Source organism: Ursus arctos, unplaced genomic scaffold (assembly GCF_023065955.2).
Source record: "Ursus arctos isolate Adak ecotype North America unplaced genomic scaffold, UrsArc2.0 scaffold_22, whole genome shotgun sequence".
Classification (NCBI taxonomy): domain Eukaryota; kingdom Metazoa; phylum Chordata; class Mammalia; order Carnivora; family Ursidae; genus Ursus; species Ursus arctos.
In genome coordinates, this window is record NW_026622897.1 from 4,847,610 (window position 1) to 4,991,788 (window position 144,179).

The 144,179-nt window shown below is 41.3% G+C and overlaps 2 protein-coding genes, 1 long non-coding RNA gene and 1 pseudogene across 7 annotated transcripts; 2 read left to right on the forward strand and 2 right to left on the reverse strand.

The window, feature by feature from the left end:
- Positions 1 to 2,912: 2,912 nt before the first annotated feature.
- Positions 2,913 to 65,100, forward strand: ELMOD1 (ELMO domain containing 1). 4 transcript variants are annotated; one of them, XM_057316876.1, is made up of 12 exons: positions 2,913 to 3,059; positions 24,178 to 24,279; positions 31,106 to 31,239; positions 35,735 to 35,918; positions 36,058 to 36,086; positions 36,922 to 37,019; positions 40,708 to 40,837; positions 47,058 to 47,191; positions 50,492 to 50,560; positions 53,973 to 54,023; positions 55,471 to 55,604; positions 63,702 to 65,067. In XM_057316876.1, the coding sequence occupies exons 4-12, from the start codon at positions 35,774 to 35,776 to the stop codon at positions 63,872 to 63,874; spliced, it is 963 nt and encodes a 320-aa protein (XP_057172859.1). In that variant the 5' UTR covers positions 2,913 to 3,059; positions 24,178 to 24,279; positions 31,106 to 31,239; positions 35,735 to 35,773; the 3' UTR covers positions 63,875 to 65,067. The 4 variants fall into 4 exon arrangements, with proteins under 4 accessions (XP_057172859.1, XP_057172860.1, XP_026361624.1 ...); XM_057316877.1 differs by having other exon boundaries at positions 35,773 to 35,918; XM_026505839.4 differs by lacking the exon at positions 31,106 to 31,239 and having other exon boundaries at positions 35,773 to 35,918; positions 63,702 to 65,100.
- On the reverse strand, positions 11,281 to 12,068 carry LOC123001404 (rRNA N6-adenosine-methyltransferase METTL5-like; annotated as a pseudogene).
- Positions 65,101 to 101,296: 36,196 nt separating the features above from the next.
- Positions 101,297 to 105,697, reverse strand: SLN (sarcolipin). 2 transcript variants are annotated; one of them, XM_026505836.4, is made up of 2 exons: positions 105,573 to 105,697; positions 101,297 to 101,510 (listed from the first exon to the last, which is right to left on the reverse strand). In XM_026505836.4, the coding sequence occupies exon 2, from the start codon at positions 101,435 to 101,437 to the stop codon at positions 101,342 to 101,344; it is 96 nt and encodes a 31-aa protein (XP_026361621.1). In that variant the 5' UTR covers positions 101,438 to 101,510; positions 105,573 to 105,697; the 3' UTR covers positions 101,297 to 101,341. The 2 variants fall into 2 exon arrangements, with proteins under 2 accessions (XP_026361621.1, XP_048073227.1); XM_048217270.2 differs by having other exon boundaries at positions 105,551 to 105,669.
- Positions 105,698 to 119,411: 13,714 nt separating this feature from the next.
- Positions 119,412 to 123,879, forward strand: LOC130544557 (uncharacterized). The gene is made up of 3 exons (XR_008960935.1): positions 119,412 to 119,448; positions 119,906 to 119,998; positions 120,325 to 123,879. It is a non-coding gene; the product is annotated as an uncharacterized LOC130544557 (long non-coding RNA).
- The last annotated feature ends 20,300 nt before the right edge of the window (positions 123,880 to 144,179 follow it).

Genomic DNA, 144,179 nt, shown 5'->3' on the forward strand with positions numbered 1-144,179 from the left:
CATATATACACATGTGCTTTGGAACAGTTCGTTCTAAGAGGTGCCAAGTCTGTCTCACACTCAGACAAGAGAATCAGAGAAAAAAGCTGGAGTCATTCTGAGAGCGGATAGATCCAAACAGTCCAATGACGTACAACAGAGATGACTACTGACATAAATAGAGGCCAAAGATCATGAGAGGGGAGGGATTGGAAGTGGTGCGTGATCCTGAAAGGTCTGGGACTCAGGAGAGCTGGGAATCCAGGTTGAATCCAGCCATTGGAAATGCCCTTCCTTGAATTTAGAGAAAGGATATAATTTGGTGTGGGGGCTAAACTCTCTAGCTTTACCCCATCCCCTTCCATTCCTCACATGGGATTGTAGGTACCTACCTAGAATGGTCTGGGATTAGGACTATTTTAGGTGAGGGAGTCAAATAAAAGGAGTAAAAATCATTGCTTCAGCAACAACCAGCCAGGGATCCATGTCCATGTAGTCTGGTCGGCCTAGTGCCAATATTAATATTATACTGATGTTCTTGGAAGGATGAATCTAGACTATGTACACTAATCTGAAGAATAACACAAAGACAAAAATATACATGACCTGTGTCCTTGGCGATTATCATTTAGGTGTTTATTGCCTATCTTCTTCCAACTAGACGATAAGTTACATGAGGGCAGGGACCCTGTCTGTCTTGTGTGTTGCTATCTTTCTGGTGCCTGGGACAGTGCCTGTACATAACAGTTGCTGGGGAGGTTGTTTCAGACGGCTTCGACAATGCCAGTAGATGGTGACACATGAAGACAGCAGAATGGCAGCAGGCATGAACTCTGCTGTGGGGATTGGGTAAGTCTTCAGAAAGAAGGTGGCAGTTGAGCTTGAAGAGTGGGTACGACTTTGTGAAGTGGAATGGAAAGGGAAGACTATTCCAGAAAGGGTGGGATACCATAAATAAAGGCAAAGTATCATAAAGAAAATGACATGTTCGGGAGATAATGAAAAGTTTACTTTTTTTTGAGAGAGAGAGAGAGAATGAGCAGGGGCAGGGGTGCAGAGGGAGAGGGAGAGAGAATCTTAAGCAGACTCCATACCCAGCACAGAGCTGAATGCGGGGCTCGATCCCACCATCCTGAGATCATGACCTGAGCTGAAATCGAGAGTCAGATGCTTTATGAACTCGGTGCTATGTGGAATTTGAGAAACAAGGCAGAGGATCATAGGGGAAGACAGAAAAAAATGAAACAAGATGAAACCAGAAAGTGAGAAAACCGTAAGAGACTCTTAATCTCAGGGTTGCTGGAGTAGAGGGGGTGGGAGGGATGGGGTGGCTGGGTGATGGACACTGGGGGGGGTATATGTTGTGGTGAGCACTGTGTATTGTATAAGACTGATGAATCACAGACCTGTACCCCTGAAACAAATAATACATTATGTGTTAATTAAAAAAAAAAAGTCAGATGCTTAACCAACTGAGCCACCCAGGCGCCTTTGAAAAGTTTTCTTTTTGAACATTGATACTTCTTAAGAGTGGGCAGTATTAGTGCAGAGTAAACTTTCTTCCAGACCTTACTTTGTGCAATAGTTGTGAAACAAGGACCACAGGGAATGCGCATCAATTAAACTACTTGTAGAAGACTATGGAGTGAAATTCTTATGTGGATAATCCTGCCCATAGTGAATGGCTCCTACCTGTGGCCGTGGTCTAGCTTTTCCCCAGAGGTTTATTCAAGGAAGTAGGAAGAAACTGGAGAGGTGAGAGAAAAGGTAACAGTGGCTAATGTTTTTTAACAAAAAGTTAGAAAGATCCAAGTTAAAGGTTATTTAATGTGATGAGGCAACACCACAAATGTTCACCATTTCAAGATTAGCACAAACCCAACCTGTCATGAAAACGGATCAGTGGCCGTGGAACCTTCAGAGACCTACTTAGTGAACATCTGCTATACAGCAAGCACTCTGCCTACTTGCCTCACTTAATCCTCAGAACAATCCAGGGAGTCAGGATCGCCATTCTCCAGGCTACAGAGGCACAGAATGGCTAGGGAACCGGGGTGGTAGATAAGCTGAGATCGAGGCCGACCTGGAGGCTCACCCTCTTTCCCTGACCCCACGCTACCTCTAAGATAAGAGGCGTCATTCCACATGCAGCCCAGCACAGAGAGCGTTCAGTGCGTCACTCTGGGCCACTCCTGTTGCACTGTGAAGCAGTGCTCCCTGAAGAGCCCCAGACCACGGTGTGTATCATCCATCCATTACAATTAACCCCGGGGTGAAGATACTGTTTCCGAAGCCCTGGTTGAAACGCAGATATGTGACCTGGGAGGCCTGACAGCATCTCTCAATTACACCTAATTAAAGGGCTGGCTCTTGGAGAACTTGACCCGGCTGGTCCAGGAGTCGGGAAAGGCGGGCGCTGCCGGCGCACCCGGGAGGCTGGTCCCCAGGCACAGGAAAGCAGGTGGGGCGCGCGTGCCTGGATTTCGGGAATCGCTCGGTGAGGCCGCAAGGGCCGGAGCTGAGCTAAAGCAAACTTTGCCTTCTGGACAATTCTCTGCGGAGCAAGCGAGGCGCACACCTTGCCCCTCATTGCAGGGCTTGCTGCAGGACAGACAGGTGTCCGGGTCCCCGCGCCTCCCGCAAGTCTGCCCGGCGCAACCCAAGCGGGCCACCGCGGCCGCGCCCCCGCTCTGGCCCCCAGCAGCTATCCCTCCCCCGGCCCCGCGCCCGCGCCCCCGACTGGGGACTGGGCATGCTCAGTCGCCGCCCGCATCGCGCTCCCAGGGAAGCCTCCGCACGCCCTCCGCGGGCTGCTCTCGGTCGCCTCCCCGCCGCCAGCCGCCCGGCTGCCTCCCGGCTCGTTCCGCTCCCCGCGACCCAGATTCCTGGCCCGCCCCCGCCCCGCCCGCAGCCAGTGCGGCAGCCGCGGCCACCCAGTGCAGCCGCGGCGCGGGGGACGGACGGACCGCGTCCAGCGCCGCCGGCGAGCGCGCAGCACGAGCGCCTGCGGAGGGCGGGGATGGAGACCCGGCCGCTGCGCGCCGGGACCTGCTGAGCTTCCCGCCGCCGCCGGGGTCCGGGTGAGTCGCCGCGCCTGGGGCCGACCCCGGAGGTGCAGAGGGGCGAGAGGCGAATGCCCTTGGAGAGCTGGGAGGTGGTGATGAGGACGCGGCACCGTGCGAGCTGCGTTGCGTCTGGGGCGCAGCGGAGAGGTCGGGGCTGTGGCCAGAGAGGGGCTGGAATGAGAGTAAGCCCAGCCTCGGTGCAGGGCTTCAGGGGCAACCAGGACCGTCATCCTTTCCCCCTCCGCCCCCCCCAGAACTAACGCCCGCGGGGCTGCGGGGCCGCGCGGGAGGCCGTTTGCGTCTCGGCCGGGACACGGGTCACCTAGCGACCGAACCGGGGCTCTGGAGGAGGCATCCCTGGCAGAGGCCAACATGGGAGGCGGGGACACTAAGGGCGGCCTGGCCCCGGCGAGTGACCGACCCGGGTCCTGCCCTCCACCCCAGCGCCGCGGCCTTGGGCCCCAGGGGCGGTGCGGAGCTGCGGGGCAGGGGGTCTTCCGCGCTGCGGTCCCCGAGGGGCTCCTGCAACTGCTGGGAAACTCCGCACTTGCGAGAGCACCTCTTTCCCGGGCAGGTAGAATCGAACAGGCGTGTGGGGAGCGACGGGCGGCGGAGCTGCTAAATGCGGAACAGTGGAGTGTGGCGGTGGTGGGGGGTGCTGTTGCGAGTGCCTTTTTCCCCAAGTGTGGGTGCGGGCTGCTCGTACTCGGCGTGCTCCTGCTCCACCTCTCAGTGGCGAGTCCGGTAACACGCCTTGTGAATATTTCAGGAACGACCTCGCAGGCTCGCTTGCTTCAGATCAAGTTTAACGAGTGTGTGTTTGTCAGCCCCGCTGCTCTGCACAGCCAGGTAGAAGCCCCTTGCCTTAAGCTTTCCAAATTTCCTTCCTTTCTCGCGCCAACTAGGAAAATGCCGCTACTAACCCCCGGTGAGCTTTGGCATGGTCTCATAAATTGAGTGTGTCATTTGGAGAGGCCGGTTTTGGGCGGGCATCCAGGCATTGTTCTGCATCTCTGCAGTGTGTGCGTGTTGTGCCGGTAGCTTGACAACCGTCCTTAACCGGAGCTGCCAATATGGTGGAAAGCAGGTACTGTGCTTGTGTCGGGATAAACGTCTTAATTCATTATCCTCCTGTGACACCGGCAGTTAGGACGGACCTAGTCCTTCTCTCCCTAGAAGTTGAAGCTGAGATCAGTCCAGTTGAAATTCTGAGGAAGGTACACCCGTATCCCTCTCCTTAGGGAAGTGTTTATCTCTCCCTAATGCTTTCATGGGAATAAGGAATGAGCAATCACTGTCAAGAACGCTGAAAGAACACATTAGTGTGGCAAACTTTCAGGACTGGAACAGGCTGTCCCTTGCACTCCCACTGCACCATCACCATCGGTAGACCCGCGCACACAGCAGTTTCCCTGGTGGTACTCCTTTGCAGAGGAAACCTGCGCTCCTTTCCTTACTGAGACAGGTATGTCTTGTAAAGACCTGTGAGGAATCCTTCGGTTGACCGAGGTTGCAAGCCTCCAAGATTTACAGGAAACTGAAAGAGGGGACTCTTTCCGCTTTCCACCCATTCACACTGAAGCTAACGCGCTTGGGTTTCCAGACGTTTCACATGTAGGGAAGGCTTCTCCCACAAAGACCCTCAGCAGTTACATCACAGGCTCCAGCTCCGCCTGCCACGCTGCTTCTCCTGGCCTGTGAGTGAGGACAGTGTGTCTCCCTGTGCTGGATTAGTGAAGGCAAGAAACCCGCAAATGAAAGACTTACTTATTTTCAATATTGTGTTTTGCGGGTTTAACTGAAAATATGAAAAATTTTAAAATTATTATTAACACATGTAGATAGGACTTGACGCAGGCATAGTAATAACGAATATCAGCTTTGTAAGAGATTTTGAGCAATGCTACAGTGTTCTTTCTGCTAAAATTATTAATAGATATTAGAAAGGAATTCTATAAATTAGTAAAATAAATGGAAATTATATATAGTAAACAACATTTCCTAAAGCATGTTACTGAGATGTTCGGAAAAAACCCAGCTGCATTAAAAGACATAAAATCTGCCCAACTGAGAAATTTGCAGAGCTGGGACACAAACCTCCAAGTGCCCTAAAGAAGCATCTTTAGAATTCTTAAGGAGTCACTGGTAGAATTGTCAGACTTAGCAAGTAAAAATAGAGGCTGCCCAGTTAAATGTGAATTTCAGATAAACAATGAATAATTGTTTTTAGTTTATGCCCCATGCACTACTTGCGACATACTTATTATTCTTAAAAAAAATTGTTTATTTGAAAATCAGTTTTGATGGAGCAGCTTGTATTTCATCTAGCAACTCTAGTCACTGGAAATTTCTCACTCCTCGTTTTTGGGTCACTTATGGGTTGAAAATAAAGTGGAGCAGGAATCATATGCTGTTCTGCAGACAATCTGGGACAAGCTCATTTCTGGTTCAAGCTATTGAAAATAACTCATGCTTAAAAGTTAGTAGTTTCAGTTCAACACATATTTGTTGAGTACCTCTGCTTGCTAGGCTTAGTGAGAGGTGCCAAAGCTGTGAAGATGAGTAGGGACAGTGTGTGTGAGGGGGAATCTACGCCATGAGACATGAAACTTGCTATGCCAAGTGTGTGTAGGAGCCTGGGAGCAACACTGAATTCTGCTGGGCAGCTCCAGTCACAGAGATGACCAGCACTTTTGACGGGTCTGGCCTTGAATAACAGAGTGAGATATTATCCTTATTCTGGGAGGACAACCACCTCTCGATTTATACCTAGTGGAGGGGAGCCAGAAGTTGAAGGGTTTTACTTGATGTCCTCAGTCAGAGGACAGAGTGGCCTGCTGAGGAGGGAAGTGAGAAGGAGATTCAAAAAGAAAGACTTTAAAGAGTTGCTGATGGGAGGGAACTGAGATGGGGCAAGTGCAGGGCCCACTAAATGGTACTTGGGTGAATGCATCTCACTGCATTTAAAAAAGAAGTTGGTCTGCCCTTTGACTAATACCCAATGTCCTGCTTCACTATTCTGCTACCATCCTGGTTTCCTCAGGTAAACAGTCATGAAGTAACACTGGAGTGTAACACTTATATAGTATTTTGTATGAAAGTATTTTGTATTTAAGTGTAATATTGGAGATGTTGATCAATATTCAGTTGCTTCTGGCACAACTTCTGACAGGACTGGCAGATGTTTTAGTTTTAGCAAATCTACTGCCTCAAGTAGGAAAAGATACTAACTTGCAATCATTTTCTGATGTCGTCCAGCTATCTTTAAGGAAGCAGATTCTGATGGTGGAAAGAATGTAGATTTTACAGAAATAGCACTATGTGAAAATGACCATATGCTCGTAGTACCAGAGAGTACCTACTCAGAATATTCCAAATGCAATTAATTCCAAAAAATAGCACACTGCTTACATTCGTGTCTTTGAAAGCCCAGCGGCGTGCCTTCACTATTAATCAGCACAGGAAGTTTGCAGAGAAGTTGAAGATCAAATCATTCCAGGCCATGTAGAGAACTCAAAGATTCCAGTTTGTCAGTCTCCAGCGAAGGACACAGAGTGCCATTCTAGACAGCACTTCTGGCAACAACCGTAGTTATCTGAGGGGCCATCTTCAGAAGAGGATCATATGTTTGAGTATCCAGATGGTTAAATTTCCACTTCATATTTTATAATAAGTCTCAAAAATCATAAAAATTACTCTATGCTAAAATGCATAATGAAGTAGTTAATTAGGGCCTTTCTTATCAAAGGATTATCCTTTAAAATAGGGCAAAAAAAAAAAGTTCTATTTCAGGTGTTTGTACCATTCCTCTTTGTAGTGTCTGCCAAACATGTGTTGCCTTATAATTCTGATAGATGAGAAAAAAAGTGATCTAGGACATACTGAACTTACTAAAATTTCCAGGCAATTAGAGCATAGGTTTTATTTTCAGCCAGATTTCCCATGGAAATGGCTTATTAAAGAAAGGCTTACTGCAGTGGTCTCTAATGACAGCTTCTGTGCACTATCACCCCGAGAGAGCTTTAACTGAAACTGTATGCTCGGTTCACATTCTAAGTCCTCAGTAAATACTCTGACTTTAAAGAACCTGAAGAGAGTGTGTTCTTGCATCCCAGGAGCTTTGAACACTCCAGCGCTCTTATGCTGACCACAAGCAAGTCTTATTTCACATCAGTTTCTGTGCTGTAAATTGAAAGATGGGCGCATTAAAAAAAAAAATTATGCCAACTCCACTCCTCTATGTCTATAAAATAAATGTTAGCTGTTACTACTCTTTTAAGGGATAAATAACTTCATTTTCAGGGTAATTAGACAATTTGTATATTGTCTATATACCCTCTGCTGTTTTAGACACCATTGAAATAATTCACAATTTGCTCTGTTTCATTTTTTGCTTTTTTGATACAAAGAGAGATGATTGTGGTAAATGCTTAAGAAGAGCTCATTAAAACCCTTTAAAAAAATCAGTCTCAAACAAGCTAATAACTGCAGAATTCAAAGGTCTTTACATAGTTTTTAAATGTAGTTTCCATTTTAATTATTGGTATTAGGACTTGGTTAATTAGAATGCTTAGTATAAGAGCTTATTTCAGCTGCTGTAACTCTCCCTCCCATTTCCCTCGTACAAGTAGATGGCAAAAAACTGCCATATGTTTTGAAGGTTTCATTCATGGTGAAACTAATAATTTATTTATCCCACAGTTGCTTTTTGGCTTAGCAAATATCAATGACATCATAAACTCTGTGTCCCCCCCCTTTTTTTTTATATCACGAGTTGGCATTATCAATATAAATCAATCTCTGCAATGAATTTACTCTACAAGTACATTTCTTCCGTTTTCCTTTAGAAGAAGAAGAAGAATGTTCCACCCTTTAGAATTAAGAAGCCAGATTTTCTGAAGATTCTACATTCCAGTAGAACACTTTAATTTTAATTAGATTTTCTTTGGTCTTAGAATCCATTTAAGTTAGCAAAAAACTTAAAACAATTGTTTTTATTCAAGAAGTTAAATCATACATTCTCTTACAATGGTAAGCATTTATCAAAGTTGTTTTAATTAAAAGGTGCGTCATGCACATCATTAATTTTTAAAAACTACATTAAAATGCCTAATGTAGAATTTTAACTTTCATATTGACTCACGTACCATGTGTACGTAGCCCAATAGTAAACCGTTACTGCAGCATATGAAAATCAAGACTTACAAAAGGATTGGGTGAGAGTTTTTGCTTCACTGAAGAGTTCTGTATGTATCAGAAATTTCTCCTACTACTTCTTTAAATTGTAGATAACCTAGAGTATTTAAAATAGAGCCAGACCATCAGATTTTTTTGCCTTGACCCTGACATTTCTACAATTTTATCAATAACTCAGGTATGCTTAGACTATTATATGTATATTAGGTTTGCTGATGATGCCAAGTTCAAAGCACTAGTGAATTTGAATGACAATCACTATTAAACTTGATACCCCTGAGCCCAGAGCAAGGGCTGAAACTAAGACTATGTTTAAAAAGAATAGATGTTGGCTTCATTAAGTTCTAAAATCAGTTGCCCAAGGACATGGAATGGAATTCCTAGTTTAACAACAGTTTGGGTTTTAAGAAAGTTTTAGGTCACTTGAGTTTTAACCAACAAGAAAAAGAAATTAATGCTATCCTTCGTGAGATTCATAGACGAACAGAGTCCGTATCAGAAACAAACAACATAACACACTATACACCAAACAGTGCATTGTGGACCCCTGTTAGGGATGTAATAAGGGGGACTGCCTTTTTGGGTTGGACGCTGGCTCACGTGACCTTAATAGCACCTCCTAAATCTTATTATGCAGTTTAAACTGAGCTCCCAGGCACTTATACATGAGTCTGCCAATGTCTAACTCAGCCTGATCCAGTAATATTTATGTGACATGTAACTATTATATATCCTTTTGTTGATTTATAGTGAATATCTATCCTTATTCTTTTCTACTTAATGATTATTCCCTAGATAATTAATCAATCATCACTTAAAGTAAGTGCATCTATTCTGTGACCACCACCGGGTTAAATTTAAAAGGCTATTTCCAGGTATTCATTCATTATCTAAGATCATAATTGAAATTCTTAGTTCAAAATGGTATGTATTGGGGCGCCTGGGTGGCTCAGTCATTAAGTGTCTGCCTTTGGCTCAGGTCATGATCCCAGCGTTCTGGAATCGAGCCCCACATCAGGCTCCCTGCTTGGCAGGAGGCCTGCTTCTCCCTCTCCCACTCCCCGTGCTTGTGTTCCCTTTCTCGCTGCCTCTCTGTCAAATAAATAAAATCTTTAAAAAAAAATGGTATGTATTTTGAATAGCCATAAAATAGGCATGTGTCCAGTCTTTAATATAAAATTGCACAGTACCCCTCATCAACTTAGACAAAGATGGATGGCAAACGTGTTCCCTCAGTGTACTTGCTGTGTACTCCATTACTCTGCGTTGTATTCTGGCTTTCAAAAGTATTTCTTTATAGAGTCGAGTGGACACTTGTTCTTTTTGAACGCTGCCATCTGAACCCATTTCCCATGTTGGGGGCTGTCCCACATTTTGAGGCAGTGCCCACTCCCCACTACAGGAGCTAAAATGCTAGCTACATCATGCTTCCATCTGGGGCCCATGACCCAGGCTCTGCCCCAGGTCAGACAGGTGTTCCAGACAGCAACAGCCCTTGCCCCCTGCTGGGGGATCAGCGGGGCCTGCTCCCGAGTCTGGACCTGGTGGCAGCAGAAGAGCTGTCTCTACTGGACCGGCTCCATGCCATCATTTTCAGGGTTATTTTTGGCTACATAACCTCTAAACCTAGTTCTCTGGCCCTCCCGGAGAGTCTATGGGTTACCTTCAGAACAAATTCCTTTTCGCTAAAATAGGCAGAGCTAGTTTCTGTTCCTTGTGATAAGAAATCCTGTTAGAGGGTGCAGGTCTGTGCTTATGCTGGCATGTTAGTCACTAGGACCTACTGAACATGATGCACTCTGAAAAGCACAAAAGGGAACGTTTGTTCATTTTCTGAGAATTTCTGGAATAAGGCACCTTGCTTGGCATTGGACAGAAGAGGCACATGAAGCTGGTGTTTTCAAATTAGTGCTATGGGGACAAGTTGGAGGAGGTTGTCCAACTGTCAAACAAGAGGGAGGCAGATATCATTTTGTGGGTTTCCTGATTCTGAAGATTGATTTAGCATGGGGATAAAGGGTTGGGATAAGAAAGGATGCTCTTTAGGAAGATACTGTGTTTCATCAATTCCAAGAGGCCATTTTTTTTCATGTTAACATTTCTGAAATTAGGAAACATTGTTAGAGTATGTCATATTTTAATTGCCACTTCTTTCTCCTAAACCCATCTACCATATTTCACCAAATATGTCATTGATATACACTAGCACATGTTTTAACCACTAAGGAACAAGCTCCATAAATATTTTAATTTTTTTTGAGAGAGAGAGAAAAAATGGAGAGGGAGAGAATCTCAAACAGGCTCCACGCTTAGCACAGAGCCCAACGCAGGGCTCTAATCATGACCCTGAGATCATGATCTGAGCTGAAATCAAGAGAGAGACGCTTAACCAACTGAGCCACCCAGCCCGCCCCTCAGTAAATATTTTAAAATGGTGACACCTAACACCATATGGAGGCTCTAAAGAATTTAAAATTCCTAAGAGAACTAAGTCAGTCATGGAAGTGGTGTGGGTTAGACACCAAACTGCTGTTCATTTTTGTTGCAGTCTCCCAAAGCTGTTAAAGAGTAATAAATTTACCTCTAACTTCTGTTATGAAAAAAGTCAGGTGCTAATCATCATTGCTTGGCTGTAAAAAAATGCCTCTTATGGTTACAGTGATTCTCAATTTTGTTGAAGGCACCTTTTTTTTTTTTGGTAAGTTTTTATTTGGAAAATGTCAAATATATACAAAAGTAGACAGAACAGTATAATGGATCCCAATATTCAAAAATCATCAACTCATGACCAGTATTGTTTAATTTTTAACCTATTGTCTGCCCACCCCATTTTATTTTGAAGCATATCCTAGACACATATCATACTACTTGTAAATATTTGTGTATGTATCTGTAAAATATACTGACTTTTCAGAAACATAATCACAATATCATTACTACATTCCTGAAAAATTTATCTATAATTTGTGGAATCTTTTTTTAATAACAAATTTTGTATTCATTACTTAGGTTTTAAGGTGCTTTTTTTCTTTGGAGGTTTTTAAAAAGAAAACCAAATTAGGTTCATTTCCGTGTCCATTGATTTCTTAAGAGATTAATATGATGCTGGTAGGTTATAGTGCAGCTTTGGAGTAGAACTGACCTTGACTTTCCATTCTGTAGCCTTCTTATGAATGTGTTTTCCAGTTGAGAATTTGTATAAATATACTGCTGTTCTTGCCATTTCCAAAGCAATCTTCAGAAAACTCATATCTATCCCTTTTTATTTTCATTCCTAAAAGGAGGGTTCATAATTACTGTATCAAATGACTTGGACATTCTGTTACATTACTGACCCATATTAGCATGTGTTAACGCAAACTCTGAGACTCTCCTGTTGAAGATTTCCGGTGCGTCTACATCTGTGTCACATCCAGCACTCAACCTGCAGCTGATGGCCTAGTTGGATACTGTTCTAGAAGTAAGGTGGCTTTTTGAATCCATCCACTTGTTGCAGGCAGTACTCTGGTTCCTTAAGCCTTTCTCTTTCTTTCTTTCTCTCCTTTCTGTCTGTCTGTCTGTTCTGTATGGGTTCACCGAGCTTAGGGCACTGGACCTCAGGAGGCTGGAAGCCTCTGTGTGACATCTTCTTTAAATTTAAGTTTTTGTTTCTATCAGAGTAATACCCATCAGTTAAAACATCATATAATTTTCAGTCAAATAATTTGTCAGTTCATTTTTTTCATGAAGACATCCTTTGCTAAGCCCCCACTCACCATCGTCCTGAGAATTCCTTTCACCTTTCTCAAATATGAGATCTTCTGATTCCTGGGTCCAGTGTCTTCTCATTCTCTACCTTCATTTTGATGGAATGCTTCCTTCGGAAACTCCTAAAAAGCCATGCTTGGGAGGTACATGAAAGGCTTGTGTGTCTGAAATTGTCTTCATTCTCACCTCATACTTAATATTTTGGCTGGATATAGAAATCTAAATTGGAGAGAATTTTTTCTCATAATTTTTATTCTTGCTTCCATGTTCCTACTGACAAACTGGATGATCTGATTCTTAGCTCTTTGTATGCGAACTGTCTGTTTTTATTCCCCCACTGGAAACATTTATGTTGTGAAATTTCATCATGATATGCCATGAGGGTCTTTTGTTGCTTAAGGAGCTGGGTATCTCTTGGGCCGTTTTGATCTGGAGGCTAGGGTTCCTCAGTTCTTGGAATTTCTTGTATTATTTCTTCAGTAATTTTTTCACATAGTTTCTCACTTTTATTTCTCTCTGGAATATCTGTTGTTTGAATGTTGAATCTTTTCCTCCCATTTTTCATCTTTTTGTCAATTTCTATTCAGCAGATTTCCTCAAATCTGGGATATTTCTTCAACTTTCATTTCTATCATTTTAAAAAAATTAAGAACATTTTCTTATTCTCTTAATGTGGATTTTTATTATTTCTTATGTCTTTCATGAGTGCAATATTTTTTCTAATATCTACGAAAGTTAATTATGATGTATTGATTGTTTTCTTCTCTTTGCATTGCTTCTGTTTCTTCCAAATTTCCCCTTTTCTCACCTTTCCTTGAGCCTCTATAATTCAGTCAAGTTAGAAACTTTTCTTAATTCTCTGATAATCCCTGGCTGTCTATTCATATTTAAGACTGAGGCACTAAAACACTGATTGGAAGCTTTGTATGCATCAGTGGGGCTCGTTGACCAGTAAGGGGCTGGTGCTTCACTGGGGGAGATCCACATGTGTGTCGGGTAAATTCCTGAGGGATAAATCCCCAGTAACCTGAGGAGTAACGTTATGGCTGCCTCTGTTCCAGAAGCCAAGTGGAAGAAGAAGCCTGAATAAATCTCACATTTACCATGTAGACTTTACTTAAGCTTCTTGTATTCAGTATGAACCAAAAGTTCAGAGCCTCTCTAGTTCAACCTCTTCAAGAGTAAATCTCATGTCTTCTGCTAGAACAGAGTGCTTATACTTGATTTCAAAGAACAGGGAAAGAGATCTAACTATTCCTTATGGAAAATGTCAACCAAGCCTCCCGTGTTGACTTCATTGTACACTACCGCTTTTAGAGGAACTAGGCATCACTAAGTCCTGAATATTAAACCAAGATTCTGTATTCTAAATTATATTGCCTTTGGGTCACCTCCCTCACTGCCGGCTTCATCAATTAGGCTAAGTAAATTACCACTTGTCCATCCTTTTCAAGCTCTAGAAATCTGCTGATATCTCATGTATGCCCCTGTTGCCCTCAGCCTTATGGATTTATGGCTTTTTGATTTCTTTACTCTCATGTCAGTGGGATATCACGCGTTTTATTTGTGATGTTTAAATGGAAGTCCATGATAAAAGTTTTAAGGGCACACTTAAAAGGAATTAAAGAGGTAAAATACTGTTAAATACATCAGCAATAATTACCGTGAGAGAATTACTATGTAGTTAAGGATCTCATGCTGCCTATGTAAACTCACACAATTGCCATACTTGTTTTCCTTACTCCTCTTGTCTCCTAACCCACAGTAAAATTTCATACTCTCTTAACCTGCTCATACCAACTTCTTAGCAAAATATTCCACCTAACACACACTACTGTAAATAATATGTACTCTCCCCTAAAAAGAGAGAATTTCACATTACCACTGATCAGAATCTTATCACACATCCATGAAGAGTTCATAACACTGACAGATTGGTTAGGAAGCCTTGCCTAAGAGGATAGTCTGGTTTAGTCTGACATGGCTTAAATGTATTTTCATTTGAGACGGCTCAGAGCTTCTGTACTGACTTCAGAAAGGCCCCAGACTCCATGTGTGAGACCTACTAGAGTTCCCACTCCCGGAGGGCAAAGTCTGTGTCCTGTTTATTTTGCGTCTCTAGTGCCTAGAAAGAACTGAACATAATAAGTGAACATGTTTATTGACCAGAAATAAGAGCTGAGGTCTTTTCCTACCAATTGGTTGTCTGGCCTTGGACAAGTCATTTGTTGGATCTGATTGAGGCCCCAAAAGAGAGGGTCACTTAGAAGAGGTGAAGGGGAAGAAAAGGGTCAAGGGGAACACTTAGGCTTAAAAGGCAGGCAGAAAAAGAATGTGAAATAGATGGAACCAGGAGAAAAAGGATCACAGAAGCCAAAAAACCGGCCCTTCAAGAAGCAGCATCACATGAAATCATATCAACTAAGATAAGGACAAGAAAATGGAGCTTGGACTAGACGGTGCTTGTCTTCAACCAAGCATTTCCATACTCATTCATTCACTCTTTGTGTAGATAAGGCGTGGTGCTCTCCACTCTTGAGATGTTTATGGTGAGAGATAAGATGGTAGCATAAGGAAGTTGTGTGAGAACATGTATGTGTGTGAATTGTGCATGCTGTGTGTATACTGGAGGGACTATGATAGGGAAGGACACCAGAGCCCAGAGACTATGCAGTAAGGGGTTGGGAGGATCTCCAGTGAGTTAAAAAGGACACAAGTTGCTCATATGTAATCAGCCTGTAACAGATCATGGAATTAGTTAGCCTGGTGTAACCTGAATAGAAATGTTTGAGTTGGGGAATAAGAATCCCCCAGTGTGATTTGCTGCAGGCCATTAGTGCTCTTTGTCATCAACCAATGGATTCTTCTGCAGAAACATCGTAGCTTGGAATTTGGAAATAAGTAGTAGGCTTCAGTCTTACTATATTTCATTGATTCTAAGATTTCTTTTCCCACACCACTGAAATTAGGTTGCATCACAGTTTAATTAGCAGTATTTTATTCTTCCTTAAGGACACATGACATAATGGTGCATTTACCCTTGATGGCCCTGATGAAATACCATTGGAGAGAATAAAAGAATATTCACTCAGCAAACATTAATCAAGTCATGCACATCAAGTCATAGCTCTAAAGTGAGTTTGAAACTGTTGTGTTTTTTTTTACAGTACGAATTGTTGCAGAAGCCTAACGTAAAATATCTACTTGTCATAAGTGAATGCTGTTGTCTCCTCTGTGTGATGAGGGTCAGCAACTGCCTTAGGGGCAGGATATTCTGTTTGCCCCCAGGGCCCTGAAAATGCTCCAATTTGCTTTCCTGTCCAACATTCCTAGCCGATGCCCTCACTGTATTTTCATTATACGAAAATTTTCAAAAAGTATCAGTTTAGATTGGCAAAGTCATATCCACTTAACTTTTATGTAGACATAAATTTACCATTTTTTAATTGGTTTTATTTAGAAATTTAACTTTCAAAACTCAAATATATAATTGAGAATGTATAAAATCTACATTTAGCATTTTTATGTTAAAATGGATTAATACTTAGATTTTGAACTTTACTCTTTTATTTATTTAAAGATTTTATTTATCTATTTATTTGTCAGAGAGAGCACGCACAAGCAGGGGCAGGGCAGAGGGAGAGGGACAAGCAGGCTCCCTGCTGAGCAAGGAGCCCAATACAGGACTCAATCCCAGGTCCCCAGGATCAGACCTGAACGAAGGCAGATGCTTAACAGACTGAGCCACCCAGGTGTTCCATGAAATTTTCTTACTCTTTTAAAAATGAAAGACAAATTTGATCAATTCTGCTTTCCCCATCCTTAGCTCCCTCCATGAAAACAGTACAGACATGTAGGCAACCACAGTGAAAGCCGGAAAATCACTGTACCTTTAAAGCAGATCATAAATATATTTGCAGGCAGCCCTGAATTCTGTGGCTGGCATCGGCCTGCATTGCTATAAATCAAAAAAATAAACCCTGGATGAGTGTTTTATTCCCGAAGGAGAAAAAACCTTCCTAGTTGTCATTTTAGTGAGTGTCAGCAGAGCATCTTTCAAGCTAATTGCCAGAGGAGGAAAGTTCTGGAATGTGGCCTCTGGGAGAATGTTACACATGAACATTATACCTCTAATGTGGCATGCTGGCCAGCATGTGTGAAATGTAAATGCATAATCCGAAAGATTTTTCATTTCTTTAGGGTAGTAAATTTTCATATTGCTTGCGTTCTCCCTCATCTGCATACCTGTAATAAAGTCAAAAATGGCATTGTATACATGTTTCAAATGCTCAAAAGTAGCCTTAGAAAAATATTTCTTTCCCTTCTCTTTTCTCCCCTACCCTTCTCACCCCTCCCTTCTTATTCCACATGGTGAGTGACTGCATTATATCCTTTGAAGACTGAGTCCCTCATCTGTCTAGGGCTCCCTGACAACAGTACTTTTTAGGACTTGACAAAATAGGAAGCATGATGCAAGCTTTGCCATTCCCTAAACTTGCTAATCCGGACCCATTTGCTCACCTAATTTGTATCTGATACTTGGCCCACCAGATTTAAAAGACTGACCTCCCCCTTCTTGTGTTGCTTTGTGGGTCGGCTCAGCTAGAGCCCAGCCCCTCACATGGCAGGTGGCTTACCAGCCCCTCCTCAGCCACAGCCATCTGGACCCCTGCCTGTGTTCCCACAGACATGTGCTCCTTTGGGAGAGATTCTCAAGTAATCACATGCTAAAACAACCTTAGCTTCAAACATCTGTAAGGTTTAGCCTTTATCAGAGCAGCTGCCTCTCCTCCGTTTTACCTACAGACATATAGTTATCACTGATGAATGGGTGGAAGAAGAGGAGCCTGTATCTTTTCCTGCAAGAGTCCCAAATCTCTCCTTGACTGATTGAGGGATGTCATCACTGTGACTTCCCTGGAAGCTAGCAAGGGCACTAGGAACATACTCTGAGACTATTCCAGAGGGAAACTGAAACTGCCCCACAGGTTAAGGTTCACTTGGGTTTATTATTGTCTCAAATACTTTTAGGAAACATTTAAAGTGACATAGTATAATAAAGACAAAGAATAAATGGAATTGAACCGAATTAGCCATAGGCTTTCTTCTGATACCCAAAGCAGCTTTTGATCAAATGTATTTTTAGGGGAGAAAGCTATAAAAGTTATTATTTCTGGACCTTATGGTTCAACGTGTCATTGTTTTCTTCTTTCAAGTGAAATGAGAAGAAAATCTCAAAGTGAAGAAATTAAATCAGTGGCCAATCATTTCGCTACTGCTGACCTTGACTTTATCATCTGCAGAGTGAAGTTGTGGGTGTGCCCCCCTCTCTCAACTGCTAAGCGGACTTTTTTTCACTACCGCTAAAAACTGTTGCCCAAACTTTGTCTTTTGAATCCAGACTCAGGGGAGGTGGGAATGGAATGTGTTTTCATCTCCAGATTATAATTACACATTTTGAGATTGACCTGTTTTTCTCCTTAGTTTTGCTGTAGCATGAAAAGAAAACAACAGAAGCAGTTAGGGAAATCTAAAGGAGAATGGAACTTATTTTGCTTTTCAGTGACTTCAAGAAAACTCACTCAAGTTAATAGATATCTCCTAGGTAGATGTGGAATATTTTACCAGCCATTAGATATGTCTTATGTACAGTAAAAAAAAAAAAAAAAGGTAATAATAATAGGTAAATATTTTCATTTGCACAGGAAAACATGTAATGTATTATGAAAACTGAAACATACAGAGGTGGACTGAAAGCAAGCCCAGAGAAAATGCTGATTTGAAGACGCTGTCACACTGATCAATGACTCAAAGAATAATCTGGGGAGAATGAAATCACCACACAAACAGCACTATGCACCTGGAGCTTGAATTTCACTGGATTTTCCCCAGGGGAGCACTAGATTTACATTGAGGAGAAGGGAACTTTTACTATTAGTTATTTCAGAATTATACTACCAAGGATTCATCTGTCCTTGGAAATGTGGCCTCAAGAGAAGATAAAAAACCCAGCCGTTGGGGCTCTGTTGTGTAACTTCCCATAAAATGTTCTTGTTTGGAAACTTAGAGATCTGCAGTGCATTTGCTTCAGGAAAGGAAAGAAGTTAAATTTTAGTGCCACAGTAACCCTTATTATGCAAGAGTCCCCTGGCTAGCTCCCGGAGGAACACTAAGTTTTCAAGTGCAGATGTACATCCAGGCCTTGATTATCCCCAGCTCTGCAGTTTAGTTTGAATTGAATACACTATTCATTTCTTTCAGTCTTATGTCAGTCCAGAATTTTACTTCAGTGGTTTCCAGAGGCAGCACAGGAGAGTGATTAACAGCAATGCCTCAGGAGCCAGGCTGCAAGGCTTTGAATCCCAGCTCTGCCAGTAGTAGCTGTGTGACCATGCAAGGTTGAGGAGAAGGGAACTTCTCCTCTGTGCCTCAATTTTCCCAGCTGTAAAATGGAGATAGTAATTATTATTCACTTCACAAGATGACTGTTAGGTAAGTTAATAAAAACAAAGCTCATAGAATATTGCCTGGCATATGGTAAGCATTTTACAAATATTAGTTATTATTCACAAAACTTTAGGCTGAGACTAAATATGTAAATTAAATTTTATTTTTTAAATGTGTTCCATATAACTTAAAAAAAAAAAAACTAGGATAATCCCAAATTAGGAAAATTGTGAGAGGAGAACACTGTTTACTTTGTAGACTGTCTTTTATTTACATATAAACATTATGAGTCCACAACCATTTTGGTTGTTATAGGGTAAGATTTAGTCAGTTAGAATTTGAAGGGCTACATACAACATCGATTTTTTAGTCTCACGTAGGGATTATGATTTTATTGAAAGGATTTCTTTTCTCTCTAGTCGAGTGTCTAATTCATTCCTGGGATGCTCAATAGATAGTTTGGTTTCTAAGAGGCAGGGTCACCGGGAGGGACTCTACAAAGAGCTGTACGGGGCTTCTCACTCAAAAGAGGCAGGGGAGATTCCCTGATACCAGGTGAGAAGATGAGTTCTCAAAGGAGCAGACCGCGCCTGCTGCCCCTTTCTTCCCAGCTGGAGAAAAAAAGTACAAAGGGGACATAACCCCACGCGCAGCACTGAAGTGTCAACTGATCTTGGATGTGTTTGATGCATCAAACGCAGTCATTTGGTCCTTCCCTTTGGAACAGGTCCGGTTAGTGGACTCATGCACATGGAGAGGAATCACTGCAGATAAACTGGAAGGATCAGGAAACCCACGATTATGATCATATTCTTTATTTTGGTTTAAAAAAAAAAAACCATCTACAGGGTTTTCTTTTTCTTCCAGTGGGGAGATTTTTCATTTGTTTTATTGATGCTGTTATGGAATAGTGCTGTTAATGAAGTGCATTGCTCTAGAAGGGTGCAGAGTTCATTCCAACAAATCCATACTGAGCCCCTAGTGTGCCTGGCGTTGTATCAGGCCCTGGGGCTTCCCTGGTGGCCTAAAGGAGCATGTTGTCCAAAGGGAAAGAAACAGGAAGCACATCACTTCAGAACAACCAGAGAGATTTAAAACACAGCAGGGAACTCTGATGTCCTGGTTAAAAACCCCCCTAGAGAGGAAGTTACAGGGAAGACACTGAACAAGAGCAGTCCCCACACTGTCCTTGCATGCTGCAAAGCAGGTGGCATTAGAGTTCCTGTCTGACCAAAAAAGGGTGAACTTTATATAAAATAAGACCCGAATAAATCTGAGTTAAACAAAAAGTTAGTATCAGTGTTTTTCAAGTAGTAAGACAGATACAAACAAGGCCAAGTGACTTAATTGAGTTAAGGTCAACAAGCTGGTGTGTAAAATACTTGAGAATCTATCCGGCCTACCATTTTGTTAAAATGCTGCAAAGAACAGAAGCAGCTGCAAATTCTCCCTGAACTCTGGCCCTGCCCAGTACTTGAAAAATGCTATTTTGGCCACAAAGGAAGAGATTAACTCAGCACCACTCAGGCGAAAAGCAACTCAAAATTTTAATTTTTTTAAATCATAGTGGCTCAGAGTATCACACTTTGCACACTATTTGTTGCATGTTCCTATCTTTACACAGATTGTCTAGTTAACAGCAACTAGGACATTGACAAATGTGCCTCCTTTAAAACAAAGCCAGATTTTAAAAACTTAGTAAGCAGTAATTTTTTTAATAGAAAACATTTAAAGAAGCTATTGAATGAATACCCAGTGAGCACTAAGTTAAACAGCATTTACACAGGCTTTCCACCCAAAGCCATTTTTGGTGTCTCCTCTTTGGGGGACAGATAATTAGAACTAATTGCTCTCTTTGTTTCCTGTTTGGGGGACAGATAATTGGAACTAATTGTTATTTTCCATCCCTTCACTTTTCCCATCCAACCAATAAGTCCAGTTGATGCTACCTTCTGAGTATTTTCCACTTCTATTCACTTCTCTCCACTACCACTGTCAGTGTCCCAGTTCAGGTCACAACTTGTCGGAATTTAAACAATCTCCTCAGTGATTCTTCACTTGACAAAATGACCTTTTATTTTAGAAGAGTCTTTAATAAGAATGATAAAATATTGATACTAACGAGTGCCAACCCATTTAGTGCATATTGTACACCTGTCACTATGCTAAGCATCTTACATGATTTGGTTCATCCAATCCTTAGTACAACCCTACAGGGTAGTTATAATTTCTTTCCCCATCTACCAGGGAGAAAACTACACCCTAGAGGGGGTAAACAACTTGTCTAAAGCCACTTGGCAAGTGGTAGATACCAGGTATGAACTCTCTGTCTCTAAAACTTACGCTCTTAACCACCATGCACATAACTGCCATATTTGCTGAATTTTCCCTTAAGTAGTAAAGCTCCCTTGCAGTATTAAGCTATGTTATATTACCCAGCATGATGCTAGCATGTAAGAATTCAAAAAGGTTGTTTTTTTTTTTAATGGATAGATTCAGGAATACTTAAGTAGATGACAAGAAGCTGAAGTATTACAATACTTCACCTACCCCACATCATTATGAAATTTTTTTAGATAAACCAGTTCTAGATAACAAATTAAACCATTTAAGGATAGAATTATTTTTATTTTGATAAAATCTTTCTGAAATGTATTTCATTCTTTATTGCCTTAGTAGTACAATTCTAATTTATTACCCTAATGACAAAGAACTATTGTTATGAGCAACAAATGTGTTGTATACACTATTTATTTTGTATTTCCTTCTGGACTGTGGTTTTAATTACCATCTATATGCTGAGGAAAGCCCAGATCTTTGTCTCCAATGGGATTTCTCTCCTGACTTTCAGATCCATGTACATCTACACTACCACTTGACCCTGCAAGTTCAGAATGCCCCAAAGACCTCCAAATACATGTAGACCCTCAGATCTGCATCTCCAGAATTCCGTATCTTAGTGGAAGATTCTACTGTCTAGCCACGGGGATAGGTATAATGTTTGACTCCTCCTTTTCCTTCGCTAATGTTCCCTAATCAGTAAATTAACAAAAGTCCACTTGATTTTACCTTCTAAATCTCTCTCAAATCCATCGCACTTCTGTCTCTGTCCATTGCCTTCTCTGGCCACTAAGCATCTCTGCGTGGATTGTTTTAACAACCCTTTAAATGGTGCCCCTCCCTACAATTCTAACACAATCTAACTAATTCTCCATACTACAATCAGAGTATATTTTTAAAACTAGAAGTCTGGTCACGTCACATCTCAGTCTGAAAACTTTCAGTAGTTCCCCATTGCTCATGGGATGAGGTTCAGATGGCTTTAATATTGCTTACAAAGCCTTCTGAGACTTTCTTGCCTTTCCATATCTTGCCATCCCTTTTTACCTGTCCCTCTCACCAAGCACAACTAGGTCAAAGAAAACATTTCCCCTCTACACACTGTGTATTCTCTTGCTTCTAGGACTTTGCATGTGCTATCTGTTAAAAAGACAACACAAAGAGTTCCCTTACGCTGGCACCCAGTTTTCCCTATTGTCAACATCTTACATTAATGTGATACGTTAGTCACAACTAATGGACCAATGTTAATACCTAATTATTAACTTAAGCCATGCTATTCAGATTTCCTTAGTTTTTTTTTTTTAAGTTTAGTTATTTTTTAGTAATCTCTACACCCAATGTGGGCCTTGAACTCATTATCCCCAAGATCAAGAGTCACATGCCCCTTTGACTTAGCCAGCCAGATGCCCCCAGATTTCCTTAGTTTTTAACCTAATGTCCTTTTTCTGTTTCAGGATCCCATTCAGGATACCACATTCCATTTAGTATCGTGTCTCCTTAGGCACCTCTTGGCCTTGACAGTTTCTCAGACTTCCCTTCTTTTTGATGATCTTGAGAGTTATAAGGAGTAGTGATTGGGTATTTTATGGAGTATCCCTCAATGAGAATACATCTGATGTTTTTCTCATGATTAGACCAGGTTATGAGTTTGGAGGAGGAAGACCACAGAGGTAAAGTGCCATTTATATCACATCATATCAAGGATACAGAGGGTCAACATGCCTTACCACTGTGACATTAACCTTGATCACCTAGCTGAGGTGGTATCTGCCAGGTTTCTCTAAGTACAGAGTTACTAATTACCCCCCTTTCCATTTTGTACTCAGGAAGTCACTATACTATGTCCAGCCTGCATTTAAGGGGTTAGGAGTTAGGCTCCACCTCCTTGAGGGCAGAGTATCCACATAAATTATTTGGAATTCATTTGTACTAGAGACTTATATATTCCCCTTTGTTTGCTTGTTTGTTTATATCAGTATGCAATCGTGGATATTTATTTTCTACTTTGGGCAATAATCCAATACTACTTTATTTATTTTGTTACTTAAATAGTTCCAGCTTTGTCCATCGGGAACTTTTTTGGTTGGCTCCTGTGTTTATCTGACATATCCTTGACTGTCTGTCTTTCCAAGCACTTCCTTACTTTCTGACACAAGACATTTCAGGCTCACCTTGTATATTCCCTAGAATCAGCCCTTTCTCCAAGGAGCCCTGGTTCCCGTAATGGTAAACTCTATTGAAAACCACCATCTGGGCTCTGGGTAGGTACTAACACTTTTTAATACAAAACCAGATTCATTTTTAAAAACCACAAAAGCACAAAGACTAATGTATCTTCCCACCACCCAAAATGAGCAGATCTTTTTTCCCTTTGTTTTGCTTCAGATATATCTTAAGAAACAACACGCGAAGTCAAAGGCCATTTTCCCCAGTGGCCTTTTCCCCAGTCCTAATCCCTTCCCTCGCCTCCCAGAAGCAACCACAGTCTTAAGTTGAGGGGTAGATACTCTTTTTCAGGCATTCATGGAACAGTTACAGAAACATATGTATTACAGGAAAAACCTGGCTTTTATTGGGACTTAGCTGCCCACCTTCCTGGGCTGTTCTGGTTGGTAGTGGTGTCTGTGCCCCGAGCCACGTGTCTACACACTCAGCTCCCACCTCGCTCTCACCTGCTGGGCCTCCATTCATCTCTTCTCTCAGTCACCTCCAGCCACTCTCTCTTCTCTAGTCTGTACCTTTCCATCTCGTCCCAACTTGCTGCTTTGTAGGCAGCTTCCGGCAACCTCTTTGTCAGGAGGAAGACCAATAGCCAGTAGACTTTGCAAAAACAAACTATAAACTGGAAACTGCTAGGCAAAGAGAAATTTTTACTGTTTTGTTCACAGTGCCGAAAGGGGAGGGTGGTGGGGGCAAAACAGTCGTCCGTTTGGAGTACTTGGCTCTTTAACATCTAATTTTTAGCTTGAAGACATTAGTGGTTGCTTCTAGTTATTTTCGAGTCAGACTTCTGGAAAGTTGAGGCTGCCAGATTTAAGACCACCAGATATCTAGAAATTAGGATTGTTAATTTCATGATTCTTCATTTCTATTTTTCTTACAAATTGCTGTTCTTCAAAATATAGGAATAATACCCAAAACAGAGAAAACCCTTACTACTGAAGAGATTGCTTATGAAACAAATTCTTTCTCCAGCAAGGGATTTACAATGAGAGACTAATTATGTAACTATGAAGTGAAAGCCTTTGGCTTTCCCACCGAACTGCAATGCTATGTGAGCAGTTTAGCTGATCATGTTCTGGGTGCACAGCACATTATCTGCTTACTAAGGTAAGCAGTAATCTTGGGTTTGGGACTTCTAGCGCCATTAATAGTAAATACATGAAATTTCTTCCCACAGCTTATACTTACTCTGACAAAGGCAAATTTGGAAGCAATTACTTGAGGACAGTTTGGATAACACCTAGATAATCAAAACGGGCACAATGAAGCACTTCCTGAGGTAAGTGTTTATGGTCCCCTGGTTGAGCCCTCTAAAAGGGAGAAACTTCCTTTTGAATTAGGAAAATAGTTCTGTTCACCATTTGTAATCCTATAACCAGGTCTCTTAGGATCCATAAAATAGCATTGTATTTTTGCTAAGAATAATTTGGTCACAAGTTTCCTCCGCTGCCCTATCTGAATACTGATGCTAAGAGAGCACTTACCAGTTGGAGATTACAAGAGAGTGTAAGAGAACACAGGCACAAAAGCATGGGGTAGGTGGACTTTGGACAACCTGGATGCCATGTGTCTCTAAAGCCTTAAGGTCAAGGTTTGAGGAATGAGCAAGTAAGTATTCAAGGAATCCGTATAATTTGTGTAGAATCATTTTCCTGAAGAAAGTAATTTTAAATATTCCTTAATTTAGATTTTGGTTGGCTGGTCATTCATACGGCATTTTCAAATGTTCCTTTTTGGTAAAAAAAATATATGTGTGTGTGTGTGTGTGTGTGTGTGTGTGTGTTCTAAGCTTTTGCTCTTCCTGCCTCCTTGATGCCTCTGAACTCTGCATTAATTGTTGGTTCCCTCAAGATTGTGCTGTGTAGAGTAACATATATGCTGGTGTGTTTTGTGGTGATATTGTATTGTTCTGAAAGCCATTTGCTGGACCTATAATTATAATTATTTTTAAGAGAATTTGATGGCCATTCACAATCTATTAATGAAATTTCCAGAGAAATTTTACATCATATTAAATATGACAAAACAGAGTTATTCTGGTTCCAAAAGTTAGAAAATAATACACACTTTCCAGAAGATTGAGTTTCTTTTCCTCAGGATAGCCTACCTCTATTACACATTCTTGCCCCTTGCTCTGGCTGTTTTCTCTAAGCAAGTAATTAGTAGGCTTACTTCTTTTAGGAAATGATTTCATTCTTTTAGTGGCTGCCATTTAAGATTTTCTTTTCCTCACTGATTTTGGTTGTTATCACTGTGTCTGAAACACCTAGATCAGTTTGTGTGGGATTCACTGTGTTTTGGTGAGGATTCTGGTCTTAGAATTATGGAAACCTCTCAGGTCATGTTCAACCGTTTACAGGCATTAGCTTTGGTTTTATTGTACAGAATACTCCTCAGCCTGTTTATCTCAGCTGTGTTAAAGGACAGTATTTGAAAAATCACTAGGACATCTGCCAGCAAAGTACTGACCTGACATGGTTGTGGTTGCCATGGTAATTAACCCATCTATTTACTTACACATTCATGAAAAATTGGTATTTACGAATCCCTCCTAAATGTAAACATGGTGTTTTTTAGTTGCAGAAGGTTTTAGTGTTAGATGAAGCTTAGAGGTCAGAAGTTCCTTTTGAAAAAGGGCTGATGGTAGTGGTGAAGTCCGGGGCAAGATTCGTACTACTGGATTTCCTCTTCAGAGTCTTCATTTAGAAAGACTTGAGTAGCCTCACAACTAACCGTTTAAGGAGAAAAGTAGCATTTGTTTCTGTTAGTCTTCTGTTAAGCTGAACAGCTGCAACACCATATCTAGTAGAGATGAGAACATTTTTGTAATGAACGTGTATTTGGGACTGAGCACTGGTCTGGTAAAAACCTACTGCTGTGACTTCACACAGGCTAGCACCAAGAACAGAACCAGCACATCCCGATCAGTCCCGTGTTCTGATACAAACCCTTCTCTTTCAACTCAAGACACGTATTTTATAAATATTATTTGACATTGATCAGCTATATGAAACGGAAGCTAGGGTAACATTACATATCAAGAAAGAAATGAAGATTTTCTTTTTTTTTTTTTTTTAAAGATTTTATTTATTTATTCGACAGAGATAGAGACAGCCAATGAGAGAGGGAACACAAGCAGGGGGAGTGGGAGAGGAAGAAGCAGGCTCATAGCAGAGGAGCCTGATGTGGGGCTCAATCCCATAACGCTGGGATCACGCCCTGAGCCGAAGGCAGACGCTTAACCGCTGTGCCACCCAGGCACCCCAGAAATGAAGATTTTCATCGACCATTGGTTTTGAAATAAGAAAAGGAAACTCAGTCACTGCCCCAAGTTGATTATTATTTTGGCCTTAGTTTGTGGTTTCAATGCTTTCTTCTTAAGTTATAATGTGTGTATATTCATTATATGTTGGTGTTTTTAATGTTTTTTATTAAGCTATAATGTACATATTCACTATATGTTGGTGTTTATGAAATCGGAAGGATAAGAGGGCAAAGAGAATTACCCTGAATTAAAGCTCTATCAGGTCATTTAGATTGCCTTTCCCTGCACCCCACCCCCCCCCCCTGCAGTCCCTTCCCACAGATGTGGGACAATTTCGGCAATCTTTTCATTTGAGCCAAATAGGAGGTTATGTAAACACAGCTTAAACAAATTAGGTGTTTATTCCTGATCTCTGCAAATACATTATGCAGAATAAGGAGTTGATTCTGAAAAGAATTCAGTATTATTTAAAAGCCCACAGAGTGGTTAATCTGTCAACCTCTGAGTTGCTCTGGAATGAGACGCTTCATGTACAGCTCCAGAACAGATAAGGTTAATCTTAAACCGAGTTGGAGGAAAGAATGCATTTTAATCCATAGTTAAGTAACATGATACCCACACTCCACTCTTTCTAGCTCACTGCTGCCATCAGTGTAACTGCCATCAGTCTATTAATGGTGTAACTGTTCAGAGCATAGCGGAGTGGAGAAAATATTTGATTAAAAAACATTACATGAGATATTAGAAATAAATGCTACAGGATTAGTACACCCAGCTGAAGGGTGTATCTGAAATTGAGAGTAGATATGGGATACTGGATAAGTAGCCTGTAGTCATTCATTTAGCCATGGTCTGCATTAAAGGAATACAAAGATAAAATGCAGAAGAAAGTGTATTTATGTAGATGATCAGAGAAAGAGGGTGCACTTTTTGGGCCTCAAATAGAACTGAGGCTTAGGGTTTAGTTTATATATTCTAATAATTTTAATTAACTTGATATATATAATAGGGATGGCTTAAAACTTGTACTAAAATATTTTCCCTTGCTAAGATTTTTTACTGAAATTGTATTTTTTACAGTTATCAGAACATTATGAAATTTTCTAATAAGGGAATCTTTTAAGTCCCTCCATATAAATAATTGCTTCCAACTATCCCAGCCTCAGGATCTCCCTTTCTTGGCCATGAACTTCACTGCGTACCTTCTTCCTTAGGCAGAAGAGAGGGAAGGAAAGCATCTGTCACACTCACACGTCTGAGGGAGAAATTTTGAGAAAGAGAACAAACTTATACCCAAGTCCTGGCTATAAAGCAATGAAGGGGGAAAAAGTATTTTACTGCTATCATTAGGTAAATAAAGGCTTCCAATTAGCAAAAATATCTGCAAATTGTTTTTTTAAGTCATTCACACTTGATTAATATTTTGGTCCACTGATTCACTTAGTAGGCACTTACTGCTAGTAATTCCAGTAGTATCCCACATTTTTAATTTTTTTTTTCTCTTTATAACAATTGTAACAAAGTAGGGATTACTATCCCTTTGTACAGAGCAGGGCAAGAAAGCTTAGCAAAGTTAAGGAACTCATCCAGGGGCACACAGATATTTGAGTCAAGCCTGTCTGACTTAGAGATGTTTCTCATTATTTCTGCACCACATTACCTCCTCATTCTGTGCCTGTTGTGAGGTGTTCTAGGTGACACAAAAGCGAGTATGAGGGGACCTCTGCTCCAAACCTACCACTTGCTACGGAGTTAAGGCACGCACAAAACTCTGACGTAAGTAGTAATGTGCCTACTGATGTGCCACAGGCATTTTGTGGCAGAAATTTTCAGGGAAGGCTTCACTGAGGTGAGGCTAGGGAAAAGGGAGTGTTTATTCCTGATCTCTGCAAATACATTATGCAGAATAAGGAGTTGATTCTGAAAAGAATTCAGTATTATTTAAAAGCCCACAGAGTGGTTAATCTGTCAACCTCTGAGTTGCTCTGGAATGAAACGCTTCATGTACAGCTCCAGAACAGATAAGGTTAATCTTAAACCGAGTTGGAGGAAAGGATGCATTTTAATCCACAGTTAAGTAACATGATACCCACATGTGTGACCAACTGCCACAAGCAGCAGGTGGTCCAGGTTTATTGGCTATAGACCCTTTTTAGGGTGAGTAGAAGAGAAGTGGCAAAGATAAACTTGGGTCCGTTCTCAGAGACCTTTGCAGGCTGGGCATAACACAACCCAGAAGCATGGTAACATTTTCAGCCACATCTACAGTGGGACTTGAAGAGAAGGAAGTCTGATGAAAACTCTTGTTGCCTTGCAACATGTCTAGCCTTTTCTTAGAGCCAGAAAGCTAGTCCATTCCCTTCACCTGACGAATGAGAGGGCAGAGACCCAGAGAAGCCAAGTCGCTTGTCCAAAGTCACACAGCTCACAGTGGCAAATCGAGGATAGACTTGAAGTCAGGCTTTCAGACACTTCCCTATTTAATCAGGCAGTATTTCCACCAACCAATGTCCAGTATTTTAAAGGGCAGAAGGTATAGAGTCATGCATGTAGTTGTTGCAGAATTCAGTTAACATTGCTTGAGAGACGATGACTGAGCTTAGGAGATTCAGAGGCAGAGTCCGGAAAAGGGGAAGATTTATGGCCTAAGCATCCAAATACCTCTCTCACCGGAGACCAGTACTTTTAGCCATAGTTTTCTCTTTCTTAGGACACAAGCACGTGCACACGTAGATCATATGTATATACATACATGTGCATTTACACACATATATACATGAACACATGTATGTATATCTACACATACATATATTTTAAATTACTTTGTCCCCTGCACTCAAACAAAACAACAAAAAACTGTTTCCGTATGCTTGTTGAAATATGTTAACCTGAAAAATTTTCTAGGCAGTTTGCTGTGGGTGGCCTCACCATCCAGCTGCCATCAGAGGGTGTGTTAGAGCTCCACCGAAGGCAGCCCTGCTCTCCCACCCCTTTGCCTTCCCTCAGATTTTCAAGGCCGACTCTTCGGCCACTTCATTCTCGGGAAGCTCTTCCTCCAGAGCATGAGCAAGATAAATGAAAGCCATGGACACTCAATACGTGTTGGTTTGAATTTCACTCACTGAACTATTGTATGTTTCACTTTTGTTCTGAAGGGAGGAAGGAATGCTGATTTTCCATGTTGTTTCTGCCTCCCTGTTAGGAGAACCAGGTCACCGAGAGCTGGCTTTCCTGTCCAATCTCAGAGGAAGGTACTTTCTCTCCTCTGCCTCTCTAACACTCTGGGCCATTTCTTTTGTAGAATTATCACACTTTCTGTTTTTACTGTCATTTTCTTTACTAGACTATAAGTTCTTTGTGGACAAGGGATGGCATGGGATTTGCAGTGACATTAAGTTCTTGACTCCTATCCACCTCTTCCCCACTCCCTGTTCTTCTGTACTATACAATTTCTCATTTTGTATTTGTTCAGTTCAGTGAAGGAATAAGTAAACTACCTTCCAATGATCATTTTTCATTTTTCTCCCCAATTCATTTCAAATTTCTTTCCGTCAGCTACTCCAGGTCTTTAACTCAACAGAAATTAATATATTCATAATACCGAGAACATCCTCTATGTAGTGAATCTCTAAGAGTAACAGGCCCACTCCTTATCCCCTCTAGAAGATTCTGAGGCCTATTATGGATGATGACTTTACATACAGATTTGTTTAATTTGGGTTCTTTTAAAAATATTTTTGTTTACAATAAAACTTTATATTTGAAATTATGTTTAAATACTTCTTTAGTTTCTTTTTTAAAATACCTTTTAAATGTCAAAGTATAATGTGTTTATTGATTCCCTTATAAATAAGTCAATAAAAGTATTCACCAAATAGCAAAACAAAAAATCTGAATTTTAAAAATAAATCTTGTAAAATATATGTATTTAAGCGTCACGTTTTTGTTTTTCTTTTTAAAGATTTTATTTATTTATTTGACAGAGAGAGACGCAGTGAGAGAGGGAACACAAGCAGGGGGAGTGGGAGAGGGAGAAGCAGGCTTCCTGCCGAGCAGGGAACCCGATGATGCGATGCGGGGCTGACCTGAGCCGAAGGCAGACGCTTAAGGACTGAGCCACCCACGTGCCCCTAAGCATCACGTTTTTAATAGAGGAGTGAGTCATCAATAAATCAAAATAAGCCTGTGCCTCCTTTCCTTTGAAATAAAACAGATAAACCATGAATTTATTGTTTTAGTTATCCCTCTGTCAGCTATTGCTCTCTACACCCTCAGATGAAAGTTCCCTGCAATATAAAAACAGTGCCCTTTGCTCTAGCAGTAAGATCTGGAATGGATCCAACCCATGGTAAATGTATACCACTACTTTTCAAAGGCACTGTGATCCTCATGCCCAGGCCAGTGGGCATGGCCTCACTGAGGCTCGATGGGGGGGGGGGGGGGGGGGGGGGGGGGAATTACTCTTGTTCTTCTAGAGGCCCACAAATGGCTTCTTTGTGATTTCATATTATCCGTTCATGCATCAGGTCCTATCCAGCTTCTCTTAGTAGTAGCAAGCTCATTATAGAGAGGGGCCCATTTACTAAGCCAAACCCCTACTGACAAGTTAATTTCAAATTGATTGCCAGTGCCCCTAATTAGGAACTCCAATAGAACAACTAAAATTTTTTAAATATCATTTCAGAAAATGCATAAAATGCTGGAAACATTGAGAAGTTTATTGTTCTTTATGGCCACTTAGATGGAAAGTGTTTCATTTAGGCAACTGGTTTGAACCAAGAACTGTGATTATTTTGTATGTATCCTTCCTCACCAGTAGTGTACTTCTTATTTATTACAGGATTTCTTCAAGCAAGAATTAACTTTCATTAGCAAACTCATTGAAACTGTTCAAAATAAGCCACTTTTCTCTTATTATTCCAAACGAAGACATCAGTCACAAATTTAAGATGCTGGAGTAGTATTGCACTACAGGTACCTACACCCCCCACCCCGCAGGCAGGGGCCTGCATGGTTCTGGGTGATTCTCCCATTTCAGAGGCCCCGTCCCTGCTGTGGGGACTCCCCTAACAAAGCACCACAAAACAGGAGCTCGCTTTTATTTGGTGTTAGAGATATGATCCACTTTGAATAATTTACATTGGATGGCTATTCTGGTTCAAGCCAGAGAATGAATTAACATAACTGCCTGTGGAAAAACACTGCTGTGAACTCCACCATAAACCTTACTCTGCAGCATATTAATAAACAGTTGTAATAGAAAATGTTGGAAATAAGACACACATAAGTAGTTCTTATTATTAAATCAGTTTCTCCCAGTGCTTGTGCAAGGCATTCATGTTAGGAAGCCACAGTAAGTCCTTCTGGAAGACTATCAAAATACGGTGATTAAAAAAAGAAAGAAACAGAAATAAACATAAAAATTGCTGTCCATGCATGCAATTGTTAAAAACGGCATAGTGATCAGTATTTTCTCCTAGTACTCTTGAGAATGTTATTGTTCCTACAAAATGTAGATCTTTTCAGTAGTGAGTTGAGAATCTTCCATCAGAACTAAGAAAATAAGTCTAGTGTTACAAAGAAAAAAAGCAAAAGATTCCCCTAATTAAAAGTAAGCCTCTTGTTTTGGTGATTTAGGCCAGGAGGAAAGACCAAGCAGAATTATAAAACCCCTGAATATAGAGTTCAGATGGTGGATAGGGTGTGGCTGTAATTCTTATTCAGAGTAGGAACTTCCTTCCTTCCCTTTTCTCCTAAACCAACCACTGCTCAACTTAAGAGCATTTAAAGATCCATTCCTTAATTTCTTCCTTTTCAGGGTGAACATGCCAAACGAATTTAACATTCTCCCAAAATATTTAATCATGTTTATTCTCCTCTGGACCTTCAACAGTTTTTTCATAAACCTTACAATTTAGGGACTTAAATAGGTTCAAAAATTTAAAAAGTAAGCCCCTGGCAACACTTGATGGTGAAGAACAGCCATCCTGAGACGCTCATAGGGAGGCTTTGCCGATCTGGTCCCTTCATGAGGAAGCAAGTTGGATATTGTTCAAGTCATCAAAATAAGCCTTCCAATGTAAAGGGCAGCAATGGTGTTTCCATCTCTGACCATGCCTTCGATTATGATCTGAATGCAAAATAAATTATATCTGTCAAAACACTGTTTGATGATCTGGCTGGAAAAAATACAAAGTACCTAGCAAAGCAAAAAACATAGTGCCCAGCATAGCAAGCTGGCTTTTTAATGTAATATTTGTGGGTGTTTTGACCCATTAGGAAAAATAATTAAAATAATATCCTTAATAATTAATATTATCAGGACAACTGGCCCAGAAATTACAAAAGAGTAAAGAAGCAGTGTATAAATGTCACTCTCCAAGTGAATGGGCATTTCTTGTGCACAGTTTGTGACAGTGCTTCTAGGGCTGTGTGAGAGGGATGCGGTACACCTCAGAGAGGTGAGCCCAGAGGAATGATGCAGCATCTCGAACGCCTCATGTACGTTTCCACTGGGTTTCCCTGTCTTTGACAGTAGGAACATCCTCAGGAGAGTTGAAAAAAAGAAAAGAGAAGAGCAAACAGAACATGATGTCTTTTCTCTCCTTTTATATAAGGCTGTCTTAATGCAAAACAGTTCCCCAGGCATTTTCTTCTTGTGTGCAAGGAGGCCAGTGGGAGAAATTACGGATGGGCTAGAAGCCACTGTACACCTGGACACTCCCTGGCCTTAGGAGGCCCCTCCAAGCCTCAAGCCACATCTTTGTATGGATCTGATGTAGAAGTTGCATGGGGGAAACTTTCTAGTTTAATTTAAAAGATAAAATGGTCTGGTGGCTTGTACCCTAAGTAGAATACATACAAAGATACTCCTTAAACAAGAATCAGAACCCTTTGGTCTAGGAAGATCTGGTACCACAAGAACCTGTCACAGGAGTCCTGACACATGAACCGAAGAGGCTTCGCTTGTGGAGCTGGAACACGTGCTAGGCAAACTACGTGGGCACCATAAGGACAGATCATGGAAAGCTTTTATCCTCCACTGAGTAACAGACATAAAGCCAACCTGTAATATCATTACCACTTGTGGTAACCAGTTAACAAAGATATTGCTCAATCTTTTCTTCTGGCATAGCTACCTACTAGGTGGAAAAACAGAAAATTTTTTCCAAAAGAGAAAGTTGACGTTTCATAAAATTTTTCACTCATCTAATTAAAACATTCCTCTAGGGGCGCCTGGGTGGCTCATTCGGCGAGTGTCTGCCTTCAGCTCAGGTCATGATTCCGGGGTCCTGGGATGGTGCCCCCCATGGAGCTCCCTGCTCAGCGGGGAGCCTGCTTCTCCCCCCACCCCTTGCCCCCACTTGTGCATGTACGGGTGCTCTCAAACAAATAAATCTTAAAAAAAAAAAAAAAAACAGTGTTCCTCTAAATTTATTTCTAGGTTAACTTTTTTGCAGGGAGGGAAGCTAATAACCTCAATCCTAATACATTTTAGGATGTATTTGACTAAAATAGTTGAATTCCAGATTTTATGATATAGTAAATCCATTTTTTATCTTTCAGCAGAATCTGACTTCACATAGATATTTTATATGCACTTTTGTAATGGCTTTTGATGATCATTTTATACATCTTGATTGTTATAACCTTTTTTTTTTTTGAAATAAAATGTACTTATTATACAAAAGGGAAAATATACTTAGCCAAAAGTAAAAATTAAAAGTATTCATAATTCCTTTACCTAGAAATACCACTGTTAACATTTTTGTTGTATATCCTGCATCTTTTTCTCCTTGTTCATACATCACAATGTTTTGAGAGGGAGAGACGGGTGGGGAGAGACGGGGGAGAAGGAGAGAGAATCTCAAGCAGGCTCTATGTCCAGCGCTGAGCCTGGCACAGGATTCATTCTCAAGACCCTGAGATCATGACCAGAGCTGAAATCAAGAGTCGGATACTTAACCGACTGAGCCACCCAGGCACCCTATCACTAAATTTTTTTTTAAAGAAAAAGTAGATCATTTCATGTGTTTCTTTCTAGTTTTTTCTATTTGTTAAGCATACTATGACATCTTCTCATGTTATTAGATCTTCTAGAACATAATTTTATTGCCTACAAAGGATTCCATTGTGTTATCTTAGCGTAGCAGTTTGGTTACTTACTGTTTCCTCTGTTCCCTTTGCGTTTATATGATATAGATCCCATGCCCTTGTACAAATAAGCCTATTAAAATTTTTATTTTTAACACAGGCTGTCCAAGATATTAGGGCCAGAGCAATTAAGCAAAGAAACACAATCAAAGTGTTGGTTCATATTCATAGATGGATCACATCACTAAGGCTATTAACTACTCTCATTAATCTGAGTGACCCTGGATCACCTTATGTTAGAGTTGGAGGGAATTAGTGAACATTTGTGAAAAAGAAACATCTTTTAGAAATGACACCAATAGAAAGTTATATAAATAATTCTGCCTCCTAGGAATGCAAAGTAGGAAGAGAAGATGGGTTGAATATAAGTTCCTGGATGAGAAGTCCTCTTTACTTGTGTAGCCTGAGTCATTTTGAGACTCCAAACAGTACTGTGGAGTGGAAGACACTCACATATTAGAAATAAAAGTCAGCATAAAACACAAATCCCCTTGTGCCAAAGATGTTGTAAGTACATGATTGGTGACTATATACTTCATAGTTTGTTGAGGAATTATTGGAGTGAGATCGAGGGTGCTATAAAGAAAACTTTGTTAACAGGAGCCAAGAACAAACCTGTCAAAAGGTGGAGTTTGGGGAAGGTTTTAAATCAGAGAATGTTGGAGAAATAAAGGTAAACCCACTTGTTCAATGAACTGATGAGGAGCCTTCTAGCAAGTCCAAGAAGTGGTGGGACTGGGCAGCAGGGAAGACAGGTGCTACACAAGCAAGTCCTCTAGGGGAGCAACAGTGCCTAAAGGAAAGCAGAGAGATGGAGGGAAAGAATGAGAGCAAGGGAAGACTCAAAAGAGGGCCCCCTCCCAAAAGGCAGCAAGGAGGGGCTGGTAATGGACCAGAGCTAGCTGAGAGGCTGTCTACAGAGGCAGAAGAAGAGAGCTGCCATAGCACGTTCTTCCTCACGACCAAGGGAAAAACAACTTCCAAAACACAAGGATACTATTTTCAAGGTACTGATTTATTTTCAAAATGTTTTTAGGCAAAGGTAGGAAAAGTAAGGATTCTTGGCTGAGCCTCATCTTCAGTTTTTGGAATATCAAATTTGCTAGAATAGAGCATTCTGGAGTTACTTGCAGTGATAGATAGTGCATCCTCACAGACCTTGGGCTTCCCTCCCAATAATGGGTTTTGTAGATACGTCAAATAAAAATAACATGGGATTAGAAAAACAAAATATGCTTGTAAACCCAGAAGTCTAATGGTTGATTTTCTTCTGGGCTTTTCCTGCTGGTGGTGGCTGCTTTCTGTTCTCTTTCAGAATTCTAGTGGAAGGGTGCTGTCTTTTGTCTTTGACAGAATGTTCTTCCAGGTGTGCCTGTATTTTTACTGTAAATTTTTGTGGCGCTGCCTAAAATTTGTCATGAGGAAGCTGACTGGAAGATGTGAATTGCAACGGATCTGTTACAATACCAAGCCTGGGGCTTCTAGAACCATGAAAATAGGTAAGCATGAAACAAGAAGTAAGCAAAATGTAAGCTTGGTGGGATTGTGGACATACTGTGTTATATTTGTGTATAGTAATTTTAAGCCACTTGTAAAGGAAAATTTTTGAATAGCTTTTTCTAATTGTCACTTTTACAGAAACATCACTGAGGGATTCAAAAAGTAAGGTAAGTAAAATTGTTTCTACATTTTTCAGCAACTTTTCACTTGGAGGCTTACCTCCATCATCAAAAAATAAACACTTTAAGAAACAAAAATATACCAATGGCTGTGCAAACTGAGAAGAGTTGTTTGTCCGTCACAAGCCACTCCCCTTTTGACATGAGAGCAGCTGCAGTATGTGAATTTCTAAGCAGATTTATGATGCATTTATGACTTCATTGTTGAATTAATCCTTTTTTATACTTTCAAAAATCATAGAATAAATATTCCTTGAAAATAAGAGCAATGTTAACTCTCTGGCATTTCTTAATATCCAAATCATTTAATTTTATACTCAAGATTTCCCAAGAAAATCAGAGAAGCCACTATGCTAGCTTTTGTAGCAGTTAAGCATCCACATAAGAGAGAAAATCTGGGTTTTTTTTCCCACAACTCTTGAATATTATTATTTAATTTTGGCATCCTTAAGACTATATCCTCCATGTACTTCACTTAGTCATAGGCAATACTGCCCATTAACAATGGAAACCATGTATATTGGATAAGAAAAATAAAATAGTATTTCAATATAAGTAGCTTTAAAAAGATGAAAATAGTAAAAAAAAATTTATGCATTTATTTTATGTTAATTACCTTAATCAGGAAAACTGCAGTACCCCCCCACTATGAAAATGTCTAATTTACTAGAATTCAAATATGAAACAAATTTTTGCTTTTAGTTTAGTTTTAGTTTAGTCTCATTTAGGAGCTCTAAGCAAATACTTGAAGCCCCATCTAAATAGACCCCGCTCAAGGCACTGATGCTCTTGACAAGGGAACTGACTGAGCCGTGTCTTCCAGCTGCTACAGACTTCAGTGAGTGTTCACCCTGACGCCATTGAGAAAACTATAGAGGACATCATGGAACTGAAAAAAATTAACCCCGACATAAATCCACAGTAAGAATGCATGTATGCTGTTGAAAACACAGAACACGTGGCACGTACTTAGTATTTCTGTAGTGCTGAGCTCGCTAGCATGCTCTCCCTCTCTCCCTGCCACAATCATCTGCAATGTGTCTGATTTTCAGATGAAGGATAAAGAAAAAAAGGTGCCTCTTTCATATTTGTAAATAGCAGCAACTCTCTACTTCTGTTATGATTTATGCTTACGCTTCTGAGTGCAGTAAGAAATCTGATGGATGCCCTGATATCAGAAGATGAAATCAAAGGAGCCCGTTTATCCACAGTCGCTCTGTGCGATGCCTGTTTTACACTAACAGTAAATGTTCACGTTGTAAAGTGCTTAAGCTGATTCTGCTCCATCAAAAATATCCCTTCAGTTTATGACAGGCTGATAATCTTGGAGACGGTTCCTACTTGCTTGTCAAGAAGACTGGCATGTGTGGGAGGGAGAGATGGTTTTTATATGAAGACTTCAGAACTTTGTAATTTAGTCATCTCATCTTGGAAATATTAAAATGCATTTGGCAATGTACATGACGTTTAAAATTAGCTTTATATTTTCCAGGGTACAGGAGTTTTTCAGTAAAATTTTGGGCTAAGGATGTTGGGTAGAATAAATTCCGCAGGCAGATATATTTAGAGACAGTTTAGGTAGGTAACAATCAAACTGTCTTTTAGATGTGCATAGGCGAGAACTTCACGTTATTGCTGAGAAAGGCTTTTAATTTCCAAAGACAGGGAGCTGTAGTTGAAGGGACTTTCAGAGTGCATTTCATATAGGTCTGTCTCTTGGAGGGATTCTGGGTACTAGCTAATTGGGGCTCATCACAAAACTCCATTTCCACGTGGTCTCCACAGCATTCTTCTGTAGACACTTCAGCTAATTAGCTGTCTTTTCCTTATTCAGTCATTAAGGGTGATTTAATTATATGGCAAATGTCTTTTTGAAACCTCTGACATATATTTTATTTCTTTGGGAAGATGATAAGAAGGCAATTCATTTTAAATTAACTTGAACCAAAAATTTAAGACTGCAGTTGGGCATGAGGGATATATTAGACCCACAATCGTATTTGGAGATTGGATTCAATTTAATAGTAAATCTTTTTTGTCTCTTCTTTGAAAGTTATATGTTTCATTCAGAAGCATTTCCTTGCCATCTGTTCTTTTGCTTTCCTTTAGGGTGGAAAAAACCCTTACAGGCAGTAGATGGTGGTTTTACATCTCAATGTGGATTTCAGTGCTTTTTTTCTAGAGTGACATGACAAAATATAATTTTTAAAAATTAAATAATTTTCTGGAAAAAATCAGGAAATAGAGAAGGCTAGGGGAAATATTTTATAATTTATCAAGCCATTACTACTGTTGACCACACTGTTTTTTTTTTAATTCCAGTGTAGTTAACATACAATGTTACATTAGTTTCAGATGCACAATAGTGATTCAACAATTCCATACATCACCCAGTGCTCATCATAACAAGGGCACTTCTTATTCCCCATCACCTGTTCCCCTATCCCCCACCCACCTCCCCTCTGGAGACGAGCAGTGTGTTCTCTGTAGTTCAGCGTCTGTTCCTTGATTTGTCTCTTTTTTCCGCTTTGGTTTTGTTTGTTTTGTTTCTTAGATTCCACATATGAGTGCAATCATATGGTATCTGTCTTTGCTGACTGACTTACTTCACTTAGCATAGTACTCTCCAGCTCCATCCATGTTGCTGCAAAAAAACAAGATTTCATTCTTTTTTATGATTAATATTCCATTGTGTGTGTGTGTGTGTGTGTGTGTGTATATATATATATATATATATATATATATATATATATATATATACCACATCTTCTTTATCCATTCACCTATCGATGGACACTTGGGCTGCTTCCATAATTTTAACCACATTTTGTTTATATTTTTTTCAATTGCTGCTTATGCACTTGAAAAATTACTACAGTAAAAATAGGGGGGGAAATGGAATTGGCTCCTCTTGTTCCCTCCTGTTTTATTTCTCTTGCTCTCTTCCTCAAAATCAACTCTCTTCTCAGTCCTACATTGATTCTCTGGGTGATCAGTGCCACTCTGCCCTCTTCCTAAATTTAAGTATCTCATTTGGTTTTTTGGTGCTATGGTAACAGATAACTGTAAGGGCCATTTAATTGAACTTATGGTTTTATTTAAGTTTAGTATTTGGGTTATCTGACCCTGTGCTCGATGTGTGGAATAGGTATACAATCCTAAAACATATAATTCTCTATGGCTCCCAACATTAGACTTAACCTCTAAACATCTCATTTTCTCCTCAAAAAAAAAAAAAAAAAAAAGACGATCATGATTTTAATAACCACCACCACAACAAAATTCTCAAATTCAGTGTGAATTGGGAGTAAGAGCATATTGGACAGTAACTCTGAGTGGAATCATGAAATTGCCAATGTTCAACTATCTTACAAAAGTGAATGGCTATAAAGAAACAACAGGAATACGTAAATGTGAAATACTACCTTTAGATTTAAAAATGCCATCAAACAAGTACAGGAGAATAATCTACATGACAGTAGTTTATAAGAAAAAATGATCTTGGTTATTATTTAGTCACCTGTTTGATAAAGTTGTTATGTGACTACTTGAAAAGACTCTCTTTTATCTGCTACATTGTAGGAGAGAAAAACAACACTGAGGTCACAGAAAGTAGTGATCCTCTGTGTATCACGCTTGCCGCCGGACTGTTTTCTGTTCTGGTGATATGTTTTAAGGGGGCTGTTACTCAAACAGAATACATTCAGAGAAGACTGAGCAAGAGAGTAAAACATGTGAAACCCATGTCCCATAAATGGGAACTGAAGGAATCCGGGATTTTTTTTTTTTAACCCTGGAGATCAGACTAGAAGAAAGAATCACTATCTTAAAATAAGTAGTCACGGCAGGGGAAAGTTGGAAATAAATTTGCTGAGAGAACAAAATTTGAACCACTTGGTAATAAGGAAAGCAAATTTTGTTTCACAGTAAGAAAAAGCATTCAGACAAATAGAGCAGTCAGAATAGAATGAGAAATTTTATAAAGTGAGTTCTTTCTCTTGGCATTGCCTCGTCAGGGATGCTCCCGAGCACAGGTGTTTTCGTATTTGTTTTGTTATTGTTGTTTTGAAATCTTCCTTCCACTGTGCCCCTGAGAGCTATCTCTCTCTCTCTCACACACACACACCCCCCTGAGGTACTTCTCATATAGCCGCTTAGCAGGGCTAAGCCATCCCTCTGAACTCATTATCACCTATATTTTCTACATCTTACTTAAGTCACTGGCATAAAGAACTCCCTTGTTTTTTAAGCCATACTGTTCCAACTTGGCTTAAGAAAAGGTCAGAATGAAAGGTAAATTTTAGCCGAGTTCTACAACTGTCCATATGGAGCTTCAGTAAGAAACTGTGCTGCCTCCACTCAAGTAAGAAGTGTCTGTGAGACCAATGCAGGAAATGTTACATTGCTTTATTTTTCTAAGTAAACTAAATATGGTTCTAGGTCCATAAAAAGAAAAACTGAGCTTCGATTAAATACATCCCACATGAGCAATTTCCTCAATATTATATAAATATGGAAAGTTCTATTGTGCACACATCAAGTGAACAAATGCCAAAATATATGTTTTGTTTTTCCTCACATGCATTTCTTCTGTTTTTGAACACCTTAGGTTGGGAATCTCTCTTCAGGCTTGCCTTCTGCAAATTGTTGGCTACAGAAACCTTATCGCAGATGTGGAAAAACTGCGCAGAGAACCCTATGATTCTGATAACCCCCAACATGAAGAAATGCTTTTGAAGGTTAGACCCCGAACACATTTCAGTGCTTTTCTTAGGTCAGCTAAGCTCTGCCAAGTACCTGCTAAGTGCTAGACACTGCTCTGACAGGGAGGATACAAAGATGAATAAGACACGGGCGTATAACTGGTTGGTAAAGCCTACTTTGCTTGCTGGTTCAGATGTAGGAGGTAACTTCTTCATTAGAAAATTCACGTGGGAAGCTAAATGTAAAGCCAATTTTTTTTTTAAATCTGAGAGATCATCAGAGGTGATTTCCATGAGTGCTCATATTCTGGCTCAGGTTTAGGCTGTTTAACTGTATTGAAAGCCAGTAGGAGAAAGAGCATTTGTCAAAGAGTGACCTGGGATTTCCATTTATGACTTTTAATAGACATCAAAGAAGATTAAGTTGGTTTCTGCTTCAGCAATAGCCCTCTTGGGAAATTACTTAAGATCTTATTGCTGATTATTTATTCATGTAACTTGGAGAGTATCAGAAGAGGAGGTTAAGGTTTATATCTGGTTTATTAAAACTCTTGGAAGAACAATATGCACTTGTAAATACTTCTTCTGGCTGTTAAAGCAAAGCCTTAAAGATCTTATATGATCCGATGTACATTAAACACCAATAAAACTTGACCTCAAAACACTGAATTTGGAACTTAAGAAATTAAGACCCAACCTTTAGAACTATTCGTCTGAAATATTTTCTAAATTCACTTCTGAAAATAGATGCTTTTTAGGATGGAGTGCTTCCTTGTCCTTTGCTAGAATACAAAAGACACTAACAGAATCGGAAGGAAACATTCGTTTAACTGCCGTAAGTTTATCTTATTGAAAAATGTCAATAGGAGCTGTAATTTTGTGTGAAGGAGTGCGTGCTTTTGTGTATGTAAATACTTACGCAGATGACTTGTCTCTGCTAATTAGTGCTACATCTGATGTGAATCCCTGAAAATGAAAGAAGGCTCAATCTTAGCAGTTTTTCTTCTTCCCTTTCTGCTCTGCTTAAATTTAGCTAATCTACTGGCTGAGCTTCATTTCCTGCTATTGCCTTTTTTATCTTATTTTCTGATAGAAGTAGTCGAGTTCAATTAAAATGACCTTAAGGTGAGAAATAAGAGGTGAACGAAAGAGAAAAGAAGTGGAAAAAATAGCAGAGTGGCCACAGGCAGCTGAAGAATTCATTAGAATGGCCGTGATGCCTTCAGAATGAGTGACATGCGGGTGCGAGCTGCACACCATCTTAGCTGACCTGTTGTATGGTTGCTGTACATAGTGGGTTTTCAACAAATACGGGTGAATGAATGAATTACTGTGGTTCATTAGATACTAAAAGTCAGGAACTTTTTTTTTTTTTAAGATTTTATTTGACAGAGAGACAGTCGGTGAGAGAGGGAACACAAGCAGGGGGAGTGGGAGAGAAAGAAGCAGGCTCCCAACCGAGGAGCCTGATGTGGGGCTCGATCCCAGAACGCCAGGATCATGCCCTGAGCCAAAGGCAGACGCTCAACGACTGCGCTACCCAGGCGCCCCAGAAAGTCAGGAACTTTTATAATATACCTTTTATCTGTGGTCATGATTTGAGTTTGTTATGTATTATTTTTTACTGGCACAGCTGTAGGAGGTAAGCAGGGTGATGGCTGGTAGCTACAGTAAGCAAACTACAAGCATTTCAGTTCAGATTCTGATCCATATGGCTAGTAAGTTATAAAGCCACAACTGTCCACTGCTGCCTTAAGCACTGTGAGGAAAGGCATCTTTTCTGCAATCTAACTGGGGAGATACTATGCATCTACAAAAATCACTAATCCTTATCCATAGAACTCCCTCAAAATAGCTCTTGAATCTTTCCCAAGCCCACCACCTTATTCTAGCATTATCTCCAGCTTGGGCCATTATAATAGCCTTTTTTTTTTTTTTTAAGATTTTATTTATTTATTTGACAGATATAGAGACAGCCAGCGAGAGAGGGAACACAGGCAGGGGGAGTGGGAGAGGAAGAAGCAAGCTCCCAGTGGAGGAGCCTGATGTGGGGCTCAATCCCAGGACTCTGGGATCACGCCCTGAGCCGAAGGCAGACGCTTAACGACTGAGCCACCCAGGCGCCCCTATAATAGCCTTTTAATTCTGCCACTAAGTATTAGCTTCCTCCCTTCCACCTACTAAAATACTGTGGAGGAATTAGTCATGTTATTGCCTAGGTTAAAAACTTCAGGTTCCCTGTATCTGACAGAAGAAATCCCATGCATCTTCACATGGCATTTTGGACCCTTTCCAATCTATTTCTCCAAGGTGTATCTCCTGTATCCTCCATGCTCCGTCACTCACCTTGACCCAGAACAGGCCGTGCCATCCCATATGCCCAGGTTCCCTCTATTACCTATTATTCTCACAGCAAAAGCCAGCTCTTTTTAAAATCCTTACTCATTCGATTTTGAAATCTTTTCTAGTTTCCCCAAGAACACTTAGGAGTGGGATCTTTATTCTCTTCTTTAGTTTATTCAAATTCCAAGTATGATAATGAAATCAGTAATAATAAAGCATTAAGTGAATATTTAGCACACGTTAATCATTACAGTAAATGTTTTACAGCATTATTTCATTTAACGGTCACAATAACCTTGTGGTAAGATATTGGTATTATCCCCATTTTCAGGGAGGAGGATGAGACCAGGCAGTTAAGTGCTGCCCAAGCTCACACAGTTAGAAAGGGCTCCATACTACTGCACTACACTACCTCCCAAGGGAGAAGCCATGTCTGTTCCCATTTGTATTTTGAGAGGCTGGCCCGTGGTTTGTGTTTAACTGCCTGATCTTAGGCTGCTTCATCTTTAAAATGGGTAGTAATAGCCTTGTTACCTACTTCATAAATTGTTTAGATCAAGCGTCAGCAAACTAAAGCCTGTGAGCCAAATCTGGCCTGCCATCCATTTTTGTAAGTAAAGTTTTATTGGAATATGTCCATTCATTGATGTATGTACTATCTGTGGCTGCTTTTGTATTACAGTGGCAAAATTAAGTAATTGCAGCAGCGACCGTTTGGCCACCAAAGCCTAAAATATTTACTCTCTGGCCCTTTACAGGCAAAGTTTGCCAACCCTTGATGTAGAGGCTTAGGTAATATATTGTCATATTGATTTAAAAAAACGGGAGACCATTATCAATGCTTATAGTGTTAAAGTATTTAAAAAAACCTGGATTTTATGATCAAATATAGGGTGAGATGAAACTGAATAACATTATGTTCATATAGCACTGTCTATAGGAGTTATTCAAATAGACAAGTCTATTAAACATTTGCTAACCACATTAATAATAAAGTGAAAATTCTAGGTTGGAGTCATGTACTTAACAGGAAAAAAAAAAAAAAAAGGAGTTCCTGGGTGGCTCGGTCACTTGAGCATCCAACTCTTGATGTCAGCTCACGTCCTGATCTCAGGGTTGCGGGATCAAGCCCCACGTTGTGCTCCGCACTGAGTGTGAAGCCTGCTTAAGATTCTCTCTCTCCCTCTGCTCCCCCCCATCTAAAACAAAACAAAACAATACAAAACCCAAAATTAAAAGATCCTCTCCTGAGGGAAGAGATAATCCCAAGGTGGCCTTGGTGGGAGGCTGTTTCTCCTTGAATGAATGGGTAGACAAATGGCCTTGCCCTTGCTCTTCCGCAGCAGACCTGAGACAAGGGGAAATGTTGAAATAAGCTTGTGGTAAAGGCTCAGTGCAAAGAGAACAAACAGAGCGTAGGCCATGATCGATGACGGTCTGACTCAGGGTGCAGCTTCCACACCTGTAGCTTGTCATCTGCCACAGGAATCACCCTTTCTGTCTCTGGTCTCCTGCCTCTAGCAGGTAACTTTGTAATAACTCCACTCCCAACAACATAGTTTAGATGGCTGAACTCCACAGAGCCCCCCATCAGAGGCCCGCCACCTTTGTTCAGATTTCTGGTCAGCTCCATACATGCAAGAAAGGACCTCACCCTTCAGGGCCACCCTGCCTCCTCCCCTTACTTTTTCAGGGAAAAGCCTATCAGAAGAGAATCCAGTAGCTCATTCTTACAGGAAATGTACACGTGGTAGCACTTCAGATAGGCACTTAAGCGTAACTGACTTTCATTTTTTGAGAAAGTAACCCTTATTAAAGCAGAAAGGCTTAAGAATTAAGAATGGGATGGGGCGCCTGGGTGGCGCAGCAGTTAAGCGTCTGCCTTCGGCTCAGGGCGTGATCCCAGCATTATGGGATCGAGCCCCACATCAGGCTCCTCCACTATGAGCCTGCTTCTTCCTCTCCCACTCCCCCTGCTTGTGTTCCCTCTCTCGCTGGCTGTCTCTCTCTCTGTCGAATAAATAAAATCTTCAAAAAAAAAAAAAAGAAGCAAAACTGCTTTTGAAAGAAAAAAAAAAAAAAAGAATGGGGGCGCCTAGGTGGCTCGGTCGTTAAGTGTCTGCCTTCGGCTCAGGGTGTGATCCCGGCGTTCTGGGATCGAGCCCCACCTCAGGCTCCTCCGCTGGAAGGCTGCTTCTTCCTCTCCCGCTCCCCCTGCTTGTGTTCCCTCTCTCGCTGGCTGTCTCTATCTCTGTCAAATAAATAAATAAAATCATAAAAAAAAAAAAAAGAATTAAGAATGGTTTTTAGGCATTGGTCTAGTCTGTCGTGATACATGAAATTAATACAATGGAATCTCTTTTTTAAGCATCATTCAAACTTCTTACCCCCCCAAATTATTCCCCTAATGAATGAGGTTTATAACCTACCTATAGAAATGAAATGTTCGCTGTTGCCATTTCACTCCACTGTGTAGGGCCCTGAGATTACTTTGAATTATTGGCCAAATGAGTGCAATGAGCTTTACCAAGTTTTTCCTTTCGTTCTTTTTTTTTTTTTCATTGTGGCAGTAACCAAATCAGTTCCTAAAGAATTTTTAAAAAGAGGGCCTTTTCTAATTTTTTTTTTAGTGCTCCTCTGTTGAACTCAAACATTTTCTGTCCTGATGAATGCAAAGCACTGGCAAATTTTCATATGCATGATATAAAAAGAGATTTCTTATACTCACCTTTGCTATTTTGCTTTCAAGCAGGATAGATTTACTTTCTTCCCTCTGAATTTTTTCTCTCACCCTTTAGACTGCATTTACCTGTTGTGCCACTAACATATTGTATCCTTTGAATTATACCTTTTTTTTTTTTTTTGGTGTTTCCTGTCACTGAATATTTTCTTCTATACTGTGTCAGATGTGACAATTCACTATAAAGCAAGCTATTTCTGTATTACTATTCTCTGTAAGATTTAAAATCCATACAACACAGAATAAACAATTTAGAAGTTGAATTATGTCTGAAATAGTAACAAGAAAATTTTACATTTGTATTTGTCCCTGTCTATAATAAAGATTTATTATTAATAGTCTAAAAAGTAAATTTGCTTACATGCCCATCTCTATTTGTTAGAAGGAATAATTTGAGCATTATATATTTATGCAGTGGTGGGTCTCACTCTTTCTCAAGTAATAGTATGTGCTGAATCTTTCTCTAGAAAACTCGGGAAAATAGAACCCACATAGTGTTTACACTTTGTATCTGTCAATTAATATATACTGAGTGGAATTAAAATTCTTTTAGGTAACTCTTAAAAATGATCATATATTTTGAGGTTTATTTATTCATGAACACGAGTGATCCTCCTTTATCCAGCTCTATGATGCTTGTTTATTCTCACCTCTGCTACAGGTGAGAAATGAAACTCAAGTCAATCCACTTTTCTTTTTGTTGATAATGCTGTAAAAATAATACATGGCCTCAAATTTTTCCCTGTTCACCCCTTACCTTCTTTTGTGGGTGATTATACAGTTATATGTTTTTATTAGAAATTAAAACAGAAAGATATAAAACACTTAAACATACAAGTACACATTCCATAGCCTCCTGAGTAATGACATCGTCACGTCATGCAGGCTCTGGAAAATTCCACTGTATACTCATGAGAAGATCAGAGGGAAAAGGCAAATAACCTCCTAGTTTTACTATGGAATAGTTTTTACCTCCCAGGCCCTCTGAAAAGGTCTTGGAGTCCCTCCAGGGAGTCTTCAGACCATACTGAGAACTGCTGTCATAGATCACTGAAATATGATCAACTCTATATCCAGCTTTGTAAAGCTCCTCCTAATAATGTAGTTTACAAAATCTGCCATAGGAAAGAGTGTTTGTGTTTACATCAACAGGCTTTCTGTCTTGTCTTCCAGTTATGGAAATTCTTGAAGCCCAATACTCCATTGGAATCTCGGATTTCTAAGCAGTGGTGTGAAATTGGTTTCCAAGGTGATGATCCTAAAACAGATTTTCGAGGAATGGGACTTCTGGGCCTATACAATTTGCAGTAAGTAAAATGGAGAAGGGTCGAACATTAAAAAGTGATGTCCTGGTCATGTGGAAATGACAAAGTTGAGTTACTAGTTCCAAAAGCCACTTCGCAGAAAACTCCAAGAAAACACTGAAGTCCCCTGAGAGATAACTCAGGTTCCTAAAATTTAAAAAGCTCTTCCTTTTCTTTGGCAAACTTCATTGTGTTTTACAAGTGGATCTCAAATGTTTTTATTTTTAATTTTGTATTATGAAAAAATTTAAGTAGATACAAAAACAAATGGAAGACTGTAAGGAACTCCCTTATACTGCCCAGATTTTGAAACACCTGCAATAAAATCCTATATTGTTTGTCATTTTGCCCTCGCATTTCAATATGTAGCTCTAAAAAAAATCAATATTACCTTATATTAACCACAGTGCCATCATCACACCTAACAAAATTAACAGTGATTCCTTGGTGTCATCTGTATCCAGTCCATATTAAAATTTCCCAGCTCTCTCAAAAATGTCTTTTTATGGCTGGTTTCTTCCAATCCAGTTCCATATGAATATCTACACATTGCACTTGGTTATTATGTCTCTCCCCGTCTGCCTTCTCCTTTTGCCCCCTCCCCAATGTCATAAATTGTGCAAGATCCCAAGTCAGTTGTCCTCTAAATATCCCATGGTCTGGATTTTCTGAAAACTGGAGGTATTCAGAAAGGCCTGGGTAGGTTCAGGTTGACATACAAGGGCAGCCCGCAGTGTCCCCTTCTCAGTCCTGTGCTGAGAGGGATGGGAGGCATCACAGCCTGATAGCTCCACTGTAAAGTCCCCCATCAGCCCTTTATCCAACCATTTCATCCTTCATTGATCTTCACTGGACCAGTTAATTAATTGTACAAAAAGTGCTTTTCCAATGCTGTGATTCCTCCCACAAATGTTGGCTGGAATTCTGTAAAGACTTGGTTTCCTTCATCAACTATAGTTATTTACTTTCTTTAACATATAGGCAGAACAGATGCTCGATTTTTCTGTTTAGTTGCCAATTATCAGAGTGAGGAGTTGGTGCCCTAGTTCCCTTGTTAGTGACCAAAAAAAAAAATTTTTTTTTACTTTAACTATTTTTTAAATACCATTTTTAATTCATGGTTCTTATATGTTCATCATGATTCAAATAACTGTGTGCTCATTCTTTTTTTTCATGTTTAAATTAATTCATATGGGGGCGCCTGGGTGGCTCAGTCGTTAAGCATCTGCCTTTGGCTCAGGGCGTGATCCCAGCGTTCTGGGATCGAGCCCCATGTCAGGCTCTTCTGCTGGGAGCCTGCTTCTTCCTCTCCCACTCCCCCTGCTTCTGTTCCCTCTCTCGCTGGCTGGCTCTCTCTCTATCAAATAAATAAATAAAATCTTTAAAAAAAAAAATTAATTCATATGGAGTCACTATTTTTTAGGCCAAAGGGAGTCCTTTTCAGTTGGTTCTTTGCGCTTTGACACCATCCTATTAGTTAGGATAGCTATGTATTTTTAAAAGAAACAAACCCTGGGACACCTGGGTGGCTCAATCGGTTAAGTGTCTGCCTTCGGCTCAGGTCATGATCCCAGGGTCCTGGGATCAAGTCCCACACTGGGCTCCTTGCTCATCGGGGAGCCTGCTTCTCCCTCTGTCTGCCGTTCCTCCTGCTTGTGTGCTCTCTCTCCCTCTCTGATAAATAAATAAAAGCTTTTTTAAAATAATAAAAAATAAAAGAAGCCTTAGTCATTTTTGATGCACCCCATTTTTCTAGATTTTTGCCTTTATTTTAATTTGGGATGTTTAATAATCACCTATTCGTTTATGAAATGTTGTAAATACCACATTATTATACAACATGAATGAATAAAAAATAAATTTTGAGGACAAAGGTATTGTAATAAATAAGTAGATAACGGATGAGCTTTTGAATAAGTAGAGCTGAGGAAAAAAAAATAATAAAATCTCTACCTCTGTCTCAACCTCAGTTTCATAAATTGAAAGTCCAAACAAACTTTACAACTTTACAACTTCTCTGAAAGAGAAAATCTTTCAGATATGTAGGGAGGGATCCCTTAAAGACACACACACACACAAAAGCACAAGCTATAAAACAAAAATCAATACATCTCACACATTAAAAGATAAGCCACCATAAACAACATGAAAAGACAAGCCAAGTCTAACACTCACATAAATGATAAAGGATCCCCATCCAGTATATTATTCTCTGTAGGGTTATTTGTCTTATTTGAAGACATTTTTAGATATGCTGGACCAAAAAATATAAACAGATAAGACACAAAAGACATCCAGGTTTTCTAGATGGTCAATGAAAGTATGAAAAGAGACTCAGTTTCATTAATAATCATGGACATGTGTATTACAACCGCTGACTGTGGTCTGAAATTTTCTGAGAGAAAATTTAAGAGCTTGTTTTATACTTCAGCTTTATGTGGGAAATATATACACTTCAAATTCAATAACACATGCTGATGTTTCATTTTGTTACTGTCTTTATGAAATACTTTTTGTGATATATTTTATAATGTATGTAACTGTATTTTTAAGAAATTTCATTGCCCTTTTTCCCCAGGATAGAATTTTGCTTTTAGCACCATATTTTCCATTCATCCAGAATTCAAATACCCATGAATATTGTCCAAGAAAAATGCACTTGAAGTACATCATCTCTCACCTCCTCTACTCTCTTCCTCTCTGTCCCTTGGCTGTCACAGCCCCTCCACATGTCCTCTCATCCAGGCTGCCTTCTGCCTTCTGACAGGCCTCATCCTCCCCCCTCATCTATAACCCTTCTTACTACAAATATCCTTAGCTCCCCGGGGAATGGCAAAGTTCATAACTAAAATTTCAAACCTGTGGCGCCTGGGTGGCTCAGTCGGTTAAATGTCTGCCTTCAGCTCAGGTCATGATCCCGGGGTCCTGGGATCAAGCCCTGCAACAGGCTCCCAGGGAGCCCGCTTCTCCTTCACTCTCTGCCTGCCACTCCCCCTGCTTGTGCTTTCTCTCTCTTTCTCTGTCAAGTAAATAAATAAAAATCTTTAAAAATAAAAAGCTTCAATAAAATTTCAAACCCACTCGATACATTCCTAGGTCTGTGTAGGTTTTATAACTGCCCTATTATACTGTCATTATATTTGGAAAAGTCTATTATGAAAAGCTGTCTGTTCTCTGGAGAGCTGAAACAAGTGGGAATCTTCTGCTGGTGTCTACCTCTGAATGCAAAATGGCCTGAAACTGGATTAAAATGAATGCATCCGACAGGTATGGAGCTGTTGTTTTCTTTCCTTCCAACTACAGGTATTTTGCAGAAAGGGATGCTGCAGCAGCTCAGCAAGTCCTCTCTGACTCTCTTCATCCAAAATGCAGGTAACTGCTGAAAATAAGGATGGATTAGGGTTTATGGATTAGGTAGGAGGAACTTCTCCTCCAAAGATACGTCAGTGGAATTCTCAGGAGCATCAACCCGCCAGAAGGGAGGCTTAAAGCTCTTTCAAAAGAGCCCTTTGGACAAATACTGAATAGGAGGGTTAAAACTGCAGGTACAGGATTCAGGATGTAAAGTGGCACCGTTCAAGTGAGAGGAGTATTTAAAGGGACTGACAACATCGCTGGAATCCAGAGGACTAAGGAGTTGGGCAGGAGAGGAGAAAGAGTCTCAAAGAAAGATTTCAGAGACAAGGGAGCACAATGGGGTAACAGAGGGGAGACTGGGAGCCACGAAGTCAGGGGCCAACTGAGAAAATCCAGAATGCTGAGGCTTTTTTATCTTCCTTGGTAAAAATCTAGATTCTAAATATTTTTCATTTTCATTTACCTTCCTAAATTTTTCTTTCTTTAACTGATTACATGAAGGGATATCACTAAAGAGGAAATAAGGTATTTTTTGTTTGCTTTTGTGTTTTGTTGCTTTTTTTTCATTTTAGAATAAGTATGGGTAAGAATTTTTACAGAAATATAAATTCATGAAAATTTTTCAAAAAACAAACATTTTCCAACTTTTTATCTAATATACTTCATTATATTTAGGTTGTGTTTTAGTGAAGGAAAACCACATTAGACCAACCTAACAGAAAATATCAAAGAACCTTTGTACAGTCATGGCTGTACCTAATCGGAGAACCATGTTGAGCACTGCACCTAATGGCTGAACACGTCACCACACATGCTGTGACCTCATCTACTCCCCAGAGAGGGACATTTTATTTGGAAGTTTTGTTGCATAGAGCAATTTTGTTCTTCTATGTATTTCTAATTTCATTATTATAAGTAGTAGTTACTGTATATAAGGAGTTCTGCCATTTTGCAGTCATGCTTTTATATCACTTTTTTCTCTTCAGCATGCCAAGTTCCTTGCTAGTGTTCATATTTAATAAATCAACCCAAAATTATATCATACCATTCTCAAAAGTCAGAAACTGGTTAACTTTGTCCCCACCACCTTACTATTATATTTATTCAAGCTTCATTTGGCTTAGGTTCATTAAATTACACTATACTTTCTAAATTTGTATTTATAAGATTTCCATTTTCTTTACCTTTTATTTATTTGAGAAAAACAGTAAAATCACTTAGCTCTTTCTTGATATATATAGTACATGGTTGAAATCAAGCTATTTTAAGTTTTTTAACTCCATTTTCTGAATTGCATATTTCTGTAATGTAGAGACTCTGAACTTACTCTAATTAAAATTGTCTTGGGGAGTCTGTGTCTAAACTCAGGTATGCCTGGAAGAGCATCAGAAAAACACATGAACCCTCCATGGTCGTTGGCAAGTGACAATAAGCTTGAAATATTTTTTTGATTAATCATTATAGGGTGATAAATTTTAGCTGTGAGCCATTCTTAAAGCTAGGCTTTGTAGTTTTATTTCTCATGTCAACCATCAGAGACAACATATTTGAGAGTTTATGTGTGAATACTCTTATTTAAGAAGAGACTACAATGTGTGTGCGTATGTGTGCGTGTGTGTGTGTGTGTGTGTGTGTAGGCATATAGATAAGCCACCACGCTTTGTCCCTCAAGCCACTATAAAATTTAGTAGATGAACTTCAAATATTAATCACTTCATATTGATGGTAAATGTCAGTAAAAACAAATCAGAATGTTTTGAAAATGCTATTCTCCTTCACAACGTCTAAAATAAGTATCTATTGACCACTTGTGATAGCAACGTAGGTTCTGTCAGGCCCTGAATATTTCAGGTGTCGAGCAGCAATGTACACTAAGGAAACTCTCCCCAGTCTACCCAACAACAAGTATTATATACATTGCTGTTATTGCCCTCGTAAACTTCCATCTGTTAAGTCCTAAAGTAGCTTGAGGAACCTAAGTACATTCAAGCTTAAGAGGAGAATTTTGCCTGTTGGATTGTTTGTTGTTGTTGCTATTGTTGTGTGTTTCCTGAAGAAAGGGATTCATTCTATTTGGTACAGGATATCCTGTAAGTGATTAAATGAGTGGGGGTCATTTGGCCTTTTCTTTTATTTCCAATGCAGAAAGAGACTTTATTTAACAGATGCAAAGACACTATGTATTTATAAAGCTTTGTTAAGAGAAAATAGGTGCTTATAAATTTGTCTATTTAAAGTTTCTTAAATTTCACTCCTAACTCAGTTTAGTTCAGATATGAGTCTTTTAAGTAAAAATCTCCTAATGCCTTTTTGGCTGGCTGGTTGGTTAGTTGGCTTGCAGGCAGTTACACTTTAAAAAGAAGTGGCATATTTTAAAATGAATGAAAAGCAGTTACTTTGAATTACAACCAGTCATTTACAGAGTAGAAAGTACATATAGTTAAATATCAATTTTGCATCATGTTTTTGTGGTCTTTTTCTGCGTGTATCACATGTGTGTCTTTTAATGTAGTGTTTGCAAGGTATTATAAAGAACCCTACTTATATGGAAGTTAAATGTTCATAACTCTAGTTTTAAAATGTTATTTAGTTAAATGCTAACTACATTTTTTTTAGTGTAAAATGAGGATTACATTAGCCACAAAGAGGAGTGGAACATGGTTCCTGTTTACAAAACACTGGCAGTATGGAGTGGGGGAGAATGGGAAGGACTTGCAAGTCCACAAAGAAAAAGAATGCAAGGCAATACTTTCAGAATACTTCTATGATAGAGCCCTTTCTACAAAGTCTTATTCAGAAGCTCAAATTATAACATGGATTAAAATGGAACTGCTATGGTTTAGCTGTCTTAGCTTAGACAGAGGAAATGCCATAGCACTTGTCAGAACAGAGTTTTTAAGACCTATATATCCTTCATTCCTCTCTCCCCGCCCTCCTTCCTTTCACTAGTTCACTACTTTATTCATCAATAAACATTTATTTGGCATCTACAGTAAACCAGACATCACAAATAAGACTGAACAGGATAAATGCCATGAAATAAAACCAAAAGAAATGCAGTCAGGAATTATGAGCGAGCAAGGGAGCATCTGGTTAGAAGAGACATACCATGCAAAGGTTCTTGGAGAAAGTATTGTTTGATAATCAATGATCTCATAAAAAAGCACTTTAGCGCTTCACCTTAAGGACTGTCTCCCACTGCTACACTAAAGGGAACAGAGGATAAGTAGCAGGGCTTTAAATAATCCCATTTCTGAACTCCACATAAATTTTACTGTGGATTTTTAACTGATAAAATTTAAATTGATTAGTATTTGAGAACTAAGTTACAGACATCTCTGCATCTAGTCAACAGTTTTAATATAAACATTAAAAGAGAAAAGTACCGATTACAGATTAAATCTTATTTCTTTATTCATTCACTCAGCAAATTCAGCAAAGCAGAATGGGAGAAGAAAAGGATGGATAAAGCAATTGGGTGAGTGTGGGATTTCATATATAAAGGTTGTCAGTCAGAACCAGAACCAGAAAAAAAAATGTCCTAAGAACACTGTAAAAGATGACAAAGATGAAAAATGTCCTGATGGAAATATATAATCCAGCTGAACTTTTAAAAGAACCTGTTTATATGTTTTGGGATTTATTTGTGTGATTCTATGGTACTACTTTGCCTTTGACCAACTGACAATCTTTACAAAGTTATAAATGTATGGAAATGATTTTCAGAAATCATCACTCAGAATTATATTTGGTAGGGTAGGGCGGCTCAGTTGGTTAAGCATCCGACTCTTGATCTCAGCTCTGGTCTTGATCTCAGGGTTATGAGTTCAGGCCCTGAGTTGTGCTCCATGCTGGGTGTGGAGCCTACTTTTAAAAAAAAAGAACTGGGGGCGCCTGGGTGGCTCAGTCGGTTAAACAGCTGCCTTCGGCTTAGGTCATGATCCCAGGTTCCTGGGATGGAGCCCCACATCAGGCACCCTGCTCAGCAGGTAGCCTGCTTCTCCCTCTCCCTCTGCCTGCCACTCCCCCTGCTTCTGCTCCATCTCTCTCTCTGTCAAATAAATAAAATCTTAAAAAAAACCTGTATCTGGTAGTTCTTTTTTTTAAGGATTTTGATCAAGCATCAGGCTATTAGATTATAAATTTACTTTATTAGGTTTTTTTTAATGCCCCATTTCATTCAAAAATATTTCTGAATGGAGAAGTCCTATTTTTTATGTGCTGGATTTATATTACCCAGAGACTTAAGACCTCAATTCCATTTAATTTTTGGTAGCCATGTAGAAAAGGAACTAGGAAATATACCCTGAGTGTCAAGATACTTAAATTTTGCCTCATTTAAAAGTAATATATGACTTATTATGAAAAATAAAGAAAATACAGGAAAGCAAACAAAAAAATCACCCCTGTCTCATTCCTCCAACATAACATAGTAATATTTGGTGGCACTTCATTCTCGCCCTCTTTTTGTGAACACCTGTGAGCATATAATAAAACCTAGATGGTTTCATACATAATGTTTCCAACTTAAACAGTCTATAGGAATACAGTATTTATTGGCTGTAATATATGAGATTACCAAAATTTATTTCACCAGTCATCTTTTTTTAGAATATCTGAATAGTTTCCATGTCTTTGCCATTATAAATAATGCTATAATGAGTATCCTTGAGTATAAAGCTCTTCGTTTCTGATTTTTTTTTCTCTCATATATTTGGAAATGAAATTACCAAATCAAAGAATATGACTCTTAATTCCCTTGGTTACCTTACTGGCATTTTCTAGTAAGTTACAACATTCAGGGTAAAGATTGGGAAGAAAGGGAATGGCAATCTGCCACTGGTAATTTAGCAGTAATTTAAAAATTAGGTTATTTTTAAATGCATACGTGACACACAGTTGGTTTTGTGGTTTGCACTTTGCAGGTACTCATTTGCAATTGTGGGCATCAATATAACTGATCTGGCATATAATCTACTGGTGAGCGGAGCTCTAAAAACTCACTTCTACAACATCGCCCCAGAAGCTCCAACACTGTCTCATTTCCAGCAAACATTCTGTAAGTGTCCTGTTGCTAAATTATCAATATAGTTTCTATGGAACATTCTACGCAAAGAGCAAAGCTGAGAGATCTTAGTGATTTGGCTGCTTTGGGATCTTTGAACTTACCCTTTGGTATTAATTTTGTTGTTGTTTTCTCATTTAAAACCGTAGAGTAATATTTTCAGGCATCGTGGATGTTTCTCTTTCCCAGTTCTTGCATAATATCCACTGTATCAACTTCTGATCTGGGTATCTCTCTCCCTCTGACCCAGCATGGCATAGCACGTAAGAGTGCAGGTTCGGAAGACAGCCTGAGTTGACTCTGAGATCTATGTTTACCAACCATGCCTAGGTTATGTCAGGTATAAAGAGTCCTTTCCTCAAAGAGTTGCTATGAAGATAAAGTGAGATCATGGATGAAAAGTTTTTATTAGCTCACTACATAGTTAGTGCTCAGTGAACATAAGAAAGAGGAGGTGTTGGTTTAGTGGGTGATACTGATGACGGTGGAGCTGTCAACAGCCTTACTTTTCCTACCACCCCTAGTACTGCTACAGAAGGAAGTTATTAACGAGGGGCATCCTTTGGGATTGCAGTTATACTGAGGTTTCAGAAGATAAAAACTGACACTGTATGACAGAGCCCTGGGATGGTATTTTCTATTCTTAGAGACAGAATCCTAAAATCTGAATGTCACTGTGACCCTTGTGGGTCCAGACACAACCTGGTTTGGAGGAACATGGAAAGACGTTCCAAGTCACTAAGCAACCCAGGCAATTTGAAGGAAAAATGTCATTTAAACCATGCTTACTGCTCTAAGGGCCTTATACCCAGGATTTCTTAGAAATTTCCTAAGAAAATTTCAATGTTTTTCTTCTTTAAATTTTTTCAGCTCTTCTCTTCTGTTAATTTGCTGAGCAGGTCTGCCACTCTAAGTATGATTAAGACACAGCTGTTCATCCCAAATCCACTGCAGGGAAACACTTGTCCCCACTTTATTTTTACAATGTGACAGAGTTAACAGCAATTTCTTTTATCTAAACTCCTAAATTAATAGTGATTATGTTATATAGGATTTTGTCTTTTTTAGTGTCTGCTTAATCAGGACTTCTGGTTAGAGATGGCATAATTAATGCATGCATTATGCTCCTTTTGAAACTTCACTAAAGTTAATGTAAAAGGATTTTTCCAAGAAAGCCTAAACCCACAAGAACAGGAAAGATCAGGAACGAGGCAGGAAAAACTTCATTTTGGAAGCTGGAAAACAGATGAAGTGATAACTGATTTAGTAGTCCTGAGAAAGCAAATCCCAAATAGGTAGCATGGAAAAGAAAGAAGCAACCTGATTTATTCCATGGGACCTCCCAAAAGGTTCAAGAATTGGCAGCATTGGGTGTCTCTGGAAATAGGGGTGAAGGCAGGATCAAAAACCACAAGACTGCTTGAAAATATGTTAAGAAACTCTTAGAGGCCCAAATTCCCCTCCCTAGGACACAACTTCTATCCTTACCTGCCCCCCAGGAGAGGCTGGTGGATTATTCTAGAGAGTTAAAAATAAAGGGTCTCTGGTCTGATGAGAATTAGATATAGCTGCTGGCCAACCATATTGAAAGTGATGATGGGGACTGAATCATGCAGGTGCCTTCTCCTTCCCCATTCCTCTAACTTTGGCAGCCAGTCACAAGATTCTCTGGGTTATTGGAGCAGCCCAACATTAAAGAGCTGAAGATGCTGACCTCTGGGGCTCCCCGGTGAAACAACCCAGCCATATCACTCTGTAGTCATGCTCACACTCAAAAAGCCCTACCTACATGCACAAAGCTTCCAATAAGCTTTTAGTCCCTGGCTTTTTATGTAGTAAAAAAATATTCAGACAGCCAAGGATTATCAGATGTCTTAATGTTAAAAACATGTCCTCAAATTCTTCAACACTCCTCCCATTAAGAGGTTGGGTTTATTGGTTCCTCTTACCCCTTGAATCGGGGCTGACCAGTTGGTTGGCCAGTAGAATATAGCAGAGTTAACACTATGTGACTTCCCAAACTATGTTAGAAAAGGTTTTTGCCTGGTTCTCAGGGACTGAGCTATTTTTGAAGGCATGAGCCACCATGAAAGAGAGTCCAAAACAAGCTGAAATAAAGCCACTAGAAGGAAAAGGAAACTATACAGGGAGAGGAAAACTTCAAAACTATGTATCATTAGTATCCCCCAAGGAATTAAGAACAGAAATTGTAATTATGAAACAAGAACAAGGTGCTACAGAAAGAACATTCAGAAGACAAAAGAGCCCTTAGAAATTAAAAATCAGATAGCAAAAATGAAATCACCAAAAAGGATTAGAAGATAAAGCTGAAAACACTCCCAGAAAGTAGAACAAAAAGTATAGATGAAAAATAGAAAATAAAAGTCAAGATATTTAAAGGACCATTTTATAAGTCTTATATATGAATAATGGAATTTCCAGAAAAAGAACAATGACACTAAAGGGAGGGAATCAAAGAAATAAATCAAGAAAAATTTCCAGAACTAAAGGATGAGTTTTCATATTTAAACTAGTAAGCACCAGCACAATAGATTAAAATAGAGTCACACCAAGGTCCATATCACTGTGAAATTTTATGACACCAGAAAGAGATGATTCTAAAAATTTCCAAAGCTGCCACACGAAGAATTGGGAATCAAGATGACACTGGCATTCTCAATAGCAACACTGTATTCTAGAAGACAGTAGAATAATGTCTTCAAAAATTTAAGAGAATGTTTTTTAAAATCTAAGAACATATTATTTCAATTTAGATTTCTATACCCAGGCTAACTTCCAAATTAAGTTTGAGAGAACAATAAAGACATTTTTTTTAAATGCAAAGTCTTAAACATTTTACCTCCTTGTACCTTTATTAAGAAGCTCCTGAAGGATATGTTTTCACAAAGAGAGTAATCCTGAAAGGAATAAATGGGGTCCAGAGAGCAGGAAATCTATCACCAAGTGAAGAGAATCTTCAAGGATGAAGGTGAAGGGAAAGCCCAAGGTGCTATCTGTGCAGCAGGATGAGAATAATAAATCTAGATTTAGCAGGTTGGAAGGCTCTGGCAGAGACTCTTTGAAGAATATGAAATTGATGGAATATCTACATGTTTGAATACACTGCAAAGATGCTGACATAGTTTAGAGTTCATGGGTGAAAACGAAGCAAATAAACAGAGAGGGCAGTTGGCAATACTACACAAAGAAAATTGTTAGAAAATACGTGAGAATGTGGTTGGAATGGGTGAAAGGGAGCTAAATCTTCGTCGTCTTATAAAGGAAGTCCAAAAAATCAAGCAATGGCACTCATGTTATATAAAGCTATGGAGGTCGATAATCGAAAGTATCAGCACAAGAATTGTTATGTTCCTTTAGAGAAGCAATAATTAAGGCAGAAGGTGTTGCTGGTTATGTGTTTGTTTTTTGCAACAAGACTTGTTAAACGACATGACTCTAAACTATGTGCATGTACAACGTAGATAAAAATGAAGAGCAAATTTAAGAATACATATACTTTGTGACCTGTTAAAAATGGAAAATTAAAGTCCCTTACATATGTGATTATAGCTCCTACTTTGACAACTAGATGATTCTATTCACTCTGACCATTTCTGACAGATATTGAAGTTTTACTACAGATCAGGTTCTGTGCATCTAAAAAAATAATTAAAACATAGTGGAAGAATTTTGTGATTGGGAAGTAAAGATACTGTTTTTAAAAACTGAAAAGGCTTGGGGTTTCTGGGTGGCTCAGTCGTTAAGTGTCTGCCTTCGGCTCAGGGCGTGATCCCACCGTTCCAGGATCGAGCCCCACATCAGGCTCCTCCGCTGGGAGCCTGCTTCTTCCTCTCCCACTCCCCCTGCTTGTGTTCCCTCTCTCACTGGCTGTCTCTCTGTCAAATAAATAAAATCTTTAAAAAAAAAATTGAAAAGGCTTATGACTGGCACAGCTCACTTACTCGGGGAGTTGAGGAAAACTTCCCAAAGCAAATGCCACTTCCCATGAGACCTGAGGGATGAGTGGCAGGAAATCAAGAAATGGTGGCTGAGTGGTCCAGCCACAGGGGGCGGCACAGGCAAAGGCCACAAGACAAAGAACATGGTGGACTCAAGGAACAGAGCATAGGGTTTGAGGAGGCAGGTGACAGAGCTGACAATAGTAAGAGCAGGGATGGGTGGTGGGGAGCACATATCTTGAAGAGCTTTGTAAACCATCTGAAAGAACATCAACAGTAGATAAATAAGTCCCCTTGCTTTGCTTCCCTACCCCTTGTACGTACCCTATTCTATATTTACCATGCTTTTTAGGAAAGCAGTTTTGAGGGAAAATAGAATGAGTTTTAGTTTCAGGCATACTGGGGGTGAGTTCCTTTTGGGAAATCCACATGGAGCTGAATAGGGGACATTCCAGTGTAAGGCCCTGGAGCTCTGAGGAATTATAAGGGCAGATTTGAGATTCATGAGCATTAAGGAAAAAAATCAGAGCCACACAGTGGGGGAGCTTTAACAGAGGAAAATCAAAATTAGAACCATAGGAACTGACTTTTAAAGACAGGCATTTTGTTGTTAGTATTCACTACTGTATCCTCAGCATAGAGCCTGGTACAGAATAGGTACTCAGTAAATATTTTTGGATGGATGGATGAGATGGATGGAAGGGAAGCTAAAATACTGGATAATGTCTTTTGTGGAAGAAAGGAATTCTAGTTCCTCGTGGAAAATTTAGCCTTGGCCTGAACTGACAGGCTTTCAAGACAACCCTAGCCTAGGTGAGTAGCATGCAATAGGGTTACTTATTTCCCAAGGCCCTCACCAGGTTTCAGAAAGAATAGCAATCCCCCTATGAATTGGGATGTACACAGAGGAACTCATGCCTCCCCAGAAGAAGCAAACCGTGCCCTGAATTCACTGTTCCTCCATCAGACATGATCAGTTCTGCACGTTTCCTCCATAATATTCTTGCAATTACCTGTGTCCTTGCTTATGTCTCTGCTGTCTACTAACTGAATGCAGTGAAGCAAAACCAAGATACATTCAAGCAACAACAAATACACTGCAGGCTTGGGTTGGAAAGCCAAATTAGTATTCTAAACAGGTATCTCATCTAGGTGGAAAAAATATAAGAAAATAATAGCTCTATCATTCTGACTTTATAGTATTATTCAGTGAATACCGCACTGCCAAGGCAGTATGCTACAAAGATTGCATTCAATCTAAAGCCCCACTGAACATACAGTTCCACTGAAATGAAGTAAGGCTAGGTGTAGTGAGCACAAGGAAAGTGTAATGATCAGAAGAGGAAAAAGAATTATCTTTCCTTTGGCCTTCAGAAGAAGGGACTGTTCAGTAAGAATAAGAACCAGAGGAAGAGAATACACTAGGAAAGACAGCAGGTACACTGGTGGAAAGTCAGCTGATTTCAAGTTCTTGCTTCCTGCCTCCAGCTATATTGTGTAACTGTACACTATTCAAATATCTTTTCTAAGCCCAATGTTCTCATCTGTTAAATGAAGATATATCTGCACTACCCACTCCACAAAGCTGTTGTAAGAATTAAGAGACTGTAAGCAATGACCTGGCCTCTAGTTCCTCCCTCTACTTTCCATGCCATTTTGTTAGCTTCCTTAGCTAATACATCATCAGCTGAAATTGTCTACCTGGGTGTCTCTCCCCAAGAGACAGAGAATTGGGGAGCACAGGAACTCAACCTTTTCCTTGTATCTGCTGCATATTTGTTATAATTGGCAGATGAGCCAACTGATCAATTGACCAAGTAGATAAAGGAACACTCTATAATGTTATAAAAATGAGTGGAGTTAAATTTTAGTGACCTGAGATTCATCTTCCTGCACTGCAGTGAATCTGGGATGGGAGGACTGCACTTTTAAAAAGTACCCCATAGCATTCGTGGGATACTTCTGGAGTTTGCCCAGTCACTGAAATGGACAGATGACTGAATTCTTTTGGTTAAATAAATTACTGAGATTAGAGGAAACCACTCTCTCTGGGTGTGCACTAAACCCAGCATAACAGTAAACAGACCCCCAGTCGCGGCGTGTGAGAAATGGTGAGGAGAAACAGGAATGCTTAACCTGGAAAAGGGAGCAGCTCAGAGCATAAAAGACACTTCAATTACATGAGCTGGAGAAGGACTGAATTTGTTCCAAGAAATACAGAGTAACAGATTTTGGCCCAGTGTGAGGAAAACCCTTTAAGAATCAGGTTCTTCATCCATGCGACAGGCTAATGTCAGTGTTATCACCAGAAGAGCTCAAGGCTAGATGCTGCCTCCGAGACTCCAAGCACCAGACAGAGCAGAGATGGACTGGACAGCCCCTGGAATTGCTGATACCTGTGATCTGGGGCTTCCCTGATGTCATTAGGTGTCCCTAACAGTGGCAGTGGGCCCTGGGGTGTGGCCCAGAGGCATATGAGTGAGGGTTGGTGTGTGTCCCCATCAAGAGATATTAAAAACAGTCACATCAGTTAATACGTGTGGAGGGCCCAAAGATAATCCAATCCTTAAAAAATGCAATGGTCAAACCCCCAAAATAAGTTTTCTCTCTCCTTACTACCTTTCTTCCTGTAGTTGTAGAGAGACCATATACTTAAAGATGTATAAGCATATTTAGCAATGTAATGAATGAGACACCAAGTTTGTTTGTGGAAGTGGACCAGAATCTGGAGTGTGTTCAGGGTGGGAAAGAAGGTCACTTCTAATTTTGTATTACAGTGAGATATGGTAAAGATTTTTAAAAATACGTTTATGGACCTATGTTAAAAGTTTTCTCGTAAGTAGCTAGTTAATAGAAAAACAAATGGTATTAATTTCTTTCTTTTTTTTTTAAGATTTTATTTATTTATTCGACAGAGATAAAGAAAGCCACCGAGAGAGGGAACACAAGCAGGGGGAGTGGGAGAGGAAGAAGCAGGCTCCTAGCGGAGGAGCCTGATGTGGGGCTCGATCCCATAACGCCAGGATCACGCCCTGAGCCAAAGGCAGACGCTTAACCGCTGTGCCATCCAGGCGCCCCTCTTTTTTTTTTTTTTTACTATTAGCATTGAAAATGTTTGTTACCAAATTCTCTCCCCATGCCCCCTGTCATTTCTGCTGTTCACTCCTTCCTGTGGAGGTGGAAGAGCTAGGATTCAAACCAGGTTTCTAGCTTCAGAATCCTTGCTCCTTCCTATATTCTGCAGCTTCTAATGCTAAAACCAAGAAAAGCTTCTGTCATGTTTGGTTTTTTTAACTAGGATTATTTCCTTAAGTGCTTTTTTCTAATACATAATGAGACACTTGATCTTGTAATAGGTTTACTACATACAAATATCTATTATTGTCTTTTTAAAAAGCTATTCATATTTCAATTTTGAATGTGGTGGGGGGAGGGTGCACAGTGGGGAAACAGAACACAGTGAATAGATTCAAATATTTAACATTTATCCAAAAATGTTGAATAGAAAACTCATAGATAACACTATTCAGATCACTCATAGATAACACTTTTGAGACACAGAAGTTTTGGAATATGACATTATGCTTCAGAGCAAGAAGGTCTTATTAACAATTTCATGTAGTTTAATGACCAGTCTGTGTTGTTCAGAGTTGATTTAAATTTTTATTGTCTCATAAAAGACTGTCAGAATGCATTTGTTTGATTTGTCAGAGTAATTTAAAACTTTACTCAAATCAAATAGCAAGAGAAAAAAAGCTGAGTGGAGTAATTTTGAAAAATCAGACCATTATGTTAATTTAATCAGGAGGGGAAGGATGAAGTAGTCATTGTCGGCCTTTCGGATTATGTTCCAGATGTGATTCATATTCAAGAGATGGCGGAACTGATTTGTCTTCCTCCTTGGGAAGAGTGAGAATAATTCCAGGACCAGTTGCAAAAATCTTGCAGATTCCACTGCACTAGTTTTAAAGAATAATCTTTAACAGTAATATCTGCTGCATTTTGATCTCTTCTTTGAGCTCCATGGTTGCTGTCATTTGGTCTGACATCTCTTTCAGCATTCAGTGATTCTGAATGTAATTAAGGACTTTTTTTTTCTCCTGCATTCTTATCACTGTCTTATCTCTAACAGGCTATTTGATGCATGAATTTCATAAGTTTTGGATTGAAGAGGACCCCATGGACATAATGGAATTCAATCGTGTGCGGGAGAAATTCCGCAAGAGGATCATAAGACAGCTGCAGAACCCAGACATGGCGCTGTGCCCACACTTTGCTGCCTCAGAAGGTTTAATCAACATGTAGTCACCCACGCTGGTTTTAACGGATACCCCGGAACACTGCCTCATTGTTATGTTAGATCCCTGCTTAGCTCCCAGCTCACACACTGAATGCACAGTGATTGTATGCATGCCTTTTGGTACAGTATTTTCATCTCTCGGTCATAATTACCAGATCCCCAGATACCACTATTTCTGGAGTATCTGTCATCCAGTGACTGTTCATATTGTGGCATTATGCAGTGTTACATTTGCCTTGACACCCAGGTATGGAGAGAGTTTTCTATTTTTTTAGATTGTTTTCCTCCCCCTCGTAATTCAGCATTGAAGAACTGTATTTCTCTAGCTGTATTTTGTATGTGAGAGATTTAGCTGAATCTAGTTATGTGAAAGCCTTTTAATTTATTGATATGTTTCATGACTACGCTGCTAGATCTTCGGGCCAGGTTCACACTTGGATCTCATTCCACTAAAGTATATGACTTTCAAATAATACAGACAGACACATGATAAGCCAAACCATTCCTGCAAACACAGCCGTGCTTCGTGAAAATGTAACGAGGCTTACAAGAAGCAGATTTAGGTAGGTGCTGTTTTTGTTTGAAGAACCGCAGAATTATATTGTAACTTCCCCCAGCTGCAACTGTGTCATAGTCATATGGATACCAAATTATTTTATTCCCATAATTTTACTGGCTTGGATGCCTAAATATGTTTATGATGCTTGGAGCCTCAGAAAAGAAGTATGCATACTTCAAAAGCTGCAAAAGGTTTTTCACTGCCTGCCTCTTGCTGAACTCAGAGTTATACCCTGGCACTGTTCTGATCCAAGCATCTTTGCTTGGGGAACTGAGTGCTGACTGGTTTGTTTTCAATGTCAAGAGGTTATATCAAAAAACAATTTGCAAGGAAATGTGTTGCAAGAGAGGGACCTACGCTGTGTCCTTCTGTAATATTTCTTGAAAATAATGACCTTGTCTTGTATCAGTGAAAAAAGTAAATTGCTTGGAAGGGGAAAACATCAAATCATTCCAAAACTGCTAAAAATCATTTTAAAAACCATGATTTAGTTTGGAATTATGATTGTAGTCTGTTGAATAGTATTTACCATGGCATTTCATACCCATGGTATTTTATACCTTCTGACGATCAATTTTAGTATTATTAGACATTTGTGTAATCACTTGCTTATTTAAATGAAGTCTGAGTACTGCCTAACTGTCAGTTACATGAATAAATTACATGTCATTCTACTGTAATGTATGGTGGATTTCATTTTAATATTTTTGTGCTTGTACAGCTTCTGAATATGCAAATATTTGAGTGGGCAGAATGTCAAAGACAGACAACCAAGAGCTGAATATAAATCACGCCATCATTCAGAGTAACCAGGTGTAAATTAGAGTGTCATGTCTGAGAGACTTCTTTTATTTAATCTTGAGGCCTGATGGTGCTTTAATGAAAGAATAAGATCCAGCTTCTTCTTTGTAACTTCCTATAAAGCATGGTTTGTCTACTGCTAGACAACTGATAAAGGCAACATTAAGCTGCCTTTTGTTTCCTTGTCCCTTCTAGCTCCTCGGGGACTGTGCTATACTTTCTCTCTCAGCTGCTTACCCGGTGGCAGCATTTTGCATTGCATCTATTACAGCCCTGTGCCCTTCAAAAGAATGGAGAAGGGAAGGAGTTGATGAACACGTGATGTGTATCATGAGGAATGACAAGAATATAGATTCCTCTCCAGGGTGAGAATGTGTGAGCCTGCTAACTGGCCTGTCCTGGGAGCCGTGAGTGTGCATCGCAGCTGCCGCTGCCAAGCGTGCAGACAGCGCTCGGCTCAGTACAGCCTTTGTCAGCCACATGTGTGCCCTGTCTCTTTCTATCCACCACGGCCGCGTGTCACTGACGCGGCTTGATAGTATGTGGCATTTACACCAGCTCACGTCTCTTCTGCTCAGGTAGAGACAGTTGATGGTAACAAAGCTGGGAGTTTTCCCTCCCCGTTCCTTGCGTCTCTCTCTGTTCTATCTTAACATGGCTGCACAATTTGAGGATGAACCAACTGCCAGCTCCTTCTAGTTCTGAGTATTATTAGACTTCTTGTTCACACCTCTTTGTGAAAGATGCGTTCTACCCAGTAACATGAAGTGAGGTGAGAAAAAGAAGAGGAGAAGGTTTCAAAAGCATAAAAAAAAAATGTGTGATGTGTATGTGTTTTCCCCTTGAGCATTCTTAGCTTGCTTATCCTTATTCCAATGAACAAGGGTTGACCACTTAAAATGTAAATTACGTAGCAAGCCTCTTACAAGTTTTCCAAAACACTGCTTGCTATGATAAAAACACATTCCGGTTTGCACTACAGGAAAAAAAACTCTTTGAAGCACCATTTTTTAAAATTATGACTTCCATCTGACTTTCCTTATCACAGTTCTTATTATTGTAACTGAAAAAATAGTTTTTGCTTGATAACCAACCATCTTTTCCACTTGAAACAAAACTTAAATATATACCTATCCCAAAAGGTAGGATGACCTTACAATGTATCTTCCAAAGCTCAAGACACTTTTGAGAGAAAAAGAAGATGCTATTAATAATTTCTCTAGGGCAACAGTGTGAACTGGGACAGTATAAGGAAACTGAGATATTAGGTGCCTGAGAGAGACCAAGAGTCAGACTTAAGTAGGGACTGTCTACCCACAGCTCAGACAAATGCAAACTGATTTCTTCACATTCATGCCTCTGGCAGAAGTACACCATAGGGATACAGACATTTTGATATCTGGGATATTACCCAACAACTTAAAGACCCATCAGATGCACAAGCTTCATCTGAGAAGCTCACATGAATAGGCTAGGCTTATTTATAGAAAGTCAGCAGTAGGGAAACAAAACCCAGCAATCAAACTCCATGGCCCTAAATTATCTTGATCTGTAAACAGATGGGTCCAGAACCAAACCGAAGAAGTATCAGGAGCAGACCAGAGTTGGTGAAGTGTCAGGATCTGGCATGAGAAACAGAAGGAAAAGGGGACAGGGGGAAAAAAAGTGTCAGCTAGGTCCACAGCCATACCTAGGAAACTTCGAGCCACAGTGACATACTCTATCAAAGCAATGCCTCTAACTCCTCAGGAAGCTTGAAGTAACTGCTCCAATCTGGAAACAAAATGGCAGAAAAACAATCAAATATAACATCAAGTCCTAGAATGACAGAGATTCTAGTATGCATTCCATTTCAAGAGCAAACATTTACTGAGTGCTGATGCTCTGTGCCAGGACCATGCCAGCCTCTATTTGCATTAGTTCATCTCCTCAGTAACATACAAAGTGAAATTGCTTCCTTCTTTTTCTAGACAAGCGGCTTAGAGAATCAGATATATTGCCACAGGTCTCAAGAGAGCGAGGTATCACCTCACACAGCAAAATGTTGGTGAGGATGTGAAGAAAAGGGAACCCCGGGTGGACTGTGGGTGGGAATGCAAACTGGTGCAGCCACTCTGGAAAACAGTGTGGAGGATCCTCAAAAAGTTAAAAATAGAACTCTATGATCCAGCAATTCCATTTCTGGGTATTTATTCAAAGGAAATGAAAGCACTAATTCAAAAAGCTATCTGCAACCCCAAGTTCACTAGAGCATTACTTAAAATAGCCAAGACATGAAAACAACTTAAGTATCCAACAAATGATGAAAAATGTATAGATATAAATATATCTATATCTATATGTATGCCATGTTTTCTTTATTCATATATTTTACACACACACACGCACACACACACACACACACACACACACACAATGGAATATTATTCAGCCATAAAAAAGAAGTAAATTCTGATATTTGTGACAACATGGATGGAACTTGAGAGCATTATGCTAAGTGAAATAAGTCAGAGAGAGAAAGGAAAATACCTTATGATCTCATTTATATGTGGAATCTAAAAAACAAATAAAACCTGAACTCACAGACACAGATACATACTGTGGTTGCCGGAGCAGGTGGCAGAGGCTAGGTGAAATGGGTAAAGGTGGTCAAGAGGTACAAAAAAGAAGTAGTAAATGGCACAGCTAGATCTTGAACCAAGGGCCTTAAGCCCTGACTTTTAATCATCATGTTGTCTCCCTAACTGGAATTATTCACTATTGCCCAGAGTAGATTATAAACCTAAGTACACAACCTACCCCCCAAGTGATAATATATTTGTAAATATCAGTTCTTGCTCAGGTCTCTTCAGGATGAATTCATACATTACAGATCACAAATGCTCCATATTGTCCCTCAGGACCTCCCCCATTTTTGGTTAGATTTTTTTCCTTGATACACAAGGAACAATTTTGTCAGGATTGTAAGCTCCCTCTCCTGACCTCTAACCCCCCCCCCCAAGAGTCTGGAAGCCTGCACACCACCTCCAGGTCCCCCTGTGGGAAACTTCAGTGAGGTTCCTCTGTGGGCCTGCAGGGCCGGGGCTGCAATATGCTCACAAAGATGTTTAGGAGAGAGGTTAGGGCAGGGTTACAAAGAATAAAGTGTTGACTCAGTGCCTTCCCATTATTTATCTATTATGTACACTGTGGCCTGCTTTGCAAAGGAGGCTATATAGATGAAAGTTTATGGTGGGGCACCTAGCTGGCTCATTCGGGTAAGCACCCAACTCTTGGTTTCGGCTCAGATCATGATCTCAGGGTCATGAGACTGAGCCCGTGTCAGGCTCTGCGCTCAGCATGGAATCCACTTGAGATTCTCTCTCTCCCTCTGCCACTCCCCCTACTCATGTAAGCGCCCGCACTCTCTCTCTCTTAAATAAATAAATGTTTATGGCAATGAGGTAAGTGTGGCAAAGAGAAGAGAAAGCTGAGATTCAGCTTGTAAAGCAACAGTTGAACCCCCCCCCATCATGCAAGGTGGGTTAAGGAAGGTCCCATCAAGACTGCCACCTACCGTAACAATAGCTCAGATGCATTACACAGCATCACAAGGCATGGGAATCAGAATAGACTTTATTAGGGACATTTCTAAATCAAGGATTAGCAAGAGGAAAGACGATATGAGTGCATCCCATGCTCCAAGGCATACCAGGGTCTGTGTGCTATGCTAGACACACTGTAGGTGAGTTCGGGTGAAGAACCCCCAGCCCCCTGTTGTCCTCCCTTCTTTTAGGGCAAGCCTGAAAGCAACCATGGGGGAGGTGGTGATCTGACAGGATCACTTTGTACCCAGGCAGTCTGGATCTGGCTGCCAGCTGCCCCGTGCCTGCAGACTGTGGTGTGTGCAGGATGTTGCCCTGGGGAAGGAAATCTCTGGTCCTAATGGAAAGTAAGCATAGATGCAACCCCTTCTGAAGGGAGAGAAAAGAGCCTTCAGGCACAGATAGTTTGGTCAAGCAGCCGAAAGACAGCTTGTGAATTTTTTTTTGACAAATCTCATCATATCACTCCCACACACTTATATTTTAGATATAATAGCTCTTCTATGCCAAGTGTGTAGCAATTAACAAGGAATAGGGACATCAGCAGCCTCTAGGTGTATGTAAAAGTTACATAATCTGCTTTTGGTCAAGTTCTTACTATATCTGCAAAGTACAGAAGGAAAAAAACTGGCAGTCAGAAGACCGACCCTGCAGCGTACCTGCTGCTAGCCTTCATGAGGCCAGTGACTTGCCCTCTGTGACTTTGCTTTTATCATCCGTAATAGAAAAATAATGACAGCTCCTCTTCAGAGGATCATTGTTAAGAGTAAAAATCAAATAAGCTCTCATTAATTAAAGTGCTTGGGAAACTCCAAAGTACTGGGTAAACGCATGTTTAATTACGGTTGGTATTTATCCATTTGGTTTTTGGCTATGCGCTTACTCTAACAGAAAATTAAGCTATAAAATTTGTCCTTGTAGACAGTGTCCCCCATTAATTCAACTCAGCAAATATTTATTGAGAACTCACTTTGTGCCAGGCATCATGCCAAGACTGGGGATAAAATGGGAAACAAGACAGTGTCCTTGGTCTCACAGACCTCATTGTCTAAATAACGCCTTGCTTGTCAAATGTGGTCTTCGGCCAGCGGCATGAGCACTGTTAGAAATGAATCACTGCAACCCCTCTCCAGACCTACTGAACAAGAATCATGTAACACTCTCCTGAGCTGGTTCACGTGCACTTTTAAGTTTGACAAGCACTGCTCTAGAGGGTATTGATCCAGTCCCTCTCCACTGAAACCTGACGAAGCCCAAGCCTCAACTGTTAATGGTTTAGAAATAAATCAAACATTCCCTTTGTTTTCCCACAACTTACTCTGGAAAGCAAAGAAGGACTACATGTTCTGTTGTCATCCGCTCACAAGTGCAGACAGGAGTCAACGTGGAAAAGGAGGAGGGCTGTGACGGACTGGATGTCTGTGTCCCCTCAATACACTGTGTCCCCTTCATACTCTGAAATCCTAACCCCCACTGTGATGGTCTTAGGAGGTAGGGCCTTTGGGGGTGATTAGGTCATAAGGCTTCCTGGATAGGAGAGGTCCCTTATAAGGAGAGACGTAAGAATCTCTTTTCTCTTTCTCTCTCTCTCTTCCTCTCTCTCCCTGAATATACAATGACAGGATGGCCATCAACAGACCAAGATGAGTGCCCTCACCAGGCAGTGGATCTGCTGGCACCTCGATCATGGACTTTCCAGCTTCCAGAACTATGAGAAATAAATTGTTGTTTAAGCCACCCAGCCTATGGGTGGGTAGCCCAAACTGACTAAGACATCAACTTGGACACAGGAGGATGGCCTGCCCTTCCACCCCAAATGCTTCTTGAGAAGCCAAAGCTGGTGCTGCCCCAGATGCATACTCTCACTGAAGGCCATTCTCAGAGTTTTGTTCTCAAAGTTATCTATCAGAGTGGCCAGCCTCTTACATGCTGGAGAAAACAAAGAGAGTCTTCACATATTAGCCAAAGTCTTCCCCTTGCCAAACAGAAATCAACCAGTTGCAACTCAGCAACCATCCAGAAAAGCCATTAGAAGTCTGAGGCATGTGCTTCCTAGAGCAAACCCAGAGAAACTTGGAAGCATCAAGAGGGTAAGAAACAGAATAATGCAACTCTGCCACCCAAGTGCTCTGACTCTATTTTGAGAGAAGACCAAGGAGTGCACCTGCTGTGATGAGCACCAGGTATTGTACGGAAGTGGTGAATCACTATATTGTACACCTGAAACTAATATTACCTTGTATGTCAACTGAAATTAAAAAAATTTGTAAGTAAAAATAAAAATAAATTTTAAAAAAATTTTTAAAAAGGGGTGCCTGGGTAGCTCAGTCAGTTAAGTGTCCAACTCTTGATTTCAGCTTAGGTCATGATCTCAGGGTCATGAGACAGAGCCCTGCCTTGGGCTTTGCACTGGGCGTGCAGCCTGCTTAAGGTTCTCTCTCGCTCTCTCCCACTGTCCATTCCCACTCCTCTCTCTCTGTAAACAAACAAAAACTTCAAGAAATTTTTTAAAGAGAGAACCAAACATTTGCAGAACAAGGTAGAGCCAGTATTAAGTAAACCAAAGAATTTCACCTGACTTATAAAAATCTGAATCTTTTTTCATGATCTAGAATAAAAATGGCAAATTTAAACCAATTTAAAATACTAGTCAATTACAAGAAAGCTATTTAAATGTCCTTATGAAACTGTTACTTTTGGGGTCATGCTTATCCTCACAATAAGCCACATAGCTAATTTCCTGGCTTTAGGTCTTTTCCTTGTTTATACTTGTGTTCCTGACTCTATTTAAATATAAAATGAATTAACATGTATGAATGTGCTACACAAATGTGACAGTTTATTTTTTTTTTTAATTATTACTATTTGAAGAAGGATACATGGATCATCTAAACAGGATTCATCTAAAATGCTATTAACTTGCTGTGGGTTTATTTTTTTTTATGGGTTAATATGTTTTAATTACATTAATTTTGTTTACTTTCCCAGCTTCTGAAAGCATTTTTTAATCAAAATTGTTAAGATAACTGTACATCTTACCACATGCGGTTGTGAGGAATGATATGGGAAGATCCCATATACCCGTCATCCATTTCCCCCCAATGGTAGCCTCTTGCATAACTATAGCACAATATCACAACCAGGAAACCGATACTGATACAATCCATCTCAGATTTCATCAGTGTTACATGTACTAATTTGTATGAGCTCTGTTCTGTGCAGTTTTATCCTGTGTGTACACTTGTGTAACTGACACCACAATCAATGTTCAGAACACTGCAATCACCATAAGGATGCCTTAGACAGCCCTTTTATAAGCATGCCCACCTTCCTCTCCCACCCCTGTCCGTAAGCCCTGACAACCACTAATTTGTTTTCCATCTTTATCATCTGGTCATTTCAATAATGTTTTATAAATGGAACCATACAGTATGTAACCTTTTTTGATTAGCTTTTTCACTCAGCGTAATTCTCTTAAGATCCATCCAATTTTTCCATGTAGCAATAGTTTATTCCTTTTTATTGCTGAATAGCATTCCATCGACTAACCATACAGTTTCTTTAACCATTCATTTGTTGAAGCATATTTGAAATGTTTCTAGTTTTTGGCTAAACAAATAAAAGTTGCTCTGAATATTAGTGTGCATATTTTTATGTGAAAATAATCCCCATCACGTATTTCACCCCTCTCCCACCAACCTCCCCTCTGGTAACCATCAGTCAGTTCTCTATAGTTTAAGAGTCTGTTTCTTGGTTTGTGTGTATATGTCTCTCTCTTTTCCTTTGCTCATTTGTTTTGTTTCTCAAATTCCACATGTAAGTGAAATCATATAGTACTTGTCTTTTTCTGACTAACTTATCTCATTTAGCGTTATACTCTCCATCCATGTCGTTGCAAATGATAAGATTTCATTCCTTCTTATGGTTAATATTCCATTACGTATCTATGCACACCATACCTTCCTTATCCATTCATCTATCAACGTACACATGGGCTGCAATGCACATTTAATTTCATAAGAAACAGCCAAATTATTTTCCAGAGGAGTTGAACCACTGTACACAAAAGATGAACAGGAATTTCTAGATACAGCAGAGACTGCCAGGAACTCCCCAGTATCTGACTGACCCATCTCTCATAGTGATTGAAACCCCTAATTTTGGCTACCCCAAAGTAAAGATTTACATTCCCTGTCTTCCCTTGCAGCTAGGTATGATCACTTGACTAATTCTGGCTAATATCTTGTAAGTAGGAGTTTTGTGGGAAGCTTCTAAGAATATTCCATTAAAGAAATGCAGAATATACCCTCTGCCCCTTTATGTATTTCTTGGTTCGTCCTGCTGCTATAAACTAGATGTGATATTTGCCATCTTGGACCATAAATACAAGAGCTGAATCCTCAGGATGTCAGAGTGGTAAGCTGGAAGTAGCCTAAGTCCCTGAGGACCCCGGCAGACCAACTAGCCCTAGACTGTACTGCCCAGACTTTTATGTGAAAGTAAAATAAACTATGTGATTTAGGCTGTTCTTTATTTAATTCCCTGTTATTCATAGCAGGACTGAATCCTGACCAGGTACCAAAGCATAGAGACATAAATAATCCATCCAGGAAACACCATTAGCTCAGAACAGTGTGAGCGCGGAGTTACCTAACTTGTTATCTAACTAGAAATGAAACAGGAGCCAAAGACAAAAGCAAGGTCCAGTCATGAAGGGTATGGTATACCAGGTCTGCTCATTTACAGCAACAAAGAGCTCTCGTTCAAAAGCTTACCTAAAAGGTCTAGGAATACCCACGCATCCAGATGGGTTTTCCCACTAACCACTGAGAGGGAAGCTTGGCCCTGGTAGTAGGCTGGAGCCCTCCTTGAGGCCACTGCCTCCCAAGGATCTGCTGGGCAGCTCAGCCTCCTGGCTTTACTGCTGCTTTGGCAGCTGACACTGCAGCTGTGGTGCAGATATTATGACAAATAATTCAGAGTCTCCTGTCACCAGATCTCTCCACCAGCACTCCTTGTAGTATATATCACCAAAAATGCTTAAGAAGACAATGCCTTTGGGGCGCCTGGGTGGCTCAGTCGTTAAGTGTCTGTCTTCGGCTCAGGGCGTGATCCCAGCAGTCTGGGATCGAGCCCCACATCAGGCTCCTCTGCTGGGAGTCTGCGTCTTCCTCTCCCACTCCCCCTGCTTGTGTTCCCTCTCTCACTGGCTGTCTCTCTCTGTCAAATAAATAAATAAAATCTTTAAAAAAAAAAAAAAAGACAGTGCCTTCAGACTCAGGCCCAAACTCCCCTCCCCCATGGGGGGGGGGTCTCAAGACCAGATGGGATTTCAGACACCTTTCTACTCTCTCCACACTTCTGGAGCTAAAGCACAAAATTCCTTCCCTCACCCTCAGAATACACACACACACACACACACACACACACACACAACATATACACACATTCACACACTTTCTCACTCTCCTGCATGAATCCACACACGAGCATGCATGGAGGTAAACATAGCAACCCCGTGACTATCACAGGGCTGTGATATGGTCAGATTTACACTTAAGAACTTCTCTCTACTTGCTGCATGGAAAATGGTTTCAAAGGCAGCAGGAAAAGAAGCAAATAAAATTGCGATGCCCAAGCAAAAAATTCTGAGGGCGTGAACCAAAGCAGAAACTGGGGGGATGCATTTGAGGATCTCCTCCCTGCAGAGAGGAGGAGACATATTTGAGTAGCACGTAAAAGTAAAATCAACAGCATTTGGTGACTGGTAGATGTAGAGATGAGGATAGGGAGGAGCATGGGGAGACTTCTGGTCTGAGATAACTTAAGTTATTAATACTAAAGCTACCGGAAACAGTCGCCAATCACTGGCCACCAACTCCACACTACTCCCTGAATCTAGTGCTTCATATTTGTCACCTCTTAATTCTCAGACTCACTCCGCGGGATAGTTTTCATCCACACTTTACAAATAAGGAAACTGAGAAAAGGAAAACTTGAGTATCCTACTCAGAACTTCCCAGGTAGAAACCAACAAGGATATGCCTCAAGCCCCATTCTCTGGCTCAGTGCAGGTCTCTATGACACAACCCTCTGCTATGTCCCCCAGTTCAGCACTCAGATTCTATGTTTTTCAGAAAAGGAACTGAAAGAAAATATAACAAAATGGTTACCTTTGGATGGTAGAAGCTGTTTTTATTTTATACACATCTATGTTTTCCCACATTTTCTTCCATGCATTCACATGGTATCTATAATCTAAAGGAAGCAATGTTTCTATTTAAATAATAATATAACACTCTGAGAAAGAATAGCTTTGGAAATCTAAACATATGCACATATTCTTTGGCAGGAAACAGGGGAGGGTCTTAAATCACAGGCCCAGGTTGCAGTAGAAGTGAGAGCCAAGCCTAATAAATACTCCCAGTAAAAGCCTTGTCAGATGGCAGCTCCTGGTGCCGGCCAGGAAGGACCCTCCTTTCACAAAGCCATTACCTTGAGAGATTCTCATTATCTCACTGGCTCTGAGACCACTAGTTCGTTGGTTTTTCCTCTTTAAAAAAAATTTTGTCAGTAATAATTTCAGGCACTGAAGCAAAAATTCCAGACAGCACATCCTCTGCCAACACTTCTTAAGTCTCTGAATAATGGCACCATGAATATTTATGTCTTGTTAGTATCACGGCTACAAGAAATGACAGTTTCAGCACAAGTGACCATATTCGTTTTCATCTCACTGTTTGACCCTGAATATTCTTTATTTCTCCCACTCAGCAGCATCATATACCCCGCTGCGGACTTGCATATGGTCCTGTTACATAGGTGGAATGCTCCTGGAAGAAATGTTCAGTTTTCCTTTCCTGTGCAACCAGAGAGCTAGGGAACCATGCATTCGTCCATCCATCCACCACCAAATAATCACTAAGGGCCCTGTGCTGGGCTCCAGGACACAAAGCTGATATGTTCTTTGCCTGCAAGTTGGGTCAGGAGACAGACACATCAACAGCCTGGTGTTGAGGTGAGGTGAGTGCAATGAGTGGATGGCAGTAGGTCACAGGTGCTGTAGCAGATACCACTAATGGGGACAACATGAACAAAGGCACCAACCTGAAAAGAGCAGTAGGGGCAGAGCATGACAAGTCGTTCAGTGTTGTCAGAGAGCAGGGAGATGGGATAAGAATGGCCTCGAAGACTTCAAGAAAGAGCTGGGACTTAAGGCTGAATTTAAAGGATCAAAAGTAAGGCAGCAAGATTAATGGGAGCTTTGTAGTACAGTCCAGGAAACAAAATTATGGGGGCCCAAACTGAAACTGGGGGTGGGTATATGGAAGAGTAAACAGATTCAGAAACTACTGGAAAGATTAAATCAGAACACATTGGTCCCTGATTAAAGGAATAGGATGGTTTGCATTTGGATGAGTTGGGAGAGGAGTATCAGTGTAGGAGAGGGAGAAGGAAACAATACTTGGAAAATTTGCAGATTATTTTATGGAAATTTCATCTGTTTAAAACATGGTATCTTCCAATCCAGGTTCTTATTGTCTCTTCAAATATTCAAATCTTCTTCTAGTCCCTCAATAACATTTCATCATTTTCTTCACTTTAGGTCACTTCTTTCTTTCTAGAAAATACGTATGGATTTTTTATTTCCCTGTTGCTATTTTAAATGGGCTCTCTTTTTCATCATATTTTCTCATTAGCTGCATCAGTTAAGATTCACTTGGTTACAAATGACAGAAAATCCAACTCAAATTGATATAAACAAATAATAGTAACACATATTGAGTGCTTATTATTGCTGAATATTGATCCAAGCACTTTATATGTATTAATCTTCTAACTCAATTAAATAAAAGGAGAAAATTTAAATGAAAAAAAATGAGTCATGTCTGTCTTCAAATACAGATGGATCCAGAAGCTCAAAAACCCACACCAGGACTGAGTATGTCTCCATCTCTTGGCACCGCAGGGGCAGTGATTGAAGCAGCTTCCACACTGTCTAATTTTAGGTGCAGGCCTGGCAAGGATTTAGGTGGAGGAGCCTGCTCTAGATAAAGACCTCACATTGCGTCTCTCACTAGCCCAACTGCAGACGCGTGCCCATCACTGCTACTAGAGGGAAGTGGGGCTTTGATTGACTAGATGTGGTCATGTGCCACTCTCCCAAAACTGTATACACTGAGAGTAGGTGAGGAGTCACTCAGTCTTAAATCCTTCGCAAGAAGTAGGGACATGGGGGGAGATGGCAAAAAAAGAACCAGTGTCCATTCCATTGGTCACTACTCCATCAATTACTATTATTACTTTGGATTAAAACTACATATACACATATACACATGCCTAAATATTACATGTGTAATATACACATAACAAGCAACCAGCCTGGATAATTTCAAGGTTGCTTTATTTGGGTGTTGTACTAGATCGAATGTACTTGTAGCCCCAGTCTTCACACTTCCCTGAATCTGATCTCTCTGCTCTCCCCACTGACTCTGGACTCAAACTGGTGCCTCTCTTTTACCAATGGGACAATCTCAAACCTGATACAAACAGGCCTGAAAAAAAAACTTTAGGTTTCCTCCTCCTCTCTTTGAACTTGGCCACCACCAGGAAGACAAGCTTGGGCTAGCGTGCTAGAGGATCAAAACCCAAGTAGAGGAAAGTCAAGATATCCTAGGTAAAGCTATCGGAGACCCAACCAGCCCCAGCTGACCTGCCAGCTGACTACAGATGCGTGAGCAAGCCCAGCCAAGACTAGCCAAGTTCAGCCCAGATCAGCAGAACCACCCCACCACAGACTCATGAGAAAAAAAAATGGTCGTTGTTTTAAGCCACTACGTTATATAGTGATTTATAATGCAGCAACAGGCATCTGAAAAACACATTCTCCATTTATGGCTAATAATGTGATTATCAAAATTAACAAAGACAACAAAACCCAATATACTAACGGGCTAGTTCTGGTGCTCGGGAAGATAGCAGGAAAGAGACAGACACATGGCTGCAGCCTGAGCAGGTTGCTACACTAGCAGCCTGAGATCCTGGAGATCAGGGCCAAGAGTACTGAAAGGCAGAAGTAAGTTGTTAACAAAGGTAATTTGCAAAGCGAACCAATCAACATACAAGTTTCAATTCATGCATTTTTTGGTATACTATTAAGTGATGCAGAGGTCTAGGCCTTGAGGCAAAGATAAAGGAGATGGGGAGAGGAGACACCAGCTCATGAAATTAGAGCATAATGATCCTTGTGATATGACCAAGTGCACAAAGGCAAGATGCAGGAGCAGAGTGAAATAGAAACTGGAGAAGGGAGACGGCCAGCCCTGGGGTGCAGGAAACTTGAAGGAAAGAAACCAAGCAGGAAGAATATGGGAAGAATATGATCCCTGGAAATTTGGAAGCTCTAATAGTTTACTAAAGGATCTGAATCATCAAACCACAAAAAAATCTGGAAAATTTTATTTCATTGTTTTTGTGCTAGAATAGAAAAAGCAGAGCTGACATCAGGAGATGCAAGTTTTGTTTCTGCTTTACCTTGGGTAAGCCACAGAATGTCTTTGGGTTTTTTTTGGGTTTTGGTGTTTGTTTGTTTGAAGATTTATTTATTTATTTTTAAGTATCTCTACACCCATCCCAGAGCTCAAGCCCACAACCCCAAGATCAAGAATTGCACCCTCCAACAACTGAGACAGCCAGGCACCCCAGAACATCTTTGGATCTTAGTTTTCTCATCTATAAAATAAAGAAATTCAATAATCTCTAACCTTTCCTCCATGTCTAAAAATTCTCCATTTCTTTCTCTCTCTCCTCCTCCTCCTTCTCTTCCTTCTGTCTCTCCCCTCCCCCTTATATAGCAAAAAATATAATTTCTGGAATGTTTCATCTACCTTACCTGTGGTCCAAGAATCAGCTCTTCTCCAGAGAGCTGGAAGAGGAGCAAAAAACCGAGTCAACTGTCCGGCCAAAGCTGAGGATGAGGGAGATATATATATATTTGTCTCCAAACACATGATGAAAAAGAATAATCTCCTGGCTACTACCATTTTCCAGAAATGTTTCAAATCTTCCAACAGTAATAAGGACTCTTTGTTGACACTGTGAAGATAATCAAATGTCTTTCTCTCCTTGAAACACTGACCTGTTTGATGACATAGGGAGTGGTAGCTCAATATCAACTGTCATTGCTCTTAATACACGTAGTAAACTAGGTCATTCATTATTTAGCTTCCGACATGCACCCCCATTCCAATAGTACCTCAATTTTCTTGTGGGGAAATAGTTCTCCTCCACTGTGTAATCTTAGAAGAAAATTCTTAGAAACCACTTCCCATAATAGAAGATGAAGGGCTCAGATCCTCCCTGGGAATAGGGGCAGGACTGATGCAAGTAACTAAGATTGACCAGTAAGACACATCCTAGGACTCAGAATTTGAGCCAGCTTCAGCTGAGTTAGGGTTGGGCGTTATTCTTTCCAAATGTTGCTCACCACACTGTTCCTTCCTCACAAGGCCTACTGAGATTTCCATGGGTTTTTATGGGTTCTACGTCTCCAGGCCTGGTCCTTCAGCCTCCTATCTCTTGTGTGAGCCCCCTGACATCCTACCAAAAGTTCCCTTTAGCTCAAGCTATACTGAGTCAGTTTCTAGTATAGGAGACTGAAAAGCTTGACTGTTACAATAATATTCCACCAGAACCAGTCTTAGGAATAACTCAATGTTAGGCTATCTCTTACTTCCTGTCCTTTTACACACTGTTTCCTGTGCATCAGGCGCTCGTCCTCCTTTAATAATATTTACCTTCTTTCTTTCTTTCTTTCTTTCTTTCTTTCTTTCTTTCTTTCTTTATTTATTTATTTTACTTTTTATGGAGATGATAGGGTAGCAGTTAAAAGCACAGGTTAAAATTCTAGATTAGGTCCTAAATGTGAGACCTGAAACCATAAAAATCCTAGAAGAGAGCACAGGCAGTAATTTCTCTGACACTGTCCATAGCAATATTTTTTTAGATATATCTCCTAACGCAAGGGAAACAAAAGCAAAAACAAAAACAAAACAAAAAAAACCCCTATTATGACATTAAAATAAAAAGCTTTTGCACAGTGAAGGGACCATCAAGAAAACAAAAAGGCAGCCTACTGAAGGAGAAGATATTCACAAATGATGTATCTAATAAGGTATTAATATCCAAACTATACAAAGAACCTGTATAAATCAACACCAAAAAACAAACAATTTAAAAATGGGCAGAGGACCTAAACAGACATTTTTCCAAAGAGGACATACAGATGGCCAACAGACATATAAAAAGATGTTCAACATCACTCATCATCAGGGAAATGCAAATCAAAACCACAATGACGGATCATCTCACACCTGTCGGAATGGCTAAAATCAAAAAAACAAGAAATAACTAGTGTTGGCAAGGATATGGAGAAAAAGGAACCCTTGTATACTGCTGATGGGAGTATCAGTTGGTACAGCCACCATGGAAAACAGTATGGAGGTTCCTCAAAAATTAAAAATATAAATACCGTTATGATCCAACAATCCCTCTACTGAGTATTTATCCAAAGAAAACAAAAACACTAACTCAAAAAGATATACGCAACTATACCCAAATTAAAAAAAATTTTTTAAGATTGAATAAAAAAAATAAATTTCAGTTTATTCACTTATGTACTACGTAGCAAGCTAGATGTTTAACACCTATGGCTTCAATTTCTTCATATGCAAAATTAGTATAATAGAAACATCCACATCAGAGAATTGTTATGAGGATTCAATGAGTTATATTACCTAAGAAATTAAGCAATAAAGTAAATGAGAATAATGTCTGGCACCTGGCAAATGCTATGTAATTATCTGCTATTGTCATTATATACTGAGTACTGTACAGACAATCTCTATGGCTTTCCCAATGTATTAAGTAGGCACAATCACCTTTTTATATGTAAGGAAACTGAGGCTCAGAGAAGGTTAAAACTTGCCTTGGGTCCCACACTTGGTACCAATGGCAGAGTCAGTTTCGTATCTATATCTAATTTCTACTGTCTGCCTCAACTCAAGTTTATCTCCTCCAGAAAGCCTTGAAAACCCCATGCATTTTCCATGATGACTAGCTATTACTTTCATAAGCCATAAAATTTAATTTTTATAAAATGGTGACTTTGGAGATATAATGGGGATTGAAGACTGACATTAATCAATGAACTTACCTCCATCTCTTCCTCTACCTGGTCGAACCCCTCCAACCAATAAGGCTCCAAGTACCCTCTAGTCTTTTTGTGACTGTATGAAAAATGAATTTAATAATTTTCTAAGCTTAAAGTACAATTGTCTAGCACAAGAGTAACCTCTGTTTGGGCCATTTAGTATTTACTTATTCCATTGTGGAAAAATTTGCCAAAAATTCCAAAACAAGGTGGTGCTTTAGTCATTACGCATGTGGCCTTTGAGATGATTTATACTTTTTTCTAGTATAAGTTTTAATTGAAGTATAATACAATAATGTATAAAACATAGGTTTTCACATATGTATAACCAATGTAATCACTCATATCCAAAAAAGGAAGTAAGTATCACCAGCTCTCCCAGAAGGTTCCTTTATGTTCCCTCCAGTCAATAACCCGCATAAAAGGAACCACTATTCTGCAGACTTCTATCGATACAAATTATTAGTTTGCCTGTTTTTGAACTTAATATAAATGGAATTATAGGAAATGGACTCCATTGTATTTGGCCTCTTTAATTCAAGTTTATGTTTGTGAGATTTATACCTGTTGTTTCATACTCCAATACTTTGTTCTGTTTCAGTGCCCAATAATAATCCATTGTTTGAATTTTATAATTTACCGATGCTATAATTCATGAACATTTTGATTGCTTTCTATTTTGGTCTATTAGGACAAGTACTATAATAAACATTCCTGTGCAAGTCTTTTGTTGTACTTATACATTCACTGAAATAGGGTACATATCTAGGAGTGAAACTACTGGCTCATAAGACTAACATACAGCTTTCTGAATTTTCCAAAGTGATTCTATTAATTTCAAAGTAGTTATATTAATTTTAAATCATAACAGCAGTATATAAGAATTGTTGTTTCTCTATAACCTCACAAACACTTGGTATTATTATATTTGTCTGTTTTATTTTCAACTTTTTGGCAGGTGCACATATTATTTTTGCTTTAATTTAGATTTCCCTGATAACTAATGAAATTAACTATTTTTATATTTGTTTATTGGCCATCTGAATATTTTTTTGTGAAATTCCTGTTTCATACTTCTATTCATTTAAAAAAAAATAGCCTGCCCAATTTCTCCTATTGATGGACATAATATCTTTAGATATTCTGTGAATCTAATATCAAATACACATATTGAAAACATCTTTCACTCAGTGGTTTATCTTCTTACTCTCCTAATGATAACTTTTGAGAAAATATGTTTTACATTGTAATGAAGTCCAATTTATCAACCTTTTTTTATTTACACTTGATACTATTTTTTTGTTGTTGAAGCATAGTTAACAACGCTACTTAGTTTCGGGTATATGACATAGCGATTCAACATCTCTATACCTTATGCAATGCTCACCACAAGCGTAGCTACCATCTGTCACCATAAAATGCTATTACAACACCACTGACTAGGGGCGTGTGGGTGGCTCAGTTAAGTGTCTGCCTTCAGCTCTGGTCGTGATCCCGGGCTCCTGGAATCGAGTCCCACGTCAGGCTCCCGGCTGAGCCGGGAGCCTGCTTCTCCCTCTGCCTGGTGCTCCCCCTGCTTGTGCTTGCTCTCTCACTCCCTGTCAAATAAATAAATAAAAATCTTTGGGGGAAAAAAAAAGCAATACCACTGACTATATTCTCTATGCTGTGCCTTTCATCCCCATGACTTATTCATTCCATAATTGGAAGCCTGTATATCCCGCTGTCCTTCACCCATTTTTGCCCACCCCTCACCCCGTTCCCACTGACAACCGTCAGTTTGTTCTCTATTTGCTGGAAGCTCTCCCCATCTGAACAGAAGCACCCTCCAGATCATCCCTCCCTTCCCACTCCCAGTTCCCATCCACCACACTCCACCCCCTGTCTAAATCAGGCCTTATGAACTCCTACATGAATTATCTCTATGGGTTCCAAATGATTCCCTTACAACATTCCTCCATCATCAAAAACCTTCCTTGATCCCTCACAACCTACATTTCTTTTATGTAAGAAAATAACTTTTAGACAGTATTTAATCCATTTGGATTAAATGGGCATTTGGAACAACCACAGAGAAGGCTCTTCTTAAAATGATGGAAATTTTATATAGACAAGAAATTCAGAGGCCACCTAAGTTAATTCATAGGCCTACATATTTAAACTCAAAACCCTTAAATCTCTATGAAAAATGAATTGGTGAGTACAGAGAAGAGAATAGGTGGTCTTGATCACTAGGAGTGAACTAAGGTTGTGGGTTCTGTTTAAACCCATAGTCTTGGGGCACCTGGGTAGTGCAGTCGTTAGGTGTCTGCCTTTGGCTCAGGGCGTGATCCTGGTGTTCCGGGATCGAGTCCCACATCGGGCTCCTCCGCTGGGAGCCTGCTTCTTCCTCTCCCACTCCCCTGCTGTGTTCCCTCTCTCGCTGGCTATCTCTCTGTCACATAAATAAATAAAATCTTAAAAAATAAATAGATAAATAAATAAATAAACCCATAGTCTTGAACTTTTGCATTACCCATCTCAGAGTCATCTTGCCTTCAATCTCTCCTCCCTCCAAACTTTGTATCATACCACTACCAGAGATATCTTTCAAAAACCCAAATCTATGTCAGCCTTCGAGAGCTTCCCATTTTTACAAAATAATGTCCATACTTGGTATTCGGATGGAGATAATCTCTGGTATATGATATTACTGCAAAGACTGAGTGCAAACATGTCCACAAGTCTTCACCCCGCTCTATATCCCACCCTTTGCAACTTGACTTTGAAGCTCCTCCCATCTAGGGGTGCAGTCAATTTCCCCACCCTTTGAATTTAGGCTGACCTGTGACTAACTCTGGCCAATAGAAAATGGCAGAAATGGCAGAGTACCAAAACCAAGCCAAGGTCTCAAAAGGCCTTGCCCACTTCCACTCACCTCAGAACCCTACCACTGCCAAATGAACAAATCCAGGCTAGCCTACTAAATGATAACAGGCCCAATCACCTTGATCCATTAGCCAACATCCAGACAACCACCACACATGTGGATGAGGCCATGCTAGGCAAAGCAGCCCCTAGTCTACCCATTAGGTCACCACAGACTTCTGACCAAGCCCACCTGAAATTAGCCAAGTCTGGCGAGATCAGCAAAACCCCCCAACTGCCCTGTACCCTCATAAACAATAAATACTGATTGCCTCAACTACTACATTTATGGTCATTTGTTACGTAACAATAGCCTATGGTGACTTATTACACAGCATAGTTGAGACACCGACCTACTTTCCAGCTTCTCCTCCTAATCCCTACCTCTGATATTCCTTCATACCAAAGCGCTTGAAATTCCCCATCTCACACTCATATCACACTGCCTTTGTTATGCTGCACCCACTGCCTAGAAGGTCCTTTTCTCTCTCCTATATTGCGAAAATCTCATCATTCAAGATCAACCTCAAACAATATTCTTTAGAACATATTTATTGAGGCTAAGCACAAAGGTTTCAAAACTAAACAAAACATAGTCTGCCCACTAAACCCGCTCACAGTTGAGGAAAGGCTAATGTCACCATCTTATTTCTTTCCCCTCCCTGACTCCCTTCAGTGGACTTAAGTTTTTCTTATTTCTTCCTAAGCATCCTTATTCCTTAGTTACAGCACTGCTCACAGTGTGGTGCCAGCCATAATAACAGTACCTGACTTATAGAAATCTCATGAATAATAGATGAGATTATGAAGGCAAAACCCTCAGCATGGTGTGTAAAACATAGTAAGTGGAAAATAAATGTTAGCTGTTGTTATTTTTAGTTAACACTTACTCTCATCTCCCCTACTTGACTGCATGTAAGTTTCTTGAAAGCAGGAACTGAGCCAAATTCATCTTTGTGTCTGCAGTGCCTAAAGTGTATATGTGCCTGGCACATAATAAACACTCACCAGATGTTTGTTGAACAGCTATCCCCAGATCTGTAAGAACTGAGCACAAACTCAGTTAACTGCAGAGCTGTTCAGTGGCCCTGGGGCTTTAGTGTTATACTGGGGCGCCCTCTGCTGTGTATGGATCTGTTCACATATCTGGGTAAGAAGCAAAACTCCTGAGGGAATTCAAGTAAAGTTGGAAATTTCCAGAAAGGCTCATTCCAGGCAAAGGATTCATCTCCTTAGCTAAGTAGTACTGCTTTCCCTCCCCAGTGCTATACCTGGCGTCGTTCATTTTACAGCTGCAATCACCCATGTCATTTGTAAAAACAAAATGTTTAGCTCAGGGTTTGTTTCTTTTTTTAAAAAGATTTATTTACTGTAGAGAGAGTGAAAGAGAGAGAGAGAGCACGAGTAGGAGGGGCAGAGGGAGAGGGAGAGAGATTCCCAAGCCAACTCTGCACTGAGCATGCAGCTGGACTCAGGGCTCAATCTCACAATCCGAGATCACGACCTGAGCTGAAACCAAGAGTCGGACACTTGACTCTGCCACCCAGGCATCCCTGGCTCAGGTTTTATATCTTGTTTGGATCATAAATAAGCCCCTCATAAGTAATAACGGAATAGTAAAATAAAGAGAGGTGGTGGGATAGATGGAAGGACAGCTCACAGGACTCCACACTCTACCATGTTTGAAAATCCTCTGAAAAGAGAGCAAGAAAGCAACTATGTACCTGGGACATGTCCATCACTTGAGATTTTAGCTAAAGACACCTGACTGTAGAAGCACCTCAACTGAGACAATAGACAAATTCTGAGGAATGCCCGTGTAAAGCACACTTTTAATAAATCATATCCTATGCCATGATTAACCACGTAAGTGTAAAGAAAGTGTTTAAACAGAAGAGATTAAAAAAATGACAATCTTGCAGCAAGTTATTTAAAATACTATATTTGCCTGAAAAGAGTATATAATTTATATATCAGCAGATACTGTTTGGACATTGTGGTGAGAAAGGAAATGTGAGTGGGGAGATGCATTTCCAGTTATATACCTGTTTTTACGTAAGAGAAACCATATTCAAAGAAAGTTGCTCTGAATAACTCAATGTTCAGTGCTCCACAGACACTGGCCTCTTCTTAGTCACCTCTATTAGCAGCAAAGTTCCATGACACGGCGGTGCTATGTGCTTACACAAAACCTTCACGCCCATCAGACTGAAAGCCAGGGAGCACGATGAGCCAAGTACAGTAGCGCGCTTTTTACATGTACAAAACTCCTTTATTCCCTAATTCTGCTACTGCTGGAGTATCAGTTCCTTTGAATTAATTTTGACTGACATCACAGTTGACACTCACCAGGATGTATGATAGATTTGTAACTGCAGCAACAAATTTGGGTAAATTTGAAAACCTTTTCCTTGTTTTAGTGTTAACTGAGGCAAGTAAGAGGGCCACCTCTAGGGGAATCCTAAGCCTTTTCAACGGATAGGAGAAGAAAATTTACAAAATTAAGGTGAGGCAGAACAGACAGGAAGATTAAGACAAAGCAAATCACCAAAAAAAGGTAACATTCCCTGAAGAAAACTTACTGTCAAATAAAGAGGGCACTTGAATAACCTGGAGACTATAGTCCAAATGGGTAAGCTGAGTAAAAAAAATACCACTGCATGTATTTGTGCATATTAAAAATTGGGGCTCCCGACTCAGCGGGTACAGCATGCGACTGGTTTACCCGCGGGTTGGGAGTTCCAACCCCACCTTGGGTGTAGAGATTATTTAAAAGTAAAATCTCAAAATACACCGGTAAATAAAATTTTTAAAAATCAAAGTATGGGCTAAGCAAAAGTGACTCGAACTAGTTCTTTGAACTGCATATAGGCAACAGTACTGTTTATTCTGGGAAGGTCGCTGACTTTATAACATTCTTTTCTTCTAAAGGGAGTCCCTCACACTCCCATACAACGAACTCACCCAAAGGTGAGGCCCGTCTGCCCCTGGCTTCTGCAGGGTGTGGACCGCACAGGCCCAGGACGCCCCTTCGTCCGGCGGCCGATCGCCCTCCGGCCTCTTTCCCAGCAGACCTTGAGAAGCATGTCCCCAGTCAGCCTCCGCCTCCGCACCGGCCAACACCCTCCCTCGAGCCCACCAAGCTCGCACGCCCGGACTGGTCAGAACTAGTCGGCCCAGGTGGAGGCCGCGAGCACCCTCTTGCCCCGAGCACCGGAGGGCCTCCTTCCCTACCTCTCTCCGGGCTCCGGGTCCTGGGCCTCCACGTGGCTCTGCACCGCGCGGCTCCTTCTTCAGGATCGCCTGCGGGGAAGTGCGAGGGCGCCGGCGTCGCCGAAGGCTCCCAGCCAGCGCGGGGCTGCACCCTCTGCCAGGACCGGCACAAGGCCTCAGCGGAGGAGTGGGACAGCCCCCTGGCCGCCGTGTAAGCCGCCGTGGTTCTGGGAGAAGAACCTGAGGTGCGCCCGCCGAGAGCCAGAGCCGCCGGCTGTGCCCGCGCAGACCGGGATCTCTGTGACCTCCCGGAGAACCACTTCCTACGTGAGGACGTGACCCCATCAGGAAGATGGCGGCGCCCTGACGCAGCTCTGCACGCCTGCGGGCAGGCTGGACTGCGCCAGTAGCTCTTAGAAGGGCTCGCTCTCAGGCACAGCTAGAGCCTCTGGAGCTCAGGAGGCTTTGAGGGGCTGCTATGGCGTCTCCCTCGTGTCCCCCTGGTGTCAGGGCTTCTGCCTGAGCCTCTCCATGCAGCCACTAGACAGCCTTCCAGCCGCCTGCGAGACCTCTCCCACACCACGGACCAAATGGAAACAATAAATTTTTTTGCAGGGGAAAAAAAAGCAGCAGCGGCTGGCCGGCCTTCTAAAAGAAGACCAAATTGTAGATACACAGAATATTAAAAGCTATAAGAGAATACAAGGGACAACTTTATAACTATATATTTTTTCCTTGACCATTTTAGCAGAGTTATTTCAAAGTCCATGTCTGTACTCTGTGGATCTTCTTTATTGTCTGTTGTTTCTCGTTTTTGATTACCTTCTCTTGTCTCTTCGTGTCCCTCTTTTTTTATTGAGTGCCAGATATTGCATATCAAAAATTACAAAAATAAATGTAGCTCTAGGATTATGAGAGAGTCTCTCCCAAGAGAGTTTTCATTTGCTCTGCCAGACCATTGTCCCACTAACAATCTTGTATCATCTTAATCCAGTCAGCGGGTTAGATGGTTCAAATTTAGAGTTCAGGAACTTCTGCTTTTGCCTAAAATGAAAAAACCTCACTCTCTATCTTTCTATAAAATCATTTAACAACTATTAAAATGGTGAGTTTTCTGGTTTTTATTTTTCTACTCAGGTCTTCTAATTTAGACTCTAGGGCAAGCCCAAATCCTGGAACTACACAGCATGTGTCAACAGAATAGCTCCAAGAGAAACCTGTATTTTCTAGTCAGAGGACCAGGTAGGGGACTGTGAATCTGAAGGAAACCTCCCACTTTTTTCTTGTATTAATCTCCTGGCCATGCCCTGTGTAAAGTCATAAAGCTGCAACTCTTGCAACAAAGCAACAGTGGTGAGCTTGCAGGCACCTAAAACCCAGAGAAAAATCCTTCTTTATTACATAAGAACTGAGAAAAGGAGTCCCTGTGATCTGAACAGTGTTGAAGGAATCTCTATTATTAATTGTTTTCTCTCTCCTTTGTTTCTACCCTTTGCTCCTGGGCCAGACCCAGCTATGGAAAGTATGCAACTGCATGGAAAAAAAAAAAAAAACAGTCCTGCTTTCTAACTCCAGCTTTCTAAGGACCATGAAAGGTGCTCCTGAGAGCTAGCGGATATCGGAAAAACCCTAGAAGAGAGACAGCTGGAGAAAAGGATGCCCTAAATCTGTGTACGAATCCACTTCTGAGCTCTTCATGGATGGCTATGACTCTGACTCTGGTAGTAAAAGGGTTCTATTCAAATCCCCCTCCCCAGCCAAGCTTACAGATAAAACTCACAGGTGTCTGTTTTGTTTTTCCAGATCATAGTGCCCCTCATTCTCAGAAACTACAATGACAAAACATATTCTTCTCTAGCAGGACCACAGCCCACACTCCAGAGGAGCCCAGGACGAGCCCTCCCCCTGCTTCTGAAACTTGTTACTCCTGCTCTACCTGGCCAAGAGTCGACCCCCTCCTCACAGACCCTCCCCCATGCAGCTGCAACCTCTCCCATCCTTAAAATGCCTTGAAAGGCCCATCCTCACAGAAACTCAGGGACTACATCTCTCTCTGTGTCTGGCCCCGCTCCTCCCTTGGACAGTGAATAAACTCTGTCCTGCTTATTGCTCTATTCTTTGTGCAGATCTTTGCCACCAGTATCACTGGCCACCCTAACAGGTAGTATAGCAAAAAATAATACATTGTGATCAGGTAGGATATATCCCAGGAATGTAAGTAGGTTAATTAATTACCAGATCAAATGAGAAAAAAAAACAACTGTATGATAATTTCAAAGGAATAGTATTTGGTAAAGCTAAAACCATACCCTGATTCTTTTAATTGACAAATTCAAAATAGAAAAGAAAATTTCCTTACCAGATGAAAGTTATCTACCAGAAATTTACATCAAATACCATATCTAATGGGGAAACTATAGAAGCCTTCTCGGTAAAGTAAGAAAAAATTAAAGGATGCCCTCTATTATCACTGTTAATCGACATACTATTGGAGAACCTAGCCAATGCAACATGAATACAAAGAACATAAAGTCAGAAAAAAGGAATAACAAGGATGCTTCTGTTCACATTTTTTAGCAAGAATGTACTGATGTATTACTTTTGATTTTAAAATCAAATATTGTTTTTAAAAAAGTAAATGAGTAAGAAACAAGAAAGGGAAAGGGGAAAAGAGAATATAAACACCTTAGTAAAAAAGGTGAAAATTAGGTCATATTTGTTTTGTTTTGTTTTTTTAAAGATTATTTATTTGAGAGAGAGAAAGTGTGTGTGTGAGTGGGGTGGGGCGCAGAGAGAGAGGAAGTAAAGCAGACCCTCCTCTCCTGCTAGGCACAGAGCCCATGAGCTCAATCTCACCACCCTGAGATCATGACCAGAGCCAAAATCAAGAGTCGGACGCTTAAATGACTGAGCCAATAAGGCGCCCCAGATCTTATTTCTTATTCTTGCCTTCTCTCATACAAACCCCCACCCCCAACACACAGCTGCACTGATCCATGTGTGGGACTTGGTGGGGCATTAAACTCACAGGCTTGCCTTATACAGAGATGGTGCACATTCCAGTAATCACACTCAACCTGTGCTTCATAGTACAAGCTATAATTTATCTAGAATCTACTATATTAGAGTACTTTATGTGTACTATTTCTACTTTTTCACTACCTTCTGAGGTACATAACATTATCACCATTTTTAGATTAGACACTGTGGCTCTGGGAAATTATTTTACTTATCAGAGGTCAAACAGCCCATAAATGGCTGAGTCAGGATGAATACTTCAACTGTAGCAAAAGCCAGAGCTTTTTCCACTATGCCCTATTGCCTCTCTACTGAGGAAGAAGCTGTGGAAAGAATTCCTCTGGCATCTCTCAGAGAATAGGATACTGTGTCACTAGGAAGATTTTCAAGCCAAGGTCTTGGAGCCTGTGATGATTCATATTTAGATCATGTTCCTTGAGAGTAGGGAAAGATATCTGAAAGCAGCCGGTTTTAGCATCTGAGTTGTAAAGAAAGTTCTCAGGGAAACCATCCAATGATATTGTAAGAAATCTCAGAGGTCATAGGAGCTGTTTGTTCCTCCCTGTGGCTAAAATTTTAACCCTTGCTGAAAATTTCCTCCTTCCAGCCATAATAATGAAGGCTAAATCATCATAAAAAAAAATTCTGAGAGATTCTGCAGGTTTCTGATTCCAGCACCCCTGAGCCCACACTTTTTGGGTAACTGCACTATTAGAAAGCTGAATTTTAAATGGAAGGGCCTGGACATCTAGCTAGGAAGAAGTGCCAGCATATTTTCTGGCCTACAGCAAGACAAATTTGGCCATGGGGAACCACACAATCACATACTTTCAGTTGTATAAATAGAGAATGAGATCCACTCTTTAGGCCACAGCCTGAAGGAATCAGATTTTGCCTCTTTTCCTCCATCTGAGAGCTAGCTATGAAGATAGATTCCACTAAAGAAACCCAAGTATTCAGAGCTGCCAGTTGAAAAATGGTGGCCTGAACATCAGGGTGTCTGGCTTCTTGCCCCAAACTATCAGGAGAGATAACAACCAACAACTAACAAATCAGGAGTAGTTGCCTAACTTTTCTAAGCTTGGCTTCCCACCGTAAAATTTCACAGTTGAACCAAGTATCTTTGAAATTCTCTCTAGCTGAAACATTCCAGAAAATTTATTGGAGATCCGGTAGTGAAGAGAAAGTTACTCCCTATGTTTGAAATTACCCCCAAATTATTGTGGGGGAAACTCTCCTTCCTCTCCAGTGAAGCTTGTGCCTACATCACATGGTCTAGTTTAAGTATTGTCACTGGATGCTTCCCAACGTGAAACCTTCATTTGAAAGGTTTCTAATTTCTCTCTTTCTTTCTTTTTTAGAAACTTTATTTTCTGTCAACATTATTTCCATTTTGTTTGCCTTAGTGCAAGAGTAGCTTAAGACCACCCACTTTACCAGAGTTCCAACAGCCTCAGGGAAACTCCAGCCAAACAATATTTGAATAAATTTCTCTCTTTCCAGAAAATATAAGACATCATAATAAAGTGTTACGACCATTTGTAATTAAAATAGTATAGTAAGCTATAACCATTCATATTTCAGGACTGAGTTCTTCACTTGTTATGATGAGCACTGGGTGTTACATGTAAGTGATGAATCACTGAATTCTACTCCTGAAGCCAATATTGCACTGTTAACTATAATTTAGATAAAATTTTTTTTTGAAAAGGACTGAGTTCTTTTTTGATTGGTACCCAGGTAGAAAAAGACTTCTGAAACTTTTTTTTTAAGTCATCATATCTAATATTCAGAAGAACATTTCTGAATTGCAAATAAAAATGGTATATATCAAAATATAGCCTTGTTATTGGGTATGACTGCATCCTTTTCTCCCATAAAAGATATTCCTTCATTCTCATCCCCAAAGAGGAGGGGTCATGTGGTTTATAGAGCCAGGACTAAAGATGAGGCTTGTATTGCCTTTGCACTGTAAATAGAAAAAAAAAATGTGCTTTTATTTGGGGAATTAATTTGCAGATTAAATACAGCCCGAGCCAATAGTCATATTAATCATTATGGCATCCGAATAAGCTCCGGGAAAATACCAGGAGAAGATAGAAAAGATGGGACCAAGTACAGACATCTTCAAGGAACATATATTTCACGATACCTATCTTTCTCAGGAAGAGAAAGCTTTATGGCTCGGAGGCAAATCATCAATAATACTAAATGTCAATGATATGATCTTTCATAAGTGATATTCAAAATGAACTGGTCCAGAACCATCATTAAAGTCAGTGACATATGGTATAATGCAAAATGTATCTCGGGTTGGCAGTCTCCCCAATTGCTTATGACAGTCTCTCATTTCCAAAATCAAGGTTTGATGGCATTATCGCATGAGACAAAATCAGATCTTACAAGTGTAGTTTCCCGCTTATTCTGGGAGTCTGCAAGCTGAAAGTGATCAGACTCATTCTGACAGGGTGGGGAGGGCAGTGGTGATTCACACAAACGGCCTTCTAGTACCACTGGCTTGCAAGTGTTGCTCTTCCGCTCACAGAGAAATCTCAAAAGTGATTTTAAGATACTGTGAGTGTCTTGTCATTCTGGGCGAAACGCAAAGTTCATCGGGGAATGCAGCAAAAGACAGGGGCCGTTTTCATGTTGGATTATCAGATAATCACGATGAAATCTCTGAATACCTGAAAAGGTTGCACTGTGAAGACAAAACATCTTAGGACTTGGCAGGACGTGTGTGTGGGTGCTGCGTATGACTTTATATGTCACTGTAGACCCAGCATGTGTTGAAAATAGACTTTTTCTCCTCTGTGCTCTTTTTGAGGCTGGGTCAGAGGAATCTAAACTGGGTAAGTGGTTGGAAGAGAAGCAGTTCACAGGTGGATGTAGGTCAGACAGCATTGGCTGGAGCCTGTGAACGCTGCCACCAGACCGGTGTCACACCAGGCAGACCCTGGATGGAACAGCTGCTGCTGAGAAAAGTCATTTTCACTTTACCCACCCAGGGAGAAAGTAACGAATTTCTGCATTTTTAAAATCTGAGGTCGAATGGGAAGTAACTGCTTTCTGCTGATGTTCTAGCCTTGGGTGCAGTCTCATTGCCAGGAACAGGCGAGGATCAAGTGGGAACATAATTGGAAAAGGTCTATTGATGTTTGTGTTTCTAAAGCTATCAAAATTTGAGTGACAGCTCCAACAATTTCTTTGAAAATGTATGAAAATAGAATTCTTGCATACAAGCTAACACATTACATAACCTCAGGTTTAGAAATACTTTTATTAGTATTAGTATTAGTATTAGTATTAGTATTAGTATTAGTATTAGTGGAGGTGTAGAGAGCAACTGAATCTGCAGGTACAAAGAAGCAAATACTTTCGAGAGAGACTCTATAGATTCTTCATGGGAACTAAGAATAGGGGCTAGAGGGTGCAAGAAGAGCTTTCCCTGGAAAGATGGGAAGGAACAAGAACATAAATTTGCAGTTCAAGGGGATGGGGTGAGAATTCTGTGATCCCTCTGAGAAAGTGAAACTGGGAGAACTCATGAGTCCAGCCAGCACCCAGATCCTTAATAGTATTAGAGATGCAAATCCTGTGGGTTGGCCTGTGTGGGCATCGTAGATTCGTGGTTCGCAAGCTTCAGGGAAATAAGAATCATCTAGGGAGCAGGATTAAAGTGTAGCTAGCCAGACCCTACTCCTAGAGATTCCATCAGTGGATTCGGGGTTGGCGCAGGAATTCAGATATCATTCAAATGGTCCTTGCATTTTGAGAAAAATAATGTACTCTTTTGGAGTAAAGGAATCGGTCATTCTCCCATCCCTTCCTCTGCTTTAAAAAAAAAAAAAATCCCAACTTTTACAGAGTGCTTATTTTCCCTCTTAAAAGAAATAGCATTGAAATCTCAGTAGCATTACTCACCACAAATCCTTACCACTTTTTTAGGGCTGCAATGTTCCAAACATTGTACACACTTTACTTAGGTTACAATATTTGAGTATTTACTAATTTCCAGGCACTCTAATTAAACACAGGATATTTAAATAATATCTAACCTTCCTACAAAGAAAATACTATTCTCTATTGTTACAGCGAAGAAAATTGTGGCTCATAAAAGTTCAGTAACTTGTCTGAGGCCACGTTAGTATGCAAAGTATAGTCTGTGAATCCAAAGACTGTACTTTTTCCAGTGCTTTATTTTAAAATTATCTAATGAGCGGGAGATGAAAACATCTCCATGTGACAAATTCCTGCAAGTGTGTATACGTGGCTACTGCTGGAGACAGAGCTGCCACGTCTACTCAGCCCCATAGACAACACTGACACTTTGAAAATAGCTTTAATCAGCCATCAATATTCTTGTCCTTTCTTGTCTGTTGCTCAGTTGACTGACAAAGAAAAGATGATTCCAGGACTTTGTATCAAACTCTTGGGAAACAGAATCGTGTACATTGCACACCCTGCGTGAGTGAGCTGTAGAGCCTGGAGGCCTCTGATAGATACTATACTTTGTACTTTCAGTTCAGATTAAGGGAATGTACCTTCTGCCTTAGAGTCACTCATCTGATAATGCAGAGGGACAGCCCTGTGATTGGAAAGGACTCTCTGTGATCTGTGCTAGAAAGAACTGGATATGCCTCTCGGCTCTGCCTCTCATAAGCTCTGTCTTAGGGCTGGTCATCTGTCCTTTCCCAGCTTTTCTGTCCTTTCTGTCCAGCCTTCTCACTTCTAAGGTATGAATAAAAATGAATACTTAACAAGATAAAAGAGAAATAAGTTTCTCTTATTTACACACAGTGGGTGTACCATAAGTTTTGTTTAACTATGCTGTTTATAAATGAAGTTTAACCCTAACTTTACGTAGCTTGAAAATGGAAATTTTTCCAGTATCACGCTGTTTGTAGATGAACTCAGATGTGTGCTCAACACATTGGCTCTGCTGAGTCATTCATAAACACTGTCAAACTGTTCAGGGTGGTGGCAGAGCTAGATGAGAAGGAGCAAGCACCATGAATATTTCATGAAGAAGCAAACTGCCTTTGGAAAAGCTGTTTCAACCGCCTGAAGTTTAAAAGAAGTTTGCTTTGCTCACTCTGTAATAGAACTTCCAGAACACAGATTTCATGCCCCCTCTTTTCTTACACTGTGGTGAGCACCGATCATGCCCCTAATCATAGAAACGGGTACCTGTCTATTCCCAAGAGTATTATATCCAGCCAAGCATTTCTTGATGGATTCAATGGATACTTACCTAGTGATGATGGTCCACCAGCTAGGAACTAAAGTTTAGCTTTGAAATGAGACACACACACACACACCCCATGGACCAAAAAGAAATGAGAGAGACAAACAACAAACAATGGGATACGGACCAAGACACGTGAGGCATGAGGCTCACGGAAGGGGATCCTCTGGGGATAACCTCCAAGAGGTAATAACAAATAATGGCAGTCTTAACAAATGAATTAGCCAGGAAAGGAAAGAGAAGAAAGTTCAGACAAAGGGAAGAGATGTGCAAGGTCACAGCAGTGTAAGAGAGCCTGGCATACTTGAAAACTACAAATAGTAAGAAATGGTAGGAAATGAAGGGTGGAGTGGGGCACGTGGGACAGGTCAACAGAACAGAAGCTACAGGTAGACATAGGTCACCTAAGAAAGGTCTTCTGTACCAAAAAAAAATTTTAAAGACATTCTAAAAGCAAGAAAATGATAAAACATATCTAGGAGGATGATGATGGGTAACATATCTGGAGGAAAGAGGCACAGAAACAGTTTACTTTATTTGATCCCTACCTACTGGGGGTGCTCTAGGCATTCAGGACAGGATTCTGGGTAGTGAGGTCTCAAGGAGGTAGCACACATACCCGCCTGCTGCGGGAGGCTCTGGGATCCCATACAGGAATGACAGGGATCACTCACCCAAATGGCTGTGCGTGGGTGGAATGGCACAAAGAATTGTGTCCCAGGGAGGGGCGCCTGGGGGGCTCAGTTGGTTAAGCATCTGCCTTCAGCTCAGGTCATGATCCCAGGGTCCTGGGATGGAGCCCCTACATCAGGCTCCCTGCTCAGCAGGGAGTCTGCTTCTCCCTCTCCACCTCTTGTGCTCTCTCTCTCTCCCTCTCTCTCTCAAATAAATAAATAAAATCTTAAAAAAAAAAAAAAAAAAGAATTGCGTCCCAGGGTTATAAAAGGGACAGCTAAGCAAAGAGAAAATCTTTGTCCCCTTAACCATGAGCTAAAAGGAAAGTGAGAGCAGACCGTTCCACAAGATCCAAGCCTTTCCAATACAGTTTGACAATCATTTCTCCAGTATACCTGATGGTCAATCAGAAATGAATGGATAGAGGGTGTGGAAGAGACCAGAATATCCATACTTTGTTTGAAAATATCTATTGATGTGGCAGGATACCACCCAAGGGACAGGCTTGCAGAACAAGAGATGACTTTTTTCTGTGACTCTTACTCTTTGATTCTAAACAAATAGGAGTAGGAAGAAGGTGGAGGAAAATAAAATTGCAAATCTGACCTTTACCTTTTCATGTGAGACTGCCTTCTAAACAAGGATTCCCCAATTTGTTATTCAGTGAGAGAATAAAGTCCATGGTTAGTCCCCGCCCCCCCAAAATAGTAAAAGTGAGATGGGTGCTGTTCCCCTGAATTCTCTTCTAGAATGCTTGAGAGCCCACATTAAAAGATAACAGTGGCAGGACACCTGGGTGGCTCAGTCGGTTGGGCAGCCGACTCTTGATTTCAGCTCAGGTCATGACCGGAGAATCATGATATCACACCCTGCATTGGGCTCCCAGCTCACAGGGAGTCTGCTTGAGGATTTTCCCCCCTCTCTCTCTGCCCCTCCTCCTGCTCACATGCTCTCTCTCTCTCTCTAAAATTAATAAATAAATCTTAAAAAAAAAAGACAACAGTGGCAGCACCATCATTTTATGATGATTTTCACACTTCCCTGTCGGGATCAATGGAGCAAAGATGGAAATGTGATTGGAAAAGCTGATCAGGTTGGAGTACATTGGGGCTCTTGTCTAAGAGCCATGCCTCGGGACACGAGTTATATGAATAATTTCTTATGCCTATAAGGCCAACTACCTGGCAATCCTAGGGAAAGGAGTTGCCAACCAGGTATGGTGTGGGACTGTCAAATAACTGATAAAAGCATGCGTATTTCCTCAGTGTAAGAAAATCGTTAGGTAAAAAGGGGATGTCCCAGGGGCGCCTGGCTGGCTCAGTCAGTACAGCATGCAATTCTTGCTCTCGACCATGAGTTCGAGCCCCACGTTGGGTGTAGAGATCATGTAAAAATAAAATCTTTTAAAAAAGAAGGGGAGGTGCATGTTGTAAAAGACGGCCAATTTAGTAGTGAGTTTCAGGAAGACTGGAAGAAAAGCCTAAGCCAATGCTTCAAAATACCTTCTTTTTAAAATTCACATGACTGGTTGCCACTGTAGTATAAACAGCTCAACTTTAAGAGGCGCTTGAATGGGCAGTCTGGGGTTTATGGCAAAAAGAGACCATCACCCAATGGAGAGCTACTCCAAGTGTGAAATGGTAAGTGGGGAGAACTCTCCTCACTGCTGGGGGTACAGGTGGCCAGGTGTTCCCAGGCCCAGTGTCTAATTCCCGTGTAAGCACAGACATCGTTCGGATGATTGTTGGTGGCAGGAGGTCCCTTCCAGTGAATGAGGAGACATGACAGTGAGGAAAACCAGAGATGGTCCAGCTTGGAAGACAGATGCAGTCAGAACCTTGAGACCTGACCTCGTGTGGTCAGAGAGGCACTTTATGCTTCAGCTGTGCTGACACTTTCAAACTCCTGGAATTGCCATGCTGTCTGACCTTTGAATTTCTATTCTTGCTGTTCCCTCTGCCTGGAATCTCTTCCAACAACACCCACCCTATCCTTCTCTCATTGAAGAATGTATGCCATTATAACCACCCAGTCATATATCTGTCTCCCCCACTAAATGATACGCTCTTTGAGAAGGGGTCTTGCCTGTTTTATTAGTCATTTTATCTGAACCCAGTGGCTAGTATAATGCCCAACACATCATAGTTCCACATAGGTACTTGTCGAATGAATGAACTAAAGAGAAAGAACCTAGTGATGGATCAAGCCCATGAGCTGAAACTTTAGCTAACAAGTAGGATCCAGCGTTCTGGTTGCAGAGAACTAGCATCTTGTTTGAGTGGGTGGGACCAACACTGAGGGTACTGTGATGATTTAGGTACCTGAGGACTCAGGGAAGGTTATACATGAAAGGAGACTTACAGGGCGCCTGGGTAGCTCAGGTCATGATCCCGGGGTCCTGGGATCTAGCCCCTCGTTGGGCTCCCTGCTCAGTGGGTAGTCTGCTTCTCCCTCTCCCTCTGCTCCTCCCCTCTACTCATGCTCTCTTGCTCACTCTCTCTCAAATAAATAAAATAAAATCTTGAGAGAAATAAAGAAAGACAGACAGACTTACAAGTCAAACAGGAATTTAGCCATAATGACTAGGACTCCTGAACGCGGAGGAAATCAGACACATTTGCAAATGGATGTCCTACCCCTGCAAAGGTGATGCTTAATGTGGTCTGCGAATGGGTCCTATCAGTAGACCCAACCACAGCAAGTTAGAAAGAGAAAGGCAGGAGAAAAGCAGGTGAGGAGTGACGAGCAGAAAAATTACGTACAGAATTACAGCTGTGCCCTTATTTCATCAGCCTGACGTTTTAGAATGCTAAAGAATGTGAGGGTAAAAACTTATAATCGAATGGTTTGGAGATCAATAATAAAGCCTGATTTGTGTGCAGTCCGGAGACGAACAAGATCCTTTTGTCACCCGAGCTTGACCACTTACATCTGGTTAGTGCGTCTGTGACCCTCCGCTCCCACATCTACTAAATGGCATAATCCATGGAACGTGCCTAGTACGGGACAGCCTATCCAGCAGACAGTAAATGGCAGCTGTGGTAAATGCTGGCACCAGTACTGACTCAGGCAAAGGGACTGTGGTCACTCATTTTGTCCACTCCCCCCTCTGCCACCATACACTCACCTTTTCAAACACAAACACAAACAGCAGATTCTCTGAGGTCTTCTCAGGGTAAGAGAGAGACTAATAACCCTCTACCAAGGGCCCCAGGGCCATGTGTCTAGGCGGAGGTACATTGTGCACTAAATCATTAACAAATGCACCTCCGTGGGTGTAGTCCAACCCTAGAACAGGAACAGGAGGGGCGCCTGGCTGGCTCAGTCTCCAGCATCCGACTCTTGATTTCCGCTCACGTCCTGATCTCAGGGTCCTAGGATGGAGCCCTGTGGCAGGCTCGGCAGGCTCCGAGCTCGGGGGTTGGGGGCAGGGTGGTGTCTGCTTCTTTCCCTCTCCCTTTCCCTCTGCCCCTCCCCTCCAAAATAAATAAAGCTTTAAAAAATAAAATAAAATTAGGAACAGGACACTGAGGACCATACACTGCTATTTCCTAACTTTTGCTGGAAACCCCTCAAAAAAACAATTTTTTCCCTTAATTATATCCGGGTTCTTAATTGGTTACACAGAAGAAGCACCTGGAATCCTTCTGAAAAAGAGTAATGCTCGGGTTCACCCCACACCAATTAGATTAGAAACTCCTGGGAAGAGGGCCCAAGCTTGGATGGTTTTCCAAAGATCCCAGGCAGTTTTCACGTGCTGATTCATGTGTAGAGCCTGGGCCACAGCACCAGCATCACTTCGAAGCTCTTGAAAATGCAGGATCTTGGGCCCCAGTCCAGACTGAATTAGAATCAGAACAAATCGGAATCCTCACTTCCCATGATCCATAATCACATCAAAGCTTGATGTGGGGATCAGGGATTCCCAACTCTGGCTACACAACAGAATCATCTAGAGGAATTTTGAAAAATGCAGATGCTTGGGCTCTACCCCCTGAGGCTTTTACTTCATTGGTCTGAAGAGGACCTCGCAAAAATATTTTGAAAAGTCACCCCTGAGCACATACACTGTGCAGCCAGGGCTGAGAACGACTATGGCAGGCAGGCACGGCCTCGGAGACAGGCTAATTCCAGCCAGGAGCGCCTTCAGAGGGAGCTCTGAAAGTCGAGCTTTACCAACATTCCTTTGCTCGATGGTCAGCTCAGAAGCGGCACAAAGAATGAGTGTGGTCTCTCTAGTATGGGGCCTCCCAGCAACTTGTTTAAGAAACGTCTATTTCATACACACATGTGTAAATTTGTGTTTTCTATTTTCTCTCTTGTTATAACTGTAGTTTATTAATGACTAGATCTATGTGCATAATGATACATAATAAGCAACCTGGAATATGCCACGCTTAGCGATGTGACTCATGTCCTACTTTCGCTTGGTGGCAAATAATTTTCAATATTTATATTAAAACAAACAAGGGGATGTTACAGGGTACAATACACATTTCTTGTGAATTTTAAAGATAAAACGCAAGACTTCAAAAAAACTTTGTGCTTTAAGGGGACACTTCAGTTTATGCTCCAGACCTCCTAGCGGAATCTATTCTCCCTCGCTGTTGGGACTAGTTTGGAGGGAAAGTTTGAGGAACCCTGAACCAACAGAAATATCTGAAATGTGACAAATCTTAATTGACTTGGTTTCAAATCCTCAGCAGTTGGAGCGTCTTGGCTTATCTCAAATGCTAGAAATACTGTAACATTTGTCACTTCCATCCCAGCCACGGGTCAAATGCAGTATCGCAAATAGAAGCTGAAATAAATTCCAGAAGTCATTTTGTGGTTGACTCCACTTTATTCACATGATAGCTACAGGGGTCGACAATGACTTCCTCTAACATTTCTTTCTTCTGGTGAGTTGATGTAGAGTTTGGTTGCAGAGAGTGTGGGTAGAAGGGATGTGTGGGAAGACAGATCAGGGGCTGGTTACAATTCTACATCATCATGAATCATTTAATTTTAACCTTGTGGCTTGTCTAACACATTTGCAGTAAGAGTTGAGGAATCAATCTAATGCTCACTGGCAAATACTCGGCAACCCTCGTGAGTAGCATCTTTAGAGGACGCACAATCGATCCTAACACTGGAGGCACCTCAGAGAGTGTGCGTGTGGGTCAGAAGTGCCTTGGGGTGCTGAGATAGGCAACCCATGACGGCTGTGGGAGATCTAGAGAGTTGCAGTCAATCCCAGGAGCGTGGCATGGCTTCTCAGTACTGATAGGACCTCACGAGGAGCCACATAAGAATTACGGTGATCAGGACAATAGTAAAGTTGAGAAACAGCTCCCGGGTGGATATCCCCATTCTCCGAGTTGGCTCAGTGAGAACAGACGGCGGACTTCAGAGGGCACGCGAAAGACCTCCTGCTTGTCCTCACCTAACAGAAAGCAACAAAGAAAACATGGGGAGATTCGTGAGCATTCTGTCCTCAGTGTGGAAGAGGAGAGTGTTATAGGCTGAACGGTGGCCCCAACAAAATTTATATGTTGAAATCATAACCCCCAGTGTCTCAGTATATGACTGCATTTGGAGATAGGGTCTTTCAAAAGGTAATAGGGTTTAAATGAGGCCATTAAGATGCGCCCTAATCCACTATGACTGGTGTTCTTATAAGAAAAGTAGACGAGGACACAGACATGTGTGGAAGGAAGTCTCTTTGAAGGCAGGGGAAGACAGTCATCTACCAGCCAAGCAGAGAAGCCTCAGAAGAAATCAACCCTGCCAATGCCTTCATCTTAAATTTCTAGCCTCCAGACTATCTTTGGACTAGAGCGGCAACTCTTCCTGGGTCTTCAGCCTGCTGACCTCCCCTGTAGATTTTGGACTTGTCTGCCTCCACGATCACCTAAGCCAATTTTATCCATATATCTACCTACATCTGACTTGATATTAACATAGAGGGGCGCCTGGCTGGCTCAGTCATTAAGTGTCTGCCTTCGGCTCAGGGCGTGATCCCAGGGTCCTGGATCGAGCCCTGCATCGGGCTCCCTGCTCCGCTGGGAGCCTGCTTCTCCCTCTCCACTCTCCCTGCTTGTGTTCCCTCTCTCGCTGTCTGTCTCTCTGTCAAATAAATGAATAAAAATCTTTAAAAACAAAACAAAACATATAGACGTAGGTCTCTCTCACACACACACACACACATACACACACACACACACACACCCTATTGGTTCTGTTCCCTGAAGAACCCTAACTAATAAGAAGAACCTGGTTTTTCTGCCTAATGCCAAAAAGACCAACAAAGTCCTGATTTTTTTTCCTGTGATGAATGTATAGATGCTTTGGCTAAAACACAAAATATTGTATTTTCTCTCTTCCAGGATGTGTGTGCTTGCCTTGCTAACGTAGGGTACCAGCAACCAAGGTCACCGAAACAAAATAAAAACCAAAATGATACGGTTTAGTGTTTGTTCTTGCTTGGAATTGCGTGTAGAAGTAGGACCCTGTAATTTATCAAGCATGGGGCTGCCATAAGTCTTCATCTAAGCCCGTGAACGCATGGAGTTCTTGCAGCAGCTGCTTGGCCTCTTACAAGCCCTGCATTGGGCACAGAGCCCACTGGGGTCAACCAAAAGTCCCTCGCATAACAGCCACTCAGTCAACAGAGCAAGTGTTAACCTCATGGGTGCTTCTATTTCAAAAAGGGCTTCTGCCAGCTATTTTTAGTCAAGTGCAGGATGTGCCTATATTGTAAACACTTCAAAGAGCAGGGATGGTATCTTTAGAGTGTGGACAGACAGTACATGCAGGAAATCGTACTTTGAGAACATATGCAATACACTCAATGAGATTATTGCCTTCAGTGATGTGGCATTATTGGTACTTTGTGTATGCAAACCAAACAAAATTAAAGATTAAAGATAAAATTTTAGGGGCGCCTGGGTAGCGCAGTCGATAGCGTCTGCCTTTGGCTCAGGGCGTGATCCTGGCGTTCCGGGATCGAGTCCCACATCAGGCTCCTCCTCTGGGAGCCTGCTTCTTCCTCTCCCACTCCCCTGCTGTGTTCCCTCTCTCGCTGGCTGGCTGTCACATAAATAAATAAAATCTTTGAAAAAAAAAGATAAAAATTTAGATATTTATTTAGATGCTAAAATTTTAGGTACCATGAAGTGAAAAAGTTCAGGGGGAAGGAGTGTTTTGTTTATTTGTTAAGGGTTAAGGGAGTTCAGGGGGTAGGAACAGTTGTTAGCATACTTTGGGCCTGAATGGCATTTTTAACCATCTAAGTGGACTGAATTATTAATTGTAATTACCATGTTTATTATGTTAGTAATGGACAAAATTATTAGCTGTCCACACCAACTAAATAATCATTCTTCATATAATGGAATGGTTGATGTAATTAACACACAGGTTCAAATGAGATGGTGTCAACGAGTAGCTTATTGAATCTTGCTTTAAAAAACGGCTGATAATGACTGATTTCTGTATCATTTCCCTTTTCATTGTTATCCATCGTTTGGCCCTCCACATTCAGGATACAGTAAATTCCAGTGAAACTCTTTACAAAGATTTGCTTGAAGGAGAAAGTAAACAGAAGAAAATAAATGGATAAAGGAAGTAGAGGTAATGTGTTAGAAGGTATACAAGAGCAGAGAGGAACGGGAAGGTGATGAATCCAGGCCACGAGCCTGGAGGCAAAGGAATGAGAATCATAGGCAGACTCTTCTCTCTTAATAAAATCTGGTCCTGGTCCAAACACTAATTTATTTGGGTGCATTTTGAAGAAATACAGAGATATGCAAAAAGAGAGAGACTATTTATAATGATCAAAACAACCTAATTCGGGGAAGGCAGATCCCACCAAATCCGCCTATTAGATTAAGCCCTCAGATAAAGGGATCCATGGATAGTGTCCAACAAGAACATACTCAGAAAATGTTACTGAAAGCTGTCCACAGCTCTGTTTGTGTGACCTTCACAACTCCGCGACCTTCACAACTCAGGCAATACTACCGCGATTTTTCTCTCTCCCACCACTGTAGCTGAGAAACTGAGAGAGAAGCTACATTGTTTGCATAAGGCATGTAGCAGGTTAGAGGCAGAACTAGAATTGGCAGACTGGCACTGGTTTTTAGAATTGTGGTTACCACACAGCAGTGATTACAAGAATGAGTTATCACTGTAATTAACTGCCCTGACTACACAAAGTGTGTGCAAAATTTCAACACTTTGGGAAAACAATTTGACATTTTTTATTAAGGCTGATAATGCTATCTCGCTATTATCCAGCCATTTCACTTCTGCTCTAGAAACTCAAGCACGTGTGCACCAGGATCCATCTACAAGAATGTTCACTGCCACGTTTTCATAATATTCCCAAGCTGGAAACAACTCAGATGTTCATCAGCAGTGGGATGGATGATGAATTTTGGCACATTCATACATTTGAATGCTACAGAGCAAAGCAAATATACGAACCATAGCAACACACAACAAGAAGGATGGATCTCACGAATTGAACTGTCGGGCCGAAGAAGAATTTATGAAAGACACACAGAATGTGATTCCATTTATACAAAACCCAAAACAGGGAAATTAGTCATGTTGTTTAGGAATGTTGACATGGGTGGTAAAACCATAAAGAAGAGAATAAACAAGATGATCTCAGCAATCAAGATGGTGATCACCTATGGTGGGGCAGAAGGGAGGATGACCAAGAATGGACTTGAGGTGCCATCCATGATCTCTTTCTTGACCTGGGTGATAGTATACAGGTGTTGCTTAATAATTATTGTCCAAACTGTTTTATGATTCCTTACATTTTTTTTCCAGTAGTCTCTGAATTGACAGGCTACCTCATATACTTATTTCCTACAGTTTACCTCTTACTATTTCTTGCACTTTGATGGTGAACTTGAATATTTGTTGTTTTATATATTTTTTAAATAAGTAAAACGTGAAGAGTTAAGGTGAGAATTTCTAATGAATCCAACTGAATCAATGCACATGCTAACAGTAAGAAATAGACTTTCTTATCACACACATTTATACCAAAGTTAGGCAGATATTCAGATCAGCAACCTTCTATTTGTCTGCTGTTACCCCACAAAGACAATTCTGGCTTCCTTGTAAATCTTCCCCAGAGTCAAGATCACACCATATGATCCAGAGTGATTGCCAGATGGATGAAATAAAAACCAGAAAAGCTCTGAATACATTGACATTGACCTTCTTTGAATGGAGGCTTTGAGAATTAGGAAGGGAGAAATGCACACCACAAGATGAAAGAAAAAAGGCAAATAGGAATAAATAATACTCTTTACATCTTAAAAAATACTGGATACACTAGGTATTGCCTGTTTCATTAAGAAATGTAAATATGCTTCTGTGTTTCTCATTTGCAACTTGTACACACACACACATAATCACTCTCTCTCTCTCTCTCTCTGCTAAGTATAAAAATCCTGCTGTCACCTGAAGAGGGTCAAGGACACACCTGGCTGCAGGAGGCTTCTTCTCTCTCTCTCCACCTCAGGCTCCCACTCCGGCTTGTCTCCCAGGCTCTCTGGACTCCTGGACTCCGGGCAGGGCCTAAAGTAGTCTCGGGGAGGTGGCAATCACTGTGATGTCACTGATGAAACATCTCAAAGGAACAACCTCCAAAGGTTTGAGGCTATTTGTGTGTAGGGGGGATATAGACGTCTGTTGACTAAGACTTTAGTCCTTTGGCTGCCTATTTGTACTAACACCACAAGGACTTAACGTCTTCCCTTCCCGTCGACTTTAGGCACAATTGATGTGGATTTTAAATTTGTCTTTTACATATTCATGAATAGCTCTAACATGTGTTTCGAACATCATAAACCCAGAGCGATAGACTAATATTAACAGATCGATGCTGAAATTGGCCGTTCCCCCTACTCATCACATGAGGATGTAAAAAATACGACTTCGTTCTACCACCCATATCCTTAACTATCAGAAATATGAAGAGTTCTCGGCCCTGCACACGCACACCCCAAACCCCCCGGGCACCAGAATTCAACAGACATCTCCAGCTCCTTCAGAAGTGACCTTAATCCAAGCAGTGAAAGCTATCTCGTCAGTCACCTGCTCTGCACAACATTCCAGCTAAGTCGTATTTTGGAAGTTTACACATTAATATACAGTTTCATCTGAGACAGCTGTGGAAGGCATGGTTTATATCTCTCCGTCAGTAAACTAATCCTGCAGCAAACTCATACCACAAAACTCAGTGCTTCGGAGAGACCTCGGGGGTAAAAGGAGACATGATTCACACTAGTGCACTCGTGAATTACGGAACCTATCTGCAAGAAATACAAGCGTAGAACTTTCTATTAGAAATGCTAACTAAAACTGGGCTGTTAAGATGAGTGTACAATCAACATTCCAGATGTCTGGAGGTAAATGGAGCCCCTGGACTACTTAACAGGACTTGAAAGCACAGCAGCGAAGCACTTTCCACGGGACCCCGAAAATGTGTTTGCTCAGCAAATCCCTTCCTTACAGATAAGAGAGCAAATCCCCCTCTGCATTCCCGATTAGGGTCAATCAGAATAACGCATTCCCAGAAGGCATCAGCAAGCAAAACTCTCCATAGATTTGTGTTCATTGTCACACCTCTCCCCACCATGCCTCATACTCCAGAGATGTTACTAAGAGACTTTCCACCCATTTTTTCATTTTTCAACATAAACCCAATGATAGAAAATGCTAAGACAACATTCTGTCACCACATGCCTTGTGAGAAGATGGCCTGGTGAAGTGACAGATAGTATATAGTGATTATAGCTCAATCGAACATTGGCGCTGATGTGTTGCCATCTGGCAAACCCCTTCAAATGTAGTCAGATTTCCGTCTTTTGCCTCCCAGCCCTTGCCAGATTGTTTCAAAAGCTGGGAGTGTTTTCCTAGTCACCAAGCCACACCCGTACCTTTTTTAAACCACTCAAAATTATGTTGGGGGCAATCAAAAAGTTATATATTTATTATAGAACATTGAAAACATTAAATCCTAAAGAAAATTTCTATTAGCTATTAATCTCACCACTCAATGGGGGGAAAAATCCTTTCTACTACTTTTTATTCGTGTTCAGGCTGCGCAGATACAATCTCAAATTCCCAAGATATTTTTGGTAAAGGAATCTGATACTTGGAAAGCTGTTATCTTTTCTGATGCACGTAGACTCAAATTCATACTATGCCATGTGTTTGGTATTGTGTGTAGGGGACAAGCATTTATTTTGTACATGTTCAAAACAGGATTAGCTGTACAATATTTAAAACATTAAATATAATGGGGAAATGTTCACGTATTCCAAAACTGCTCGCCAACACTGTCAATTTGGTCGAATTGGTCAATTTCAATGCAACTGGGAGGGAAAATCCTACTGCTTATTCATGAGTCAGTTCAATTTGTCTACGTGGTTGTCCCATTTAAGTCTGTCCACTTTATACCAGGGACAACTATGCCCAGTACATTGACAAATTCCCGGACAGAGGCTCAGAAGCTTCTGCATAGTAGTGGCTTATTCTGTGATGTCATGAGAGAACGGGATTACATTGAGAATTTAGCTTGTTATCGGTTTGACCTAACCCTCTCCAGAAAAATATGCAAGCCACCCAAAGTCACCTGACAACTCTTCAAAGGCCTACGGGATAGTTTAGCCCTGAGGATTTGCAGGGCTCTTAAAAAAAAAAAAAATCAACATTACTGTCTCTCATTTAAGAAACTGAGAATAACAAGATTTCAAACCTCAGTGCCAAAGCAAATGCATCCCTTTCAATTAACCTTCCTTACAGTCTGCTGACATTTTCCTTTCACTGAGCAATTCCCATGACTTAACAGCATTCACTCCCTATCAACTTTCCTTCAAGGTGCTGTTCTGCCCAACAACAAGAAGACGTACTAAAAAACCTTTGACTTTATTTCTATGCCTATTAATGTAAAATTCAGACAAAGGTCAAAAATGTCAAGTAAAGGGGTGGCTCAGTCAGTTAAGCGACTGCCTTCATCTCAGGTCATGATCCCAGGGTCCTGGGATTGAGTCCTGCATTGGGCTCCCCGCTCGATGGGGAGCCTGCTTCTCCCTCACCCTCTGCTGCTCCCACTGCTTGTTCTCTCTCTCTCTCTCTGCCAAATAAATAAATAAATAATATCTTTTCGAAAAAAGTCAAGTAAATGACGTTCACATCGATGTTGATACCGATGGTCTACTTAGCACTTATGTACCCTCCCCCTTCACCGCCACCATACATTCTTTGGTATAGTATACTCTTTGAGAATCAACGCTGAGCTCTTGTGCCCGGTTATTCCCCATTTTCATCCACTGTTTTACTTTGCAAAAAGTGAACACCTCAAATCAGTCCATGACTTCTGTGTCAAGTCTATGACACGATGGAAGAAATCAGCAAGACCTGATGAAAGGCGATAAGCTCTTAGCACATCACGGTAAGGAATATGATGATAAGGACGAGGTCTTTCTCGCCTTCACATCTTCACATTCAGCTGCTCATGGAGCTGCTCAGAAGGAAAGAAACAACCTTCTGCTATGCTTTTTCATTATCCCAAACACATAAGTACAAGCCCAGAGAAAGAGGAAGCCCTATTTCTTGAAGCTCTTTCCATGTCCTTGAAAAAGTAATGATTACTATCTGTATTCTCAACTGTTTATGGCATATGTGTGATTTTTGTCTCACTAACTGGATTTAACTTCAAAGGCAGGGATAGTTTCTTGTATTTCTTTTGTTCTCCAGCCGTGCATCGAACCAACAAAGGATGATAACAGATGCTCTAGACTGTATAGCAAGGGGCTCAGTCTGCACCTACAACATATCACATCTACTGCAATCCAGACACGTCTGAGCATGCCCAGCAAACATGAGCGGGGGAAGCTGAGGTCGACATCGAATTTATCCATGAAAGGATCTAGATACCACCTGGGAGAGAAAACTCCTTTGAAGGGAAGTGATGAAAAAGATACATGTGGTTCAGCACAGAGAGAACAGAGTCATTCCACTGCACACAACACAACTGGTTAAGCAGGTCCCATGAGAAGCAGATGCTAAGGTGGGACTAGATGTGCAAAAGTAAAATATATTAGGGGAAATGCCTGAGAGAGAAAACATGGAGGGAGAGAGAAACTGAGAGAGTCATCAAATGGCAAGAGAAAGAGACCGGGAAAAGAGGAAGGGAGGTTGGCTAGAAGCATCTCGGACTGCAATTCGGTTCTAAGGAAAGCCTGACCAGGCTCTTAGGAAGCCTCAAGTCACAGTCGCATGTCGGAGACATCCCGCATCTCCCAGGGATGAGATGGCCTTCGTATTCCTCCCATGCTTGATCGTTGACCGGGAGTAGCCCACGGGGCTCCTGGCTTCTGTGCAGCCGTGATTCTGATTTCAGCTGGGATCCACCCCGATGACCTTGCTGTCGATGACAGGCACAATCTCGTGGCCCCTGTACCCACACGCTACCCATCTGGCTTCACCATAGCTTGGAGTGTGGGTCCTAGAGGAGAGAGAGGTATGGATAAAAACTCTCGGCAGCGTGTAACACTGAGCAGGAGAGAGATTCTCCCTCTACCTGTGCGATCTCGCGGACCTCGGGGCAGCCAGGGACCCGGCAATGTGACTTTCTTCTGGTGAAGGGTCACGGAGCCTGGCAGAAGCAGCAGTACCCATCAAGACCAACTTGCAGTTCGTGTTAAGCTGTGCAGGCCCCAGTAGCAAATAATAGCAGACAGTAGCTTAAGCTAGAGTAAGAAAACGGCAAGCTCCACGTGGAGGCCAGCCGCACTCGGGCATGGGTCCGTGTGAACCACCTCCTCTAGGTGCTGGAAATAATCAGGAGGAACATGATGGGCGCATGCAGTCTTGCATAACAGGGGGGAGCAACAGCCAGAAAAAAACAGTGTATTAGTCCTTTTCATAATAACCCATTTCAGATCCTGGGTTGGGGAGATGACACCTGTTCACGTCATTTGACTTGGAACCGATTAAATTCCTCTTCTCTGGAACAAGTGTATTTCTGCTCTATAATAAGATTCTGCAAGCAAACAGCTTTCTTGCAGCACATTAAACATAGCAACCAGGGAGAAAGAAGAAGCAGCCAAAAATGTGTTTACTACTAGGCTAATACCATCTGCCCTCAAAACACTCCCAGATTTCAGACTGGCTTTGTTATTTTTCTGATGGGAACTAAGAATTCAGCAGTCTTTCGATGCGCTGTTACTGAGCCGTTCGGGGAGACAAGCCAGGCACGCCTACTTGAAACCGTCTGTTTCCTGGTGAATTTGATCGAGGATTTCACTGAATCTCTTTTGAGAACCTGTCAGTCAGAATAACACAATTGCAATTTCAACACGAATAATGAGGCTCAGGCAAAACTGCTTGCTCTCTGTGAACGAGTTCATTTGGCTTTTGGCTGTGGCTCTGAAAGCCAAGAGAACGGAGTTGTGAAGATTCATGAAAATCTAGCTCTGCTCTCCGGGAAGGCAATGATAAAACCAAGGCTCCTCGTTGCAGCAATGTGGAAGGAGATTAGCTGGATGCGAGCTACAGGCTAGGTTTCCTTTTGGATGAGGGACGTACTCTCTCTGAGAGCAATTGGGCACTTGTTCTAGAGCCTGGGGAGTAACCTAACCTTTTACACTTTTACAGTAAGTGATGTGAAGTTGCCAGGGGCTCATATTCTGGGAATTTGGGCAGCTTCTCTGGGAGAAGTGGTTCAGGCCTCCTCTTTGGCTTGCATTTTGCTCATTCTTGCCCTCAGGGGCCGGTGTAGAAGAGGAAAGGGGGCCTGCACACCTCAGGCCAATTATATTTGTGTCCTCATGGGGGTACCCCTTTGGCACTAACAACAATCCAGCCAACTAACTTCTTTGTCTTCTCCTCTTCTTCCCTCTTTTGCTGGACGCTACGGCACTCGCCAGGCCCTTACCTGTCCACCACGCCCACTGAGGACCAACACAAGCAGAGACATCCCTGCCGCTTCGGCTCTGGACAACGGCGCTTCCCAAGCGCCACCGCGGCTTGCCTTGTCTTGTGCCTACAAGACACCTGTCCTCTGCAGCTTCCTCTGCTGGGTACCATAGATTTTGACCACCGTGGTCCCAGAGGTGCGCTCACTTTGGAGCAAGATGATGAGGGGCGGTGGGGCAGTGCGCCTTCCGTGTGTGACGCCCGTTGAGGAACACCGAAGGAAGACCCCCTTGCTCTCGCGCCCATGTCTTCCCAGACACGAGTTCATGGGGAAGCCCAGCAGGGTCTATGTAGAAGTCATAGGCATCTTCTTATCTCAGACCTCCCCTTCCACCTCTAACACTTGATACTCAACTTTCTCTTTCTTAGCACAGGTGGTCTCTCGGCAGGCGGCTAAGTTCTCAGAGCAAACCAACCTCTCCCGGGTCTGCTCCATCAGGGCGCACGACGCGCGCAGACAGGTGTTGGAATGCAGCCCCCGACACCGCTCAGGCTCCCGCCCGGGCCCCAGCACACCAGCACCCCTGCACAGACCGCACAACGCACGGCACTTCCCACCAAATACCCCTCCGTGGAGGCCAGATCAGAAATTGGCTTCTCGCGCTCCAGACAGAAAGCACACTATTTTGCTTTCCGGTAACTCCCGGATGAAGTTCAAAATCGTCAGCTGCAGACACAGGAGCCTACCATGATCTCGCTTCTAAGCTCCCTGCCCTCCCGTGCAGCAATCCCAAACACACGGGCCTTCGCACGCTCTCTCCGCATGTGCGAATGCCATTCCCTCTGATTGAGCAGCCTTTCTCCCACCCCTCCACATGCCTCACTTCTGATGATGAACAACGGTACCGGAATCAAATCACACGTCACATTTCCTGGTCTTTAAGGCCGGGATCCACTTAGCTCTGCACGCTACTAACTCCACCCTACTGTCAGCGCGGACCTTCTTATCCATCTCCCCGACTTAAGGACAGGGATCGGGATTGGGTCTCACCCTGTAGACACAGTGCCAAGTCAGGTAGTATAAAGAACGTAACGGGCCACCCCATAGAAGTTTGCTGAATAAAAATATGTCTGAATGCAAAAATGATTGCTTGGTTAATAGCTGTTCAACTCTGAAGACTCATGGGCCAATGAATGGTTTAAAAAAAAAGTCTCAGGCGCCTAGGTGGTACGGCTGTTAAGTGTGGGATGCTTGCTCATACCCTCAGGTCGTGAGATCAAGTCCCGAATGGGGCTCCCTGCTCAGCCTGGCGTCTCCTTAAGACTCTCTCCCTCTCCCTCTGCCCCTCCTCCTGCTCACACACATTCTCTCTCTCCAAAATAAATAAATCCTTTTAAACAATAAAATAATAAAAATAAATAAATAAAACTCTCTAACCTTTCAACAATCTACATGAGAAAAGATGATGTTCACAGGACCTGGAGTAATTTGAACTACTCAGGATTTCTTCATCTAAAAATAGTACATTCTAGGCTTCTTACCACTGACCAGGTCTGACAGCTGTTTTTTAGGTTGGTACTTAATATGCTTTAAAGAATGATTTTTCTCTCTATTGAAGCCGAGAGGCAACATAATTTGTTGTTGATTTTTTAGAAGGAAATTTTAAAATTGAGAAATATAAAAAATAATGCAAATGTGCCTACCACACAAAATTCATAATTCTTAATATCTTTGTCATATTGTTTCATGTCTTTTATAAATAAGGGAATTAAAATATGATTGATAAAGCTGAGGTCTCATTGAACCATTAATGCTATGCTCTGTCCCATCTCCCCAGATAAAACAGCTGCTATGAGTTTGGGGCACAGTCCGAGTTCTATAATTAAACCTCTTAGATTCAGCATCTAGATTATGCTGGCCTGATAAGTAGGTTTCCCTCCTCTCTTTCTTCTCTGAAACAGTTTGTGTAAAACAGGCATTATCTTTTTTTCTTTTTAAGATTTGTAACTATTGGTTCCTAAACTATATGGTCCTGGTGACCTTTTTGGAGTATGAGAGGACATTTTTGACTACTGACTTCACCATTTTTTATGTTTATAGGTCCCACTTAATAGGTTTTCTGTTTATTCTCAAGTCGATTCTGGAAGTTTACTATATGACTAGAAAATTGTCCATTTAATATTTGTGTAACTTTTCAAAGTATCAAATTTTATGTTTTCATTTGTTTTCTCTCAGTACTTTGAAGCAATAACTGCATTGTCTTCTGGCTTCTATTGCTATGACTGAGGAGTCTGCTACTGGTCTGGTTGATATATCATTCTTTCTCTATAGTGATTTCTAAGATTTTTAGTTATTTTTTAATGTCCTGCATCCCTACCATATATCTCAAATTGTCCTTCATTTCTCACATCCTTTTTCTTTGCATCTTGGAAGATTCCTTTTGTTCTAGCTTTCAATTCATTATCCCTCTCTTTGGCTCTATCAAAACTACTATTTAGCCCATCCTTTATATTTTTAAATTTTGTGACTATATTTTATTTCCAAGATTTCCCAGAGGTTAATTTTCATGTTTGACTCTTCTGCTCTCAAAAACTCCTAATCTTGTTTTATGGATGATAATTCTGCCTTTTGGTAATATTTTTGGACAGTTTTAAACTTTAAGTCCTTTCCAAATTATTCTGTTAGTGTTCTTTCTTTAGTTATAAATTTTCTTATTATGGATTTACAACTATTTCTCATGACGCTGAGTATCTTCATGTTTGTAGGACACAGGTGATTTTGGGGGCAAAGGAAATAGCCCTCGTCCCCCATATTAAAGAAGAGAACTGCATCTCCATCCTCTCATGAGCAGGATGGGTTTAGTGCTTGATCTCATGAAGGCAATGAAGCCATTGCCCTGCCTTCAGTCCCGGCTTCCAAAGTACCAGGAGCCTTCAGGCCCTGCTTACCTACGTAGTTTCCCTCTCCGTGTTTGTCCATAGCAATTTTTCCAATTGTTTTTTAATGTGATTGTGATCTTTCTATCAAGTCATTTAGCTTCTCTCGGCCTTGATTTCTTCATCTATAAAACAGAGATTGGACAGAATAATCTCTCAACTCACAGCTTCTACAATTCCATACAATTTTAGGGTGATAAGAATATTATAAATGAGGTTAATTATAAAGAAGAGAGAACAAAATTTCCCCCCCCCATTTATTCCCCATTACATAGTTTTATTACTGAATTTAATTTTTTTTTAGTAAAACATAAAAAGTATTTGGACATGATTAAAGGAAGAAGTAAAAAAATCCTTCCCCTCCCTCTTCCCCCTCTACAGGGACCCCTCCCCACCATAGGGACTCCACCAATATGACCCTTGTACTGTAGTATGCCTCCACCCATTCTGAGCCCATGGATATGTTCTTCACAAACATAAATAGAAGACCAGAATGTAAGTGACAAAATGTTAATAGTGTTTAACGTTGCTATTTTCTACTTAATTTTTTCCTCCTAACATTTCTCTTTTTCTGCAATTTGCTTATATTATTTCTATAATCAGGAAATTTAATTTTATTTACACAAAATAATGCTAATTGTAATGAATAATAACAAATTTTTCTTTTCCATGACGTCTGTCCCTGTACTCATTACAGAAAGGAAGATCTTGCTGATAAAGGCCAGCACTTTCTTTTATGAATATATTAAATGATTATCAAAGATTGAAATACGGTCTGGCTGTCATATTTTAAAAAACCACTTGTAGAATAAACCTTCACAATTTGGTTGCAGCAAAATATAATTACCAGTCAGACTTATCTACACACAAACTTTTTAATCAAATGAATAGCTCTCTTTTCTCTTTAAGAATAAAAGAAGAGATAAAGTATATTTGTTATAACATGCACCCAGAAGGTCTTAAGTGATTTACTATGGTTTCTCTCTACTGACTGTCCTGTCATGGGCACCGAAGTTCCCTCAATTTATTGAGCAATGTTCTAGAATTTAGACAATGTAAGAAGCATATCATAGATGGATATGTACTTTAATCTCAAAAAGGAGCTGCATTATTATCTCTATTGTACAGATAAAAAAGATACTGAGGCTAGAATAAGTTAGGTAAATGTCAAAAGGTCAGAAACCCAACAAGTGGCAGACACAGGGCTCAATCCCAGGTTTAATTCCAGGGTCTAAGCGTTGAATCCTTATGCTATCTGGTTGCTAATTTCCTGGCTTCAGTTGATGTTCAAGATTCAGTAATAGGAATAGCATCTCTTTACCCTCAATTTAAAAGTTTTCTGGGCTTCTGGGTGAAGACAGCAGATTGAACAAATGCATCTGATTTTGCTCCCGCTCCAAACCCTACTAAAATAACAGTAGAAAGATTTTTTTAAAGACATAAAGCCATAAGGACAAGGAGAATCAAGGAAAAAGCAGCAAATAAATTTTAGAAGCTGTAAAGCAAAAGGACGGGTGTAACCAATTTAGCAAAGCTAAGAAAACTGAGTCCTAAACTGGTAGTAGAGAAAGCCAGAGCCAATCTGATTTAGACTCTACAGATTGGTGGCAGTGGGGATAAAAAATGGGGTGTCTAAAATAAGGAGAATGAGAATTGGTTGAGAGTTTTTCAAGAAATTGTTAGGTGCCAAGATCTCTCCCTCCCTCCAAACTTGTTACAGCCAACAGTTGCCCTTCCCCCACATAGGCAGAGGCCTGGAGTTTTATTCCCTGGAGAGAGTCTCTGGACTGAGAAACCACAGGCACAGTTAAAGAAAGAAGTATCCTATTGACAGGGGGGATTTAAATGAATGTACATCTGTATGGTGAATCTATCTCCCGCTAAGCCCTCTTCCCCTGCTCAGGTTCCGGAAGAGTAGAAGCTAAGCCTTCACATGAAGCTCCAGGCAAAAGATGAGAAGAAGCTTCTTTGCAGCATCTGAGCAGCCCTAGAGGAGAGGATACTGACATTGGAATTCCCCAATGAAAAGGCCTCAGTATCAGGGGAATAGAATAGAAAACCCAGAAATAAACCCATGACTATATGGTCAATTAATTTTTGACAAAGCAAAAAAGAATATTCAATGGGAAAGAGACAGTCTCTCCAACAAATGATCTTGGGAAAACTGGACAGCCACAGGCAGAAGAATGATACTGGACCACTTTCTTACACGATACCCAAAAATAAACTCAAAATGGTTTAAATACCTAAATGTGAGACAAGAAACCACAACAATCCTAGAAGAGGTAGTAACTCTTCTGACTGGCTGCAGCAACGTCTTACTAGATGTCTCCTGAGGCAAAGGAAACAAAAGCAAAAATGAACTATTGGGACTACATCAAGATAAAAAGCTTCTGCACAGCAAAAGAAACAATCAACAAAACTAAACAGCAACCTACAGAACAGCAGAAGACATTTGCAAATGACTTATCTGGTAAAGGGTTAGTATCCAAAATCTATAAAGAACTTACAAAACTCAACATCCCAAAACAATTAATCCAGTTAAAAAATGGGCAGAAGACATGAACAGACATTTTTTCAAGGAAGACATAGAGACAGCCAACAGACAGATGAAAAGATGTGGGAGGGAAATGCAAATCAAAACTACAGTGAGATATCACCTTACACCTGTAAGAAAGGCTAAAATCAAAAACACAAGAAACAACAGGTGTTGGTGAGGATGTGGAGAAAAAGGAACCCTCGTGCACTGTTGGTGGGAATGCAAACTGGTGCAGCCACTGTGGAAAAAAGCATGGAGGTTCCTCAAAAAGTTAAAAATAGAACTACCCTATGATCTAGCAATTTCACTACTGGGTATTTTGAATACAAAAAAACTAATTAAAAGGGATTTATGCACCCCTATATTTATAGCAGCATTATTTATAAGAGCCAAGAAATGGAAGCAGTCCATCAATTGATGAATGGGTAAAGAAGATGTAGTGTATATATACAATGGAATATTACTCAACCATAAAAAGGAATTAAATCTTGCCATTTGCAACAGCATGGATGGAGCTAGAGAGTATTATGTTAAGTGAAATAAGTCAGTCAGAGAAAGATTGATTTCAATCATATGACTTCAATCATATGTGGGATTTAAGAAACAAAACAAATGAGCAAAGAGAAAAGAGAAAGAGAGAGAAAAACCAAGAAACAGACTCTTAACCATAGACAACACACTGATGGTGACCAGAAGCAAAGAGGTCAGGGGAATGGGGGAAATAGGTGATGGGGATGAAGGAGTGAACTTGTCAAGATGAGAACCATTTTATGTAAGTGATGAATCGCTATATTGTACACCTGAAACTAATATAACACTGCATGTTAACTAACTGGATTTGAAATAAAAACTTAAAAAAAAAAAGAAAAAAAAGGCCTCAATAGCTCATCTTATAGAGAATCGCACAATCAGAAAACTAACTCATATCCTCAAAGAGTCTTAGCAGTTTTCAGTCCACATACTTAAATATTAGCAGAAAAAGTAGAAGTTAGAGCCCAAAATAAACAGAAGAAAAGCAACTTGCAGGAAACAGAAATCATACAGGGAAGAAGAAAACATGCAAAGAAGAAGAAATCCTACTGGTGTCCAACTTCTCACCAGCAACATTGGAAGCTGGTAGGCAATGGAGAAATTACTTCAAAATTCAGGGAAAAAAAACCATATCCAACTGAGAATTTTATCCCCAGCCAATTATCCATCAAGCGAAAAGGTAGAGATATTTTCAGACATGCTTGGCTTCAAATAATTCACCTCCCATTAGCTCAGCCCCAGATGATGTGCTCCACAAAAATGAGGGGGTTACCCGCGAAAGAAGATATGGGATCCAAGAAACCACGGGTTCAAAGGGGATGCCAAGATAATCATGAATGGATGTGGCAAAGTGATGTCTGGGTACCTTGGAATAAAGAGCCATTGGTCCACACTGGAGTAGGTCAGGCATCCATGAGAGATGCCTTCTGGAAAAGGCAAACCATTAGGAAGCCTGATACACCTGAATATCTTGAAAGATTTTTAGAGAATCAGCAAAATTTGGAGTTGAATAACAGGTAAGTATTAGAAAAGCAAGTAAGCAAACAAAAAGGTGCTATTTTTTACCACCAGGAAAAAATTAAATTTCGTACAGAAAATGAAAAGGAGTCACATGGCTAAATTATGAATAGCATCTCCACAACACTAAACAATGTTAAGGTATAACTCTATTGAGACATGAAGGGGGGAAGGAGTAAAAAGAAATACGCTTTTTCTACTATAGTAAGAAGTCAATATAATGCTTAAAATTGAAAACTCAAGGAGTAATGCAAACATGTTATTTAAAAACATATATGTAAACGTGAAATGAATCAGCGAAGAGGTGGGGATGGTTGGCTTCAGAGGGAGGAGACGTGGGGGTGAGCAGAGAACTGGTCCGGTGTGTGGCAGAGGCATTAGTCACCTTACACTAGGACATATACAACTTAAAAGATTAAAATGCAGATGAGGCACTTGGGTGGCTCAATCAGTTAATCATTGGACTTTCGATTTCAGCCCAGGTCTTGATCTCAGGGTCGTGAGATCAAGCCCTGGATAAGGCTCTCCACTCAACGTGGAGTCTGCTTGAGATTCTCTCTCTCTATCTCTCCCTCTGCCCCTCCCCCCTGCTTGTGCACGCATGCTTTCTCTCTCCACAGAAATAAAATTAAAAAATAAAATAAAATGTAGATAAATGTTTCTACATGGTATAACATGTTCATCCTCCCTCTATCTCCTCTTCTCCCCTTCCCTTCCCTCTCTTCTCTCTCTGTCTCTCCCTCATTATAAACCTTATGCCAATCCCTCCAGCCAATCAGCTGGAAAAGAGGGTTGGTTTTAAAGAACAGGTTGGCTTACTCTGGTAAATCAGTAGAACTCACTCAGACAGTAAAGAAGATCATTTCCTTTCTAGCCCTCTATAGAAATGGGCCCCAAGCTCGCCGGACGTGGAAATCCTAGTCTAATCATAAACCAACCCCTTTGTGATTTCTCTTTCATCTATGACTGTGTGTGCTTCCTTCCACTGATCTTCTCCACAAAAACCCTGCATCATCACATAGGTTGAGTCATGAAACTTCTTCCAGACTTTATTCCATTTGTATTTTTTCTTACTTTGTTCTTTCCCTTTAGCAAATGCCTGTGTTAACATTTGAGCCATGCAAGGGGTGTTGGGCCAAAGATAGTCCTCGGTCAAACTGTGGCCTGAGACAGATGGTGAGGTGCCTTACGGGGCTCACATTACATTTCCAAGGCGTTCTCACATAACAGCTGTGTGCCTTTGATCAAAACACTGAGAAACACAAACCCTCACGTCCTCCTCAGCACAAAACCAGCCAGGACCCTGTTCTCTTGGTTCAAGAAAAGGCATGCCAACCGTTCCATAGGGCTCCATACGCAGTAAACACCCACACTGGCCAAAGATGTGCAGAGGCTCAGGATGACACAGGTCAGACGGAGGAGGAGGGCAGGGACTCCGGGGGTGCTGTTTCCCTTTGTGCTCGCTCCCCCCCCACCTGCAGCAGTGCTCGGCACATAGTAGGGCTTCAACAAATATCTGTTGAGTAAATTCCTGAATAAATGTGCTGCTGCTCTGCCTGGCACGTGCTTGACTCGTCTCCGATTAACACATTCGTGCTCTTCCTTCACGATTCGGCTCACCTACCTCTCGTACAGCTTTCCTTGACCCACTAAACTCTCTCCTCTCTAACTGCATTTTGAACAGATTTCTGTTGCTTGATGTTGCATCGCAACATTGCAGTCACTCGGTTGAACGTCTGTCCTCCCTACTAGATTTTTAGTTCCTTGAGAGCTAAGGCTTTGCCTTATTTATTTCTGTATCCATGCGGCTAGCATAGTGCCTGTATATTTACACTCATTCATTCATTCATTCATTCATTCAACAGGATTTCAGTACTTGTTATGTTCCAGGCACTAGAATGGGCTCTGGGATACAGCAGTGAACAAGACATAGCCTCCCGTGCCCCCAGACGATTGAAGTAAGCATGGCGCGTGCAATGATAAGGGTTGTGAGCGCACTATGGGATCCCAGGGGAAGAGCATCACACACAGAACCTGGGGGATCAGTAAAAGCCTCCAAGGGGACAGCACCCAGAAAGAGAACATCTGAAGAAGGAACAGAAGTTAGCCAGAAAGGGTGGGAATGAGTGTTCCAGGAAGTATAGCAAGTGCGGGGAATGGAAGAAAGGAGGGTAGAAGAAGAATGGATGGCCGGGAGGAGGAAGGGAAGAATGGAAGAAGTGATGGAGGGAGGAAGGAATGGATACTGAATGATCTCATTGGCCTCATAATACTTCTGTTTCAGAAGGTGGCCTTACCAAGAGTCCTAAGTCACCAGAGGCCACCTGCTACCCCCTCTGGTCCGGACGGTCTGTGTTCACCCCAGTCACAGAATTGCAGGCTACTGTCGAGCTGCCATGGGCCTTCAGACCTAGTTCTGTAACTCTGATTCTACAGACAGGAAACCTGAAGCCCACAGAAGTGAGTAATGACAACGTTTTGCTTTTATCGCTCATCTCACAGAGCATTTTCACCACTATCCAGCCCTGTGAGACCACACCATTTTTCTTCACATACCAGGAAACTGAGGCTCAAGTAGAGTTAGCGGTAGCACTGACAGCCAGTCTCCTGGCGTCACATTCAGGGCTCCTTCTGCCACACCTCAGCTCCTCCACCAAAGTCACAGCATTAGGAACAGAGCCAGCAGGAGACTGGACTCCTCATCCGAAGCTCCTTCCAGAAGGCAAGAGTGTCCTGACACCTGATACAGACTGACACTGCTAATTATCACGGTATGTCCCATTACGAGAATACTTGTGCCGAGTGGCTCGTTCACCAGCAGCCTGAAGGACGCTGAAATGACTGGGGTTTCCTTGGTCTTGCCTTGATTTCATTTAAGGTTATAGGCCAGCCTCCTCACAAATGAAAAGACTGTTCATTTTCACTACATAAAAACATAAAATTTCTGTAAAAGCAAGACTCTTTAAACAAAGCTAAAAGATAAGCCAAACACTGGGGGGGGGAATATGAACTGCACATCAAAACAAAGTAAGAATATCTAGAGTTCAGGAAACTCCTGCAAGTCAATAAGAAAAAGACACAGAAAAATGGGCAAAGGATATCAGAAGCCATTTCACAACAAACAGGAAATTTTAATGGCCAATGAATGCATGAAAATGCTCACTGTTAATAATAATTTTTAAAAAGGCACAGTAAAACACTAAGATAACAAACCTTCCACCCCAATCAAATTTATAAAAATTTTAAAGTCTAACCATAGGAAGTGTTGATGAAGATAGAACAACCAAGAATTCCAGTCTGGAAAGGAATAAGACAATGTATAGCAAAGCTGAGAATGCTCAATGACCCAGCAATTAATTCCATTTCCAGATACATTCTCAGATAGATAGGTGACAGATGGATGGATGGATGGATGGATGGATGGATAAATAGATAGATAGTTCAAGAAATTCACACACACACACAGAGGTGGTTCACTGAAGTACTCTTTGCCATCAAAATTTTTAGAAAGCAGATTTCAGAATGCTATATGTTACCATTTCTATAAATTAAAATAATTACATAATTATATACGAGCAATATATATATATTACAATTATACCATACACATATGACCAAAAGCATAAAAGCAGGACTGAACATATACCAAATTTGTGATAATGGTTTCCTCTGGGAAAGGACAGGAATAAGATTAAGAAGGGAATATAGGTAAGTCAAGCAGAGAAAGACAATTATCATATGGTTTCACTCATTTGTGGAACATAAGGAATAACAGGAAGATTGGTAGAAGGAAGGGAAGAATGAAGGGGGGGGTAAACAGAAGGGGGAATGAACCATGAGAGACCACGGACTCTGGGAAACAAACTGAGGGCTTCAGAGGGGAGGGGGGTGGGGGAATGGGATAGACTGGTGATGGGTAGTAAGGAGGGCACGTATTGCATGGAGCACTGGGTGTTATACACAACTAATGAATCACAGAACATTACATCAAAAACTGAGGATATACTGTATGGTGACTAACATAACATAATAAAAAATTATTATAAAAAATAAAATAAAATAAAAGAATAAAAAGTGCAAAAAAGAAGAAGGGAATATAGGGACTTCAACTTTGTTGGGCTTTCTTTTTTTCTTTTTTTATTTGAGTGTAGTTGACAGTGTTACATTAGTCTCACGTAGGACATAATGATTTAACTTCTCTATACATGATGCTATGCTTATGGGCTTTTTTTCCCTTAAAAATAAATTTTAATCTAAATCTAAAACTTAAAAATATTTTATAACTCTTTGTTCATTTCTGCACCAAAATTATTTTTCAAAACATTTTAAGTAAGCCTGACACTTCACACACAGTTTTCAAATATTCTTGTCCCACTCCAGTCTTAACACCACCAGTCTGCTCATCAGCTAAAGAAAGAAAAGGTAGATTAGACCGCGTCTAAGATTGCTTCCAGCCCTGACACTCTAACCTCCTACAAAATCTCAAAGGCTTTAAAGAGATTGTAGATGAGTGACCTTTTGTTTGAGTAAGTGCTGGAAAGGGGCTAGGAATATACTGTCAGCTGTTACAAGGGAAGGAAGCTCTGGAACATTTTTTTTAATTATGAAAGCTTCTTCTTTTCTCAGTAGCCTCACCCCAGAGGCATTCCCCAGTTAGTCTCTTATCTATTTATATTCTGGGAACCCTATCTAAATGAAGCTTCCACAACAGGTTTAAATGGTGATGGGGTCTGGACATTCTGGATTGTTTCTCTCCCTCGCCCAAACCCTAGCCAAATGCCTTGACATAAATCTCCATTATTACTAATTCTTGTATAAAACACTAAGCTTAAAGATTTGGTGACCATATATTGAACCCAGAAGTAGAACTTATGATCTGACACAGGTTTGATTATGGGACAGAATATTCGCCCTCAGGGTGGTCCCAGCACGTAAGTCTCCAGTCTTGGAGGAGACAAAAGGAACAGGTAGCAGGTTTGACAGGAAGACTGGAAGAACCAAGCTGTCCTCCGACTGCACACAAACACTTCTGGAGAAACCTACTGGGGATAAGTTTCATTCGACCAAGAGAGAACTAAGAAAACTTCAGCAAGAGGTCTGATGACGAGCATTTGATGTATCTCATTGCGGAACTAAGACTAAAACAAGGCTTGGGAAATAGGTGGAAGAATGGTACGTGAACAAAATAAAAACAATGCCGCTAACATAACATGAGGAGAAGAGATAAAGGAGAAAGTAGAAAAAAGATGATTGACTCTGAAAAAAAAAAGATGCCCATTTAAACTGAAAGGGTATTGTGAGCTTTGAAAACAGGAACAAGGGGTACCAGAAAAGACTTTAGAAGAAAAATCACTGTTACACGCACCCATGTTCATTGCAGCATTATTTACAATGGCCAAGAAATGGAAGCCACCAAGCATCCATCAGTAGATGAACAGAGAAAGAAAATGTGGTGTAAACGTGCATGTGTACCACAGAATGTTTTTCAGCCATAAAAAAGAAGGAAATCTTGCTAGCTGCAACAACGTGAATGGACATTGAGAGCATTAGGCTAAGTGAAATAAGTCAGATATTGAAAAGCAAATACCATGTGAGCTCACTCATACGTGGAACCTAAAACAAGCACACACACAAACAAACAAATTGAACTCATAAATCCAGAGAACAGACTGGTGGTTGCCAGAGGCAGGGGGAAGGGAGTGGGCAAATGGATGAGGGGATCAAAAGGAATAAACTCCCAATTATAAAATAAATAAGTCATGGGGCTGTAACGTGCAGCATGGTGACTGTAGATAAGTTCTCATCCCAAGGGGAAATAAACTGTAACTGTGTGTGGCAATGCATGTTAACAAGACTTATTGTGGTGATCACTTCACAATGTATAGAAATATTGAACCAGTATGTTGTACACCTGAAATTAATATAACGTTACATGTCAATTATTTCTCAATTTAAAAAACAAAGATAACTGTTACAACAAATAATACAAACCTTCCAACTACCAAAAGAAATGTTTTTAAACAGTGAAGAAACATAGTAAATACAATACACACGATAGTTATAGCATTAAATAAACAGCAGGGTTGAAGAGTGATTTCCAGGACACACTCTTAAGTGAAATAAGTACTAGAGTGTGCATAGTATGCTACCCTTTGTGTTAGAACAGGGAGACAAGAGCGGCGCCTGCATGGCTCGGTTGGTTGAGCATCTGACTCTTGATTTCGGCTCAGGTCATGATCTCAGGGTCCTGAGAGAGAGTCTCGCATCAGTCTCCAAGCTCAGTACAGAGTCTGCTTGTCCCTTTCCCTCTGCTCCTTCCCCTGTTCTCTCTCATATAAATAAACAAAATCTTAAAAAAAAAAGAGGGAGACAAGAAACACACACATACCTATTTATTTTTGCAAAAAGAAACAGAAGAAGGATAACCAAAAGAACCATAAAATGGATTCCATACAGAGAGTGGGGAGAAATGAGGAAATGAGGAGGGATGGGTAGGAAGGGAGCAATACTCCTCTGAGTATACTTTTGAATTGGGAAGCGTGTTAACTTGCTACATATTCAAACAACGAAATTAATTCAACAAGAAAAGGGGAATACCTAAAGCTGAGTAGAAACAGAAACAAATGAACTCAATTGTATTTCAAATGAATGAATGAGAGAGAGAAAGGGAACAGGACAAACAAATCCTGAACTCTTCTTTTGGTAGGGTTTGTTTTTCATAGTGTTGTGCATGCAACTGTTCTGAATCTATCCGATACCTACTGTAGGATTGAGTAAATGTGATTAGGTTTGAGGAAGCCAGAGTTCTCAGTACAGAAGAAAGGAGGTGCAACTATGCAATGGGCAGAAGAAAGGAAGATTCTTGTGGTCTTGAATCGGCATTAAAAGTATAAGCATGAACTTTTGATTTCTGAAACATGCCAGCAGCAACGAGCATCCCTAGTACCCAGATCTTGGTTTATGGTAGAAATGACATCACTAAAAATGAGGCAAAGATGATGTTGGAAAGAAGGGCTCATGACATGGAAAAAAAAAATTAACGTGCATCACCCACACTTCACACCATTAATCAAGGTAAATCCCAGATGTGTTAAATAACTACACGTGAAAGGTAAATACACAAGGCAAATAAGAAAAAAAAATGTCAGAAAAGATCTTACCAACTTAGGGGAGGATTCTTAAACAAGACCCAGAAAGCAAAACCAGAAAGAGAAAAGTTGATGAGATTTGCCTACATGAAAATGAAGGATTTCTGTTCAATAAAGCACACCATACCAAGTGGTAAGGAGACAGGTTAGAAAATGTTTGCCATATAAAACATGAACAAGGAATTAACTCCGAGGTTGTATCAGGAACACCTGAAAGTATCTAAGAAAAAGAAAGGACATCCAATTTTCTAAAAGGTAAAAAATATAAATAAATAAATAAATAAATAAATAAATAAATAAATAAATAAATAAATATAAAATGAGTCAATAATAGGATTCCCAAAATAGAAAAAAAAAAAAATGACTAGGAAACATTTGCCCCTCAAGTCAAGATCTTCCTATTATTCTTCCAACACACCAGCTATTCCAAGCGAGTCTCTACACCGGTCACCGCCTCAGTCTGGAGCACTTTTCCCTGAAGTTTCCTTCGAATGACTCTGACTCACTATTCAGAGCTCAGTTTAAATGTTATCTCTTCGGAGAGGTCCTTCCATCCCACCCCACCTAACAGAGCCGCCCCACATCATTACATCTTTATTACATCACTGCACATGGAGTATTCGGTGACATATTCTTTATCTCTGTGCTGATTCCTCTCTCTATAACCACATGGCATGACCCACGGAGTAGGAAGTCTGTCTGTCTTGTTCAACCTTGTATGCCTGGTGCTTGGCACAGAGTTGGTATTCAATACAATTTTGTTAATAAATATATTACTGTATGAAAAGAGTCATGCCATCCCTATTGCTGGCGTAATGTGCTTTCCAGACAAGGATGTTCCATCGTAATTAAATGACTAATTAATGGAATTTTGCTAAGCAGTGTTAAGCATCACACGGAGAACTAGACGGGACAACCATTTAATCGGGTCCTTCTAAAAATATTTTATGAGTCAAAGGAACACAGTTCCCTTGGATACTTTTGTTTTGACCACACTGCCTAGAGCTCATTCCTTTAGCCAAGTGGATTAAGCCAATTGAAACTCAACCCTCCTTAAGACTGTGCACTTTCTAAACACCATCACCCAGAGGGGCCCTGACGTGAATCCCACCAACAGGAGGTGGTGTTTGTGTAAAATATTCCCTCAGGTGGAAATATTCTAACCATGAATCTTTGTGACTCAAGGTCACTGACAGTTGCTTCCCACTTTAAATTCTGCAGAGCGACAATCACCACAGAACAGTGGAAACCCCTACACTTTGCTAGCTAGCTTTCATGGGAGAAAATCCAGTGAGTTTTTTAATAATCAGGTCTCAGAAGGATGCAAAATGGCACCGTACCACACCTGCCATCTTAGTTAAGACACAGAGACCTTGATTTAACAAGTTGTTGAATTTATTTCAACAAAATACTTACATGCTTGGAAAATCTGTCATACAGCTTCTCAACATGCCGTGTGATTTCTAATGATCCATTTCTGTAACCTTTGCTTGCCCAGCGTAACATGAGCCTCGTCCCTGAGGATTTGCAGGGATGTCTATTTATGAGGTCTGGTTTTGTTTGTTTTACCTCAGATGAAAAGTTGTGCAGAATCCTAATTCTTAACACACTGTCATCATCAGTCCATGCAAAATACCACTCTTCTTATCCCTTGATTCTTTTATTTCTTTTTATATTTTACTTAATCCTTTTATTCTTTTCCTACGTTCCTGACCCCCAGAGTCACTAACTATAATGCATTTTATATGTTCTCAATTAGGCATATATTCTCATGAAACTTATACTTTCAAAATAACTTCAATCTTTTTCTTACTTCTATCACTTCAACACCATTTTTTAAAAGATTTTATTTATTTATTTATTTATTTATTTATTTATTTATTTGAGAGAGAGAGTGTGTGCGCAAAAACATGGGGGAGGGGCAGAGGGAGAAGCAGACTCCCCGCTGAGCAGGGAACCCAACGCGGGCTCGATCCCAAGACTCCAGGATCATGACCTGAGCCGAAGGCAGACCCTCAACCACCTGAGCCACCCAGGCACACCCACTTCAACACCATTTTTAAGAACTGTCTATTCCTGAATGAATATCTAGTTCAAAACTTCTGTTTCAGTCTGTGGTCACTATATACATATTTTTATTATTCGCATATAATGTATTATTTGTTTCAGGGGTACAGGTCCGTGATTCATCAGTCTTACACAATACACAGCGAGTAGCCATTGTATTTTAATTATCTATCCTCTTGTGCAAGTTTTATTGCTATTGTCAACAGATTGTTTCTCTATCATGTTCAAGTTTGTTATTACTAGTCTAGAGAAAGAGTGCTGATTTTTTCTATTTGACCTTGTATCCAACAATTTCATCAAATATTCGTATTAGTTCTAATATACTTGCACATTGAATAGATCGGTTTTAGCTCTTCTGTTGAGGAGCAAGAATGTCTTGTCCCCTTCAAGGTCCTTGGACTAAGAACCAGAATGACATGAGACAGAATAACAGGAGAAAATCAAATTTAATTTTGTACATGTAGGAATCCACACACAGACATGGAAATTCCAAAGTCAGTCGGGCAAAATGAGGTGTATGTGTCATTCAAATCAAGGAAGAGGGTAGGGGTCTGGGACTTCAAAGGGAAGGACTGCAACTCACAGGAATATGAAAAAGAATAAATGTTTGGTAAACAAATATTTTCTGGGACATTTGGAAACAATGGGACCCAGAGGACTTGGATCAAACAGGCCTTGCTAGGTTCTTCCCTGTCCACCATACCTAGATCAGAATATAACGTGCTTCTCTATGGTAACAGCTCTCTTCCTGGAGCAGGTCCTCTGCCTAAATTCTCTGTAGGTAGTTTTGGGGGAGGTAAAGAGCTTTTCCTGAATCTGCTGGGTTTCGATTGCTTTTAACTCAAAATAACCTTCATGTCAAAGGGACCCGTCTTGGGTGGCCTGCCCTTGGCCTCTACACGTTCCTTTCAGTCCTTATACCTCTTACGCCTTTTTTGTTTGTTTCAGCACTAGCCAGACTTCCTTTACTATGTCAAAATGGAGTAGTGAACAGGCGCACCTGGCTGGCTCAGTTGGCTAAGCACGTGACCCTTGATTTCAGCTCAGGTCATATCTCAGGGTCGTGAGGTCAAGCTCTGAGATGGGGTCCATGCTAGGGGTGGAGCCTGCTTAAGATACTCTCTGCCCCTCCTTCCTGCTTGTGCACGCTCTTTCTCTCTTAAAAAAGAAAAAAAAAAGTAACAGTGAACTGTTGGCTCCCAAACTGGCCCTGTACACAGAGGGCAAGAAGAGACTCCAGAAAGAGGCAGGTCACTCCAAGTTGGCAGGTGATAATTTTAATAGGCAAGGGTACCTATAAGACAAGTGGACCTACACACCTGCCCACCATATCTTATAACTTCATATAGAAACCTTAACTGGGCTTGGGCTTGGATACCATCCAGATGGTCTCAACAACACATTGCTCTCTTAAGGCTGGGTCCTTGAAAATGGCGCCCACTGTGGGAATGGTGGGCAGAAGGTACATTCCAAGGACAGGGGTGGGGGTGAGGTACTTCCAATATCCCAGGTCCAGCTCTTGGGTCAGCCAGGGGTCACATCCTCTGGATTGCCTCCTCCAACATAAACAAGGTGAATCACTGCAGTAAAAGACTGGAAAGCACCCAAGTGTCCATCAATAAGGAACTATTTGGATAAACTATAGCCCCCCCACATCATTTTGCAGAACACTATACAACTATAAAAGGAAATACGGGAGATCTCTTATTTTGCTATGGAATAATCTCTGGGATTGAATGAAAAGCAAGATTCAAAACAGAGTGTATAGTGTGCTTCCTTTTACCTAAGGAAGAGACGAGATACAAATGACAGAAAGTGGGAGAATTTGCCCCTACACACTGTTAAATATGATTAAAGAAGACAATTAAGGTGATACAAACTTTATTTAGCATTCTGTAAAGCAGGCAGTCTCCATCCCCAAAAGTCTGGAAAACTGCAAAATGGGGCAGAAGGCATGATGCCTTTATAGGATAAAAAATAAGGAACAAAGAAGTCACCAGAGCCCAGAGTTGGCTTGGTGGTTGAGGATTGGCTGAGCTGTGTTTCTGGTCAAGCAGAACACTCGGAGGGATGGGAAAATTCTCCAAGTTTTTGTTTGCTGTTATGGCACCCCCACGCCGAAGCCCTCCATTTAGGCCTAGGAATTTATTTCAGCAAAACTCTCCAGGATTTGGTGCCAACTAGGGTACAGCTAGGGCCTCAATTCTTCATCCTTGTAGGGGAATCTCTTGACTTGACGTTGCAACTGTCATTCATTCTGCCTGTGTTCATGCCGCTGAGGGCCGTTGTCTGTCGAATCCAGTCTTCAACAGTTGTGTTCTTATACTCAGGACATCTGCATGGCTCTTCTTAGTTGCTTTCTGTCCCTACTTCTTACGACCAATATCACCTCCTATCTCTGAGGGTATCTATTAAGCTTATTTTATTTTCAAGTCTTAGTCTATGTTTTACATTAATGGTTTCCTCTAATATAGGTCATTTGGGTGCTGTTTTTTCTCTCAAACATACCAGACTCCTGTTACCACAAGACTGCTGTCTGTGAGCTCATTTTCACCTGGTGATGTTACCCAGAGCGAGAAGTTGAGGCCCACTTCCTTGCTTATATCATTCCTGGAGATTTGGGGGGTGCTCCTATTTTTTGCACCTTCACCAGGCGACTCTGATTCGATCTCTGAGCTACTGGAGAAGCTACATAAGCTCCTCAAACCTCTCCCCTGAAAGATCTTCTTTTCTCTCTGCTCTGTAATTGTCCAACCCCGGGTACGCGGAGGTGCGGTACTGGGCTTGATAATAAGGAATATATATTTGGTCCTTGTCCTCCTCCTAGGCACCGAGGTCTTAAAATCCTTGGAATTTCCTAAGTAATGAAGGCGATAAAGGGGAGAGGAGCATCTTCTGTGATGCATACAAGCCCCTCTTCACCACACCGTGTTCACGCTAATGAGATCACTGTTGGGTTGGGGGGCAGTGGTGGCAAGGACCAACCTTGTGATGAGACGGTTGGAGCTTTCAGTCCCACTCCCTGACCTCTAGGGAGGGGAGAGGGGCTGGACATTGAGTTCAATCACCATTGACCAATGATTCAATCACTTGTGCCTATATAATAAAGCTTCCATTTAAAAAAGAGGGGGAAAGAAGGGAACTGAAGGGGTTCAGAGAGCTTCCAGATGCTGGGAGAGTGGTCTACCCTGAGAAGGCGGGAAGCTCCTTGCCCCTTCCCACATACCTTGCCTTATGCACACCTTCCATCTTGGCTGGTCCTGAGTTCTTGCCTTTTATGATAAACCAGTAATCTAGTAAGTACATGGCTTTCTGGACTTCTCTGAGCCCTTTCAGCAAATTATGAAACCCGAGGATGTTGTCCTAGGAACCACTGATTCCCAGCTGAACAGTCAGAAGTACAGTGACCACCTAGGGTTTGGGGTTGGTGTCTGAAAGCAAGTGGGGCAGTCTGTGGGATGGAACCCCGGAACCTGGGGGACCTGATGCTGGCCTAGGCAGATGGTGTCAGAAGGGGAGCATGAGTGTAGTCGGAGAGAAAAACACTGCATTTTCTCTTTAGGAGGAGGGGGGAGGTTCAATGATGGGAGCATACCCTTGTTATCTCACCCCACCCTGGTCAGTCGTCCTGTTGTTAACCCACTGGTTCTCCTCGCCCAGCACTGGAGCTGCCGTATTTCTGTTCTAGGCTGCAGATGAGCCCTCAATGATCCATGTGGGCTGCAGAAAAGAGCATCACCGAGTTTCCCTCCTCCATCCCACCGGAGCCCGGACTTCCCCACCCTCTACTGAGCCTTCCTTTCCACACCAGATCCTAATCACTTTGCACCTCCCCACAGCTGACTGGTGGAGTCTCATGCATTTTGTTTCAGTGTCTGTGGTTCGGTTAGGAAGGCTGGCAGCCCTGCCGGTTCACCAGCTCTTCTAGGATTGGAAGTAGCCTCTGTTCCTTAGCAGCATTAGGGCAAAGTCATCTTTTTTTTTTTTTAGATTTTATTGATTGATTGATTGATTGATTTAGAGAGCACAAGCTGTAGGAGGGGCAGAGGGAGACGGAGGAAGAATCTGAAGCAGACCCCTCACTGAGTGGGGAGCCCGATGTGAGGTTCAATTCCTGGACCCTGAGACCATGACCTGAGCTGAAGTCAGATGCTTCACCGACTGAGACACCCAGGCGGCCCAGCACGTTCCGTTCTTAACACTAAAATCAGGTTAGCAGGGCCATTCATAAATTGGAGTTTGCTTGTTCCAAGGGGGAAAAAAATGATCGTAGGCACTTAATTACACATTCATTATGCCACATAGGAGCTCCAGGGGCGCCTGGGTGGCCCAGCATATGGACACACTGTACATTTTATATATTTTAAGCCTGTGTTTTCCACCGATTAGCCATTTGATACTGGGCAACTTCCTACCATCTCTGCTTTTTTTTTTTTTTTTTAATTCCATCTCATGTAGTACCTGTGAGATTACATGCAAAACCATGTATGAAATGTGTCCCACGACAAGAGAGTCAGAAGTAGCATAGGGTCGTCCTGTACAAATTAGTCTTTGCACTTAACAAGCTATCCCCAGTTCAGGGGCTTAAAACAACCACAATTTATTCGGGCCCCGGTTTCACGGATTGGGAATTTGGGCTGGGATCAGCTGGGCGGTTCTGGGAACGGGCTGTTGTCAGCCGGAACAAAGCCGGTCAGGGGGCCGTGTCTGTCTCCCAGGCCAGCAGGTGCACCCGGGCCCGTTTCCGCCGCAGCAGGTGAGGCTCCAGGGTGCCACGGGAGCATGTGCGGTCTGGGCCTGGAACCGCAGTGTTGCTTCCACTGCAGATGACTGACCAAAACACGTCACAGGTTCTGGCCAGACTCTAGGGGTTAGAGAAAGTCCAGTGCACTTCTTGATGGAAGGAAGGACAGAGTCACATTTGCAGGCCTTCCCTACAGAGAAAAGCACCGCGCCCCCTTTTGCAATTCACCCCACGCGGGTAAGGACACCGTCTCCGAAGACCCACTTGCCTGGGTTTGGATGCTGGCTCTGTCACGTGGTGGTTGTGTGAGCTTGGACAGGACTCAACCTTTCCGTGCCTCAGCTTCCTCGTCTGTGAGATGAGCTCATCCTAGCACAAAGCTCATCGGAGTGCCGGGAGATTCAGTCAGTTACTGCTCACAAAGTGCTTCAAGCAGGGCCTGCCCCAGGAGCCTCAGGGAGCTGGGTTGTGTTCTGTGCTTTAGGGTGCCCTTGTCTGTCTCTACTTGTCTGCCCGTGCTCTTTGCGTTCCCTCCTGGAACAAGAGATCAGTCGCTCTCCCCATCCTTGCTGCCTCCAAAGTGCTTCCCATCCCTCAAGGGCTGCTCAAACACCTCGTTCGCTCAGACTCCCTTGTTCCTTTCCGTGTGTTCCAGCAGCACTCTATCTCTCGGAGAGCAGCTGTCACATTGCACCTTGCGTGGATTCCATGGTCATTCGTCCAAGCCCAGTGACGAGCTCCTCCCACGGTGCGGGCAGAGGATAAAGGGTGGATGAAGGGGACATACAAAGCCCCGGGGTTTACTGGGCTGGAGTAGAGCGGACAGTTGTGTGTGCATCTGTCTCCTCTAGACGGTACCCTCCTGAAGGCAGGACGACGTCCCGCTCGCCTCATCTTTCACAATCCCTAGCCATAGGAGGCACAAAAAGCTGTTAATGGGATCGGAATACGTATCATTGAATTCAACTGAATGTAATGTTATCCAATTGCCGGTGCTCGATTTGGGTCACTGGTTGACCGTCTTCGTGGTTGCTTGTGACTAGGGAGAGAGTTGGCTCACCTTCGCAGGTTCAATAATGTCCTTCCCCAAACCATCTCCTCAAGCTTTCCCTCTACAGGCTCTGCAATTAAGACAGATTATTTTCTCCGGCTGAAGCCGGCGGGGTCGGCTTCCAGAGCAAGTGTGACCACAGCTTTTCAGGGAATCTGTGTGAACAAAGCCACTTCGCTTCGCCTTGTGCCACTTCCCGCAAGATGAAATTGATGTCAGTGACTCAGTGCTATAATAGACACATGGGGTTACTGTCAGTGAACGTGACAGCACTGAGCTCTGACTCTGAAAATACCTTCATGCCCTGAATCACAGAGTATTTTGATGGGACTAAGCTTATGAGAGTCTCTACCATGGAGTGGTCTGAAATGTCAGTGTAGAGCAAAAAAAAAATGAACGAAATCATAAAACAACTGTAAAGAATCTCATAAAGTTTTGATTTTTTTCCCATGACAGCTGTTCTTAAAAATAGAAATGATCCAATTCAGAATATTTTTTCTAATTCATGGGTGTGGCCGGCAGGGTCCTAAGCCTGTATGTTGTCTCCGTATTTAATACCCCAGAATGGGGCCAGCTGCTATTATTCATGTGAAACAAAAATTCCACTGAGTCACTCTGAAGATCTAACTGGCGTTACTAAGCTGCTCATGATAGTTAAGGTAGTTGTTAGCTGGATAGTTCCCATCTAGCAAGCAGGGGGGAACTCCCAATGGCACAGAATTTAAGGTTTTCAAAGGAAGGAGGATGGGGCAAGGACGTTATTAGCAAAAGAAAAGAAAGGATTTTTCCAGGCAAGGTCACCTTCCCTTAGAGAGAAGGTCAGGGTGTCACCTCATCTTCCTCTGCGGGGATGGAGAGAGACCATGTGACAGATCACATCATCGGTGCTGACCAGAGAAGATTCCTGACTGAGCAGTTAAGACCACGTTTCTGGGGCACCTGGCTGGCTCAGTCAGTGGAGCTTGTGTGACTCTTAATCTTAGGGTTGTGGGTAGAGATTACTGGGTGTAGAGATTACTTAAAAATAAAAATCTTAAAAAAAAAATACTACATTTCTGGGGGAGGTTGGAATTGCAATCAGGTTAGGTATTAAGCCCCATCTCGGTGACTTGCTCTGGCCTAAGTGACTCCATCTTGGACTTTTGGTTTTCTAATACTCTTTTGGGGTTTTTGGTTTTTGTTTTTGAGAGAGAGAGAGAGAGAAAGTGCACACACACATGCAAATGGAGGAGGGAAAGTGTTGAGGGAGAGAGAGAGAAAAAAAAACCTTAAGCTGGGCAGCTGGGCCTGGAGCCTGAGGCGTGGCTTGATCTCATGATCCTGAGATCATGACCCAAGCCAAATCAAGAGTCAGATGCTTAACTGACTGAGCCACCAGGGGCCCTAGTAACACTCCTATTTAACAAAACCAAGACGGAGAAATAGAGAAAGGGATTTAACCAAGGTCATAAGGTTGGTTAGGAGGTGAGCTGAAACTCCTGACTTGCGTCTTGCATTCTTCCCAGAGCATGTCGCACGGTGTGTGCATGCTTTGGGATCAGAAGAGGAAAGTATCTACAAAAAACAAGGTGACGTGACGCAAAGAAGACTAGGATTCTGCAGGTCTGAGCTGACCTGCTATCCCTCTGTGGACACACTTGCTGGGGAGTGTGGGGCTCCAGGTCTCTGGGACTTGGAATCTCAGAGGGAAGCGGCACCCAGAGTGTCCTGGGCCAGGCAGGGAGCTGGTTCTCGCCTGACTGCCACGGACAGGGCTTCTGCTGCCACGGATAGAAATACACACGAATCAGGCTGGATTTTCAGGGTGGGGAGGTGGCAAGAGTGTCAGTCCATCTGCTGTGTCTAGTATGAGGGCTGGGAAGACAGTGTGAAAAAGACGGCAAGTCGTTTCTTCCTTCCACAGAGGGCATATTTTCACTTTCACAGATGGATGATAAAACAGATCTGAATGCAGTCTTACAAAAACCTTGCAGAGTCTTAGGAGCTGCTGCTTGCAGCCCAAGCTGGGGGAATACGGAGCCTCCAAAGTAATACAATCTTAATCAGATAAATGTCCTTTTACCAGTTATTAATTATCAGAATGTCAATAACAAGATTCAGCCAAACGAAGTCCCAGGGGCCTCTTGTTACTGTGTAACTCTGGTATTTATTTTCCAAATTTTTCATTGTTTCAACACTGCCACCTAGTGTCCACTTCTGTGATTTACCAAGCCTCAGGTGACCAGCTGGAGTATTCAACTCTTAAGACAGGAAGGTCAATATTCTCTGTCTTGGAAAGATATCTACGACACCTTGTTGAATGGGGGGAAAAAAAAAGAAGAAAGGAAGAAAGAAAGAAAGAAAAATCACAAAGTGGTATGTACTATTATAGTTCAATGCACATAGGGGTGTGTGTGTGTGTGTGTGTGTGCAAACTTGATTCATGTGAGCACACGCCTAAAAATCTGGAAAGACAGTCTCCAAATTATTGATGGTGATTATCTCTGACCGGTAGGATTTGGGGGAACTTTTGTTACCATCTTATTCTTCAGGTTTTCCATAAGAATAATCGAAGAATAATCATGTGAATAGGAGGAAACAATTTTTGAAAAGACCAAATGAGCCCCCAAAATGAGAATCCCCCCAAAATATTATTTTTCTGAATTAGATATATTCAGAAGAAATTTACTGAGCATATACTATGTACAGTGTGTTCCTCTGATTGTAAGGTACACCAGGAAAGTCAGGTAACGTCCTTCTACCAAACCGCTAGCCACCTTTTAACGAGCATTAACTGCGTGCCAGGGACTGCGCCGAGCTCTTCCCATAGGAAATGTTCAAGCAGTCCTGTAGGTGCCACTCCTGAGATGGGAATACTGAAGCTCAGAGATTTAAGTAACTTATCCCAAGTCACAAAGTTATAGGAGATTCAAATCTTTAGGTCTTCCTGCAAAGCCCAAACACTCAGCCACTACACAATTCCTCTCCAAGTTTCTAAGAAAATCCCCCACGTTATCCACAAGCCTGGGTAGAAAAGGGAGTTAATCTTTTTGAATGCGAAGGGTCAGGCACCATTCTTCAACCCTCATAGAATCTATGAAGTGGATCTTTCTTAGAGCACAACCACATTACAAATAAGCAAAGGTTCATCTTTATAGGATAACTTTACCTGAGCTCACAGACATAGTAACCAATAATGAGTGGGGTTGAGCACGCATTAAATGCCAGGTCCTGCTCTAAGAGTGTAACATGTATTGATCAGTTAAACCCTCCAAACAACACCCAGAGGCGTTAGGCACGATCATCTTTCTCATTTTGCCGATGGAGAAAAGGCTCAGAGAGGTTAAGTAACTCGCCCAAGACTGAAGCTGGTAAACAGAAGAGCTGGGATTTGAACACAGGTTTGGCTAACTCCGTAGCCCAGATCCTGCGTTCTTTCGGGCACTTCCCTGGGCTCAGGATAATGAGCAACAAATATCTGAGAAAAATAATCGAAAGCTTGGGCTGCCATCATCCCCATTTCACAGAAGAGGATCTGGGGCCCAATGACTTGAACCCAGTTACTGTCACAGTCACGCCGCTAGTTGGAAGAATTAGAGTCCAGGATGCCTCTGGTCCTCTGTTCCGCTTGACTCCGGGATGCAGGAGAATGTGAGCCACGGACGGTAAGCGCATCAGTGTTCTATTTGCCGTGCAACAAACGGCCACAAATGTGGTGACTTCACACAGCACAACAGTATTATCCTGCAGTCCGGAGATCCTAAGTCTCAAATGGTTCTTACTGGGCCAGTATTAAGGTGTGGCAGGGCTATGTTCCTTTACGGAGGCTGCCGGGGAGGATTTGCTTTCTTGCTTTGTCCAGGCTCTAGAGGTCGCCCATCTTCCACGTCTCGTGGCCCTCCTTCCATCTTCCCATCACACCGCTGCGACTCTGGTTCTAGTCACTGCTTCCCTGACCCCCCACCTCCCGTTCTCACTTACAAGGGCCCTTGTGATTACACTGGGCCCACCCGGTAATCCAGAATATTCTCCCCATGTCAAGATTGTTAACTTGATCCCATCTGTAAAGTCCCCTTTACTACATAAGGTAACATATTCACAGGCTCTTTGGATTAGGACTTGGACTCCTTCGGGGGGCCATTATTCTGCCTAACAAAGCACACCGATCTTTAGAATTTTTTACATATTTGAAATTATAATTTAAAAAACTTGTACCTATAGTAGTTTGTTTTTATTAAAGCAACGATGAGTCCTTGAGGAAGTGGCTATTGGGAGCTCCTTCTCACAGAGAGCAGACGCAAATTTCCTTGTGTGTCTGGCAGCAGGCTCCTGATCCCCTGGGAGAAGGAACCCTAAGGCTGGAAGGTCACATCCCACAGCCACGCTTCTGGCCCATATGGAGCCCATATGACCACACCACGGTCCACACGGAGCTTGCATGCACCCTTTTTGTGCAGGACCTCCTTCACAACCCACGCTGGTTTCCCATCCTGAGAGGTACCAAGACAGGTCACAGTTGGAGGGTGGAACGGAGACCCTGGGTGGGTCATACAGGATGAGGAACAGAGCCAGAGGAGGTAGGCTTGAGTAAAAGAAGTCAATGGGCATACATAAGACATTAGACACCCATTAGCCGGTACTTCAGGGCACGATACAGAATGTTTCCACCACCCTACAAAGTTCCTTCGTGAACTCTTCCAATGACCCTTGTGCTGCCCAGAAGCAATCACCATTCTGATTTCTATTCCCCATAAATTATTTCCCTCTTCTCTACAAATTACTTTTGCCTGTCTTTGAACTTTCTATAAATGGAATCATGCAAGATGGACTCTTCAGTTCATTCTGGCTCCTTTCACTCCTTGTAATGTTTTTGAGATTTATTCATGTCATTACAAGTATCATAAGTGCATTCCTTTTTATTGCTGAGTAGCATTGCATTTGCAAACACACCAAAATTTATTAATCCTTTCTGTTGATGGACCAATTGTTTCCAAATTTTTGCTATTATAATTAAAGTTGCAATAGCCATTCTTGTGGATAGAAGGCCACTGGACTAACAACTTTCATTTTCTCAAAGGGCCCTAGGCAGTAGCGGCCATGTTAGCACGGCAGGGCGGTACGTGAGTTATGGCGGGAGTCCCGGTATATACGCCACTTGAAGAGTTGTACCCGAGGTCTGGTACTTACAAGCAAACTTCCTGAACTCGTCCTTGGATTGTACAGGACAACGGGACATTCTGAATGGAAGTATCCATTTGCTTATTATGCAAATTTATTCTGTAAATTTTATACATTTGATGGGTGAATCATTTGTCTTGTTTGTAGGAGGCATAGTAACATGGAGCGACTTTCTTCCATTTGCCTGTCAGTCTGCAGCTTGTTGAAAATGGACTTGGAAACCTTTGGACGTTTCCAAAACAAAAACAACATAACAAAACGAAAAAAACAGACAATGGAGCGCCAACTGCCAAAAATCATGTGATTTTGCAGTTCATGGAGTTGGAAACTATCAATGATAAACAACTTGACAAAAGAAAAGGTAGCTGTTGGAATGCGTGAAGTGCCACATCAGGAAGGATCTACTACCATCAGGACAATTACAAGTGCGGGGTCAGCAGCAGTCATGTGCCTTAGTCAAACAGCAGGTGTAAGAATGACCCTTGTGCAGTTTCCAGAGGTCCCTGGGGACTCTGCTCCATATCAGGATTCGGTGACCTACAGAGGGGGAAACCAGGACTTCCGAATGGAACGCTGCTATTGCACTGAACTTCAAAATCTATCCATTCTCCTCGCCCTCAAAAAGTTGGTAACGGAGCTGTTGGGATCAAATGTGAGGGATGAACCATCAGAAATACCAACGGAAATCAAAGAACACAGGATAAAGTTGTAGTGATAGGGAGGCTTCTAGTACAAAACTGCTGACACTTAATCGACTATCATGCGACTCCCTCGACTGGATAGAAGATAAGCCAGACTCTCAGCCCTGGGGATTCTCCAACACGCATTTCCTAAGTTACACCAGAGGTGATGTTAAGCAGGCAGTTGAGCAACGTATGGGCTAGGACATCCAGTTGAGACAAATCTGTGTCTCTCGGGCTAGGAAGTCATGAAAGATCTTGTCTCACACCACTAATCTAGCAGTGGGTTTTGCTGGGCACAGTGTGGGTGCAAGGAAGAGTGTAGGGGAGAGGGGAGGAAATCCAAGCAACCAATCACAGACTCTAGGCAGAATAGGGAGAAGAGTATTCCAGAAGGGTGAAAATGAAAGTAACCAAAGAGTAAAAGTTCAGAAGGGCTTGAAAAACCAGTATGCTGGGTTTAGGGATGTAAATTGTGCTCACAATATAGAATATGGGACTATATCAAGCACTTCTGATAACAAATCGTAGATTTATCATGAGAGTAACAGAGAGACATTAAGGCAACATGTTGGCATGAAGGACATAAATACACTGTGAGGTCCAAGTGTGGGCAATTCATCCACATGGGCACAGACCATGAAAGTGATGGAGGCAGTTGGGTGGGAAGATGGTGGCCAGTGTCAGAGTCCTCAGTGAGATCCAGTGAGTGATGTTGAGGCAGGAGTTGGCTGACCATACCAAGAGATAGGGAGTATAAAACTAAATATGAAATTGGAAGATAATAAAACAAAATGTATAGTTGGATATAAATTTTATTGCTCTGAGAAAATCACAGACTAATCATTCCATTGGGCCAAAAACTGAAATAATACTGTTGGCAACAAATTTTACTGCTTATGGCAATAATGCACAAATACTTATTAATTCCCATCAGAGAAGTGATTCCTACTTTCTAAAGAAAAATCGTTAGATTTTTCCAACTTGATAGTTTATTGTTAAATATAAGTCTTCCTAAATTTATTTTTTTTTATTTTAAGATTTATTTATTTATTTGACAGAGATAGAGACAGCCAGTGAGAGAGGGAGCACAAGCAGGGGGAGTGGGAGAGGAAGAAGCAGGCTCATAACGGAGGAGCCTGATGTGGGACTCGATCCCAGAACGCTGGGATCACGCCCTGAGCTGAAGGCAGACGCTTAACCGCTGTGCCACCCAGGCGCCCCAAGTCTTCCTAAATTTAATATAGTGGAACAACTTTGTCCAGATAACAAATTTGTGGGTTTTTTTTTTCTCTTTATCAGCGAGGAAGGCACCAGAAAACTGCTCTATCATTGACAGCAGCTTCCCTTCAAAAGGGAATAGGATAGCTTAGATTCATTGAAAATAGTTACTTCCCCAGAATTTGGCATGGACACATGCGAATCTCTTGGAGAAGCTCCTCTTAAAAGGTGAGTTACCTTCATGGCTTTCAAAGGAGTAAGACTGCATCCCTTAGGAAGACAGATGGTCTATGTGGGGGAATACTGTGTTTTGAGGATTGAAAAATTTAAAACTGCTTGACCCCTGAAAGTGTGGACCCCTAGACAGGAAATGCACTCAGCAGCTGTGGGCCACAGGCACGTATTTAAGCGCATGAGCTCAGCTGACACCTTAAGAGATGACAGTGTATAAATCCAAATGCTAAGTAGTAAGGACTGCAGCACACCTGGCCACGCTTCAGCAGGTTTGGATCGCTCCCTGAGAACCATAACGAACCACATCGAGTTTGTGCCCATCTGGACCAACACAAGCCTCGCCGGAAAGGAACGGCAGCTTCTGCCAGGCTCTCGAGGCCCAGCTTCTCCATGGTGACACCGTACGCTGGGGAGAAGAAACGACAGCGGCTGACAAAGCAGAAACCGCTCCTCCCGCCTCTGTGGGTTGGACAAAAGCACCCCTCGGCCATCATGAATGAACTTGGGTTTTTGGGTAATTCAGGGAAACAGGAGAGCCCCTCAAGAGAGAATTTCTTACTAATAAGGACCATGAGTTGTAGAGTAATTCATTCGTAAAATAAACGTGATGTAACTGTGCCCCCATTTTAGGGAGCAGTTTCTATTCGTGACATTAATAACGACGAGTCACTTTGCGCTCTCTTGACTTTTGGATCCTTCTCCTTCGTGGTCAACTACAGAAACAACCGGGTGTCTCAAGATGACAGGGGGAGTTGTGAGATGACGAAACTCAAAATAGTTGACTTGTAGCAGGGAGAGGGACTGCAGCCCTGGGAGGCAGAGCCAGCCCCCCCCCGCCCGAGGACAGTGGGCCCCAGCAGGGCCAGAAGCATGGTGCTGCACAGCGCTCGGCGCTGGCGGGCGAGCTGGGCCTACACCTGGCTGTGCGCGTGCAAGCACCACGCCCGGCGGCTTTGTGATCTCAAAGCTGGTGGTTCCCTCCAGGAGACAGCTCTTCTCAGGCCCAAAGATGCCTTGTGTCCTCCAATTCACCCAGTATTTTTTGGGTTGGTTGTTTTTCATTTGTTTGTTTGGTTTTTTTAAGTGGCAGACAAACAACTCCATCTCTTACAGGGTTTAACGTAGTAATATTCATTATTCTAGCTGGCATTTCTAATAGTTCCCCAGGTAGCAGACCCAGGTCTAGAAAGCAACCAGAACCTGAGGCTCAGAACTTATTTTCAAATTCCCAGGGACTAACAGGACTCTCTGTCAGGCAAGGGTGCTACCAACCACGCACTCTATCAAATGACTGCACTTGAGTGCCACTAATCAAGATGCAACAAGGCCTCAATGCTTAAAGCGCACACTTCTCCTGGTTCTAATAAGACTTCCACGTATCTAAGTGACTATTATTTTATTATAAAAATTAAAACAATACTTTGCAATTTGATGACCCTTTTTTATTTCCTCCCTACATTACTGATGTTGCTATTTCAACAGTGATACATAATGAACGCATTACATTTTACCACGTATGGTGGTTAAGACTGCGGACTCTGGAGTCAGAGAGATGAGAGTCTGAATATCATTAAGCCGCTTCACTTCTTTAGGTCTTCTGATAGAGAGGCACACAAACACCCCCATGGCTTCTCCCGGTGCAAGCACAGAACAGCACTGCATTTCTACATCCCTTCGAATTTGGACATGGCCAGGTGACTTGCTTGGGCCAATGAAATGTAAGAGAAAGTGCTACCTGTCACTTCTAGGCAGCCTTTAAGAGCCAGGGAGGAATTTTCTATGATTCCCTCTTTCCCTGTTATGGCTGTTCCATTAGCCAGAGCCCCCGAGTGAGGACAACCTGAAGCAGAGCCACAGTGGACATTAGCATGGCAAAAAATCAAATCTTTGTTGCTTTAAGCCAATAATGTATTCCCTTTTGTTTGTTACAGCAGCATAACCTAGCCCATCCTGACTGATAAAGCCCCAATTTCCTCACTTGTTAAATTGGGGCATAAATAGAATCTACGTCCTTAGGGGCACCAGGGTGGCTCGGAGGGTTAAGCATCCAACTCTTGATTTCAGCTCAGTCTTAATCTCAGGGTCATGAGTTCAGGCCCTGTGTTGGGCTCCATGCCCTACTTTAAAGAAAAAAAAAATAGAACCCACCTCCTTAGACTGTTGTGAAGTTTAAATAAAAAACGCGGGTTTTAAGAAAACCTACCACACTGCCAGACACAAAGCACATCTAGGTCAGTAAGAGGTATGAGTAGAAAGGGGCAAAGAACTGCTCAAGATCATCCAGAGTTTTAATCACAGAACCATTTCCTTTCCTCCCAAGCAGTCACTTGGAGAGTCTATCAAAGACCCAGTTCTCTATTCAGACATATATATTCTAGCTTCCAAATCCAGTCATTCTCCTCGGTGCTCATGTTAACACTGGGGTGATCATAATTTGCTCTTATTCCCTTCTATTTAATTTGCTTGTCATTTCTCAGTAACACTTGTCTAACCACAGGAAATACAACCTATTGATCTAGCTGTTTCTTTCACCCAAATTGTGCAGCACTTCCTCACCAAATATCTTCTAGAATTCTTTGTTCTGCCCTATTTGTACTGCTGCCAAGAATGAGACTATCTGGGAAAAAGACTAACGAGCAGTTCATGGATACCATCCAGCATCCTCCAGCACAGTAAATCATCTTTGGGTTTCTTCTATCATAGAGCAATTACCTACTTTCCAAAACCAGAAATAATGCTTCACAAGACAAAGATTGAATAGAACATGAGAAACACGTTATCAGCGAACAGAAATGCAGTACTACTGAGTCCCTGTTATGTTTAAGGCTTTATGGTTGGTGCTGTGTTGAATGTTTCAAAGTGTCTGTTTATGAAACTTCTCATTCCATCAGGGTTTCGGTTTGCCACAAAGTAGGGTGAGACCTGTCCATATGGATCTTACTCTTTCACTACAAGGGTAAAATATTCATGTGGGTTGGTAATTAGGTAAATTAGCAATATAAGGAGGAAGGTAAACCTCAAATTCAGTGTTTTCATAGAATCCCTATTTTCTTACATTAGATATTGATTCTACAAACCGACTTTTGAAAGCCCTGCAGTGTCATCCATAGTACCAGGGGCCCAGGACTCTGACCTTCCCTAGTTTCTTCTCATCCCATGCATCACTGTCATGGGGATCTATGTGACTGTCCTCCTATCACCTAGCCAGCCTTCTTCCTAGGAGATCAGCGTGCACTCACCGAACTCCAGGCAATCAGAAAGTGCCCTGCTCTCTACAAATAAGTCTGCCAGAGTCTCCTGGCCTGACCTAGAGTCTTCCTGCTCTGCTCCCCACAATGAGACGGGGGCATGAACCATGTTCTTGTGTCATGACCCAAGAGTCCTCGGGGAAGGTCACTACGCTCCCCAGTCGGATATGGCTCTCAACTGAGCCACATACCCCTGCTCTGGCACGGCTCACACTTTAGTGAGCAGATCAGGAATCAGGCCTTGGCTCTCCCCCTCCTGTCTAATCCTCTAAATGCACAGTAGAGACCAAATAAATGTTGTGTACCAGTTGGGAGCAAATAAAGGTACCACTTACACTCAACCAACAGGCGGACTAGGGAATTGAAGCTCTACAGGAATGCCTCCAGGTGTGTGTCAAGGGTAGGGGGGCAGATTCCCCAAAGCAGCTGCATCAGTCTTACCGACAAAGCAATTTCTGGAGAAATAAGATGCTGGAGGGCAGGGTGGGGCGGAGTTGGTGTTACTGGTGACGGTGGTGTGTCTGTGGGTGTCCCCGCATGGAAAGGTGCACACGCTGAACTAGCAGCATTTTCACAAAGACCAAGCTGG

Coding starts and splice junctions, on each gene's coding strand:
- ELMOD1 (XM_026505839.4), top strand. Junction 36,087..36,921: donor TGAGGGATTCAAAAAGTAAG/GTAAGTAAAATT, acceptor CGTGTCTTCCAG/CTGCTACAGACTTCAGTGAG. Junction 47,192..50,491: donor CTGGGCCTATACAATTTGCA/GTAAGTAAAATG, acceptor TTCCAACTACAG/GTATTTTGCAGAAAGGGATG.
- SLN (XM_026505836.4), bottom strand. CDS start 101,437: ATGGGGATATCCACCCGGGAGCTGTTTCTCAACTTTACTATTGTCCTG.